Source organism: Salmo salar, chromosome ssa03 (genome assembly GCF_905237065.1).
Source record: "Salmo salar chromosome ssa03, Ssal_v3.1, whole genome shotgun sequence".
NCBI classification, from domain to species: Eukaryota; Metazoa; Chordata; class Actinopteri; order Salmoniformes; family Salmonidae; genus Salmo; species Salmo salar.
The window spans coordinates 56,298,470-56,442,648 of NC_059444.1; the positions used below are offsets into that span (position 1 = coordinate 56,298,470).

At 42.3% G+C, this 144,179-nt stretch overlaps 1 protein-coding gene and 2 pseudogenes across 1 annotated transcript in view; 1 reads left to right on the forward strand and 2 right to left on the reverse strand.

The window, feature by feature from the left end:
• The window catches only part of LOC123741842 (globoside alpha-1,3-N-acetylgalactosaminyltransferase 1-like), an 8,981-nt pseudogene extending 7,891 nt beyond the window's left edge, over positions 1–1,090 (reverse strand).
• A 14,016-nt stretch (positions 1,091–15,106) lies between these two features.
• Positions 15,107–85,677, reverse strand: LOC123723935 (globoside alpha-1,3-N-acetylgalactosaminyltransferase 1-like; annotated as a pseudogene).
• A 24,682-nt stretch (positions 85,678–110,359) lies between these two features.
• The window catches only part of LOC106600863 (integrin alpha-3), a 37,846-nt gene continuing 4,026 nt past the window's right edge, over positions 110,360–144,179 (forward strand). The window contains exons 1-22 of the mRNA XM_045714988.1: positions 110,360–110,912; positions 133,193–133,320; positions 133,617–133,708; positions 133,981–134,224; positions 136,443–136,538; positions 136,876–137,107; positions 137,312–137,505; positions 139,118–139,206; positions 139,402–139,538; positions 139,710–139,787; positions 139,942–140,009; positions 140,886–141,022; positions 141,204–141,350; positions 141,622–141,719; positions 141,938–142,106; positions 142,497–142,580; positions 142,713–142,792; positions 142,925–143,002; positions 143,114–143,216; positions 143,300–143,476; positions 143,726–143,845; positions 144,069–144,179. The exon at positions 144,069–144,179 is cut by the window's right edge and continues 3 nt beyond it. Of these exons, the coding sequence (XP_045570944.1) occupies positions 110,713–110,912; positions 133,193–133,320; positions 133,617–133,708; positions 133,981–134,224; positions 136,443–136,538; positions 136,876–137,107; positions 137,312–137,505; positions 139,118–139,206; positions 139,402–139,538; positions 139,710–139,787; positions 139,942–140,009; positions 140,886–141,022; positions 141,204–141,350; positions 141,622–141,719; positions 141,938–142,106; positions 142,497–142,580; positions 142,713–142,792; positions 142,925–143,002; positions 143,114–143,216; positions 143,300–143,476; positions 143,726–143,845; positions 144,069–144,179 (2,862 nt within the window). The 5' untranslated portion in view covers positions 110,360–110,712. The remainder of the gene's footprint in view (positions 110,913–133,192; positions 133,321–133,616; positions 133,709–133,980; positions 134,225–136,442; positions 136,539–136,875; positions 137,108–137,311; positions 137,506–139,117; positions 139,207–139,401; positions 139,539–139,709; positions 139,788–139,941; positions 140,010–140,885; positions 141,023–141,203; positions 141,351–141,621; positions 141,720–141,937; positions 142,107–142,496; positions 142,581–142,712; positions 142,793–142,924; positions 143,003–143,113; positions 143,217–143,299; positions 143,477–143,725; positions 143,846–144,068) is intronic.

Sequence of the window (144,179 nt, forward strand, 5' to 3'; positions counted from 1 at the left end):
ATGTTTAATTCGCTTTGTTAGTCTCAGTGTGTAAACGACAAAGTAGCTTATCATTTTGATCATTTGGGTGATATAAAAATGTATAATTTTAATGTCTCCAGTTATGGAAAATAATGTAGAATTCCAGGAAATTATTTTAGAAAAGGCCCTCTTGGACCCACACACCCTCATCTTATGAAACTCTGAATGCCCTGGCAGCCAAATCTGTCAGGGAAACTACTATGATAGAATATTCTGATATTTCTGCCTGACTGTGGCGCTCTTTACCCGAATTGTTAGGATTTTCTTGTGATCACAACAAAACAAATTATTTTGCTCAAATAGAGAGATAACACAATTTAATTTTCTTTGAAAAGATGGGCCTGGCTGAGAATATAACATTCAGTTTTCTGCCTGAGTGTGGTGCTGTTTACCACAATTTGATGGATTTTCTTGTGACAGAAATCCTAACATCCTAATTTTAAAATGACCATACTACCTTTAAATGTACCAAGTACCATGACTTGTTGGGGGAATTTCTCAGTTTATCTCAACTAACCTGCTGCCCTTCTGGTCCTCATCAATTGTAATTTGTCTGTTGGAAACAGCAAAACCTTAAAATAACGTTCCCCTTAATACAATCCAAGCCTCAAACCAAACCCTGTTAGTAAGAATCAGACAATACTGTGATTTTCATTTCACATTATAGCAACATTAGGCTGTAATAGATTAACAGAACTTGATCTTACCTGTTGAGTCTTTCAGAGAAGAAGCTGAAGTAGACATACCTTTGGGGAAGCAGGAGAGAATCAGTTCAAGTCTGTCATGAAAACATTTGTCTTTTTACACTAACAAAATGTGTCGCCGGCACTGCCGTACTTAGACATCAGATTTTCAACTTTTTATTTAAAACGTAATTTATACCCTTATGCAAGTACATCACGCAAGACGAAATTAGCTTCGCAAAATGGCAACACTGCATAGTTCCGTAGAGTTACACATTAACGGGCCGCATACATTTGCGTATCTTATTGTATTGCGTAGGGTGTAAATTAGACTTTATACTATCCTTACATTACCTTGGAGGTGGTGTGGCCAAAGCCACATTCATGCTGCGTATGTTTGTTCAGCTATTAACATACTGATAATCTCATAGTATGTAGTAGTACTGTATATACTAGTGGGCAAGATATTTAAAGTATACAGGAACTTTTCAATTAAACCATATTGCACACAATGTTGCACACGTGAAAAATGCAACGATTCACAATTGTGCAAACATGTTTAAAGGGTCATTTTGTTGTTGTTGCTAAAACAACAAAAATGCTGTACTGATATTGACTGCATGTAGCTTCAGAGAGAGCCATTGTCTTTATTCAATACCACTCAGAGAGGGGTATGTGGTGTAGAAGTTTCCCAAGATACCTAGTTATTATATTGAATAGTTTGATTAAATCTTGAAGTTCAATGACTGTTTAGTTAGTGCTTCCCTCAACCCTGCAACAGAACCGGTTGGTTAAATCATTGTGTAACCTTAGTTTTCCTTTTTGACCAGGCTGAAAAGAAAGCCTCAGTCATTCAGTTTGCATTGACTATTGTGGAGGAGGGAAAACATTGTGGCGTTCATACATGTGTGGGAATTCCCTATTTTTCCACTTAACCCAAACTAAGAACCTGATTGTACCTGTTCTTGTTTAAACATGAATGGCTGGAGTAGTACGGCATTATGCTTTTTGGCAGTAGTTAGCACTGTTTGGGACTCACAGTGGCAAAATATTGAACGGTGACTGACATTTAACTGTGTGTTGGCCATGTATATCCTCTGGGTAAGAGGGAGGTTTGCCATGTGGCTGTGGTTTAAGTTTGTAAATTACTAAGTTTGAGATGTATTTTTTTAATGGAATCTTGAGAATTTAAATGTCTGTTTAGTGTTTCCCTCGAACTAGGTCACATTTAGACACCTTTCTAATTATTAAATGTATTACTTAGACAGGGTCTAAGGGGATTCCATAGCGACAGCATGCGAGATAAGTCATGACCTAATGACTGTACCTGCTAAATACTGGATTTAATAGTTTCTTGTTCATTGTTCGGCGATGCAAACAAAAAACCCACATGATTTCACATGTGGAAAATGACACGATTTCACATGTAATATGTCCACATGATTTACACATGTGAAATTTTATGTGATATCATGTTAAACTATGTGGTTTTGGAACACCGCATATGGTATTTCACGTGATCACATAGCATTTCACATGTGGATTCAAATGTTCACAAAAAGTCGATAGAATGTCCCCTGAACATCACGAAATAGCCGCAGTGTTTTCCACTTACATATTTCACATACATGAATACCTTGTGTATGTTTATTTATACATTCATTATTATTCAACTTGTCCCCATCTGGAATTTGAACTCACAACCTCTTAGTTCACGGCATTCCGATCTTCCTGCTATGCCACCATGTCTGTGTCAATTACTGATTTAATCTAGATCTCAGATGTGGAATTGCATTTTCACATGTCAAAAACGTTCAAATATTGTCACGTGTAGTTTCATTGTATCACATGTTGCATCCCCATGTCACATTTATGTGTAGTTATATGTTATCACATGTTGCTTTTACATGTTGTCAAAAGTTATCACATTAACTTGAACACATGTCAAAATAATTTGGTTTTTCCCACAAAGATCCAATCGGAACCGTCTACAGATTTATGGATGTATCTTCGGACGTGGGACATCTACTGCTAGCAGGTACAGTCATTGGACTGTCTTACATTTGTCTTACATATCTATCTTACATTTACACTTATCTTGCATGCTGTCGCTATTGAATCCCCTTAGAACCCGTCTTATTTATTTTGGTAGGGGGGTAGATCATTTAAAATTGCAGATAGATTGTAGCTTCCATCAATATAATTGTCTGCATCATTTCCATTCCTCCATATATGTTTTTGTATATATATGTATATCTTCTCTAGGGTCGGCGGGACGAAATCGTCCCACCTACGTAACAGCCAGTGGAATCCTGTGGCGCGTTATTCAAATACCTTAGAAATGCTATTACTTCAATTTCTCAAACATATGACTATTTTACACCATTTTAAAGACAAGACTCTCGTTAATCTAACCACACTGTCCGATTTCAAAAGGCTTTACAACGAAAGCAAAACATTAGATTATGTCAGCAGAGTACCCAGCCAGAAATAATCAGACACCCATTTTTCAAGCTAGCATATAATGTCACAAAAACCCAGAAGACAGCTAAATGCAGCACTAACCTTTGATGATCTTCATCAGATGACACACCTAGGACATTATGTTATACAATACATGCATGTGTTGTTCAATCAAGTTCATATTTATATCAAAAACCAGCTTTTTTACATTAGCATGTGACGTTCAGAACTAGCATACCCCCCGCAAACTTCCGGTGAATTTACTAAAAATGTACTAAATTACTCACGATAAACGTTCACAAAAAGCATAACAATTATTTTAAGAATTATAGATACAGAACTCCTCTATGCACTTTCGATATGTCCGATTTTAAAATAGCTTTTCGGTGAAAGCACATTTTGCAATATTCTCAGTAGATAGCCCGGCATCACAGGGCTAGCTATTTAGACACCCAGCAAGTTTAGCACTCACCAAAGTCAGATTTACTATAAGAAAAATGTTATTACCTTTGGTGTTCTTCGTCAGAATGCACTCCCAGGACTTCTACTTCAATAACAAATGTTGGTTTGGTTCAAAATAATACATAGTTATGTTCAAATATCCTCTGTTTTGTTCGTTCGTTCAAGACACTATCCGAATGGTAAAGAAGGGTGACGAAGCACGGCGCATTTCGTGACCAAAAATTTCTAAATATTCCATTACCGTACTTCAAAGCATGTCAACCGCTGTTTAAAATCAATTTTTATGCCATTTTTCTCGTAAAAAAGCGATAATATTCCGACCGGGAATCTGCGTTTAGGTAAAAAGACGAAAGATAATAAAGCACGGGGTCGACTCGTGCACGCGCCTAAGCCCATTGTCCTCTGATCGGCCACTTGCCAAACGCGCAAATGTGTTTTCAGCCTGGGGCTGCCTCGATATCATTCTGCTTTTTCCCGGGCTCTGAGAGCCTATGGGAGCCGTAGGAAGTGTCACGTTACAGCAAAGATCCTCAGTCTTCAATAAACAGAGACAAGAAGAACAAGATCTTGTCAGAGAGGGCACTTCCTGTAAGGAATCTTCTTAGGTTTTTTGCCTGCCATATGGAGTTCTGTTATACTCACAGACACCATTCAAACAGTTTTAGAAACTTTAGGGTGTTTTTCTATCCAAAGCCAATAATTATATGCATATTCTAGTTACTGGGCAGGAGTAGTAACCAGATTAAATCGGATACGTTTTTTATCCGGCCGTGTCAATACTGCCCCCTACCCCAACAGGTTAAATATATATACTGCTCAAAAAATAAAGGGAACACTTAAACAACACATCCTAGATCCGAATGAAAGAAATAATCTTATTAAATACTTTTTCTTTACATAGTTGAATGTGCTGATAACAAAATCACACCAAAATAATCAATGGAAATCCAATTTATCAACCCATGGAGGTCTGGATTTGGAGTCACACTCAAAATTAAAGTGGAAAACCACACTACAGGCTGATCCAACTTTGATGTAATGTCCTTAAAACAAGTCAAAATGAGGCTCATTAGTGTGTGTGGCCTCCACGTGCCTGTATGACCTCCCTACAACGTCTGGGCATGCTCCTGATGAGGTGGTGGATGGTCTCCTGAGGGATCTCCTCCCAGACCTGGACTAAAGCATCCGCCAACTCCTGGACAGTCTGTGGTGCAACGTGGCGTTGGTGGATGGAGCGAGACATGATGTCCCAGATGTGCTCAATTGGATTCAGGTCTGGGGAACGGGCGGGCCAGTCCATAGCATCAATGCAGGAACTGCTGACACACTCCAGCCACATGAGGTCTAGCATTGTCTTGCATTAGGAGGAACCCAGGGCCAACCGCACCAGCATATGGTCTCACAAGGGGTCTGAGGATCTCATCTCGGTACCAAATGGCAGTCAGGCTACCTCTGGCGAGCACATGGAGGGCTGTGCGGCCCCCAAAGAAATGCCACCCCACACCATGACTGACCCACCGCCAAACCGGTCATGCTGGAGGATGTTGCAGGCAGCATAACGTTCTCCACGGGCGTCTCCAGACTCTGTCACATCTGTCACGTGCTCAGTGTGAACCTGCTTTCATCTGTGAAGAGCACAGGGGCGCCAGTGGCGAATTTGCCAAACTTGGTGTTCTCTGGCAAATGCAAAACATCCTGCACGGTGTTGGGCTGTAAGCACAACCCCCACCTGTGGACGTTGGGCCCTCATACCACCCTCATGGAGTCTGTTTCTGACCGTTTGAGCAGACACATGCACATTTGTGGCCTGCTGGAGGTCATTTTTGCAGGGCTCTGGCAGTGCTTCTCCTGCTCCTCCTTGCACAAAGGCGGAGGTAGCGGTCCTGCTGCTGGGTTGTTGCCCCTCCTACGGCCTCCTCCACGTCTCCTGATGTACTGGCCTGTCTCCTGGTAGCGCCTCCATGCTCTGGACACTACGCTGACAGACACAGCAAACCTTCTTGCCACAGCTCGCATTGATGTGCCATCCTGGATGAGCTGCACTACCTGAGCCACTTGTGTGGGTTGTAGACTCCGTCTCATGCTACCACCAGAGTGAAAGCACCGCCAGCATTCAAAAAGTGACCAAAACATCAGCCAGGAAGCATTGGAACTGAGAGTGGTCTGTGGTCCCCACCTGCAGAACCACTCCTTTATTGGGGGTGTCTTGCTAATTGCCTATAATTTCCACCTGTTGTCTATTCCATTTTGCACAACAGCATGTGAAATTGATTGTCAATCAGTGTTGCTTCCTAAGTGGACAGTTTGATTTCACAGAAGTGTGATTGACTTGGAGTTACATTGTGTTGTTTAAGTGTTCCCTTTATTTTTTTTGAGCAGTGTGTGTGTGTGTTATATATATATATATCTATCAGTACCAGTCAAAAGTTTGGACACACCTAGTCATTCAAGTGTTTTTCTTTATTTGTACTATTTCTACATTGTAGAATAATAGTGAAGACATCAAAACTCTGAAATAACACATTTGGAATGTAGTAACCAAAGAAGTGTTAAACAAATCAAAACATATTTTAGACTATTCAAGTATTCACCCTTTGTCTTGATGACAGCTTTGCACACTCTTTCCATTTTCTCAACCAGCTTCATGAGGTAGTCACCTGGAATGCTTTTCCAACAGTCTTGAAATAGTTCCCACATATACTCGGAGCACTTGTTGGCTGCTTTTCCTTCACTCTGCGGTCCAACTCGTCAAGCAAACCATCTCAATTGGGTTGAGGTCATGTAATTGTGGAGGCCAGGTCATCAAATGCAGCACTCCCTCACTCTGCTTTTTGGTCAAATAAGCCCTTACACAGCCTGGAGGTGTGTTTTGGGTTATTGTCCTTTTGAAAAACAAATCGTAGTCCCACTAAGTGCAAACCAGATGGATTGGCGAATCACTGCATAATGCTGTGGTAGCCATGCTGGTTAAGTGTGACTTGAATTCTAAATAAATGACAGATTGTGTCACCATCAAATCACCCACACACCATCACACCTCCTCCTCCATGCTTCACGGTGGGAACCACACAATGCGCGGAAATCATACGTTCACCTACTCTTCATCTCACAAAGACACGGGCGGTTGGAACCAAAAATCTCGAATTTGGACTCATCAGACCAAATGACAGAATTCCACCAAGTCTAGTGTGCATTCCTCATGTTTCTTGGCCCAAGCAGGTCTCTTCTTATTATTGGTATCCTTTAGTAGTGGTTTCTTTGCAGCAATTCAACCATGAAGGCCTGATTCACGCAGTCTCCTCTGAACTGTTGATGTTGAGATGTGTCTGTTACTTGAACTCTGTGAAACATTTATTTGGGCTGTAATCTGAGGTGCAGTTAACTCTAATGAACATATCCTCTGCAGCAGAGGTAACTCTGGGTCTTCCTTTCCTGTGTCTGTCCTCATGAGAGTCAGTTTCATCATAGCCAAGAGAGTGTGCCAAAGCCGTCATTAAGGCAAATGGTGGCTACTTGAAGAGAATATCAAATATATTTTGATTTGTGCAACACTTTTTGGTTACTACATGATTCCATGTGTATTTCATAGTTTTGATGTCTTCACTATTATTCTACAATGTAGAAAATACTAAAAATAAAGAAAACCCCTGGAATGAGTAGGTGAGTCCACACTTTTGACTGTACTCTATGTAAACAACTTAATCTCTGCTTATTTTAATAGGTGTAAGGTCATAATCGAAGTAAGCATATGCCTATTAAAACACCTGGTTTTTCTGAGCAATCTTTCAAATTATTAGGACATGTAAACAGCTTAATCAGCGTACCAGCGTTGTACTGTATTTATCTGCACATGTGCCACCACTGGTTGCACAAACCTCCCACCTCTTACTCGCGAGAGTGAAGTGAGTTTGGAAAAACTTAAAGTATGCATCTTTAGAATAGTCTTCCAATCAAATAGTCTTCCAAAACAAAATTACATGGTCACTGTGGTAGCATTGATTTTGATTAGCGATTTTCTGCATTTATCAAAAGGCCCATCAGTAGCATGATTTCAGATGTGTCCATCTGAGCAGGATTAATAGGAATATCGTTCTTCTTGCAAAAGCATGTAAACGTTTTAATCGATCTATTATATTAATCGGACTATCCACAATAATCGTATTATTGTGTACATATAACACGTGTTCAATGAGAAAGTGAAAAATGATTCCTTCGTTGTTCATTTTCTCAATCTAAAGGCGTACAGCCTGCAGTAGATTAGAGCCAATGCCTTAAATAAGTTATTCTCTAAACCAGTGAAAGTCCACAAACTGACACGTTTTCATTTTCGTCAAGAACAACTATTATGTTGAAGGAGTGCCTTTGATTTGATGGCCTGCACATGTGCGATTCGACAAGAGACGACTCGATGACGTGTTACTGAGCATGAACTTAGATAGCCAACATCGCTATGACATCGCCTACAAGCGATGATTGGGGGATTTCTGTTGGAGAAGCCGTTTCTGCCCACCTTACTGTCTTTAGTATTGTTGTTTTCTGACTCATTCTACGATATTTCGAAATGTGCCTTGTAAGAGGCTAAATTAAATGTGTATAGGGATAGAATGAGTTCCAGCAAGTCTCAAACCTTTAATGGTTGATTATTTTACCATGTCCTTTGGTCTGTTTTGCCCTGTAGTCACTGCCAGTTTGAAAGCCTTTGTTAAGACCAACATTTTGTATTTTGTATTTTCCCTTCTACGAGGCTTAACAAAAGCTTCAATCTGGAGATTCAATGATATTCAGAAATATATAAACACATTTCCAGTAACGTTCAACTATGCTTGCAAGAAAACACCAATCTTTGCATAATTACATTAAAATACAAACCCCACTCTCCTCTCTTTCACACCACAGTAATTCAATCATTACAATGATAACATCATGGGAAGCAACAGAAGATTACAGTAACCAACTGTACCAATGTTTTTTACAATAACTTACAGGCAGCCAGTTGTGTGTAACTGCAAAAACAATGTTGACAAAAAAGATTACGGTAACATTATTGGGAGAAACATGTAAAATGGATATGAAACATACTGTACCATTTTATCAGTAACTTGTTATCACCTGCCTGTAAGACTTATAAAAAACACGAAATGGTTTACAGTGTACAGTCTCTTATTATATGGATCCTTTTTCGGGCACTTTAGTCCCCAAACTTTTTCCTTGGGTCAAGGTGTTCTTTACCAATCCTCCTGAACAGTTCCTCATTGCTTGGGCCAGTAACTACAATACTGCTTATCTTCTTTGTTAGTAACAGGTTTGGCTAAGTCTAAGACGTCATTAGTGTTTCCCTGCCAGTCACAAATATACTGTTCCAAAGTTAACTGAGCTACAAATGATACCACTTCAGAGAGACCACTCTGTTTATAATAATTATGCTTTAAGAGACCAGAATAAAGGACCATACTACCTCCAATCTTCATCGGACACCCTAGACCCACTCCTCCAATTTGCTTATACCGGGCCCCCCAATAGGTCCATGAACAAAACAATCACAATCCACTGCATTGACTGCTCCCAACCTATCTGACAAGAGGGATGATTTGAAGCGTGAAAATGCTGTTCATCGACTAGACAGCCTGGTGATTGAGAACACCAGCTCCAAACTCGCCATCGGGCTCAGACTGGGTCTCAACCTGTCCCAAAACCATGGTCCCAGACGACGGCCGCCCAGGTGAGGACAACATCTCCACCCCGCTGATCCTCAATACCGGGTCCCCTTACTAAGCATGTGTGTTCGGCCTCTCCTGTATTTCAACATCACGACTGCTGCAGGCCATGCACACTGCACCATCATCAGTTTGGTAGACGATACCAGTGGTAGCTGATTACCAACAACGCATTTGTAGACGCCATTATGGATATGATACAGAGCACTGAGTGTGGTGTCAGGAATAACCTCACACTCAACGTCATCAAAACAAAGGAGATGATCGACTTCAGAAACAGAAGAGGGAGCATCCCCATCCATTAACGACGTGACAGAGAGGGTAGAGTTTAAAGTTCCTACGTATACATATCACGGATAAACTGAAAATGGTCTTGAATCCAAACATTTTATGATTAAAGGGCAGAAGGTAAAACAGAGCGCCTCTCACCATCAGGAGGTTGAATAGAAATTCGGTCGTCACCAAACAATTTAAAACTTTTACAGATGCACAATCGGAGCATCCTGCTCGGGCCGGGACATCGCCTCGGTACGGGCACCGCTCCGCCCATAACCGTAAAGGGCTCTCCAGAGGGTGGTGAGGCTGCACAACCGGGGGCAAACTACTCTGCCCTCCAGGACACCCACACTGCCCGGACAGCCACAGGAAGCAAAGATCATCAAGGATAACAACCACCCGAGCCACGGCCTGTCTACCGCTATCAGTCCAGAAGGCTAGGCCAGTACAGGCATCAAAGCTATGGACGAGATCGAACAGCTTCATCTCTGGCAATATCGACTGTTAAATGTTTCATCACTAATACTGAGTGGTTGCTGCCAAAATATAATTGACTCAACTCCGTTTTCACTTTGTAATAGAAAACAAAGAAGGTACAAAATGCATCACCAGCCACTAAAAACAAATTTCCACTTTATATGTCTACACACCCTACAATACTCATCTCACATGCATATTCTGCAATTAGTACCATCTACTGCATCTAACCACCGATAAAATGTATCACAGCCTCAATAATGCCACTTTTATATAAGCCTATATATCCACATTACCATCTCATACATACAGTCATTATACCACCACCATTTCGTCTATAACGTTTATACCATCAATCATTCATATTTTGAATATCATTAACTTTATGCGTATATGTAATTGTTAAAAAATTGTTAGTGATCATCGTCGATATTATACAATGTTGAACCCAAAAACACAAGCATTTCTGCCACACTTCATTAATATCTAAGTTAAATCCAGTGAGTTTCCGTGGGGACAAACAATTGACGATACTACCTCACTTTGCTGATGGCACTGAGTGCTCACTACCTCACCCACTGAACCTGCAGCTAACAACCGTGGGGTGGAGTAAAAGCGTTTCGCCGCACTAATTAAAAGAATCATCAACTGTATTATTTTCCAACGAAAATATAAAAGTATAATGATGCAACAATCAAATATTTACTGAGTTTCACAGTCCACATAATAATAATGTTTATTGCTCCACCCGCAATAACATCTGCCAAAAATATGCAGAATGTAAGATTTGATTTGATTAAATGAATGTCAAACAATTTTAAGTACTAATATGGACTTAAAGGATCGGGCTGGTGGTGTAGTTAAATAAACATGCCAGTATAAACTTCAACTAAAATAAACTGAATCAAAACGAAAATCGTTTGTGTTGTCGATATATGATTATATTTATCAGCTCACTAGCAAATTAAAGTAGACTTGCGATCCTCCAACCAGGTAACTTAGTCAAGAAATGGAAGAAGATGCCCCATCAATTGTTGATATTAAAATGGGACGCTCCAAAACTTATTGTCAGAAATAGCACCTTCTACAGCTACTGAAATGGATCCGCTTGTACTTTGTATTGCCAAACTGGCTCATCTCAACAAAACCGTCCACAGAATGCTGGAATATGTATCGTGCGAGGAACAACAGCCAAATGACAGATGCTGGTTGACAAACTGGTAGCCACATGCAAGACACAGTCCAACATAATTAATACAGGGAGACATCAAAGCCACCAAGTCATCGATCCAGTGGACCAATTGTGGACCCAACACATCATGTCGACGCACCAGGAAAGACACGACTGGAGGCACCAGATGAACAACACAGAATATACCTTGGATAAGACAATTTTCTAATAGCAAATAAATCAATAAACGATGACAATCATGCTAGTCATACAGCATGGTTATGAATAATTGCGGTGATCATGTAAGGATTGGTCTGATTAGTTCCAGATTTCACTGTATATATGCTACAGCCTGTATTCAGAGCCATATTTCTAATATGTCTCTGCCTATATTGTCCATTTTTTAAAGGTTAACCTGTTTAGGATAGGGGGCAGTATCTTCACGGCCGGATAAACAACGTACCCGATTTAATCTGGTTATTACTCCTGCCCAGAAGCTAGAATATGCATATAATTATTTGATTTGGATAGAAAACACCCTAAAGTTTCTAAAACTGTTTGAATGGTGTCTGTGAGTATAACAGAACTCATATGGCAGGCCAAAACCTGAGAAGATTCTATATGGGAAGTGCCCTGTCTGACCATTTCTTGGCCATCTGTAGCCTCTTTATCAAAAAATACAGGATCTCTGCTGTAACGTGACATTTTCTAAGGCTCCCATAGGCTCTCCAGAAGGCGCCAGAACGTGGAATGATAACTCTGCAGTCCCTGGGCGAAAAACAGTAGAGGTTTTGGAAAGTGGTCGTTCTGAGAACAATGACACTGGCGCACATGTGAAGACTCCATTTTCTATTTTCAGTGTTTGAACGGATACAACGTCTCCCGGTTGGAATATTATCGCTATTTTACGAGAAAAATCACATAAAAATAGATTTTAAACAGCGTTTGACATGCTTCGAAGTACGGTAATGGAATATTGAAAAAAATGTCACGATATGCGCCGGCGCTTCACCCTTCGGATAGTGTCTTGAACGCAAGAACAAAACGCAGCTATTTGGATATAACTATGGATTATTTGGAACCAAAACAACATTGGGTGTTGAAGTAGATGTCCTGGGAGTGCATTCTGACGAAGAACAGCGAAGGTAATCCAATGTTTCTTATAGTAAATCTGAGTTTGGTGAGTGTCAAAATAGCTAGCCATGATGGCGGGCTATCTACTCAGAATATTGCAAAATGTGCTTTCACCCGAAAAGCTATTTTAAAATCAGACACACTGCGATTGCATAAAGGAGTTCTGTATCTATAATTCTTATAATAATTGTTATGTTTTTTGTTAACATTTATCGTGAGTAATTTAGTAAATTCACCGGAAGCCCCATATACTACCTACCACAGCGACCTGTATGCTCTCGCTGGCTGGCCTTCGCTTCATATTCGTCTTTGCTAGGTAAAGCCCCACCTTATCTCAGCTCACTGGTCACCATAGCAGCACCCACCCGTAGCACATGCTCCAGCAGGTATATTTCACTGGTCACCCCCAAAGCCAATTCCTGCTTTGGCCGCCTTTCCTTCCAGTTCTCTACTGCCAATGACTGGAACGAACTGCAAAAAACACTGAAGCTGGAGACTCATATCTCCCTCGCTAACTTTAAACACCAGCTGTCAGAGCAGCTCACAGATCACAGCACCTGTACATAGCCCATCTGTAAATAGCCCATCCAACTACCTCATCCCCATACTGTTATTTATTTGATTTATTTTGCTCCTTTGCACCCCAGTATCTCTACTTGCAAACTAATCTTCTGCACATCTATCACTCCAGTGTTTAATTGCTATATTGTAATTGTTTCGTCACTATGGTCTATTTATTGCCTTACCTCCCTTATCCTACCTCATTTGTACAAAGTGTATATATACTTTTTCTATTGTATTATTGACTGTATGTTTGTTTATTCCATGTGTAACTCTGTGTTGTTGTTTGTGTCGCACTGCTTTGCTTTATCTTGGCCAGTTCGCAGTTGTAAATGAGAACTTGTTCTCCAACTAGCCTACCTGGTTAAATAAAGGTGAAATAAAAAGCAAGCTAGGATAATTAGGTTAAGTTTAGGAAAAGGTTTAGGGTTAGCTAAAATGCAAAACATTTTAGAATAGTTTGACAATTAGGAACCCTTCTAGCCATGAAAGTGAGACAGCCTCTGTCGCGGGGGGTGATGACATCGTGAATAAAAATCATAAATCCATTTCACTTTCGAAATTAACTGTTTTTATGTATGACTGAATTTCGTCATCTATAGGTAGAACAAAACGTCACCTTTTAACATGGTTAGCTCAATTGTCGTGATTTCTCATATGGTTTTGAACAATTTATTTATTTTTATGAATATATCACGATTTCACACTATGGATTTGTTTATGTAATTATTTGTTTATTTATTTAAATGAACTGAACAATGTAATTCAGCGCTCAGCTGCCAATGTTGTACACCATGACAATAAACTAAACCTTACTTTATTGGCTTTAGGCCCAAAAATAAAAACTGTCTAACGCTGCATTATAATCTACAATACTCGCTATTCTCTAAGAATTTCGCCTGTCACGTTTCAGTAAGAGTGTAATCTGATTGAGACAACCCCATGAACAAAGAAATGTTCTGTTCTACTTGAAGTGATGTCGACAGGCCACGTAGGGGGCAATCTTCCCCCTCAGGTGCTGTTGTGAGTACAACAGTTAGAGAGGATGGAAGCCTAAAATTCATGTATGTGGACATACGCTATAGCAGTTAGAGCTAGACAAGAGAAGATATGGATGCTTAGAATTCCTACATTTCTGTGTTAATCACTTGAATGCCATTCTCAACTACGTGCTTTAAAATACAAGTTGAATACATTGGGAGATTATATCAAAACAAATTGTATTTGTCACACACAGTTCGAACAGCATGTATAAATGTTGCAGTGAAATTCTTGCTTGCTAGGCTAGCTCACTCAACATTATTATTACATGCCTATTGCCTGTATAAGCAATATGTAATGATGAATTCATCTGTTGGCTACGTCATCTCCTCGTTCACCTGGTTAAAAGTACAATACTGTATGCTTTTGGTCAAATGTGGCAGATACACACCTGGTTTCAGTTCTATTTGCTTTCAGGGCAGTACACGTAACCCAATACAATGTGATTGTGCAGGCTATTCTGGGACCTCTTCTCCCATCCACTTGTCTGTGGACCCATTGTAATGAAGGATTTAGCCTTTTTGCCCTGACATTGGCAGGATGTTTACATAATGAAGTGCATCCTCCATATTGACTTTTAAAATGGAACCTGTTCTGATAAGTGTGACTCATGTCACAATGTCCTACATCTGTCTATTATGAAGCATTCCAATAACTTTTTATTCATGAGTGTGATTAATAAAGCTTATCCTATCTCCTTCAATTATTAAAAAAAATATATACACAGTCCTCACCATATGGATTTGGACGTCTTGGGTCGATAAATGAGACCCCCAGAGGTGCCTGTCCTCCATTGCAGATGCAATCTCCTCCTCCTCCTCCAGTCTGGTGTTGCTCCTTAGCTAGTCCAAGTATGTGTTCTCTGACCTTCCCCTTCTGCTGACACCGTGCTGTGGTTGCCAGATGATTAGTTCACTAAAGCTGTTGTTTTTAGTTAGTCTATGGAATACATTTCATTTCCCAGTATTTCATGTACCCTAACCGTCCACCAGAAGGAAGCACTATTTAACGTTTTAGTGTGAATCCCACTAAAGTGTAAAGCTCTAAATCAAAACATCACTTTGGACCTTGGTTAAATAAGAAGTAGTGACACAACACAAACATAATGGAAAGTAGTAAAATATTTATTTCAAGAAAATAACATAATACTATTGTGTTACATTTTTTACATATTTATTTATTTATTTATTTATTTATTCGTTTCCTCCTTACAGTAATCAACATGCAAAATAGATAGGCTACAGAATACAGAATGAAATAAAGATAGAAAATGAAAAACATGTTCTTATAAGTTAAAACGAACAATGGTGACCCTGGCCCGTGACCCCACTCTCAGGAGTTGGGATATGCAAGAAACACATTTCCATTACACATTTGTAGAAGAAACACCCACAGGTGACAAATATAAGCACCCCCAAATTATTATTATTATTATGCCTTTCCCTAACCTTAACCCAAACATTAACCCCAGTCAAATTATACCTACATTTAAACTTAACCCTCGTTCCTAAACCTAAACTCAATTAATTTTACCGCTATGAATAAATTAAGTTTTTCTTCTGCCGGTCTAATAGCCACTACCTATTTTTATACATTGGGACGAACTTCAGCATAGTTTTTAATGACCCCTGAAAAGCGAATGACTTTGACCTCTTTGGTTTTGCCTTCAAGTCCTGCCACAGGTATTCTGGAGACAACACCTTGCTGGGCTTGTTGTCGAGCAGGTACCTGTTGAGGTGGCTCTCCTCCTGCCAGGCAGCCTCGATGGAATTCCCCGCATCCTCCTCAAACCGTTTCCGACATACCTTTGTTAGTGTGTACACATCCTCCACGAACCCTCCGAACATAGCCCCGCCATAGTAGTAGTCTCCCTCATCCATCCGGATGTAGGCAGTCGAGGCTGGACGCGTTCGTACGGGAAGCTGTCACGCGTCTCCTCATAATAGCCTGGGTGTATAACAGCAACCAGCCTTCCAAGAGACTCGGACCCCCAGCGAGCGTGGAACTTGCTGTCCACGTCCAGACAGAAGATGTAGTCGGCCTCCCGTCTGATCTGACGTTCGATGGTGGTCTGGATGATCTCCATCCTCCGGGCTGATATCTCCTGCCAGCGGTTTGAACCCGGGACCTGGATCACACTCAAATGTCTCCCCTGAGCCAGGTTCACTGAAGGAACATCGTGGGGACGATCAGTGAAAACGTAGTAGTGCACGTTGAAGCCGACCATGAAGTGCTTCTCTGCTGTCTCCAGAAAATCTTGGAGAAACCTGACGTATCTGTCAGTATTTAAAGGCATACATATCATAAGGATTAATAAGTGCCTTGCTTAAGGACACAACAGCAGTAGGTCGCAACTGAGATTTTGATGTCAGCACACCTCTAACTGATGGGGTGGCAGGTAGCCTAGAGGTTAAGATTGTTGGGCCAGTAACCGAAAGGTCACTGGTTCAAATCCCTGAACCAAGCCAAGGTGGAAACATCTGCTGTTCTGTCCTTGAGCAGAGGGGTTGGGTTAAATGTGTAAGACATTTCGGTTGAATGCATTCAGTTGTGCAATTGACTAGGTATCCCCTTAACTGCATCATCATTCTCATAGGATAATATACCACTTTCTGACCAGTATACAGTCTAGATAATACATAAATTAGAACAATTATTTACGTGTTCCAAGGCATGAATGATGACAGCGTCATTACATTTTATTACCTGCCATGTTACATCAGGTACTTATGTCCTTATAGTTGCATTGTTGAAAAAGTATATATAGTTCAAATTCCCTTTTGTATATTTGTCAAAAGTTGTACTCACTTTCCAACGGCAAACACAGTGGTTGCTATGGTGAGGTTCATGGGCTTGTAGATGTTGTCGATTAGCACAGGGTCAAAGGTGCCTTCCCAGACAATGGGTGCCAACCATGGGGTCACTGACACCACATCAGTACGTCTACAGAAACAGAACAAGGTCCTGCCTGACTGTGTAGTACTGACCAGAGCCATGTTATGATCTCAATACTTCACTATGGTACTGGCCATTAAAGAACCTTAAAACAAGGTGTGGTGTATTAGGCTACACCTCCCCACACTGATGTATCAGACACTTACACTACGTCAGCTAATATGACTTTAACATTAGAATAAAATGGCTACTTACCCATCCAAGATACTGGGCTGCTTGTACAATAGCCTGGGAGAACAAAATGTACTTGTTTAAATGTGTTTATTGTAATGAAGAGATGGGCTGAGGTTGGTGGTATTAGATAGACCCAGTTGCGAACTGTGATTCAGGGCAAAGCCCCACCTGTTCTGAGCCCCACATTTTTAGCAACAAAAAAACTTTGTGGGGTTTGCCTGTTTTGCATGTTATTTTGGCATTAATACGTGTAACACATATCAGTTTGCAAACAGTGTAAAAAAAGAAATAATTCATTGAGTTAATAAAGTCTCCATACAAACATGGTCTCTTTTTTGTTTTCTTGAATAAGGCAGTTCCAAAATGCAGGTGTTTCAGCCTAGCTCAGTGCTTTCTGTGGTGGTGGGACAGCGGAAAATACGGAGCGTAGAGGTTTGGAATGTTCACTAGTTGCGCCGTGATTGGCAGAGGAAATTAATTAATTACATGCTATGCTTTTTAAATTAGACATACTATGCTGTTTTTTACTTAGAGAATTGTCCATTGATTGATGCTAGTGTTTTTTTTTTACTAATTGAAACTTGTCTTGTGCGACCGCAGTATGTAACCTCCTGTGTTTATAATCCGCAGGAATTTAGCTATATGGGAAGTACAGGAGGAACAGAGGATGGTGGTGATATTCGCAATCTTGATCTACACAGACAAGTTAAATTACTTTTTTGCATCTCTGTTCCCAGGGCCTGTTTCTGCACATCTGCTAACTGTCACAAAGATGAAAGGATGCACTTTCTATAAAAGGAGAGAGACAGTTCTGTTTGTTGAGCATTTTCAACCATGAACCATTTGCTTGGTTGTTAATTGCTTCATTTTTTGCAAATCTTCTAATAAAAAGTTATTTTGAAGAACACAGTTTCTCTCCTTTTGCTTAGAATTACCATGACATCTGTCACTCATGGAGACACTACGTCACTGCAAAATCTAAGGGTAGAGCTCGAAAATTCAAGCCCCTTTGGTGCTGCCATAGAGTTACATTAGAAGTGCCCATCCAAGAAGGCTCGAGGTCTTTGGCCACAAATAAAATGACGTCAAATCACTTTATATCTATAGTAGCTTTGATAATTTAAAAACCTTAGCTAGCAGTCATCATCATTAATCAAGTCGACAATCTGTCCAATCCTTTTTAATCCTTGTCATATGAAGAGAATTAAGGAAGATAAATTATAGATAAAACGTATCGGTGCTCATTGGCCATGAACATTAGACAACAAGTTGTAATTCGCAAATTCAACAATTAGTGGTTTAGAAGTAATCAGTGGCTAACTGCAAGTATTGCAAAGCAATCACTAGCCTGCTATACAGTGGAGTGGGGGTGTGGTCCTAATTCTCGGTTTAAGAGTTTATTTTCCTAGTTTAAAATCATTAACATTCAACATTGGCCATACTATTAATCCAGCATGATGTCTGCTGCGCTCAAAACAATGGTTAACTCCAGAACTGGGAAATCTGACTTCAGTGAGTTCAAGACAACTAGGAACTCAGGAAAAAGTAGCTCATACGGGGAAAATACGTTTTCAACGGTCATTCAACTCGGATAGTAAATCGGATTAGTCGGGCCTCTTTCTGGAGCTAAGACCTGAAGATCACTGACGTCCTCATGATTCAACCTTGTTTTTTCCGAGTTCCCAGTTGTCTTGAAGGCAACATAAATCCAGAGAATGCCAGACTTTGATGACAAGGTTTGATGACAAAATTTGAAGCCTGTACACGTGGAGGAGTACACCAGATCAGTCACTGGCTTCCGTCTTCTCCTTCAACGGATTGGAGCATTAAGGTCAGGAATTGGACCGCAAGGGAGAACTCTTGGAAGGCAGCATGGTCTCCCATTTTGATTGGAGACGTGTTCAGGATGTTATTTTAGTTCATTCTGGACTAGCTGGCGTGGCTCACCATATCTCGCTTTCAGGGACTGGAAAGCGGCAGTGTATGGTGTTGCAGAGTGCATAAAGGATTTGGCCAGCTTGTATGCACTGGGAAACCGCAAGTGATCCATCAGTACTTGGTATTTGTAGCGTTCTGACAGATGGCTGTGAATACCCAGTAGGCTCTCCAATGCCATTTCCAAAAGGACAAAATCACTCTCCTTTCCACTCTCAAAGTATGGCAGTTTTGGTCTGGGAATTCCATAGGCCGAGGCTACTAGCAGTTTCATGATGTTGGCTTCCTCTTCTGGTTGCGTGAAGGATAAACCCGGGACTGCTGATGAGCTCACTGTGGCCTCACTGTGCCTGTCCCCTACTGTCCCAGACCCTCCATTTGTGGCAGCCTGAATTGAGTGAAAGCTCTCCCACCTGATGGTTGATGACTGGCCTGGCCCAGGCCCTGGATGAGAGGAACGATTTGCCGTTGTTGGTAATTGGCGGAAAGACGAAGGAGTGGTGCTTTGTCTAGATGAAGGAGGAATGCTAACTTGTGTCACTGGCATAGAGGGCGTTGGCGGGGTGGCCTGTTCCCCGTGCTACCATGGCCACTTCCAAAGGGGTATCCACCGGTCAAACTCTCACTCTGTCTAGAGGGCCTCGACAATTTCCCACTACTTACTGCCTCGGGAAGCTAGTTGACCTATGCTGTGGGAGTTACCTCTTCCATGGGTTCTTCCTGTAGACCACGTTCCCGTTCCAAATCCCTTTCCAATCCTTGGCTCGGACAGGATGGTTGATGGCTGAAACGGACAGTTGATCCATCGCCGCTTTGAGCCCAGGTGGGCTTGCCCTTTGGTGGAGGATACTCCACCACATAATCCTTAAGATAACCAGGTTCTTGTCTGCTCGTTTGTTGCTTGGTTCTCCTGGTGCTGCTGGTGGTTGAGGATGAAGCCTTCTTTGGTGCTTTAGGATTAGCTCCTGGATCTTTTATTTGTTCCAAAGACTTTTCCACTTATCTTTAACCTCAGCTGCTCTTTCCTCCTCTCTCCTTCCAGGAGACAATTATTCCTTCTCCTCCATTTCCTTTTCACCCGTCTTTGGTTCAGTCATCATCTGGCTCAAAGGACGATTGAAATATTATTGGAATCTGTGTAGGTAGCTGGACAGGTAGGGTGACTGACAATAGTGAAGGTGAACAGGTGGTCACGGGTCAGGTGACAGAGGAATGGATGAGACTGAGGCAGGAATTCCTTTAACTACAAAGTGGTATATTTACTGGGTAGTTTATCTGTGCTGCATAACAAAGGAAACAGAAGAACATGTATACAATCAAATTCAAAACAGAAAGTCAAATCATAACAATCATTCTCATTATTAACAGAATGAGGTAATTCAGCAATAAGGTTCCATAGGAATTCAATATGAAGCAGAATGGAGTCATTTAGGATCATAACCATGAGAATGCAAATAAATCGATCAGTTATCATTTATTCAATCTATAATCTCCATCAATTTGATATGAGAATTGATCAATTCAGCAAATAATAACTACGTTTCATCTTTCATCCTCCCAGGTTTGTCTTCATATGTACATGTAATTTCATTACATTTTAACCATATACAAATGGAATAATTGGCCTGTGATGATCTGTAGGGCCGTGATCATTGTCCATCGGCATAACACAATAGGTTTGAAGTGTTCGCTCCAAGCCGCGCTCCCCGGTAATAACTATAAACAATAACTGATGGCCCGCTCTCCCGATTGCAATAGATGGTTCAGATGAAAGGTAACAGATTCAGTGGATTTACGTTGATTCGTGGACGCACAGAATGTCTGGATTAGACGGAGTTGAGGAAGAGAAAGCAGCGCGGTTGCATGGTGGCGATTTCCTCCTATTAATGAGTTGAGATCTGTCAGACATTTCCACCTGACCTAATTAAAGCGCCCCTGCACAAATGGCCATGAATTAAAGGACGATTCCACCAACTCCATGGGCCTTTCTACAGAACATATATACTGAACAAAAATATACTATATATAAATAATTGTCACTTGGAAGATTTCATGGCAGAGGTGAGGAAGGTGTTCGATTCTCCGGTATCCAGAAGAGAGGTGGCACGAAAACTACTTGAATTATGTCAAGACTCCCGTAGTGTGGCAGACTACGCAGTAGATTTTCGCACGTTGGCCGCCAAGAGTGCCTGAATCCGGAGTCCCTATTCGATACCTTCCTTCACGGACTATCAGAGGTAATAAAGACGAGCTAGCAGCTCGGGAGTTACCGCTGGACCTCGATTCCCTCATCGCCCTTACTATTGGATTGATGGGCATCTACGGGAACGCAGGAGTGAGAAGTGGTCTGGTCTTGGTCACACTTGGTAATCCACCGAAGTCCCCGAAGGCTGTATTTCCGAGAAGACCCGAAGCCACCCGAGTTCCCTCGAGAGTCAACGGCGAAGGAACCTATGCAACTGGGCAGAGCTAGATTATCGCCTAGGGAACGTTCACGTAGGCTAAGCTCCAACAGTTGTCTGTATTGTGGTGCTGCAGGGCATTTCATAGCTACCTGCCCAGTAAAGAGACCTGAATCATTAGTAGGTACAAGTACACTGGTGAGCCAGACTGGGAACCCTCTAATTCCCATCACCCGTACTCCTTTTTTCTTATCCTGCTGTGGGGAGACCAGCCTAAGTCTCTTCAGGTGCTCATTGACTTTGGTGCAGATGAGAGTTTCATGGAAGCTACCCTGGTATCGGAACTAGGTATCACCACTCAACTCCTCTCCGTTCCCATGGATGCCAGGGCACTGGACGGCTGCTCCATTGGAAGAGTCACGCACAGCACAGTTCCCATTCATCTGCAGGTATCTGGTAATCACAGTGAGTCATTACAGCTTCTCCTCATTGTCTCCCCACATCCCTGTTGTTTTGGGATTGTCTTGGCTCCAGAAGCACAACCCCAATATTGACTGGACCACGGGTTCAATCCTGGGTTGGAGCCCGTTCTGCCATTCACACTGCCTGAAGGCGGCGCAGCCTTCCCCGGAACGTCTGCCTCCAGGGTTAAGAACGGCCTCGGATTTCTCTGCCGTTCCCGCAGAGTACAATAACCTCCAGGAGGTTTTCAGCAAGGCTCATGCTACCTCCCTTCCTCCACATCATCCTTACGATTAGCAATTGACCTCCAGTCGGGCACCACACCACCTCGAGGCCGGCTATATTCCCTGTCTGGCCCTGAGACCAAGACAATGGAGGAGTACATTGAGGACTCTTTGGCTGTTGGGACCATTCGTCCTTCTGCCTCTCCTGCTGGCACAGGGTTCTTCTTTGTGGGGAAGAAGGACAAGAGCCTGCATCCATGTATTGATTACTGGGGCCTCAATGACATCACGATCAAGAATCGGTACCCGCTACCACTCCTCTCCTCGGCTTTCGAACCTCTCCAGGGGGCTACCATCTTTTTCAAACCGGACCTTCGGAATGCCTACCACCTTGTTCAGAGACGCAAAGGAGACGAGTGGAAGACAGCTTTCAACACTGGCAGTGGTCATGCCGTTTGGACTCACCAACACTCCCGCTGTCTTCCAGGCCCTGGTCAACGATGGGCTCTGGGACATGTTGAATCATTTTGTATTTGTCTACCTTGATGACATCCTGGTTCTCTCTCGTTCTTCCCAAGAACACATTCTCCATGTTCGACAAGTCCTTCAGCACCTCCTGGAGAATCACTTGTTTGTAAAAGCTAAGAAGTGCAAGTTCCACCACTCCACTATCTCCTTTCTGGGATACGTCATTGCTGAAGGGAATGTCCAGATGGATCCAGAAAAGGTGAGAGCGGTGGTGAATTGGCAGCAAACCACGTCCAGGGTGCAGCTACAACGGTTTCTGGGGTTTGCTAATTTCTACCGCCGTTTCATTCGGGGCTACAGCACTCTGGCGGCTCCCCTCTCTGCACTCATCTCCCCCAAGGTACCGTTCACATGGTCCCCAGCAGCAGACAGGGCTTTTATGGATCTGAAGCTCTGATTCACTACTGCCCCCATCCTCATCCATCCGGACCCGACCCGTTAGTTTGTGGTTGAGGTTGACGCTTCCAACGTGGGAGTAGGGGCCGTCCTCTCCCAGCGATCCATCCAGGACCAAAAGCTTCATCCCTGTGCCTTCATGTCCCATCGTCTCAACTCTGCGGAAAGGAACTATGACTTTGGGAACTGTGAACTCCTGGTGGTTAAGATGGCTCTGGAGGAGTGGAGGCACTGGCTGGAAGAGGCGGAACATCCATTTTTGGTGTGGACTGACCACAATTATTTTAGAATACCTCCGCACTGCTAAATGCCTTAACTCATGGCAAGCCCATTGGGCCCTGTTATTCACCAGGTTCAATTTTATAGGCCTAAGATCTGTGTATCCACTATTTTCATTGGCCTATGCTATTGGTTGCATTTAAGTTAATGTTTAATTCGCTTTGTTAGTCTCAGTGTGTAAACGACAAAGTAGCTTATCATTTTGATCATTTGGGTGATATAAAAATGTATAATTTTAATGTCTCCAGTTATGGAAAATAATGTAGAATTCCAGGAAATTATTTTAGAAAAGGCCCTCTTGGACCCACACACCCCTCATCTTATGAAACTCTGAATGCCCTGGCAGCCAAATCTGTCAGGGAAACTACTATGATAGAATATTCTGATATTTCTGCCTGACTGTGGCGCTCTTTACCCGAATTGTTAGGATTTTCTTGTGATCACAACAAAACAAATTATTTTGCTCAAATAGAGAGATAACACAATTTAATTTTCTTTGAAAAGATGGGCCTGGCTGAGAATATAACATTCAGTTTTCTGCCTGAGTGTGGTGCTGTTTACCACAATTTGATGGATTTTCTTGTGACAGAAATCCTAACATCCTAATTTTAAAATGACCATACTACCTTTAAATGTACCAAGTACCATGACTTGTTGGGGGAATTTCTCAGTTTATCTCAACTAACCTGCTGCCCTTCTGGTCCTCATCAATTGTAATTTGTCTGTTGGAAACAGCAAAACCTTAAAATAACGTTCCCCTTAATACAATCCAAGCCTCAAACCAAACCCTGTTAGTAAGAATCAGACAATACTGTGATTTTCATTTCACATTATAGCAACATTAGGCTGTAATAGATTAACAGAACTTGATCTTACCTGTTGAGTCTTTCAGAGAAGAAGCTGAAGTAGACATACCTTTGGGGAAGCAGGAGAGAATCAGTTCAAGTCTGTCATGAAAACATTTGTCTTTTTACACTAACAAAATGTGTCGCCGGCACTGCCGTACTTAGACATCAGATTTTCAACTTTTATTTAAAACGTAATTTATACCCTTATGCAAGTACATCACGCAAGACGAAATTAGCTTCGCAAAATGGCAACACTGCATAGTTCCGTAGAGTTACACATTAACGGGCCGCATACATTTGCGTATCTTATTGTATTGCGTAGGGTGTAAATTAGACTTTATACTATCCTTACATTACCTTGGAGGTGGTGTGGCCAAAGCCACATTCATGCTGCGTATGTTTGTTCAGCTATTAACATACTGATAATCTCATAGTATGTAGTAGTACTGTATATACTAGTGGGCAAGATATTTAAAGTATACAGGAACTTTTCAATTAAACCATATTGCACACAATGTTGCACACGTGAAAAATGCAACGATTCACAATTGTGCAAACATGTTTAAAGGGTCATTTTGTTGTTGTTGCTAAAACAACAAAAATGCTGTACTGATATTGACTGCATGTAGCTTCAGAGAGCCATTGTCTTTATTCAATACCACTCAGAGAGGGGTATGTGGTGTAGAAGTTTCCCAAGATACCTAGTTATTATATTGAATAGTTTGATTAAATCTTGAAGTTCAATGACTGTTTAGTTAGTGCTTCCCTCAACCCTGCAACAGAACCGGTTGGTTAAATCATTGTGTAACCTTAGTTTTCCTTTTTGACCAGGCTGAAAAGAAAGCCTCAGTCATTCAGTTTGCATTGACTATTGTGGAGGAGGGAAAACATTGTGGCGTTCATACATGTGTGGGAATTCCCTATTTTTCCACTTAACCCAAACTAAGAACCTGATTGTACCTGTTCTTGTTTAAACATGAATGGCTGGAGTAGTACGGCATTATGCTTTTTGGCAGTAGTTAGCACTGTTTGGGACTCACAGTGGCAAAATATTGAACGGTGACTGACATTTAACTGTGTGTTGGCCATGTATATCCTCTGGGTAAGAGGGAGGTTTGCCATGTGGCTGTGGTTTAAGTTTGTAAATTACTAAGTTTGAGATGTATTTTTTTAATGGAATCTTGAGAATTTAAATGTCTGTTTAGTGTTTCCCTCGAACTAGGTCACATTTAGACACCTTTCTAATTATTAAATGTATTACTTAGACAGGGTCTAAGGGGGATTCCATAGCGACAGCATGCGAGATAAGTCATGACCTAATGACTGTACCTGCTAAATACTGGATTTAATAGTTTCTTGTTCATTGTTCGGCGATGCAAACAAAAAACCCACATGATTTCACATGTGGAAAATGACACGATTTCACATGTAATATGTCCACATGATTTACACATGTGAAATTTTATGTGATATCATGTTAAACTATGTGGTTTTGGAACACCGCATATGGTATTTCACGTGATCACATAGCATTTCACATGTGGATTCAAATGTTCACAAAAAGTCGATAGAATGTCCCCTGAACATCACGAAATAGCCGCAGTGTTTTCCACTTACATATTTCACATACATGAATACCTTGTGTATGTTTATTTATACATTCATTATTATTCAACTTGTCCCCATCTGGAATTTGAACTCACAACCTCTTAGTTCACGGCATTCCGATCTTCCTGCTATGCCACCATGTCTGTGTCAATTACTGATTTAATCTAGATCTCAGATGTGGAATTGCATTTTCACATGTCAAAAACGTTCAAATATTGTCACGTGTAGTTTCATTGTATCACATGTTGCATCCCCATGTCACATTTATGTGTAGTTATATGTTATCACATGTTGCTTTTACATGTTGTCAAAAGTTATCACATTAACTTGAACACATGTCAAAATAATTTGGTTTTTCCCACAAAGATCCAATCGGAACCGTCTACAGATTTATGGATGTATCTTCGGACGTGGGACATCTACTGCTAGCAGGTACAGTCATTGGACTGTCTTACATTTGTCTTACATATCTATCTTACATTTACACTTATCTTGCATGCTGTCGCTATTGAATCCCCTTAGAACCCGTCTTATTTATTTTGGTAGGGGGGTAGATCATTTAAAATTGCAGATAGATTGTAGCTTCCATCAATATAATTGTCTGCATCATTTCCATTCCTCCATATATGTTTTTGTATATATATGTATATCTTCTCTAGGGTCGGCGGGACGAAATCGTCCCACCTACGTAACAGCCAGTGGAATCCTGTGGCGCGTTATTCAAATACCTTAGAAATGCTATTACTTCAATTTCTCAAACATATGACTATTTTACACCATTTTAAAGACAAGACTCTCGTTAATCTAACCACACTGTCCGATTTCAAAAAGGCTTTACAACGAAAGCAAAACATTAGATTATGTCAGCAGAGTACCCAGCCAGAAATAATCAGACACCCATTTTTCAAGCTAGCATATAATGTCACAAAAACCCAGAAGACAGCTAAATGCAGCACTAACCTTTGATGATCTTCATCAGATGACACACCTAGGACATTATGTTATACAATACATGCATGTGTTGTTCAATCAAGTTCATATTTATATCAAAAACCAGCTTTTTACATTAGCATGTGACGTTCAGAACTAGCATACCCCCGCAAACTTCCGGTGAATTTACTAAAAATGTACTAAATTACTCACGATAAACGTTCACAAAAAGCATAACAATTATTTTAAGAATTATAGATACAGAACTCCTCTATGCACTCGATATGTCCGATTTTAAAATAGCTTTTCGGTGAAAGCACATTTTGCAATATTCTCAGTAGATAGCCCGGCATCACAGGGCTAGCTATTTAGACACCCAGCAAGTTTAGCACTCACCAAAGTCAGATTTACTATAAGAAAAATGTTATTACCTTTGGTGTTCTTCGTCAGAATGCACTCCCAGGACTTCTACTTCAATAACAAATGTTGGTTTGGTTCAAAATAATACATAGTTATGTTCAAATATCCTCTGTTTTGTTCGTTCGTTCAAGACACTATCCGAATGGTAAAGAAGGGTGACGAGCACGGCGCATTTCGTGACCAAAAATTTCTAAATATTCCATTACCGTACTTCAAAGCATGTCAACCGCTGTTTAAAATCAATTTTTATGCCATTTTTCTCGTAAAAAAGCGATAATATTCCGACCGGGAATCTGCGTTTAGGTAAAAAGACGAAAGATAATAAAGCACGGGGTCGACTCGTGCACGCGCCTAAGCCCATTGTCCTCTGATCGGCCACTTGCCAAACGCGCAAATGTGTTTTCAGCCTGGGGCTGCCTCGATATCATTCTGCTTTTTCCCGGGCTCTGAGAGCCTATGGGAGCCGTAGGAAGTGTCACGTTACAGCAAAGATCCTCAGTCTTCAATAAACAGAGACAAGAAGAACAAGATCTTGTCAGAGAGGGCACTTCCTGTAAGGAATCTTCTTAGGTTTTTGCCTGCCATATGAGTTCTGTTATACTCACAGACACCATTCAAACAGTTTTAGAAACTTTAGGGTGTTTTCTATCCAAAGCCAATAATTATATGCATATTCTAGTTACTGGGCAGGAGTAGTAACCAGATTAAATCGGATACGTTTTTTATCCGGCCGTGTCAATACTGCCCCCTACCCCCAACAGGTTAAATATATATACTGCTCAAAAAAATAAAGGGAACACTTAAACAACACATCCTAGATCCGAATGAAAGAAATAATCTTATTAAATACTTTTTTCTTTACATAGTTGAATGTGCTGATAACAAAATCACACCAAAATAATCAATGGAAATCCAATTTATCAACCCATGGAGGTCTGGATTTGGAGTCACACTCAAAATTAAAGTGGAAAACCACACTACAGGCTGATCCAACTTTGATGTAATGTCCTTAAAACAAGTCAAAATGAGGCTCATTAGTGTGTGTGGCCTCCACGTGCCTGTATGACCTCCCTACAACGTCTGGGCATGCTCCTGATGAGGTGGTGGATGGTCTCCTGAGGGATCTCCTCCCAGACCTGGACTAAAGCATCCGCCAACTCCTGGACAGTCTGTGGTGCAACGTGGCGTTGGTGGATGGAGCGAGACATGATGTCCCAGATGTGCTCAATTGGATTCAGGTCTGGGGAACGGGCGGGCCAGTCCATAGCATCAATGCAGGAACTGCTGACACACTCCAGCCACATGAGGTCTAGCATTGTCTTGCATTAGGAGGAACCCAGGGCCAACCGCACCAGCATATGGTCTCACAAGGGGTCTGAGGATCTCATCTCGGTACCAAATGGCAGTCAGGCTACCTCTGGCGAGCACATGGAGGGCTGTGCGGCCCCCCAAAGAAATGCCACCCCACACCATGACTGACCCACCGCCAAACCGGTCATGCTGGAGGATGTTGCAGGCAGCATAACGTTCTCCACGGCGTCTCCAGACTCTGTCACATCTGTCACGTGCTCAGTGTGAACCTGCTTTCATCTGTGAAGAGCACAGGGCGCCAGTGGCGAATTTGCCAAACTTGGTGTTCTCTGGCAAATGCAAAACATCCTGCACGGTGTTGGGCTGTAAGCACAACCCCCACCTGTGGACGTTGGGCCCTCATACCACCCTCATGGAGTCTGTTTCTGACCGTTTGAGCAGACACATGCACATTTGTGGCCTGCTGGAGGTCATTTTGCAGGGCTCTGGCAGTGCTTCTCCTGCTCCTCCTTGCACAAAGGCGGAGGTAGCGGTCCTGCTGCTGGGTTGTTGCCCTCCTACGGCCTCCTCCACGTCTCCTGATGTACTGGCCTGTCTCCTGGTAGCGCCTCCATGCTCTGGACACTACGCTGACAGACACAGCAAACCTTCTTGCCACAGCTCGCATTGATGTGCCATCCTGGATGAGCTGCACTACCTGAGCCACTTGTGTGGGTTGTAGACTCCGTCTCATGCTACCACCAGAGTGAAAGCACCGCCAGCATTCAAAAGTGACCAAAACATCAGCCAGGAAGCATTGGAACTGAGAAGTGGTCTGTGGTCCCCACCTGCAGAACCACTCCTTTATTGGGGGTGTCTTGCTAATTGCCTATAATTTCCACCTGTTGTCTATTCCATTTGCACAACAGCATGTGAAATTGATTGTCAATCAGTGTTGCTTCCTAAGTGGACAGTTTGATTTCACAGAAGTGTGATTGACTTGGAGTTACATTGTGTTGTTTAAGTGTTCCCTTTATTTTTTTGAGCAGTGTGTGTGTGTATATATATATATATATCTATCAGTACCAGTCAAAAGTTTGGACACACCTAGTCATTCAAGTGTTTTTCTTTATTTGTACTATTTCTACATTGTAGAATAATAGTGAAGACATCAAAACTCTGAAATAACACATTTGGAATGTAGTAACCAAAGAAGTGTTAAACAAATCAAAACATATTTTAGACTATTCAAGTATTCACCCTTTGTCTTGATGACAGCTTTGCACACTCTTTCCATTTTCTCAACCAGCTTCATGAGGTAGTCACCTGGAATGCTTTTCCAACAGTCTTGAAATAGTTCCCACATATACTGAGCACTTGTTGGCTGCTTTTCCTTCACTCTGCGGTCCAACTCGTCACAAACCATCTCAATTGGGTTGAGGTCATGTAATTGTGGAGGCCAGGTCATCAAATGCAGCACTCCCTCACTCTGCTTTTTGGTCAAATAGCCCTTACACAGCCTGGAGGTGTGTTTTGGGTTATTGTCCTTTTGAAAAACAAATCTTAGTCCCACTAAGTGCAAACCAGATGGATTGGCGAATCACTGCATAATGCTGTGGTAGCCATGCTGGTTAAGTGTGACTTGAATTCTAAATAAATGACAGATTGTGTCACCATCAAATCACCCACACACCATCACACCTCCTCCTCCATGCTTCACGGTGGGAACCACACAATGCGGAAATCATACGTTCACCTACTCTTCATCTCACAAAGACACGGCGGTTGGAACCAAAAATCTCAAATTTGGACTCATCAGACCAAATGACAGAATTCCACCAAGTCTAGTGTGCATTCCTCATGTTTCTTGGCCCAAGCAGGTCTCTTCTTATTATTGGTATCCTTTAGTAGTGGTTTCTTTGCAGCAATTCAACCATGAAGGCCTGATTCACGCAGTCTCCTCTGAACTGTTGATGTTGAGATGTGTCTGTTACTTGAACTCTGTGAAACATTTATTTGGGCTGTAATCTGAGGTGCAGTTAACTCTAATGAACATATCCTCTGCAGCAGAGGTAACTCTGGGTCTTCCTTTCCTGTGTCTGTCCTCATGAGAGTCAGTTTCATCATAGCCAAGAGAGTGTGCAAAGCCGTCATTAAGGCAAATGGTGGCTACTTTGAAGAATATCAAATATATTTTGATTTGTGCAACACTTTTTTGGTTACTACATGATTCCATGTGTTATTTCATAGTTTTGATGTCTTCACTATTATTCTACAATGTAGAAAATACTAAAAATAAAGAAAACCCCTGGAATGAGTAGGTGAGTCCACACTTTTGACTGTACTCTATGTAAACAACTTAATCTCTGCTTATTTTAATAGGTGTAAGGTCATAATCGAAGTAAGCATATGCCTATTAAAACACCTGGTTTTCTGAGCAATCTTTCAAATTATTAGGACATGTAAACAGCTTAATCAGCGTACCAGCGTTGTACTGTATTTATCTGCACATGTGCCACCACTGGTTGCACAAACCTCCCTCTTATGCGAGAGTGAAGTGAGTTTGGAAAAACTTAAAGTATGCATCTTTAGAATAGTCTTCCAATCAAATAGTCTTCCAAAACAAAATTACATGGTCACTGTGGTAGCATTGATTTTGATTGGCGATTTTCTGCATTTATCAAAAGGCCCATCAGTAGCATGATTTCAGATGTGTCCATCTGAGCAGGATTATTAGGAATATCGTTCTTCTTGCAAAGCATGTAAACGTTTTAATCGATCTATTATATTAATCGGACTATCCACAATAATCGTATTATTGTGTACATGTAACCGTGTTCAATGAGAAGTGAAAAATGATTCCTTCGTTGTTCATTTTCTCAATCTAAAGGCACAGCCTGCAGTAGATTAGAGCCAATGCCTTAAATAGTTATTACTCAAACCATGTGAAAGTCACAAACTGACACGTTTTCATTTTCGTCAAGAACAACTTTATGTTGAAGGAGTGCCTTTGATTTGATGGCCTGCACATGTGCAGTTCGGCAGAAGACGACTGATGACGTGTTACTGAGCATGAACTTAGATAGCCAACATCGCTATGACATCGCCTACAAGCGTGATTGGGGATTTCTGTTGGAGAAGCCGTTTCTGCCCACCTTACTGTCTTTAGTATTGTTGTTTCTGACTCATTAACATATTTTGAGGTGTGCCTTGTAAGAGGCTAAATTAAATGTGTATAGGGGATAGAATGGAGTTCCAGCAAGTCTCAAACCTTTAATGGTTGAGTATTTACCATGTCCTTTGGTCTGTTTTGCCCTGTAGTCACTGCCAGTTTAGAAGCCTTTGTTAAGACCAACATTTTGTATTTTGTATGACTTTCCCTTCTAGAGGCTTAACAAAAGCTTCCAATCTGGAATTCAATGATATTCAGAAATATATAAACACATTTCCTAGCGGTCAACTTGCTTGCACCAATCTTATGCAATTACATTAAAATACAAACCCCATCTCCCCTCAAAGTAATTCATTCATTACAATTACCATAAGAAGATTACAGTAACCAACTGTACTGTTGTTTTACAATAACTTACAGGCAGCCAGTTGTGTGTAACTGTAAAAACAATGACAAAAAAGATTACAGTAACATTATTGGAAACTGTAAAATACAGTATGGAAACATACTGTACCATTTTATACAGTAACTTACAGGCAACTGGCTGCCTGTAAGTTACCATAAAAAAACAACAGGAAATGGTTTACAGTGTACAGTCTCTTATTATTATGGATCCTTTTTCACACTTTAGTCCAAATTTTCCTTGGGTCAAGGTGTTTTCGTTTACAATCCTCCCTGAACAGTTCCTCATTGTGGGCCAGCAAGGTACAATACTGTATCTGTCTTTGTTAGGGGGTGAAGGTATTGGCTAGTCTAAGCGGTGTTAGTGTTCCTGCCAGTCATACAGCTATAAATATACTGTTCCCAAGAAAGCTAAGGTAACTGAGCTAAATGATACCGCCCCGTAGCACTCACTTCCGTCATCATTAAGTGCTTTAAGAGACTAGTCAAGGACCATATCACCTCCACCCTACCTGACACCCTAGACCCACTCCAATTTGCTTACCGCCCCAATAGGTCCACAGACAATGCAATCGCAATCCCACTGCACACTGCCCTAACCCATCTGGACAAGAGGAATACCTATGTGAAAATGCTGTTCATCGACTACAGCTCAGCATTTAACACCATAGTGCCCTCCAAACTCGTCATCAAGCTCGAGACTCTGGGTCTCAACCCTGCCCTGTGCAACTGCGTCCTGGACTTCCTGACGGGCCGCCTCCAGGTGGTGAGGGTAGGTAACAACATCTCCACCCCGCTGATCCTCAATACTGGGGTCCCACAAGGGTGCGTTCTCAGCCCTCTCCTGTACTCCCTGTTCACCCACGACTGCATGGCCATGCACACCTCCAACTCAATCATCAAGTTTGCAGACGACACTACAGTGGTAGGCTTGATTACCAACAACGACGAGACGGCCTACAGGGAGGAGGTGAGGGCCCTCGGAGTGTGGTGTCAGGAAAATAACCTCACACTCAACGTCATCAAAACAAAGGAGATGATCGTGGACTTCAGGAAACAGCAGAGGGAGCATCCCCCATCCACATCGACGGACAGCAGTGGAGAGGGTAGAAAGTTTTAAGTTCCTCAGCGTACACATCACGGACAAACTGAAATGGTCCAACCACACAGACAGCGTGGTGAAGGCGCAGCAGCGCCTCTTCAACATCAGGAGGCTGAAGAAATTCGGCTTGTCACCAAAATAATTCAAACTTTTACAGATGCACAATCGAGAGCATCCTGTCGGGCTGTATCACCGCCTGGTACGGCAACTGCTCCGCCCATAACCGTAAGGCTCTCCAGAGGGTAGTGAGGTCTGCACAACGCATCACCGGGGGCAAACTACCTGCCCTCCAGGACACCTACATCACCCGATGTCACAGGAAGGCCAAAAAGATCATCAAGGACAACAACCACCCGAGCCACTGCCTGTTCACCCCGCTATCATTCAGAAGGCGAGGTCAGTACAGGTGCATCAAAGCAGGGACTGAGAGACTGAAAAACAGCTTCTATCTCAAGGCCATCAGACTGTTAAACAGCCATCACTAACATTGAGTGGCTGCTGCCAACATACTGACTCAACTCCAGCCACTTTAGTAATGGAAAAATGTATGTAATAAATGTATCACTAGCCACTTTAAACAATGCCACTTTTATATGTTTACATACCCTACATTACTCATCTCATATGTATATTCTGTACTCTATACCATCTACTGCATCTAGCCATCTTGATGTAATGTATCACTAGCCGCTTTAAACAATGCCACTTTTATATGTTTACATATCCTACATTACTCATCTCATATGTATATAGTTTACTATACCATCCACTGCATCTTGCCTATAACGTTCTATACCATCACTCATTCATATATTTTTTTATGTACATATTCTTATTAATTCCTTTACACTTGTGTGTGTGTATAAGGTAATTGTTGTGAAATTGTTAGGTTAGATTACTCGTTGGATATTACTGCATTGTCGGAACTAGAAGCACAAGCATTTCGCTACACTCGCATTAACATCTGCTAACCATGTGAATGTGACAAATACAATTTGATTTGATACTTACCTCACTTTGTTGATGTGCAGTGTATCACTGAGTGCCTTACTACCTCACCCACTGAACTTGCAGCTTAACAACTGTAAGAGCAGAAGCGTTTCCAATGCATTAACTAATTAGCATAATTCATTTGAATTGTATTGGTTTCTTCAATGTACTGAACTAAAATATAAAAGCAACATGCAACAATTTCAAAGATTTTACTGAGTTACAGTTCATATAACAGTTACAAGCATTTTGCTCCACCCGCAATAACATCTGCTAAATATGTGAACAATAACATTTGATTTGATTATAATGAAATCAGTCATTTGAAATAAATTCTTTAAGTACTAATCTTTGGATTTCACATGACTGGACAGGGGTGTAGTATGGGGCCAATTTCACGCCATATGTATTGAATTTAAAATAAAATCAACTGTAACCATGAAAAATCAAGTTTAAAATGTTGACATATGAGATTATATTTATCAGCTCACTAGCAAATTAAGTAGACTTGCAGGATCTCTCCAAACTGTGTAACCTAGTCAATGCTGAAATGGAAGAAAGATGTGCCCCATCAATTGTTGATGGCGAAATGGGACGTCCAAAACCGATTGTCAGAACAGCACCTTCGACAGCTGATTGAAATGGATCCGCCTGTACCTTGCATTGCCAAACTGCTCGGCATCTCAACACAAACTGTCCAACGCAGAATGCTGGAATACAGTATCGCGGTGAGGGGAACATACAGCCAAATGACAGACAAGGAGCTGGACAATCTGGTAGCCACATGCAAGACAAGTTCACCACAATTAGTATGGTGAGAGGATATCTGAAAGCACTGGGTCACCGAGTCCAGTGGATACAATTGTGGGACTCAATACATCATGTCGATGCTGCACAAATGCAGGAAAGAATGACAAGACTTGGAGGTGTTGTCAGATGAACATACTCAGAACATACCTGATAAGATAATTTTCTAATAAAGGTAAATGAATCAATAAACGATGATGAATTATTAGTCATACAGCATGGTTAATGAATAATCAGTGTAATGATCAATGTAGTGATCGATTGGTCTGATTAGTTCCAGAAAGTCCAGGAACCACTGGAGAGGGAAAGAAATGTGTGTGTATGCAATTAGTATAGAGAGCTACAGAAACAGATGGTAAAGGGAGTAAAACTTCAAAGAGTTCCTAACCTTGAGGGAAAGGAACAGGCTGAGCTAGAATGTGATAAACAGCGTGAGAAGTCAATGGGGGTTGCAGGTCAACAACAGTTTGTGTGTAAATGCATGTGCGTAAGTAAGCAAGAACTATAAAATGACTGTTTGTTATCCTGACCTCAGAACGTTCTCATGAATAAAGCTACAGAAACCTTTTGCAGAAAGCTGAGTCCTTGCCTAATTATTTTAACCTGTTACGGCTAGGGGGCAGTATTGACACGGCTGGATAAAAAACGTACCCGATTTAATCTGGTTACTACTCCTGCCCAGTAACTAGAATATGCATATAATTATTGGCTTTGGATAGAAAACACCCTAAAGTTTCTAAAACTGTTTGAATGGTGTCTGTGAGTATAACAGAACTCATATGGCAGGCCAAAACGTGAGAAGATGCCATGCAGGAAGTGGCCTGTCTGACAATTTCTTGCCCTTCTTGATTATCTCTATCCATTACAGAGGATCTCTGCTGTTACGTGACACTTCCTACGGCTCCCATGGGCTCTCAGAAGGCGGCAAAAAGCTGAATCGTGGCTTTGCAGGCTCTGGCTGAAAAAAAGTAGCGCGTTTGGGTAGTGGCTGGTTACAGTACTGTGAGACTCAGGCTCGTGCCCGCGTCGACAGAATGCTTTGTTTTCTTTTGTCTGTTTACCTAAACGCAGATTCCCGGTCGGAATATTATCGCTTTTTTACGAGAAAAATGGCATAAAAATTGATTTTAAACAGCGGTTGACATGCTTCGAAGTACGGTAATGGAATATTTAGAATTTTTTTGTCACGAATTGCGCCATGCTCGTGACCCTTATTTACACTTCGGATAGTGTCTTGAACGCACGAACAAAACGCCGCTGAAGTAGCAGTCCTGGGAGTGCATTCTGACGAAGAACATCAAAGGTAATCAAACTTTTGTAATAGTAAATCGGAGTTTGGTCAGGGCTAAACTTGGTGGGTGTCTAAATAGCTAGCCGTGATGGCTGGGCTATGTACTCAGAATATTGCAAAATGTGCTTTCACCGAAAGCTATTTTAAAATCGGACACCTCGATTGCACAAAGGAGTTCTGTATCTATAATTCTTAAAATAATTGTTTTTTTGTGAACGTTTATCGTGATTAATTTAGTAAATTCACCGGAGGTTTGCGGGGGGTATGCTAGTTCTGAACGACACATGCTAATGTAAAAAGCTGGTTTTTGATATAAATATGAACTTGATTGAACAAAACATGCATGTATTGTATAACATAATGTCCTAGGTGTGTCATCTGATGACGATCATCAAAGGTTAGTGCTGCATTTAGCTGTCTTCTGGGTTTTTGTGACATTATATGCTAGCTTGAAAAATGGGTGTCTGATTATTTCTGGCTGGGTACTCTGCTGACATAATCTAATGTTTTGCTTTCGTTGTAAAGCCTTTTTGAAATCGGACAGTGTGGTTAGATTAATGAGAGTCTTGTCTTTAAAATAGTGTAAAATAGTCATAAGTAATAGCATTTCTAAGGTATTTGAAAATCGCGCCACGGGATTACACTGAGTAGGTGGGACGATTTCATCCCGCCTAGCCCAGAGAGGTTAACCTCTTACATCTAGACGTTCCACTAGCGGAACACCTGCTCCAGTATCCAATGATGGGCGTGGCGCGAAATACAAACTCCTCTAAAATCCGAAAACTTCCATTTTTCAGACACAATATCCAGACACTATTCTGCACAGTAGGCCGAAATAGTAGCATTGACTAGAACCGGTGAAATAAGAAAGGAGAGAAAGTTACTATTTACACAGATAAGCACATAGACATTTAAAACCATACAAAACAGCACAGATACATCTTAAGATAGTAAAACACTTGACAGAGGATTGTTAAATGATAGCCAAGGATGAAGGGCCCAGGGAGAATTGGACATGTGGAAAATGAAATGGGGCATTCTACAAGAGAAGGTCTGACATAAGGATAATTTACTTATCCTACCAAAGACATTGTATGGATACGCAGCAATATTGATACATAGGCTAAGCAATGTATCAAGGGGAGGGAAGTATAGTAGAGTAGTTAGGAAAGAGTGATGGCCTAGAGGATAATTACTTAAACAATTATTTTTTTTGTAAGAAGATCCATTCCAACATTTGGAATTGGACTTATTGAACTATTCCAAATTAAGGGGAAGAAGGGGTGTTTAACAATAATAGATAAGTATAGCAAATGGGTAGAAGCGTTCCCAACTTACTTGGTGGACATGATTATGGTAGCTAAAATATTAAGTCAAGATATTATCCCTAGAGTTGGTTTACTAGGAGCCATCTTTTTAAATGATGGATGACATTTTAGCTAATCAGGTAAAGCCTATAGAATGCCAGAGTTAGGGAGAATAGAGATACCAGAACAGGTAGACATAGAAGTTGAAGAAATACTAGCAGAAAACATGAGAAGACTGTTTGTTAACCAAACCCGTATGTCCAAGATTGTGTGTCCAACAGGTGAATTACAGGAGAAGGGGATTCACTCAGTACAACCAGGAGACTGGGTGTGGATCCAGTCCCTGAGGAGAAAAGACGGGAAGCAGCCCCGTGGGGAAGGCCCATACCAGGTTCTGTTAAACCACTGCCTTTGCCATTAGAAAAGCTGAGAGAGTCACTTGGGTCCACGTTATCCACTGCAAGAAGGTATGTACACATATGAGCACTGCTGATCACACACAGAGTTAAGAGAAGAACCGAGTACCAACAGGGTCCGGGGGTTACCTCCTTAACGAAGATTTCCTATCCCGACCGTTCTTCACTGTGTGTGCTCCTAGAGGTGTGAGTATGGGGTGGTACGTTGGAAGACCAGTCGTGATGGATCAGCAGGGCTCCATGTAATAAAAGGGTCCAGGCCAATTGGCAAAATAGGTGTAGTAGCCCAAGAAATTGGCTGATGGACATCTTCAGCTAACAGTCCAATATGCTCTAGACAGCTAGCGGGTCACGGCTAGCAGGCTAGCAGATGGGCATTCGGGGACGTTGCGACGGAGGAGCTTGTTTTAAAACCCCCTCGGGCGGATTACGTCGGTAGTCCAGTTGTGAATCGGCGGGGCTCCGTATCAGCAGTAGAAGGGGTCCAGGCCAATTGGCAAAATAGGTATTGTAGCCCAAGGAGTGGGTGATGGGGCTAGCATAGGCTGGCTCCAGGCTAATTGGTGCTTGCTTCGGGACAGAGATGCTAGCCAGGACTAGCCACTCGGATAGCAGCTAGCTAGCTGCGATAATCCAGTTGAAAAGGTTCAGAGCTTGCGGTAGGAATCCGGAGATATGGAGAAGAAGACGTCCGATATGCTCTGGGTTGAATCATGCTGTGCAGACTGACAGGAGTTGTCCAGGCTAAAGGTTAGCTGATGACCGCTAGCAGTGGCTAGCTGACTACTAGCTAGCAGTTAGCTGGCTAGCTTCTGTTGGGGGTTCCGGTTCTAAAATAAAAAAATAGCAGATCCATACCACATTGGGTGAGGCGGGTTCCAGGAGAGTATGTTGAAGTTGAGGTTAAGAAAAATAATTTTTTTAAATATATGCGAAGATAAAAGATATATAAACGGGACACAACTAGACAAACACAAAGACTGCTATGCCATCTTTGATTTAAAAAAAAAATGTATGTGTTGGTATCGGGCCTAAATTTGCCTGCTCATATTTGCTTAAAATCACATGATGAACATTATTACAACATCAGATTCCAGTTTCATTAAAACCATGTATTTTTTTCTTATAACACATGACGTTTTCACATATGTTGATTTTGGGGAGCTGCTAGAGGACAAATGAGGTTGAAAGTGATCATTTCCCTTTTGTTGACTTTATTATTTTGCCAGTTGTTTTCTCTTGCAGAAACACATTTCAATTAAAATAAAAAGTCAGCAATAAAAGTGAAGTTTCAAAGGTCCTCTGATGTGTTATACTTATTCCCATGTAGGTGTTGTTGCATCAAACAACTCATTTTGAGTAAATTATCCAAAATAAATTAAGATCCAACATACAATAACAGTTCTGTAAATTATCAAATTAAGTTAAATCTAACCAATTTGAGAAGCTGTAAGTTGTTTGCACTTAATATATTGTTAATGAAACCCTAAAAGCAAAGTATATTATATATAAAAATACCTAATGTTGGAAATACTCTAAAAGCTGATGCAAACAGTTGCTTCAATCGTTTTAAGTTTATGTTTATGCTGTATTCAGTGCATATAAACATTGATTTGTTTTGATGTGGCGTATAAGCCTAAGTGTCACAAGCTACTTAGTTGATATATTGAATCTCCCACCGCCCAGTCCCTAGCCACGTTTTTCCTTACTATGAGTGTGATATCAGATAGGATCTGTATGGCTTGCATAGCCTGTTTGGCTTGCATTGCCTGTTTACAATGACATATTTCAGATGGTTTTAAACTCCAGCAACAGAAGCTGCAGTGAATTTGACATGACCTAACTGACAACCATCTGTCAGTAAGTTATTGTAAAATGCACAGTAACCTAATGGCCAGTAACTGCTTGTAACTTACTTAGTTTTTTTACATTCGCTTACACACTAATAGTGATACTTGAGGCACACTCAGTGAAACCATTAACTCGTACCTAATCTTCAGACCAAGTCTGCAAAACTGCAAGCACATTATCTGCTTTACACTCAGTTTACAATTGTGAAACACACTTTTTGCAAAACACTAAACACAATTCTCAACATTAGACACATCATTCAAAACTAACATGTCTTGTGTTTCGTTTGGAAAACACTGCCATTCCAAATGCCACAATCATTTACCGATTACCTACATACACCCAGTGCTCACGTGTGAAAACACATAGCTATTTCTACACTTAGAAATCAAAGCTTGAGTGCTATAAATAGGCTTCAGGTTGGCTTTCTTGGTTTGGACAACAATGGATGCCAATTTTGGAGAGAGAGGAAGAGGAGTGAGAGTAAGAGGAGGAATCGGACGAGGACAAGGAGGAAGAGGACAAGGAGGACGACGAGGAGGAGGACAAGGACAAGCCTATTTGTTTATCTACTATATTTGTTTTGTCTGTTACTGTTCATCCTGAAATCTGGATGATAATAAAATGTTTTGAGAAAGAAATGCATAATTTTCCCCCCTTGCATTTCTGTTTATAGTGTAAATATATACGGAATATGCATACATACTGTATATATTTGTGCACATACATGTTCATGTGAGTAATATGACAAACTCTACTACCTCTGTTAGCCAAAATACGAAGTATACAAGCATTGGACACGATTTTGGTTCTTTTAGCGCCCATAATGAAATTCTTCAGAAAATGGGCGTGACTTTACAATGTTTTCAGATTTGCAGTCGAAGTCAGACAAGAACAGATACAAATTCACTTTTCAAATAAGTTAAGTTACGTTGGCTGACAATTTGTTAGCTGATCTATCCTTACGAACTGCATAACATGTCATTACAGCAGTATGTACCGATATGTTAGCTACCTAATGTTAGTTGGCTACTAATAAAGTGAATTTGCCAGTATATTAACTATATTCTATCTAACTAACTAGCCAACGTTTATTGACTTGATTATTCACGTCATTCTTAGCTTAGCTAAGTGGCATAGTTGTTGTGCGTTCTCAATGAACATTGTTAATTCGTGTACGTTCGTAAATACACTCTGACTATCTACTATTTACTTTTTCAGAACACTCTCATCTGAGTGTGCCAGAGCGCAGAATAACTTGATTCATTTACGAACGCTCAACCCCCGTTGAATATGTCCGGTGTCAGTGAACATTGGCAAAAAAGCATAATTAAATTGTTGCCAGCAGCACAGTTATAGTCACCAACGCACTGGATAACATGAAAACAGCCTAACCAGCTCTACGAGGGCACATAAAATGGTCAGAGTGAGCTGTTCTCTCATTTGTGTCTGGAAGAAGCTAGCAAGCTATCCAATGTTAGCCAGTTAGCTTGGGTGCTTGACGGCTGTTGTGAGGTCAGAACGCTCGGATCAACCATACTCCTCAGACAGTGTCCAGTGTGAGCTTTGAACACTCCGAGTTTACAAACGGACAATCTGACAATGCTCTGAATTTACGAACACACTGCGAGCGCACTCTGGTACTCTAGATTGAATTTACGAACACACCCAAAGTCATAAGATGTCTAGCTAGTTAGCAAGAAGTTGCATAGCAACAGAATCAACTTCCGGTAGACAGGTGTAGCATTAGTACGCTCAACTGAAAGGATACCGTTCGTTTACAGTATACTAAAATTAACTTAAAGTATTTGGTATATACTCATTAATCAAGTATGTTGTATACTTAAGTGATAATGCCTAAGAAGCAGGGTTTGGAGGATATATTGGCACGGTGTTGTTACCGTGGGTTACCAATATACAGTATTCAAATAATGATGGACATATTTTTATTAAAAATGTTTTTTGATTCATTTATTCATACTATTTCATCCTTCCACAAGATATAGTCCCGACAAAAATCTAGGGTTGCTACCCAAGCCAGCTGGTCATTCATTCTATCGGTTCGGTTGCGAGAGACGCTACCCATCCGTTCAGTCTTTTTGTTCTGTATCTATGGTCGTTCGTTCTAAATGTTTCATTACTATAGTGGCTGGCAATGTTCTTTTCCCTTGCTTGCTAGCTAGCCAACTACCGCTAACTTTCATTAACATCAAAAAGTGCAGCCAGAATAACAACAAAGTAGCTGCATTTGCATTTGTTTAAGCTGATTTCAAGTGACATTTATTTGGATACATCCATATTGAATTACTTCATAAAATAAATGGATTCACATACAAGGCATAACTAACATTAACAAAGCATTATTCTAAGCATGATCAGAAAGCGAGAGAAATCATAGCCTGAAAGGCCATGCCCCAAAAGTCCACAGCAGGAACAAAAAAGAGAAATAACAATTTTTTTTATAAGCATCTGAGTTGTTTGGATTCACAATCTGAGTTGTTGACCAATAGAGTGACTATAAAGTTAACCTCCAATCAGATATCACTTACAGTACATGACGTAACCTCTGCCTCTCAGAGGTGAGACAATGGAGGTTGGCAAGATTAACACAGAGAATGCTGAATTCCTAAGACAACACAGAGGAAATTCTTACATTCTTACAGATGACAAGAAGACTCACAGATGTAATCACAGCCAAAGGTGTTTCTAACATGTATTGACTCAATGTGTTCTTTAAGTTGGACATTACAGAGTATTTTTTATAGATTGTTGACAAAACAAATTAATGAAATTGATTTTAATCCCACTTTGTAACACAATAAAACTTGAAGAAATCCAAGGGGTAGGAATGCTTTTTCAAGGCACTGTATTTTAGACCAGGACTCTCCAACCCTGTTCCCGGAGAGCTACCCTCCTGTAGGTTTTCATTCCAACCCCAGTTGTAACATGATTCAGCTTATCAACCAGCTAATTATTAGAATCCGGTGTGCAACAGTATACTAGCTTTGGAGTGAAAATCTACAAAACATTAGCTTTCCAGGAACCGTGTTGAAAAGCCTTGTTTTAGACCATGCCCCCAAATTATGCTATTGAGTCCCCGCCAGCACATTGCTCCACCTACGTTTTAAACATTGACTATATTGGGAAGAAAAATGAACCATTATACTAGATTTTGCGCACATGTACCCTTAAAGGTACTGACCTGTACCATGTGAGGACCTAATAGTGTGTGCCACAAGTTCATATTACTACACTACACTTGTAATTTACATCAATTCAGTGAAAACCCACAGTTCTCATTCTCTCTCGCTCGCTCAAACGCTAAAGCAGCAGACAGAATAATGTCCCATTACTGCAGATCCTACAACTGTGACATTCAAATATACAAACATTTATTTGAAATGCAGCCATACACATCAGCAATCGTCATTTTATATAGCTTATTAATAACACAAGATAGGCTATAGTTTATCAAAACTAATTTCCTGTTAGAAAATATCACTTTCTTATGTTTATAATCAAATCCTCCTGCCGCTGGATTGTTTTTCAAATTAAGATATCACATCTCTAACAACATCACTGGGTTTTCTCAGGAGCACTATGGTGAATATGTCTTATGAATAAGTTACTCATAACAACAGACATAACATTGTCCCCTCCCTCTTCAAGTATTGTAGTTCTGTAATGATAATGGGCTTTTATTTTGAAAAATACTTATGCATGATAATGAATAAATGTGTTATGAAGGTATACTACAGTATTTACAAAGGTGTTATAACTGGTTTCATTAAGTTGAACTACATTGTCTTGAGCGAGTGAGAGAGAATGAGAATTGCTTGTTTTCATTGAATTTATGTAAACGCCAAGTGTCATTTGAATTTCCTGCAGCACAGGAAAATGATCTGTGGCCACAGAGGGATCCAATTAGCATATGACATGAAATGTTTTATGTAAAACCCCTTCAAGATTAGATAATATGTGCATACAACACAAAATCAATAAAATTATATTATTGTTGTATAGGGTAAAGAAATGGCCTAATACATTGGCTACAGTTACTGCTACTATTATAATACATTTACAAATAAAAAATAAAGAAAAGAGAAATACATTTTAGGCAATGCTGATATATTTCAACACCAGATATTGATTAATAATTGATGTCATTTCAGTTAAGAGTTATGTTATATCTTTAATCTTGATTAAATCTCATTTCTTAAATCCATCCAACCCTTAACAGATTAGAACATAGTCACATTCAACAATTATTTTTTTTAAATGACATCTCAGAGCTCTTAGAAACTAATATGAAAATCTATCAAAGGCCCCTCATTTAATACCAGAAAAAGGAATAAACTGGAAGTAATGTCAAAATAGTTTACATACCCCAGAAGCGAGAATGTTCCAACAATGACAAGCAGAACATATGGCTTAATATAGCGCATTGTTCCTCCAATATTGTCACCAAAGGATTTAGTTTATCCCATTAATACTGGTCACAAGTACGACAGTAGATAAATCTATCACCAGTAATGTAAATCAATCCTTGTCTGGATTTAGGACCCAGTAAAATATCTTTGATATCAGTTTAAACTGGTGGGACAGGCAAAATGTGCGTGTGTATGTATTTTGTGTAGCCTATAATGAGGGCGCGGTTGATGTTGTGTCTGTGCTAACCCCTTTGGCTCTTTCCTTTGGCTGATAACCAAACCACTCCCTTTCCCTCACCCTTCCACTTGCATGTTCATACATGCCTCTTTATATTTTACATTTTAGTCATTTGGCAGACGCTCTTATCCAGAGTGACTTACAGTAGTGAATGCATACATGTATTTTTTTTCTTCTATTTTTCGCACTGGTCCCCCATGGGAATTGAACCCACAACCCTGGCGTTGCAAACACCATGCTCTACCAACTGAGCCACACGGGACCTCTTTGACATGTGTAGAAGCAATGTGGGGTAAGCAGGTGGCTGGATTTAGGAACACACGGACATCACAGTGTGCGCAGATGTCACGGTTGTCATAAGGAGAAGCGGACCAAAGTGCAGCATGTGTGTCGTTCCACATTTTATTTACACTGTGAAACTATGCAATACATAAATAAACTGAATGACAAAAACAACAAACCGTGATGCAGAGGTGAAACATACACTGACTCAAAGATAATCTCCCACAAACACAGGTGGAAAAAAAACCCTACTTAAGTATGATCTCCAATTAGAGACAACGAGAACCAGCTGCCTCTAATTGGAGATCATCCCAAACAAAATCCCCAACATAGAAATACAAAACTAGAACCTGAACATAGAAATATAATACATAGAAGAAGAAAAAACCTGTCACGCCCTGACCTACTCTACCATAGAAAATAACATCATTCTATGGTCAGGACGTGACAGCAGACAGGCGTGTGAAGGCCAGCACGGGAGAGATGAACAGAGGCAGCTGCTGTCTGTGTTGCATCTGTTCATATAATCTCTGTCATAAATTACTGCAGTTTAAGACCATCCATAGAACGTACTATAAGCTAGTTAAACTGAATATCTTGCACTTCATTATTCTTTTGGAGGTGTAAAACACACAAAAGGGGACATAATTGTATGTGTTATGATCTTGTGAAGGCTGGCTGAAGTCTGGCAAAGTGTATGTCTATAGATTCTCCCTGTTTTTGTTTTCTTGGAAATGTTGATACTGGAGACCGTTATCAGACGAAACTGTGTAACCTAGCATTTATAGTGGCTAAGACATGCATTTCTATTAATTTGAAGGTTGGTTATCTTCCCACAATGTCACAATGGATGGCAGAAATGTCAAGTTATGTATCACTAAATTTGATTTATTACAAGATTAAGGGTACACTATGCAACTTTCTTAAGGTCTGGATTCCTTTAATGGAATACTGTATGACAAAAGGAGTCTGTATTGAAAACATGACCACGTCAGGGGAGATACCTATTTAGGCAATCCTTAGCTGCTGGGCTGCTCAGTCCTGGCTCTGGGGGTCTACCATACTGTTGGTTGTCACTCTGTCCTTGGCCTAACACACCTGAAACCAATAATGAATGTTTCACTAAGATCCTAAAGCTGAGTGGGGTGTGTTGTGTTGGGGCGCTGCAGGGCCGTACACCTCTAGGGGCAGGACGGGGTGACCCAGCCACAGGGTATGCAAGTAAAAAGAGCTCTGCAGTATATGGAGGATGTACTCTTTCTGTGTGTTAATGTGTAGGGGGTTTATCTGTGTTTTTATTAAACTTTTGATGGGATGGAAGTTGTGTTGGGGAGAGAGTTGAGTTATTGACTAGACTGGTGGTGGTGCAGGCGGCTCGGGCTGGCTGGGCGGTCTGGCTGAAATTTGATATAGAGGATGTCTTAATAATGAGAATCAAATGTAAAGTCTTTGTACTTTATTTGTAAGAGTGGTTGATTTGTTACGCTGTTGGTTAAAGGTGTAACACAATATTGATTATTATTTTCACTGTAGAGCCTCTAGCCCTGCTCATTATACCTTATCCAACCTCTCAGTTCCTCCACCCACACATGCTATGACATCTTCTGGTTTCAATGATGTTTCTAGAGACAATATCTCTCTCATAATCACTAAATGCCTAGGTTTACCTCCTCTGTACTCACATCCCACCATACCTTTGTCTGTACATTATACCTTGAAGCTATTTTATCGCCCCCAGAAACCTGCTCCTTTTTCTCTCTATTCTGGACGTCACAGACGACCAATTCTTATAGCTTTTAGCCGTACCCTCATACTTATTCTTCTCTGCTCCTCTGGGGATGTAGAGGTGAATCCAGGCCCTGCAGTGCCTGGCTCCACTCCTACTCCCCAGGCGCTCTCTTTTGATGACTTCTGTAACCGTAATAACCTTGGTTTCATGCATGTTAACATTAGAAGCCTCCTCCCTAAGTTTGTTTTATTCACTGCTCTAGCACACTCTGCCAACCCGGATGTCCTAGCTGTGTCTGAATCTCGGCTTAGGAAGTCCACCAAAAACTCTGAAATCTTCATCCCTAACTACAACGTTTTCAGACAAGATAGAACGACCAAAGGGGGCGGTGTTGCAATCTACTGCAGAGATAGCCTGCAGAGTTCTGTCCTGCTATCCAGGTCTGTACCCAAACAATTTGAACTTCTACTTTTAAAAATCCACCTCTCCAAAAACAAGTCTCTCACCGTTGCCGCCTGCTATAGACCCCCCTCGGCCCCTAGTTGTGCTCTGGACACCATATGTGAACTGATTGCCCCCATCTATCTTCAGAGCTCGTGCTACTAGGTGACCTAAACTGGGACATGCTTAACACCCCAGCCATCCTACAATCCAAGCTTGATGCCCTCAATCTCACACAAATTATTAATGAACCCACCAGGTACAAACCCAAAGCCGCAAACACTGGCACCCTCATAGATATCATCCTAACCAACGTGCCCTCTAAATACACCTCTGCTGTTTTCAACCAAGATCTCAGCGATCACTGCCTCATTGCCTGCACCCGTAATGGGTCAGCGGTCAAACGACCTCCACTCATCACTGTCAAACGCTCCCTGAAACATTTCAACGAGCAAGCCTTTCTAATCGACCTGGCCCTGGTATCCTGGAAGGATATTGACCTCATCCCGTCAGTAGAGGATGCCTGGTTATTTTTTTTTAAATGCCTTCCTCTCCATCTTAAATAAGCATGCCCCTTTCAAGAAATTTAGAACCAGGAACAGATATAGCCCTTGGTTCTCCCCAGACCTGACTGCCCTTAACCAACACAAAAATATCCTGTGGCGTTCTGCATTAGCATCGAACTGCCCCCGCGATATGCAACTTTTTAGGGAAGTTAGAAACCAATACACACAGGCAGTTAGAAACGCCAAGGCTAGCTTTTTCAAACACAAATTCGCTTTGTGCAACTCCAACTCTAAAAAGTTCTGGGACATTGTAAAGTCCATGGAGAATAAGAACACCTCCTCCCAACTGCCCACTGCACTGAGGATAGGAAACTCTGTCACCACCGATAAGCCCACTATAATTGAGAATTTCAACAAGCATTTTTCTACGGCTGGCCATGCTTTCCACCTAACTACCCCTACTGCATTCAACAGCACTGCACCCCCCACAGCTACTCGCCCAAGCCTCCCCCATTTCTCCTTCTCCCAAATCCATTCAGCTGATGTTCTGAAAGAGCTGCAAAATCTGGACCCCTACAAATCAGCTGGGCTTGACAATCTGGACCCTTTCTTTCTAAAATTATCTGCCGAAATTATTGCAACCCCTATTACTAGCCTGTTCAACCTCTCTTTCGTGTCGTCTGAGATTCCCATAGATTGGAAAGCAGCTGCTGTCATCCCCCCTCTTCAAAGGAGGTGACACTCTTGACCCAAATTGCTACAGACCTATATCCATCCTACCCTGCCTTTCTAAGGTCTTCGAAAGCCAAGTTAACAAACAGATTACCGACCATTTCGAATCCCACCGCACCCTCTCCGCTATGCAATCTGGTTTCAGAGCTGGTCATGGGTGCACCTCAGCCACGCTCAAGGTCCTAAACGACATCGTAACCGCCATCGATAAGAAACAATACTGTGCTGCCGTATTCATTGACCTGGCCAAAGCTTTTGACTCTGTTAATCACCACATCCTCATCGGCAGACTCAGTAGCCTTGGTTTCTCAAACGATTGCGTCGCCTGGTTCACCAACTACTTCTCTGACAGAGTTCAGTGTGTCAAATCGGAGGGCCTACTGTCTGGACCTCTGGCAGTCTCTATGGGGGTACCACAGGGTTCAATTCTTGGGCCAACTCTTTTCTCTGTATACATAAATGATGTCGCTCTTGCTGCTGGTGAATCTCTGATCCACCTCTACGCAGACGACACCATTCTGTACACTTCTGGCCCTTCTTTGGACACTGTGTTAACAACCCTCCAGACGAGCTTCAATGCCATTCAACTCTCCTTCCGTGGTCTCCAACTGCTCCTAAATACAAGTAAAACTAAATGCATGCTCTTCAACCGATCGCTGCCTGCACCTGCCCGCCTGTCCAGCATCACTTCTCTGGACGGTTCTAACTTAGAATTTGTGGACAACTACAAATACCTAGGTGTCTGGTTAGACTGTAAACTCTCCTTCCAGACTCACATCAATCATCTCCAATCCAAAGTGAAATCTCGAATTGGCTTCCTATTTCGCAACAAAGCATCCTTCACTCATGCGCCAAACATACCCTCGTCAAACTGACCATCCTACCAATCCTCGACTTCGGCGATGTCATTTACAAAATAGCTTCCAATACCCTACTCAACAAGCTGGATGCAGTCTATCACAGTGCCATCCGTTTTGTCACCAAAGCCCCATATACTACCCACCACTGCGACCTGTACGCTCTCGTTGGCTGGCCTTCGCTTCATAATCGTCGCCAAACACATTGGCTCCAGGTCATCTACAAGACCCTGCTAGGTAAAGTCCCCCCTTATCTCCGCTCACTGGTCACCATAGCAGCACCCACCTGTAGCACGCGCTCCAGCAGGTATATCTCTCTGGTCACCCCTAAAGCCAACTCCTCCTTTGGTCGTCTCTCCTTCCAGTTCTCTGCTGCCAATGACTGGAACGAACTACAAAAATCTCTGAAACTGGAAACACTTATCTCCCTCACTAGCTTTAAGCACCAGCTGTCAGAGCAGCTCACAGATCACTGCATCTGTACATAGCCCATCTATAATTTAGCCCAAACTACTACCTCTTCCCCTACTGTATTTATTTATTTTATTTATTTTGCTCCTTTGCACCATATTATTTATATTTTATCTCTGAACTTTCTTCAAACTACAAATCTACCATTCCAGTGTTTTTCTTGCTATACTTTATTTACTTTGCCACCATGGCATTTTTTTGCCTTTACCTCCCTTATCTCACATCATTTGCTCACATTGTATATAATCTTATTTTTTTTTTATTTTTTTTCTTCTACTGCATCATTGATTGTATGTTGTTTTACTCCATGTGTAACTCTGTGTTTTTGTATGTTGTCGAACTGCTTTGCTTTATCTTGGCCAGGTCGCAATTGTAAATGAGAACTTGTTCTCAACTTGCCTACCTGGTTAAATAAAGGTGAAATAAATAAATAAAATAATTGAATTATCATTGATCTAGTTCAGTCTTATCAATCAATTAAACATATTCAATAACGGTCTCTTACCTAGCTTGATGACTGCCGCATTTTTGCTTACTTTTTGTATTTCCAAATACACACGAAGACCCCATTAAGGCCATGGGTCATATTAGACTATTCGCTCCGGGTTTGGAGCGAGTAGTCGTGCTGCACTTCGCTCCGCAGGTAATATTACATTTCATTACATTACAACGGTTTGATTTGTTTGATCTAAGCAATTTTTTAGCTAGCTACATAGCTGTCTTTGTTTCAAAGATAATTGTGTAGGTTAGAGTAGTTTAGAGTAATTATCGAGGTTAGCTAGCCAGCTATTTTCGTCCTGCTAGCTAGCCAACTTCTACCGACTAGCAGCACTGTAGAAAATAATACATTACAATGGAACGATTTGATTAGTGTAGTGTTAGCTAGCTACATAGTTGTCTTTGCTGTCTTTGTATCTAAGATAATTGTGTAGTTTAGAGTAATTATCGAGGTTAGCTAGCCAGCTATTTTCGTCCCCCGTCACGCCATTTCCCAAACCTAGCCAACTATTACCGACGAGCAGCATTGTAGAAACTAAATACATTACAAAGGAACGTCTTGATTAGTGTTATGTTAGCTAGCTACATAGTTGCCTTTGTATCATGATAATGGTGTAGTACTGAAACTATCGAGGTTACCTAGCCAGCTACACTTTCAAACAAAGTCAACAACGCAGCCACTGCTAGCTAGCCTACTTCACCAGCCAGCAGTACTGTATCATTTTAGTCATTTTAGTCAATAAGATTTTTGCAACGTAAGCTTAACTTTCTGAACATTCGAGACGTGTAGTCCACTTGTCATTCCAATCTCCTTTGCATTAGCGTAGCCTCTTCTGTAGCCTGTCAACTATGTGTCTGTCTATGCCTGTTCTCTTCTCTCTGCACAGGCCACACAAACGCTTCACACCGCGTGGCCGCTGCCACTCTAACCTGGTGGTCCCAGCGCGCACGACCCACGTGGAGCTCCAGGTCTCCGGCAGCCTCTGGAACTGCCGGTCTGCGGCCAACAAGGCAGAGTTCATCTCAGCCTATGCTACCCTCCAGTCCCTCGACTTCCTGGCGCTGACGGAAACATGGATTACCACAGATAACACTGCTACTCCTACTGCTCTCTCCTCGTCTGCCCACGTGTTCGCGCATACCCCGAGAGCATCAGGCCAGCGGGGTGGTGGCACTGGAATCCTCATCTCTCCCAAGTGGACATTCTCTCTTTCTCCCCTGACCCATCTGTCTATCGCCTCCTTTGAATTCCATGCTGTCACAGTTACCAGCCCTTTTAAGCTTAACATCCTTATCATTTATCGCCCTCCAGGTTCCCTTGGAGAGTTCATCAATGAGCTTGACGCCTTGATAAGTTCCTTTCCTGAGGATGGCTCACCTCTCACAGTTCTGGGTGACTTTATCCTCCCCACGTCTACCTTTGACTCATTCCTCTCTGCCTCGTTCTTTCCACTCCTCTCCTCTTTTGACCTCACCCTCTCACCTTCCCCCCTACTCACAAGGCAGGCAATACGCTTGACCTCATCTTTACTAGATGCTGCTCTTCCACTAATCTCATTGCAACTCCCCTCCAAGTCTCCGACCACTACCTTGTATCCTTTTCCCTCTCGCTCTCCTCCAACACTTCTCACTCTGCCCCTACTCGGATGGTATTGCGCCGTCGCAACCTTCGCTCTCTCTCTCCCGCTACTCTCTCCTCTTCCATCCTATCATCTCTTCCCTCTGCTCAAACCTTCTCCAACCTATCTCCTGATTCTGCCTCCTCAACCCTCCTCTCCTCCCTTTCTGCATCCTTTGACTCTCTATGTCCCCTATCCTCCAGGCCGGCTCGGTCCTCCCCTCCTGCTCCGTGGCTCAACGACTCATTGCGAGCTCACAGAACAGGGCTCCGGGCAGCCGAGCGGCAATGGAGGAAAACTCGCCTCCCTGCGGACCTGGCATCCTTTCACTCCCTCCTCTCTACATTTTCCTCTTCTGTTTCTGCTGCTAAAGCCACTTTCTACCACTCTAAATTCCAAGCATCTGCCTCTAACCCTAGGAAGCTCTTTGCCACCTTCTCCTCCCTCCTGAATCCTCCTCCCCCTCCTCCCTCTCTGCGGATGACTTCGTCAACCATTTTGAAAAGAAGGTCGACGACATCCGATCCTCGTTTGTTAAGTCAAACGACACCGCTGGTCCTGCTCACACTGCCCTACCCTGTGCTTTGACCTCTTTCTCCCCTCTCTCTCCAGATGAAATCTCACGTCTTGTGACTGCCGGCCGCCCAACAACCTGCCCGCTTGACCCTATCCCCTCCTCTCTTCTCCAGACCATTTCCGGAGACCTTCTCCCTTACCTCACCTCGCTCATCAACTCATCCTTGACCGCTGGCTACGTCCCTTCCGTCTTCAAGAGAGCGAGAGTTGCACCCCTTCTGAAAAAACCTACACTCGATCCCTCCGATGTCAACAACTACAGACCAGTATCCCTTCTTTCTTTTCTCTCCAAAACTCTTGAACGTGCCGTCCTTGGCCAGCTCTCTTGCGATCTCTCTCAGAATGACCTTCTTGATCCAAATCAGTCAGGTTTCAAGACTGGTCATTCAACTGAGACTGCTCTTCTCTGTGTCACGGAGGCTCTCCGCACTGCTAAAGCTAACGCTCTCTCCTCTGCTCTCATCCTTCTAGACCTATCTGCTGCCTTTGATACTGTGAACCACCAGATCCTCCTCTCCACCCTCTCTGAGTTGGGCATCTCCGGCGCGGCCCACGCTTGGATTGCGTCCTACCTGACAGGTCGCTCCTACCAGGTGGCGTGGCGAGAATCTGTCTCCGCACCACGTGCTCTCACCACTGGTGTCCCCCAGGGCTCTGTTCTAGGCCCTCTCCTATTCTCGCTATACACCAAGTCCCTTGGCTCTGTCATATCCTCACATGGTCTCTCCTATCATTGCTATGCAGACGACACACAATTAATCTTTTCCTTTCTCCCTTCTGATAACCAGGTGGCGAATCGCATCTCTGCATGTCTGGCAGACATATCAGCGTGGATGACGGATCACCACCGCAAGCTGAAACTTGGCAAGACGGAGCTGCTTTTCCTCCCGGGGAAGGACTGCCCGTTCCATGATCTCGCCATCACGGTTGACAACTCCATTGTGTCCTCCTCCCAGAGTGCTAAGAACCTTGGCGTGACCCTGGACAACACCCTGTCATTCTCCACTGACATCAAGGCGGTGACCCGATCCTGTAGGTTCATGCTTTACAACATTCGCAGAGTACGACCCTGCCTCACACAGGAAGCGGCGCAGGTCCTAATCCAGGCACTTGTCATCTCCCGTCTGGATTACTGCAACTCGCTGTTGGCTGGGCTCCCTGCCTGTGCCATTAAACCCCTACAACTCATCCAGAACGCCGCAGCCCGTCTGGTGTTCAACCTTCCCAAGTTCTCTCACGTCACCCCGCTCCTCCGCTCTCTCCACTGGCTTCCAGTTGAAGCTCGCATCCGCTACAAGACCATGGTGCTTGCCTACGGAGCCGTGAGGAAACGGCACCTCCGTACCTTCAGGCTCTGATCAGTCCCTACACCCAAACGAGGGCACTGCGCTCATCCACCTCTGGCCTGCTGGCCCCCCTACCTCTGAGGAAGCACAGTTCCCGCTCAGCCCAGTCAAAACTGTTCGCTGCTCTGGCACCCCTATGGTGGAACAAGCTCCCTCACGACGCCAGGACAGCGGAGTCAATCACCACCTTCCGGAGACACCTGAAACCCCACCTCTTTAAGGAATACCTAGGATAGGATAAAGTAATCCTTCTAACCCCCCCCCTAAAAGATTTAGATGCACTTTTGTAAAGTGGTTGTTCCACTGGATATCATAAGGTGGATGCACCAATTTGTAAGTCGCTCTGGATAAGAGCGTCTGCTAAATGACTTAAATGTAAATGTAAATGTAGAAATTCAGGCAATGAGCTAAAGATGCCCAAAAAAATGCGAAGACCCCAGACCCCCTACCAAGTTATGTCCCCCCACTTCTAAACCAGAGTTGCGCTCCTGTGCACAAGTGTCCCAAAGCTGAGGGAGTGAAATTATGGAGGGTGTAGGGGCTGATTAGACCCTACGAGTCAACTACATCGCCGGCTAGTGGTATAGATGCGGAAATGCACTCAACTGTTACTGCGGTTTATATCTTGTAAAATGACAGGGAGTATTTGTTCATTTGAATTCCGTGCTCATTGTATTATTTAAATGTGTAACATTTACCTCATTCAAGTCAGGGTCCTGAAATCATTGGTCCACCCCAAGCCAGATGGACATGGTTCTACAGCACCTCCACCAGCTGAAGCTAAGTAGTAACATTAACATTATGCCATTATGCCGGTGGTTTTGTTTATTAAACTGCTCCGGTTATTACCCAGTTCTGCTCTCCTGCGTCTGACTTCTCTGCCACCAGTTACGCACCACTTACAGAATTCCGCACCGAATCTATGGAGTCAGCAGGAGCTGGTATCCCTAGTATGGGGGTCGAGGAGAGCGTCCAGGAACACACAGTGATGCTCCGGGGAGCACAACAGGGGCCTCCACTACTCGCTCCCCCTGAACCCGGTTCCAGTGGGATTCACCTCGCCCTCCCCGGGGAGTACGATGGGATGGCTGCTCGCTGCCAGGGTTTCCTGCTTCAGTTGGAATTATACCTGGCCACCATCCACCCGGCTCCTTCGGGCCGTGAAAGGGTGTCCGCCCTCGTCTCATGCCTCTCGGGGAAAGCCCTGGAGTGGGCCAACGCCGTGTGGGTGGAAGGAGATGCGGTGCGTGACCACTTTGAGGAGTACACCCGTCGTTTCTGGGCAGTCTTCAACCACCCGCCCGAGGGTAGAGCGGCGGGTGAACATCTTTTCCACCTGCGGCAGGGGACGAGGAGCGCACAGGAGTTCGCTTTGGACTTTCGGACCCTGGCCGCCGGAGCGGGATGGAACGACAGGGCCCTGATCGACCACTATTGTTGCAGTTTGCGCGAGGACGTCCGTCGAGAGTTGGCCTGCAGGGACACCACCCTCACCTTCGACCAGCTGGTGGACCTGTCCATTCGTCTGGATAACCTGCTGGCTACTCGCGGACGTCCAGAGCGGGGTCTGTTGGTTCCATCCCCCAGCACCACCGCTCCGATGCCCATGGAGTTGGGAGGTGCTGCGCTCAGGGAGACCAGAGGAGGTTCCGTCTTGTGCACCATCTGTGGCCGCAGAGGTCACACTGCCGGTCGGTGCCGGGTTGGTTCCTCTGGGGGTCAAGGCAGCAGGCAGGGCACTCTGGCGTCACCCCAGGTGAGCCAGCACCATTCTCACCCAGAGCCCTCTGTTGAACCCATGTTTTTGTTTGTTACTTTCCTGAGTTTTCCCTGCATTCCCAGCATAAGGCGCTCGTCGATTCAGGCTCGGCTGGGAATTTTATAGACAGATCATTTGCACATAGTTTAGGGATCCCCATCATTCCTGTGGCTATGCCCTTCCCAGTTCACGCTTTAGACAGTCAACCATTAGGGTCAGGGTTCATTAGGTAGGCCACCGCTACTCTGGGCATGGTGACGCAGGGGGGTCACACGGAGAGAATCAGTCTCTTTCTCAGTGACTCTCCTGCGTTTCCCGTGGTGCTAGGCCTACCCTGGATAGCTTGTCATGACCCCACTGTTTCATGGCAACGGAGGGCTCTCATGGGGTGGTCGCGAGAGTGCTCGGGGAGGTGTTTAGGGGTTTCCGTAGGTGCTACTACGGTGGAAAGTCCAGACCAGGTCTCCACCGTGCGCATTCCCACCGAATATGCCGATTTGGCTCTCGCCTTCTCCAAAAATAGGCGACTCAATTACCATCCCATCGACGGGAGGATTGTGCAATAAATCTCCTGGTAGACGCCGCACTTCCCAGGAGTCACGTGTATCCCCTGTCACAGGCGAAGATGGCAGCTATGGAAACATATGTCTCCGAATCCCTGCGTCGGGAGTACATTCAGTCCTCCACTTCACCCGCCTCCTCGAGTTTATTTTTTGTGAAGAAGAAGGAGGGAGGTCTGCGCCCATGTATTGACTACGGAGGCCTAAAAAAGATCACTGTGAGGTACAGTTACCCGCTACCTCTTATCGCCACGGTGATTGAGTCAATGCACGGGGCGCGCTTCTTCACCAAACTAGATCTCAGGAGTGCTTACAAACTGGTGCGTATCCGGGAGGGAGACGAGTGGAAGACGGCGTTCAGTACGACCTCAGGGCATTATGAGTACCTCGTTATGCCGTACGGGTTGATGAATGCTCCATCAGTCTTCCAAGCCTTTGTATACAAGATTTTCAGGGACCTGCACGGGCAGGGTGTAGTGGTGTATATTGATGACATTCTGATATACTCCGCTACACGCGCCGAGCATGTGTCCCTGGTGCGCAAGGTGCTTGGTCGACTGTTGGAGCATGACCTGTACGCCAAGGCTGAAAAATGCCTGTTCTTCCAACAGTCCGTCTCCTTCCTAGGGTACCACATTTCCACCTCAGGGGTGGAGCTGGAGAGTGACTGCATCTCAGCCGTGCGTAATTGGCCGACTCCCACCACGGTAAAGGAGGTGCAGTGGTTTCTAGGGTTTGCCAATTACTACCGGAGGTTTATCCGGGGTTTTGGTCAGGTAGCGGCTCCCATTAACTCACTGCTGAAGGGGGAACCGGTACGTTTGCAGTGGTCGGCTGAGGAGGACAGGGCTTTCGGTCACCTGAAGACTCTGTTTACCTCGGCTCCCGTGCTGGACCCATCCGGATCCCTATTTGGTATTCATAGTGGAGGTGGACGCATCCGAGGCTGGGATCGGAGCCGTGCTCTCTCAGCGCTCGGGTACGCCATCGAAGCTCCGCCCCTGTGCCTTCTTCTCGAGCAAGTTCAGCTCGGCGGAGCGAAAGTATGACGTGGGGGACCGGGAGTTGTTGGCTGTCGTCAAGGCTTTGAAGGCGTGGAGACATTGGCTTGAGGGGGCTAAACACCCTTTTCTCATCTGGACTGACCACCGCAATCTGGAGTACATCCGGGCGGCGAGGAGACTGAACCCTCGCCAGGCAAGGTGGGCCGTGTTTTTCACTCGTTTTGTTTTCACCCTTTCTTTCAGACCAGGTTCCCAGAACGTGAAGGCAGATGCACTGTCCCGGCTGTATGACACAGAGGAGCGGCTCATGGATCCCACCCCCATACTCCCGGCCTCCTGCCTGGTGGCGCCGGTAGTGTGGGAGCTGGACGCGGACATTGAGCAGGCGCTATGTGCAGAGCCCGCTCCCCTCCAGTGTCCCGCTGGATGTCTGTACGTTCCGTCTGTTGTCCGTGACTGGCTGATCTATTGGGCCCACACGTCACCCTCCTCTGGTCATCCAGGTATCGGTCGGACGGTGCGCTGTCTGAGTGGGAAGTACTGGTGGCCCACTTTGGCTAAGGACGTCAGGGTTTATGTTTCCTCCTGCTCGGTGTGCTCTCAGTGTAAGGCTCCTAGGCACCTGCCCAGATGTAAGTTACACCCCTTACCCGTTTCACAACGGCCTTGGTCGCACCTGTCGGTAGCCTTCCTTACCGATCTACCTCCCTCACAGGGTAACACCACGATCCTGGTCGTTGTGGACCATTTTTCTAAGTCCTGCCATCTGCTCCCGCTGCCCGGTCTCCCTATGTCCCTACAGACTGCGGATACCTTGTTTACACACGTCTTCCAGCACTACGAGGTGCCTGAGGACATAGTGTCTGATTGGTGTCCCCAGTTCACTTCGAGGGTCTGGAGGGTGTTCATGGAATGTCTGGGGGTCTCGATCAGCCTTACCTCGGGTTTTCACCCCGAGAGTAACGGGCAGGTGGAGAGAGTTAACCAGGATGTGGGTATGTTTCTGAGGTCTTATTGCCAGGACCTGCCGGGGGAGTGGGCAGCGTTCGTGCCCTGGGCATAGATGGCCCAGAAGTCGCTCCACCACTCCTCCACTAACCTCTCCCCCTTCCAGTGCGTACTGGGGTATCAGCCGGTTCTGGCTCCTTGGCATCAGAGTCAGACCGAGGCTCCTGCGGTGGATGACTGGTTCCGGCGCGAGGAGGAAACATGGGATGCCGCCCATGTTCACCTTCAGTGCGCCGTGCTGCGCCAGAAAGCCGGCGCAGACTGTCACCGCAGTGAGGCCCCGGTGTTCACACTGGGGGACCGGGTCTGGCTCTCGACCCGAAACCTGCCCCTCCACCTGCCCTGCCAGAAGCTGGGTCCGCGGTTTGTGGGGCCATTTAAAGTCCTGAGGAGACTGAACGAGGTGAGTTACAGGTTACAGCTTCCCCCCGATTACCATATTAACCCCTCGTTCCATGTGTCTCTCCTCAGGCCGGTGGTGGCTGGCCCGCTCCAGGAGTCTGAGGTGCGGGAGGTTCCTCTGCCCACCCTGGACATCGAGGGGGCCCCGGCGTACTCCGTTTGCTCAATACTGAATTTGAGGCATCGGGCGAGGGGCCTTCAGTACCTCGTGGACTGGGAGGGGTATGGTCCGGAGGAGAGATGCTGGGTTCCGGTGGAGGACGTGTTGGACCCTTCAATGCTGCGGGAGTTCCACCATCTCCATCCGGATCGCCCTGCACCTCGCCCTCCGGGTCGTCCCCGAGGCTGGTGTCGGCGCGCTGCTGGAGCCGCACGTCAAGGGGGGGGGGGTACTGTCACGACTTCTGCCGAAGTCAGTTCCTCTCCTTGTTCGGGCGGTGTTCAGCGGTCGACGTCACCGGTCTTCTAGCCATCGCCGATCCATTTTTCATTTTACATTTTTGTTGTCTTGTTTTCCCACACACCTGGTTTTCATTCCCTCATTACGTGTTGTGTATTTAACCCTCTGTTCCCCCCATGTCTTTGTGCGGAATTGTTTGTTGTAAGTGCTTGTGCACATTGTTGAATGGTGCGCGACGGGTTTTGTACCCATACGTTGTTATTCTGGATGCCGGTGGTTTTGTTTATTAAACTGCTCCGGTTATTACCCAGTTCTGCTCTCCTGCGTCTGACTTCTCTGCCACCAGTTACGCACCCCTTACACTTATCCGCTTCTCATCCCCTTTTGCCATATGTGTACATCTCAATTGTCAGTTGAAACCACATTTGTTCAAGCAAGTCAATCATATCAGCTATGTTCTTTTAACCTGTTGGGGATAGGGGGAAGTATTTGCACGGCCGGATAAAAAACGTACCCGATTTAATCTGGTTACTACTCCTGCCCAGTAATTAGAATATGCATATAATTGTTTGATTTGGATAGAAAACACCCTAAAGTTTCTAAAACTGTTTGAATGGTGTCTGTGAGTATAACAGAACTCATTTGGCAGACAAAAACCTGAGAAGATTCCAAACAGGAAGCGCTCTCTCTGACTATTTCTTGGCCTTCTTGATCATCTCTATCCAAAACAGGGGATCTCTGGCATAACGTGACATTTTCTAACGCTCCCATAGGCTCTCAGAAGGCGCCAGAACGTTGAATGGTGACTTTGCAGGCCATGGCTGAAAAACAGTAGCGCATTTGGATAGTGGTAGATCTGAGTACAATGAGACTAGGGCGTGTGCACGAGCCGACACCATGTTTTATTTTTTGGTCTTTGAACAAAAACAGGGTTTCCCGGTCAGAATATTATCGCCTTTTTACGAGAAAAATCGCATAAAAATTTATTTTAAACAACGTTTGACATGCTTCGAAGTACGGTAATGGAATATTTTGAATTTCTTTGTCACGAAACGCGTCGGGCGCGTCACCCTTCGTTACCCTTCAGATAGTGTCTTGAATGCACGAACAAAACGTCGCTATTTGGATATAACTATGGATTATTTGGAACCAAACCAACATTTGTTATTGAAGTAGAAGTCCTGGGAGTGCATTCTGACGAAGAACAGCAAAGGTAATCCAATTTTTCTAATAGTAAATCTGAGTTTGGTGAGTACCACACTTGGTGGGTGTCAAAATAGCTAGCCCGTGATGGCCGGGCTATCTACTCAGAATATTGCAAAATGTGCTTTCACCGAAAAGCTATTTTAAAATCGGACACCGCGATTGCATAAAGGAGTTCTGTATCTATAGTTCTTAAAATAATTGTTATGTTATTTGTGAACGTTTATCGTGAGTAATTTAGTAAATTCACCGGAAGTGTTCGGTGGGAATGCTAGTCACATGCTAGTCACATGCTAATGTAAAAAGCTGGTTTTTGATATAAATATGAACTTGATTGAACAAAACATGCATGTATTGTATAACATAATGTCCTAGGAGTGTCATCTGATGAAGATCATCAAAGGTTAGTGCTGCATTTAGCTGTGGTTTGGGTTTATGTGACATTATATGCTAGCTTGAAAAATGGGTGTCTGATTATTTCTGGCTGCGTACTCTGCTGACATAATCTAATGTTTTGCGTTCGTTGTAAAGCCTTTTTGAAATCGGACAGTGTGGTTAGATTAACGAGAGTCTTGTCTTTAAAATGGTGTAAAATAGTCATATGTTTGAGAAATTGAAGTAATAGCATTTCTAAGGTATTTGAATATCGCGCCACAGGATTCCACTGGCTGTTGAGTAGGTGGGACGTAAGCGTCCCACTGGCCCAGAGAGGTTAAAAGGCAGTAAAATAAGCTGAATTAACTGATTCGCTCCCAGACAACACTCCTTTGATAGCCAGGTGTAGCGGCGGTAAGGATTCACTCCACTTTTTATACATCCTGTAAACTGTGTATGTGACAAATTCAATTTTATTTTATTTTATTTAATCTCCCAATGTATTCAATTTATATTTTAAAGCACACAGTTAAGAATGGCATTCAAGTGAATAATTCAGTACATTAAGAATTCTAAGCACCTATATCTTGTCTTGTCTAGCACTAACTGCTACAGTATATGTCCTAATACATGAATTTTAAGCAACCATCCTCTCTAAAAATGTTGTCCTCACAATAGCACCTGAGGGGGAAGAATGTCCCCTGCTGGCCAGTTGACATCACTTCAAGCAGATCAGAAAATGTCAACTGTGATTTATATGGGGTGGTCTTAATCAGATTACACTCTTACTTAAATATGACAGGCATATTTCTTAGGAGATAGTGAGTATTGTAGATTATAATGCAGTTTTAGACAGTTTTTCATTTTGGAGCCTATAGCCAAGAAAATATCCAGTTGGTATGAATCGTATTTATAGTAAGGTTTAGTTTATTGTCATGATGTACATGCTTGGCAGCTAAGCGCTGAATTGCATTGTACAGTTAATTTAAATAAATAACAAAATAATTACATAAACAAATCAATCATGTGAAATCATGTGATATATTCATAAAAATATATAAAGGTTATGTTCAAAACCATATGGGAAAATGGCTACAAATAGAATTCAGGACAATTGAGCTAACCATCTTAAAAGTTGACATGTAACGTTCTACCTACTGGGATAGATGACGAAATACATGGGGTATGTAAAAACTGCTGTTTTAGAAAGTGAAAGCGATTTATGGTTTGTATTCACCGATGTCATCATCCCCCGCGACAAAGGTTGTTATTATCGTTTGAACTACCTTTTTATATTCCAATGTCACTTTGTTTTACAACAAATAATGAAATGCCATGGATGCTACATGTAGTACATTAAGATAACTGCAGTGGAGCAGCTGTGTGGAGTCCAACTATTATCATCGTGTTCTTCTTTCTGTAACAGAGTAGCTATGCAATTAGTTACACGTTCCATCCCTTGGGAGAGGGGATATAAAAAGTATGCCTTTAAACTCTTGTACTGTAGGCTATCATGCCTAGTTAATAAAGGTCAAATTGAACTACAAAAATACATAGGCTACTGTATTTAAAATGTATTGTGTGAAGAGCACTGTGTACGTGCCATTATATCTGTTTTGATGATGTATTGGTTCAATAAGTATTTGCATAGCCCATGCTTTGAGCAACATTCTTGCGCACACCTGCATGCAGAAGCCAAGAACGAAACATTTCGTCAACAGCTTTGCAAGGTGAAGAGATGGAATTTTCAATGCTCTTTCAGTTTCCCTGCTTGAAATTTCCTTTTTTTTATAGCCTTAGGGAACTACATATTTCCTCATCCATGATATATTTACATTTACATTTAAGTCATTTAGCAGACGCTCTTATCCAGAGCGACTTACAAAATGGTGCATTCACCTTATGATATCCAGTGGAACAACCACTTTACAATAGTGCATCTAAATCTTTTAAGGGGGGGGGGGGGGGTAGAAGGATTACTTTATCCTATCCTAGGTATTCCTTAAAGAGGTGGGGTTTCAGGTGTCTCCGGAAGGTGGTGATTGACTCCGCTGTCCTGGCGTCGTGAGGGAGCTTGTTCCACCATTGGGGTGCCAGAGCAGCGAACAGTTTTGACTGGGCTGAGCGGAAACTGTGCTTCCTCAGAGGTAGGGGGGCCAGCAGGCCAGTGGTGGATGAACGCAGTGCCCTTGTTTGGGTGTAGGGCCTGATCAGAGCCTGAAGGTATGGAGGTGCCGTTCCCTTCACAGCTCCGTAGGCAATCACCATGGTCTTGTAGCGGATGCGAGCTTCAACTGGAAGCCAGTGGAGAGAGCGGAGGAGCGGGGTGACGTGAGAGAACTTGGGAAGGTTGAACACCAGACGGGCTGCGGCGTTCTGGATGAGTTGTAGGGGTTTAATGGCACAGGCAGGGAGCCCAGCCAACAGCGAGTTGCAGTAATCCAGACGGGAGATGACAAGTGCCTGGATTAGGACCTGCGCCGCTTCCTGTGTGAGGCAGGGTCGTACTCTGCAAATGTTGTAGAGCATGAACCTACAGGATCGGGTCACCGCCTTGATGTTAGTGGAGAACGACAGGGTGTTGTCCAGGATCACGCCAAGGTTCTTAGCACTCTGGGAGGAGGACACAAGGGAGTTGTCAACCGTGATGGCGAGATCATGGAAGGGGCAGTCCTTCCCCGGGAGGAAGAGCAGCTCCGTCTTGCCGAGGTTCAGCTTGAGCTGGTGATCCGTCATCCACACTGATATGTCTGACAGACATGCAGAGATGCGATTCGCCGCCTGGTTATCAGAAGGGGGAAAGGAGAAGATTAATTGTGTGTCGTCTGCATAGCAATGATAGGAGAGACCATGTGAGGATATGACAGAGCCAAGTGACTTGGTGTATAGCGAGAATAGGAGAGGGCCTAGAACAGAGCCCTGGGGGACACCAGTGGTGAGAGCGCATGGTGCGGAGACAGATTCTCGCCACGCCACCTGGTAGGAGCGACCTGTCAGGTAGGATGCAATCCAAGCGTGGGCCGCGCCGGAGATGCCCAACTCGGAGAGGGTGGAGAGGAGGATCTGATGGTTCACAGTATCAAAGGCAGCAGATAGGTCTAGAAGGATGAGAGCAGAGGAGAGAGAGTTAGCTTTAGCAGTGCGGAGAGCCTCCGTGACACAGAGAAGAGCAGTCTCAGTTGAATGCCCAGTCTTGAAACCTGACTGATTAGGATCAAGAAGGTCATTCTGAGAGAGATAGCAGGAGAGCTGGCCAAGGACGGCACGTTCAAGAGTTTTGGAGAGAAAAGAAAGAAGGGATACTGGTCTGTAGTTGTTGACATCGGAGGGATCGAGTGTAGGTTTTTTTCAGAAGGGGTGCAACTCTCGCTCTCTTGAAGACGGAAGGGACGTAGCCAGCGGTCAAGGATGAGTTGATGAGCGAGGTGAGGAAGGGGAGAAGGTCTCCGGAAATGGTCTGGAGAAGAGAGGAGGGGATAGGGTCAAGTGGGCAGGTTGTTGGGCGGCCGGCCGTCACAAGACGCGAGATTTCATCTGGAGAGAGAGGGGAGAAAGAGGTCAAAGCACAGGGTAGGGCAGTGTGAGCAGGACCAGCGGTGTCGTTTGACTTAGCAAACGAGGATCGGATATCGTCAACCTTCTTTTCAAAATGGTTGACGAAGTCATCCGCAGAGAGGGAGGAGGGGGGGAGGGGGAGGAGGATTCAGGAGGGAGGAGAAGGTAGCAAAGAGCTTCCTAGGGTTAGAGGCAGATGCTTGGAATTTAGAGTGGTAGAAAGTGGCTTTAGCAGCAGAGACAGAAGAGGAGAATGTAGAGAGGAGTGAGTGAAAGGATGCCAGGTCCGCAGGGGAGGCGGAGTTTTCCTCCATTTCCGCTCGGCTGCCCGGAGCCTTGTTCTGTGAGCTCGTAGTGAGTCGTCGAGCCACGGAGCAGGAGGGGAGGACCGAGCCGGCCTGGAGGATAGGGGACAGAGAAAATCAAAGGATGCAGAAAGGGAGGAGAGGAGGGTTGAGGAGGCAGAATCAGGAGATAGGTTGGAGAAGGTTTGAGCAGAGGGAAGAGATGATAGGATGGAAGAGGAGAGAGTAGCGGGAGAGAGAGAGCGAAGGTTGGGACGGCGCAATACCATCCGAGTAGGGGCAGAGTGAGAAGTGTTGGATGAGAGCAAGAGGGAAAAGGATACAAGGTAGTGGTCGGAGATTTGGAGGGGAGTTGCAATGAGGTTAGTGGAAGAACAGCATCTAGTAAAGATGAGGTCAAGCGTATTGCCTGCCTTGTGAGTAGGGGGGAAGGTGAGAGGGTGAGGTCAAAAGAGGAGAGGAGTGGAAAGAAGGAGGCAGAGAGGAATGAGTCAAAGGTAGACGTGGGGAGGTTAAAGTCACCCAGAACTGTGAGAGGTGAGCCATCCTCAGGAAAGGAACTTATCAAGGCGTCAAGCTCATTGATGAACTCTCCAAGGGAACCTGGAGGGCGATAAATGATAAGGATGTTAAGCTTGAAAGGGCTGGTAACTGTGACAGCATGGAATTCAAATGAGGAGATAGACAGATGGGTCAGGGGAGAAAGCGAGAATGTCCACTTGGGAGAGATGAGGATTCCAGTGCCACCACCCCGCTGGCTCGATGCTCTAGGGGTATGCGAGAACACGTGGGCAGACGAAGAGAGAGCAGTAGGAGTAGCAGTGTTATCTGTGGTAATCCATGTTTCCGTCAGCGCCAGGAAGTCTAGGGACTGGAGGGTAGCATAGGCTGAGATGAACTCAGCCTTGTTGGCTGCAGACCGGCAGTTCCAGAGGCTGCCGGAGACCTGGAACTCCACGTGGGTCGTGCGCGCTGGGACCACCAGGTTAGAGTGGCAACGGCCACGCGGTGTGAAGCGTTTTTATGGCCTGTGCAGAGAGGAGAGAACAGGGATAGACAGACACATAGTTGACAAGCTACAGAAGTGTTGTTTCTTGTATTATTGTCTCCTGTGTCTTTAGAGAACTGTTTCACTTTGATATCCTTTTTCTTCTGTCCTGATTTTCTCTTTCTTTTCTTCTGTTAACTAGATATTCTTTGTTGTTCTTCGTTAGCTAGCTAGCTTCTTCCAAAAGAGTCCCTAGCAACTGCTTAGCAACTGGTAAACAATTCAGCTTGCTAAGATAACTACAATTTTATGAAAAATAGTTATTTTCAAAAGCCTATCTTCTTTGTTTGTTGCTTATTTTTTCTCCTATTCAGTCTTGCAGTTTTCTTTTGCTTTTTTCCGATGTACTTCACTCGAAAAACCAATATATCAATGAGGGAGAATATAAAGGTAGGGCACGTAGCCCAACGTTTAGTAGTGTTCAGGGATTTATCAACAGACTGGACACATGGGAACTCTTAACGTGTCCTTTGTGGTACATCTTCTGTGTGTAATTGTTCTTTACCGGGTTGTGTATGCTAAATGCAGTGACCAAAAGGAGCAAATATATTATCTTTCTCAAACTCGCCAGCCCTCAATGATCTTTCCATGGTAGGTTAATTTCTTTAACCTGTTACAAATTGACCATATAGGCATAGACATATTTAGAAATATGGCTCTGAATCTAGGCTGTAGCATATATACTGTGCTATCACAAGTTATTTATTCTAGTTTAAAAATAGATTATTGAAGTTTGATTCATTCATATATTCAGTAGTTTTATTGAGATATAGTGTATTTTGTGTGTGGTGTAGGAGAGGAGACCAAGAGGCTGTATCCCAGAGGCGGAAAGGTTAAGGGTCCAACGTCCAACGCTTTCATTAGAGGTGATGCTCAGGAGATCATGAGTGGATATAGTTTTTGTGTTAGTCTTGTTCAATTGCATGGTTACACGGGGTGTTATTCTGATTACAGGAGGGGGAAAAGCTTTGGACACTGAGACTTGCGTTTCAACTAGCCAGCGAGCTCTTCCAACAAAACCTAACACTTGTGAAATGGAATTCCATCAAACTCAGGGATCTCCAAGACCTTCTTGCTCGACAAAATATGACCTATTCGGAATGTGTACGTTCTTGGTTATGTTTAATTTTTGTTTACTGTAGCTTTTTACACAATTATTATCATTATTATTGTTATTATTATTCATGTAATCGCATGGATATTTATACTAATGTTGTTTGTTGTTTACTATTTCAGGTGAGAGACATGAGTGTGCATCTAAACCTTCCAATTAAGAACTACTTCAAAAGGCTGGACGACTTTCTTTTACATGAGGTAAAACATCTCATAGGTTGCATTTTTTTGTCAGCTGTGTTTCAGATCTAAACTATTGTGCGGGGTGGAGTGGGCCTAGCCTATACCTATGGTGTATTATGTATTATTTTCACCTAAAATATATATTTTTCACTTTTTTTCTTTCAGCCTTTCAGCGCGTGCTCATGGGAGGTCGTGAGAGCTGAAATGGGGAGCATCATTTCACAAGTAATCAAAAATGCCAAGAAACACGTGTGAGTAGCACTACTTTTAGGTCAATTCTGTATTAAAATGTAATTTTGTTTAATATATTAGGTATGCCACTGTAACCTTTATATATTTATGTTATTTATCCTTGTTGCAAATAATTGCCATGTATGCTATAATATTTAAATAAAAAGACAAACACGCTTTATATTGGGTTAAATTGTCACGTCCTGACCAGCAGAGGGAGTAGTGGTGTAGTATTTTGGTCAGGACGTGGCAGAAGAAGTCTGTATGTGTTGTCTAGTATGTCTGTTTCTGTGTTAGTCTTGTGACGCCTGATCAGGAACAGCTGGGGATCGTTGTTCCTGATTGGGAGTCATATATTTAGGAGTATGTTTGTCACTTGGGTTTGTGGGTGGTTGTGCTAACACTGCTAGTCTTTTTTGTTTGTAGTAAGCATGTTAGCCTGTCGTGAGTTCCGTGTTTATTGTTTTCCTGTGTATACTTTGCTTTATTTATTATTCTTTACAATAAAAGATGAGTATCCACATTCCGCCTGCAGTTTGGTCCATTCAACACGGCTTCAACACTTATGACATAAATTGTTGGCAATTTTGTAAAAATGTGTGGTGTGATGCAACTAACGACTTTTTCCTTGAAATGTTATCCTAAATAATATAAAAAATGTTATTCCTCCTGACAATTACATATCTTCAATAAAAAAAAAAACTCCTTTACAATACTCAGAATTCCTGAATTCCAGCCATACTTTCCTGCCCTTTAAGACATCATCATACCACTGTAAAACATTGATTCGTATAGTTATTCATAATATTATGAATACTTTGACAGATGATCTATGTGATAGACCTATTTTACGCACGCATACCTACAGTCTAGGCCCAGATTCAAAACCACCCGCAATATAGACTCCCATTTAAGCTGTGTTGTCAAGGTCTATACTGCCTGTGCACTGCATAGGCTACCAGTGTCTTATTCTGAAAACCGGGAGCATATAGAAGGGGGTCTACCAAAATATTTCAGACCACCCAAACATGTTTCTAAAACGTTATAAAGTCATGTTGAGTGTGTAATTGTTAGAACCCATACAAGGTTGATCTGTATCTTTAAATAGGCAGTTGTGGTCCACAAACCACAATTATCATCCATATCCGTTAAATCGTTTAGAAATTACGGCACTTTCATACATAGCCTCCCCATTTTAGGGAAACAAAAGTATTATGTTAAATTCACTTGGTTATTAAAGTAGTACAAATTATTTGGTCCTGTCACGTCCTGACCAGCAGAGGGAGGTATGGTATCAGTTTTGGGTCAGGATGTGGCAGGTTTTTTGTATGTTAAGGGGTTTGTGTTGGTGATTAGACTCCCAATTGAAGGCAGGTGTGTTGAGTTGCCTTTGATTGGGAGTCTTATATAGTGGTGTGTTTTTCTTTGGGGTGGTGGGTAGTTGTTTTTGCACTGCGTTTTGTATAGCCTGCAAAACTGGTGCTGTCGTGGGTATCAGTTATTGGTTTTTCACTGTGGATGCTTTGCGTGTGTCTCATTAAAAGAAAATGAGTATCCACAACTCTGCTGCATTTTGGTCCTCTCTTCAACACCACGACATAACCTGTGACAGGTCCCATATTCATAGCACATAATGACTACATCAAGCTTGTGGCTACAACTTTGTTGGATGAATTTGCTGTTTGTTTTGGTTGTGTTTCAGATTATTTTGTGCCCAATAGATATGAATAGTAAATAATGTATTTAATGTGTGTCATTTTGGAGTCACATTTTTTACATTTAAGGCAGCAGAATGTGAAAACTTTGCATAGCTGTGTACTGTAAGAGCGAGCACCGGGGTCATCGGACCCTCCTTTACGCGTTTCCCCCTTATGGTCGTGATTCAGCCCACACTGAAGATAGTGCTTCTGGAGGACTGGTCATTGATCATTGTGGCTCCCCATTGGCCCAAACTACCATTCTTATTTACAATAAAAGTGGTTCGCATAGATCATTTTCCGCAGCCAGAAATGTGGAATCTGGCGGCTTGGCCCCTGAAAGGTATAAACTGACAACACAATCATGTGAGGCTACAACCCAATCACACATTCAATTCGTGCATATATGTACATAATGCATTTCAGCAAATTTCATGCGTTTGCTGAAACTGATGGCAAGGGTTTATTGTTACAGTACAGTCCTCAATGGCACGCTCCACGAGAGGATAGATTTACATGGCGGGCTTTGAGCTTTGGTTCCAAAATAATGGGAATTGTTCCTCTGGTGGACATTTTAACGTTCATACCGGGTTTTTTTTCGAGCAAGGCCGTTCATTCTCCACCCCGAAGATGTATATGGCAGCTATTTCAGCGTCTCATATGGGAATTGATGGTGCCACTCCAGGAGCTCATCCCCTGGCGCTATGGTTTTTAAAATGTGTACCCCGTCTCAGACCGGTCATCGAAATTGTTAGAAGTTTGTAAAAACTAAAAGTTACAGCTGTACAATGGATGAAGATACTCTAAATGATTAGATTTTTTATTTACCATCAGATATTTACTGAATTATAGCACACAGACAAAACAATTATATTTTTTCTATTGTACTTGATAGCACTCATATATACATTTTCTTAGTATATCAGGTATTTTTTTAATGCTTTGTGATAAAATAAAGACAATTGTTTGTGCTTAATTTGCAAATATGCACTAGGTGTATTTGCATAAATTAATACATTCATATATAGATGTGGAACAGGGCTGCAAACACCAAAAACTGAAACCACCAAAAAGTCCCCATGTCTGAGGAAGATTTACATGGTTATCAAATCCTCATGCCAGGGTAAGCCTACACGAAACACAGCCCTTTTTTTAAGTTTCTAAAATCCCCTATGGGAAAAATGAATGGTAGAAAAACGATTGGAACCATTTCCCTGTTTGACCGCTAGGTTTTATGGGTATTATGACACCTCCACTCTGCGGCTCTATCTCCCAGAACAAATTAGCTAGCAACAGCACTCCAGCTAAATGTCCATGGATGTTTCATGTGTGTTTCCACCTGTCCCCAAATGAATATATACTGAATGAAAATATAAACATTATGTAAAGTGTTGGTCCCATGTTTCATAAGCTGAAATAAAACATCCCATAAATGTTCCATACGCACCATAAATTCATTTTCTTCTCAATGTTTGTGCACAATTTGTTTACATCCCTGTTAGTGAGCGTTTCTCCTTTGCCAAGATAATCCATCCACCTGACAGGTGTGGAAAATCAAGAAGCGGATTAAACGGCATGATCATTACACAGGTGCACCTTGTGCTGGGGACAATAAAAGGCCACTCCAAAATGTACAGTTTTGTCAAACAACACAATGCTACAGACGTCTCAAGTTTTGAGGGAGTGTGCAATTGGCATGCTGACTGCAGGAATGTACACCAGAGCTGTTGCCAGAGAATTTAATGTCCATTTCTCCACAAATGTCGTTTTAGAGAATTTGACTGTCTCACAACCACAGACCACGTGTAACCATGCCAGCCGAGGACCTCCACAGTGGCCTCCATCATTCTTAAATGGAAGAATTTTGGAACCACCAAGACTCTTCCTAGAGCTGGTCGCCCGGCCAAACTGAGCAATCGGGGGAGAAGGGTCTTGGTCAGGGAGGTGACCAAGAACTCGGTGGTCACTCTGACAGAGCTCTAGAGTTCCTCTGTGGAAATGGGAGAACCTTCCAGAGGAGAACCATCTCTGCAGCACTCCACCAATCAGCCCATTATTGTAGAGTGGCCAGACGGAAGCCACTCCTCAGCAAAAGGCTCATGACAGCCCGCTTGGAGTTTGCCAAAAGGCACCTAAAGATTCTCGGACCATGAGAAACAAGACTCTCAGGTCTGATGAAACCAAGATTGAACTCTTTGGCCTGAATGCCAAGTGTCACGTCTGGAGGAAACCTGGCACCATCCTTACGGTGAAGCATGGTGTTGGCAGCATCATGCTATGGGGATGTTTTTCTGCGGCAGGGACTGGGAGACTAGTCAGGATCGAGGGATAGCTGAGCAGCGCAGAGAGATCCTTGATGAAAACCTGCTCCAGAGCGCTTAGAGCCTCAAACTATGGTGAAATTTCACCTTCCCACAGGACAACAACCCTAAGCACACAGCCAAGACAATACAGGAGTGGCTTCGGGACAAGTCTCTGAATGTCCTTGAGTGGCCCAGCCAGAGCCTGGACTTGAATCCGATCGAACATCTCTAGAGAGACCTGAAAATATCTGTGCAGCGACGATCCCCATCCAAACTGACAGAGCTTGAGAGGTTCTGCAGAGAAGAATGGGAGAAACAAGCTTGTCGTGTCATACCCAAGAAGACTCGAGGCTGTAACTGCTTCCAAAGGTCCTTCAACAAAGTACTGAGTAAAGGGTCTGAATACTTATGTAAATGTCATATCATTTTTTTTTAATACATTTCAAAACATTTCTAAAAACCTGTTTTTGCTTTGTCATTATGGGGTATTGTGTGTAGATTGATGAGGGGGGGGAAACCAAACAATTGAATCCATTTAAAATAAGGCTGTAATGTAACAAAATGTGGAAAAAGTCGAGGGGTCTGAATTCCTCCCGAATGCAATGTAACTTGTGATCTCACAGTATAAAACGCTACAGCCTATATTCAGAGCCATATTTCTAATATGTCTCTGCCTATATTGTCAATTTGTAACAGGTTAAAGAAATTGACCTACCTCGGCAAGCTCTGGTGAGTTCGAGAATGATAATATATTGGCTATTTTCGGTCACTGCATTTAGCATACACAACCGGGTAAAGACCAATTTAACACATAAGATGTGCCACAAAGTACAAGTTAAGAGTTGCCAGTCAGTTGATAAATCCCTGAACACTACTTCTAAACGTTGGGCTACGTGCCCTACCTTTATAGTCTCCCTCATTGAAATGCCACGGCTGAGGTAATATGTAATGACATTTCAAGCAGGGAAACTGAAGCATTGCAAATTCCATTCCTTCACCTTGCATAGCTGTTGACGAAATGTTGCGTTTTTGTCTACTGTGTGCAGGTGAGCGCAAGAATGTTGCTCAAATGATAGGCTATGTAAATACTTATTTGAACCAATACATAATGAAAACAGAGAATAATATAATGACAGGTACACAGTGATCTTCACCCAATGTATTTTAAATACAGTAGCCTATCTATGTTTTGTGTTCAGTTTTACCTTTATTAAGTAGGAATGATCGCCTGCTTTGATTTCTTATTAACAGCTAGATACAATGGTATTATTAACGTAGCAAGTTAGGATAATTTGGTTAAGTTTAGGAAAAGGTTTAGGGTTAGCTAAAATGCTCAACATTTTATAATAGTTTGACAATTAGAAACCCTTCTAGCCATGAAAGTTGGACAGTCTCTGATAACGTCGGTGAATAAAAATCATAAATCCCTTTCACTTTCGAAAACAACCGTTTTTACGTACGACTGCATTTCGTCATCTATATAAGCAACATGTAATGATGAACTCATCTGTTGGCTACGTCATCTCCTCGTTCACCTGGTTAAAAGTACAATACTGTATGCTTTTGGTCAAATGTGGCAGATAACACACCTGGTTTCAGTTCTATTTGCTTTCAGGGCAGTACACGTAACCCAATACAATGTGATTGTGCAGGCTATTCTGGGACCTCTTCTCCCATCCACTTGTCTGTGGACTCGTTGTAATGCATCCTCCATATTGCCTTTTTTAAAGGGAAACTGTTCTGATATGTCCTACATCTGTCTATTATGAGTCATTCAAATAACTTATTATTCACGAGTGTGATTTTAATAAAGCTCATCCTTTCTTCACCAATTAAAAAGTCTTCACCATATGGATTTGGACGTCTTGGGTCAATAAATGGGTCCTCCAGAGGTGCCTGACCTACATTGCAGATACAATCTCCTCCTCCTCCTCCAGTCTGGTGTTGCTCCTTAGCTAGTCCAAGTATGTGTTCTCTGGCCTTAGGCTATGGAATACCTTTCATTTCTATTCCCAGTATTTCATGTCCACCAGAAGGAAGCCCTATTTAACGTTTTAGTGTGAACCCCACTAAAGTGTAAAGCTCTAAATCAAAACATCACTTTGGACCTTGGTTAAATAAGAAGTAGTGACACAACACAAACATAATGGAAAGTGGTAAAACATTTATTTCAAGAAAATAACATAATACTATTGTGTTACATTTTTTACATATTTATTTATTTATTTATTCGTTCCCTCACAGTAATCAACATGCAAAATAGATAGGCTACAGAATGAAATAAAGATAGAAAATGAAAAAACATGTTCTTATAAGTTAAAACGAACAATGGTGACCCTGGCCCGTGACCCCACTCTCAGGAGTTGGGATATGCAAGAAACACATTTCCATTACACATTTGTAGAAGAAACACCCACAGGTGACAAATATAAGCACCCCCCAAATTATTATTATTATTATGCCTTTCCCTAACCTTAACCCAAACATTAACCCCAGTCAAATTATACCTACATTTAAACTTAACCCTTGTTCCTAAACCTAATCTCAATTAAATGTTACCGCTACAACTAAATTAAGTTTTTCTGCCGGTCGAATAGCCTCTTCCTCATTTTATACATTGGGACGAACTTCAGCATAGTTTTTAATGACCCCTGAGAAGCGAATAACTTTGACCTCTTTTGTTTGGGCCTTGAAGTCCTGCCACAGGTATTCTGGAGACAACACCTTGCTGGGCTTGTTGTTGAGCAGGTACCTGTTGAGGTGGCTCTCCTCCTGCCAGGCAGCCTCGATGGAATTCCCCGCATCCTCCTCAAACCGTTTCCGACATACCTTTGTTAGTGTGTACACATCCTCCACGAACCCTCCGAACATAGCCCCGCCATAGTAGTAGTCTCCCTCATCCATGGGGATGTAGGCAGTAGAGGCTGGACGCCGTTCCTACGGGAAGCTGTCACACGTCTGCTCGTAGTAGCCTGGGTGTATAACAGAGGGAGGTGTTTAGTCCTAGGGTCTTTAGCTTAGTGATGAGCTTTGTGGGCTCTATGGGGTTAAACGCTGAGCTGTAGTCAATGACCAGCATTCTCACATAGGTGTGACTTTTGTCAAGGTGGGAAAGGGCAGTGTGGATTGAGATTGTGTCATCTGTGGATCTGTTGGGGCGGTATGCGAAATGGAGTGGGTCTAGGGTTCCGGCATGATGGTGTTGATGTGAGCTTTGACCAGCCTTTCAAACCACTTCATGGCTACTGACATGAGTGCTATGGGGTGGTAATCATTTAGGCAGGTTACCTTCGCTTTCTTGGGCACAGGGACTATGTTGGTCTGTTTGAAAAATGTAGGTATTACAAACTCGGTCAGGGAAAGGTTAAAAATGTCAGTGAAGACACTTGCCAGTTTGTCTGCGCATGCTTTGAGTACACGTCCTGGTAAGCTGTCTGGTCCTGCGGCCTTGTGAATGTTGACCTGTTTGAAGATTTTGCTCACATCGGCTATGGAGAGCGTGATCACACAGTCGTCTGGAACAGCTGGTGCTCTGATGCATGCTTCAGTGTTGCTTTCCTTGAAGCAAGCATAAAAGGCATTTATCTCATCTGGGAGGCTTGCGTCACTGGGAAGCTCGTGGCTGGGTTTCCCTTTGTAGCCCATAATAGTCTGCAAGCCCTGCCACATCCGACGAGCATCAGAGCCGGTGTAGTAGCATTCAATCTTAGTCCTGTATTGACGCTTTGCCTGTTTGATGGTTTGTCTGAGGGCATAGCGTCATTTCTTATAAGCTTCCAGATTAGTGTCCTGCTCCTTGAAAACGGCAGCTCTAGCCCCAGCTCGGTACGGATATTGCCTGTAATCCATGGCTTCTGGTTGGGATATGTTCGTACGGTCACTGTGGGGACGGCGTCGTCGATGCACTTATTGATGAAGCGGTGACTGAGGTGGTATACTCCTCAATGCTATTGGATGAAATCAGGAGGATTTGTATGCGTCTTTGCTGCAGAAATGTTTTGATACCCTTCCCCAGATCTGTGCCTCGACACAATCCTGTCTCGGAGCTCTACGGACAATTCCTTAGACCTCATGGCTTTGTTTTTGCTCTGACATGCACTGTGAACTATGGGACCTAATATAGAGATGTGTGTGCCTTTCCAAATCATATTCAATCAATTCAATTTACCACAGGTGGACTCCAATCAAGTTGTAGAAACATATCAAGAATGATCAACGGAAACAGGATGCACCTGAGCTCAATTTCGAGTCTCATAGCAAAGGGTCTGAATACTTAGTAAATAAGGTATTTATTTATTTTACTTTTAATACATTTGAAAAAAAATCTAAAAACTTGTTTTGGCTTTGGTATTATGGGGTATTGTGTGTAGATTGATGAGGATTTTAATTTAATACATTTTAGAATAAGACTGTAACGTAACAAAATGTGGAAAAAGTCAATGGGTCTGAACTTTCCGAAGTCGCTGTATGTATAGGGGTAAGGTGACTAGTTAACAGGGTATTAGATATACAGAGTCGCATTAGCTTGTATGTGAGTGAGTGTGCGTATGTGTAGACTCAGTATACATTTATGTGCATATTATGTATGAATGAGCAGATGATGGGTTGAGTGTTTGTGTGAGTGTGTAGGGCCCTTTGAGTTTGCATAGAGACAGTGCAAAATAAAAGTGTCAATAAAGATGCAAGGTTAACTCAGTCCGTGTAGCTTATTAATAAATGTTACATAGGGATGCAACATGTGATACCATGAAACTAAACATATGACATTTCACATCCGCCTCCCGGGCATGAGCTAGGTGACCTTACATTTTATGGCTCTACAGGAAGCTAATAAAAAGGGTAACAGGATTCCAAAAATGTATTACTCTTGTAACCTCGTCGCTATAGGGGGCAGTATTTTCACGGCCGGATGAAAAACGTACCCAAATTAAACGGCCTTCTTCTCGGGCCCAGAGTCAAATATTTGCATATTATTAGTCGATTTGGATAGAAAACACTCTGAAGTTTCTAAAACTGTTTGAATGGTGTCTGTGAGTATAACAGAACTCATATGGCAGGCAAAAACCTGAGAAAATTCCAAGCAGGAAGTGGCCTGTCTGAGAATTTGTAGTTCTTCTTTTGATTCTCTATCAAAACTACAGTATCTGTGGGGTTACATAAATCAAATCAAATCAAATGTATTTTTATATAGCCCTTCGTACATCAGCTGATATTCTCAAAGTGCTGTACAGAAACCCAGCCTAAAACCCCAAACAGCAAGCAAAGCATGTGAAAGAAGCACGGTGGCTAGGAAAAACTCCCTAGGAAAAACTCCCTAGAAAGGCCAAAAACCTAGGAAGAAACCTAGAGAGGAACCAGGCTATGAGGGGTGGCCAGTCCTCTTCTGGCTGTGCAGGGTGGATATTATAACAGAACATGGTCAAGAACATAGCACTTTCTAAGGCACCCATTGGCTCGCTAAAGCCTTCAGAAAGCGGATTGAGGTGTCTCCTGTCTCTGGGCAGAGTATAGTAGCTCAGTTTCTCAGTGGTCTGCCTGGTGACAAAGAGATTGGATATGCGCATTCACGCGACCACACTGTTTTTTTCTTTTCCTCTTTGAATGAATACACTATTGTCCGGTTGGAATATTATTGCTATTTTACGAGAAAAATACCATAAAAATGTATTTTAAACAGCGTTTGACATGCTTCTAAGTACGGTAATGGAACATTTGGAATTTTTTTGTCTCGAAATACGCTCAAGCATTACCCTTTGGATAGTGACCTGAACGCACGAACAAAACGGAGGTATTTGGACATAACTATGGATTATTTGGAACAAAAACCACATTTCTTGTGGAAGTAGCAGTCCTGGGAGTGCATTCTGACAAAGATCAGCTAAGGTAATACAATTTTTCTAATACTAATACTGAGTTTACGAGCTGTTTTTTGATATAAATATGAACTTGATTGAACAAAACATGCATGTATTGTATAACATAATGTCCTAGGAGTGTCATCTGATGAAGATCATCAAAGGTTAGTGCTTCATTTAGCTGTGTTTTGGGTTTTTGGGACATATATGCTTGCTTGGAAAATGGCTGTGTGATTATTTTTGGCTATGTACTCTCCTAACATAATCTAATGTTTTGCTTTCGCTGTAAAGCCTTTTTGAAATCGGACAATGTGTAAAATAGTCGTATGTTTGAAAAATTGAAATTATTGCATTTGAGGTTTTTGTATTTCGCGCCACGCTCTTCCATTGGATATTGGCGAGGCGTTCCGCTAGCGGAACCCCTAGATGTAAGAAGTTTTAATACACAGATGTCCATCTGTCTTCCCTGTATCAACACATCGCTCTCCTCTCCTTCATCAAACACATTGCAAAGCCTTCTGTCTTTCTTCAGAGAACCATTAACTTCGTCCCACCTACTCAACAGCCAGTGTAATCCCGTGGCGTGATATTCAAATACCTAAAAAATGCAAAAGCTTCAATTTTTCAAACATATGACTATTTGACACCCTTTTAAAGACAAGACTCTCATTAATCTAACCACACTGTCCGATTTCAAAAAGGCTTTACAACGAAAGCAAAACATTAGATTATGTCAGCAGAGTACCCAGCCAGAAATAATCAGACACCCATTTTTCAAGCTAGCATATAATGTCACATAAATCCAAACCACAGCTAAATGCAGCACTAACCTTTGATGATCTTCATCAGATGACAACCCTAGGACATTATGTTATACAATACATGCATGTTTTGTTCAATCAAGTTCATATTTATATCAAAAACCAGCTTTTTACATTAGCATGTGACTAGCATGTGACTAGCATTCCCACCGAAACACTTCCGGTGAATTTACTAAATTACTCACGATAAACGTTCACAAAAAACATAACAATTATTTTAAGAATTATAGATACAGAACTCCTCTATGCACTCGATATGTCCGATTTTAAAATAGCTTTTCGGTGAAAGCACATTTTGCAATATTCTCAGTAGATAGCCCGGCATCACAGGGCTAGCTATTTAGACACCCAGCAAGTTTAGCACTCACCAAAGTCAGATTTACTATAAGAAAAATGTTATTACCTTTGGTGTTCTTCGTCAGAATGCACTCCCAGGACTTCTACTTCAATAACAAATGTTGGTTTGGTCCCAAATAATCCATTGTTATATCCAAATAGCGGTGTTTTGTTCGTGCGTTCAAGACACTATCCGAAAGGGTAAATAAGGGTGACGAGCATGGCACATTTCGTGACAAAAAAATTCTAAATATTCCATTACCGTACTTCGAAGCATGTCAACCGCTGTTTAAAATCTATTTTTATGCCATTTTTCGATTAAAAAAGCGATAATATTCCGACCGGGAATCTGCGTTTAGGTAAAAAGAGGAAAGAAAATAAAGCACAGGGTCGACTCGTGCATGCGCCTAAGCCCAGTGTCCTCTGATCGGCCACTTGCCAAACGCGATAATGTGTTTCAGCCAGAGGCTGCCTCGATATCATTCAGCTTTTTCCCGGGCTCTGAGAGCCTATGGGAGCCGTAGGAAGTGTCACGTTAGAGCAAAGATCCTCAGTCTTCAATAAAAAGAGCCAAGATGAACAACAACTTGTCAGACAGGCCACTTCCTGTAAGGAATCTTCTCAGGTTTTTGCCTGCCATATGAGTTCTGTTATACTCACAGACACCATTCAAAGTTTTAGAAACTTTAGGGTGTTTTCTATCCAAAGCCAATAATTATATGCATATTCTAGTTACTGGGCAGGAGTAGTAACCAGATTAAATCGGGTACGTTTTTTATCCGGCCGTGTCAATACTGCCCCCTAGCCCTAACAGGTTAACACCCAGTCTCTTTCATTTCTTATCATTCATTTACTACCTCAGTGATCAAAGTTTAGCACATTCCAACATTACCTTCTTGCCCTTTGTGCTGTTGTCTGTGCCTAATAATGTCCAAACACAACAGGGCGAAACAATAACCCCGAAGTCCAAAATACATGTACCACAAACCATACAAAGTGACGACACGTAACATAATAAAACTAATTACTAATGGAAAACAGGTGTAACTCATAAAGACATAACTAACAGAAAAACGAAAAACGGATCGATGGCAGCTAGTAGACCGGTGACGACGACCGCCGAGCGCCACCTGAACAGGAACCGCCCTCGGCAGTAGTCGTGACACACTGAGCTAATTTCAGGTCTGCTGAGTGCAAACTTTAAACGTTGTTTAAATTATGTGCAACTTCCAGTTCTCGTTTACTGTAAACACTGAGGCTGTACACGCTTTAAGTTACAGTTTTAACATTGGCCAAGTAGTGAGTGTACTGTGGCTATTTGATCATAGTGTAGAACTACCAGAGTGGCCTACCATCAAAAACAATGTAGAGAATGCATTTTAACATGGAAATAGCTCCTCTATCATTCAGCCTACAGTAGCAGCCAATGTGTTGTGTTCAATGGCCATGCCTACATTCCATAAGACTTTTGAAAAAAAAAATGCAGGGCTTGACATTAAACTGTTTATTCACTTGACCTTCAAACAAGGAGGTGACTGAACATGTTTTTGTGTTGTTTGATTCAAGAAACTACTTTACAAAATAAGCATAATTGCCATACCATTATTACAGAGAATCAGACAAATTATGCTACCCTCTGCCTATTGTCTACTTAGCTTATCCAAGCCTGTCTCAAAATACAACACTGCCCCTTGAAGCCAAAAAAAATGCTCTTTACCTGACTCGCTTTTAAAATATGTCTAGATATGTACATGTTTTGTGGTCTTCTAGGAGGCAATCACTCCCTTATTGCTGATTACATCTGTATTGCTTGCTGTTTGGGGTTTTAGACTGAGTTTCTGAATAAGCACTTTGTGACATCTGCTAATGTAAAAAGTTGATTTATTGATTGATCTGTAACTGGGCTAATAACTCACCAACTAGCAAATGATATGAACAAAATGTGCATAAGTGGCTACATGCTTTGAACTCAAAACAAGCCATCTACTCACAACCACAGCTGTAAACACAGTCCAGTTCAATGTAAATGGCACAGATCCATATATTGCAATTGTCATGGGAAATAAAATCCTACTCTGATGCGTTCTGCCAACAACAAAATATCTTGCATGGGACGTTTTGTTTCGGTATGTTGCATTAAAAGTGGCTAATATTGCATTGATTCGATCACAATTGCCACAGGAAAGGGCCGGCAGGTACTCTAGCGGTTAGAGCGTTAGGCCAGTAACCGAAAGGTTGCTAGATCGAATCCCTGAGCTGACAATGTAAAAATCTGTCGTTCTACCCCTGAACAAGGTAGTTAACCCACTGTTCCTAGGCTGTCATTGTAAATAAGAATTTGTTCTTAACTGACTTGTCTAGTTAAAAAGAAAGGGAAATGTTGATAGTGTTAACTAACAGAGAAAAGTTCAATCTCATGCTTTTCTCTGTGGGCGGATAGTTCTTCTGCGCAGCAGTCCTGGGGAGCTGTGTGGCAGTCTCAGGGCTACTGCTCAACCCGCATGCAGCTTAGAGGGAACATTAGTTCTAAGCCATGCTAAAAAAAAACTGTTTAGCACGGGTAAACTTGTGACACAAAAATGGGAATCTTGTTTTGTGTTCCATCTGAGAGCTCCCTGCTCATCCACTGTCCCATTAGCCCAGCCAGCCAATTAATTAACTCGATCACCAGTGTAAAAGGCATCTAGACGTTTTTCCCCCTTGCTTCTAGCCTAACATTTGGTTTGCAACAACAGGGGTTTGTACACTCTAAAGAGAAGGGGAGGGGCATTAATAAAATGTGTTGTATAACCAACTGTGAAGTATAAAAAGCTATGTGCATTGTATGATTTTCAGAGCTCTCTGAATAAACGCTTACAAACAGTTTGCTGGGTTTAGTGTCTATGATGGGGTTAAACTATTCTTCTTAGATAGAAACTCAGAGCCTTACAACCTCTGATTATAGTTTAGACCTGAAATCGTTGATTATCCCTTACATGTAATTTATAGATGGGCAGGTAAGGGTGCTCTCGAGCGGTTAGACGTTCTTTACCATTCGGCCATCAGATTTGCCACCAATGCTCCTTATAGGACACATCACTGCACTCTATACTCTTCTGTAAACTGGTCATCTCTGTATACCTGTTGCAAGACCCACTGGTTGATGCTTATTTATAAAACCCTCTTAGGCCTCACTCCCCCTTATCTGAGATATCTACTGCAGCCCTCATCCTCCACATACAACACCTGTTCTGCCAGTCACATTCTGTAAAAGGTACCCAAAGCACACATATCCCTGGGTCGCTCGTCTATTCAGTTCGAGGCAGCTAGCGACTGGAACGACCTGCAACAACCACTCAAACTGGGTAGTTTTATCTCAATCTCTTCATTCAAAGACTCAATCATGGACACTTACTGACAGTTGTGGCTGCTTTGCGTGATGTATTGTTGTCTCTACCTTCTTGCCCTTTGTGCTGTTGTCTGTGCCTAATAATGTTTGTACCCTGTTTTGTGCTGCTACCATGTTGTGTTGCTACCATGTTGTTGTCATGATGTGTTGCTACCATGCTGTGTTGTATGGTAGCAAAATTGCAAGATTATGTTCTAATACTTTTATTGCATCATGGTTGTTTTATTTAACAGAATAGAGTATTCAATTGTGTGTGTGTGTTCAACTGAGGATGGGCCTCTGAGAGATAACACTGACAGAGGAGATTTACGATGTCTTTTGGGTGATAAAACCTAAAGAGCATTCCAGAGCATGGGTTAGTATTTCTGTTCTATACCGTACCAGGGAGAGATGGTTCCAGTTTGGAGTCGGAGGGCCAGACACTAGTCTATACCATGAAAACTGTTGACACAGCAGATCATGTCTGCTATGTATTATAGGTATCTTTCATACAAATATTAACCTTGTGACCCATTCTATATATCTGTTGTTCGTCATGTAGGTTGAAAGTGGTATATCTTGGCAATAAAAGACCTTTGTATTTTTGTCTCGGTGCTCTCAACGAATCATTAAAAAGACAGTGATTCGTCGACCAGCCATCGCTATCGCAAAGCTCTCACTAATAAAGATTTAGTTAAAGTATAACTGACTTGTGTGATAAGTTTGTCTCTCCTCATTTGATAGTAAAGAAATGAACCACCCCAGTTTTCATGTGTTGCTGCCATGCTATGTTGTTGTCTTAGGTCTCTCTTAATGTGGTGTTGGCATGTTTCTCTTGTCGTGATGTGTGTTTTGTCCTATATTTTAATTTAATTTATTTTTATTTTTAATCCAAGCCCCCTTCTCCACAGGAGACCTTTTGCCTTTTGGTAGTCCGTCATTGTAAATAAGAATTTGTTCTTAACTGGCTTGCCTAGTTACATAAAAGTAAACGCATTCTGATTGGTTGAGATGCGTTCTAAGCAATGTTCCCTCTAATGTATTTTGTCACTGAGCTAATTTCAGGTCTGCTCAGCGCAAACTTTAAACGTTGTTTAAATTATGTGCAACTTCCAGTTCTCATTTACTGTGAACACTGAGGCTGTACACGCTTTAAGTTACAGTTTTAACATTGGCCAAGTAGTGAGTGTACTGTGGCTATTTGATCATAGTGTAGAACTACCAGTGGCCTACCATCAAAAACAATGGAGAGAATGCATTTTAACATGGAAATAGCTCCTCTATCATTCAGCCTACAGTAGCAGCCAATGTGTTGTGTTCAATGGCCATGCCTACATTCCATAAGACTTTTGGCGGAAAAATGCAGGACTTGACATTAACCTGTTTATTCACTTGACCTTCAGACAAGGAGGTGACAGAACATATTTTTGTGTTGTTTGATGCAAGAAAACACTTTACAAAATAAAATGCATTATTTCCATACCATTATTACAGAGAATCAGACAAATTATGCTACCCTCTGCCTATTGTCTACTTAGCTTATCCAAGCCTGTCCCAAACTACAACATTGGCCCTTTAAGAAAAAAAAAAGAAGCTCTTTACCTGACTCGCTTTTAAAATATGTCTAGAAATGTACATGTTTTGTGGTCTTCTAGGAGGCAATCACTCCCTTATTGCTGATTACATCTGTATTGCTTGCTGTTTGGGGTTTTAGACTGGGTTTCTGAATAAGCACTTCGTGACATCTGCTGATATAAAAAGTTGATTTATTGATTGATCTGTAACTGGGGTAATAACTCACCAACTAGCAAATGATATGAACAAAATGTGCATAAGTGGCTACATGCTTTGAACTCAAAACAAGCCATCTACTCACAACCACATCTGTAAACACAGTCCAGTTCAATGTAAATGACACAGATACATTTATGACAATGGTCTATTTGCATATAGGCCTGGAGCATGTGCTGAGTCATGGGAAATAGGATCCTACTCTGATCCGTTCTGCCAACAACAAAATATCTTGCATAGGACGTTTTGTTTCGGTATGTTGCATTAAAAGTGGCTAATATCGCATTGATTCGATCATAATTGCCACAGGAAAGGGCCGGCAGGTAGCCTAGTGGTTAGAGCATTAGGCCAGTAACCGAAAGGTTGCTAGATCGAATCCCTGAGCTGACAATGTAAAAATCTGTCGTTCTACCCCTGAACAAGGTAGTTAACCCACTGTTCCTAGGCTGTCATTGTAAATTAGAATTTGTTCTTAACTGACTTGTCTAGTTAAAAAGAAAGGGAAATGTTGATAGTGTTAACTAACAGAGAAAAGTTCAATCTCATACTTTTCTCTGTGGGCGGATATTTCTTCTGCGCAGCAGTCCTGGGGAGCTGTGTGGCAGTCTCAGGGCTACTGCTCAACCCACATGCAGCGTAGAGGGAACATTAGTTCTAAGCCATGCAAAAAAAATGGGAATCTTGTTTTGTGTTCCATCTGAGAGCTCCCTGCTCATCCACTGTCCCATTAGCCCAGCCAGCCAATTAATTAACTCGTTCACCAGTGTAAAAGACGTTATTTCCCCTTGCTTCTAGCCTAACATTTGGTTTGCAACAACAGGGGTTTGTACACTCTAAAAAGAAAAGGTTTCTGGAGGATCCTTTAGGGGTTCTTCAAATTGGAACTGTGGAGGAACCCCTATAAGTTCTTCAAACAACCCCCATTAATGTTTCCCCAAAGAACCCTATGGGGTTCATTTTTGAGATCCCCCCTATTATTATTAATATCTCAAATTCATATTGAAAAATTTCAGTTGGGCAGTTAGATTCCTGCAAGTACCCCCAATAACTAAAGAGGTTCCTCGATGAACCCCACCTCCTATGGGGTTCTTGGAATAACCTTCTGGGGTCATTCTTCAGTGCCAAAAACCCTAAAGTACTTTTTTTTTGAGGATCTTAGAAGAACCCTTGTTGAACCCCTAATTTCTGTGCAAATGTTTCTGTTTCTCAACATTTGCAACATAGTTTCAATATTGATAGTTGATCTCCACTGTCCTATTGTGAATTAACGTGTCAGGACGAGACGGACATCTTTACTTAGCCAGTCGAAATTATGAATCAGCATCACTTATGAATATATTATACAAAGAAATGTCAATAGAAAAACAGGTCAATTGAAATGAAACGCAGCTACTTTGCCGTTATTGTAGTTGCACGGTTTGACGTGACTGTGTTAGCTGTAGTTTGCTAGCTAGCAAACATGGGATTACAGCGCTGCCAGCCAGGATGGCAATGTAACATTTTAGAGCGAAAAACTGGGTCGCATCCATAGATATAGAACAAAAAGACTTCACGATTGGGTCACATTTATGGCAACCTAACCGATAGAATGAACTGACAACCAGCTTGGGACAAGACCTATATTTGAAGTAGTAGCTTATGAGTACATTTTTCAAAATAAAGTGTTTTATTTAATTGGTAACCAGTTTTAGAAAAACTGTACACTCGAGGTTTTGCTAAATTACTTTTTTGCACGGCTGTGCTGATCTACCGCAGTAGTTTAGCACGCCCTCTCGTGTACAATTGCTTTATTATACCGTGGCATTGTTGAATACTTGTTTCTGATTGGCTTGAAGGGCATTCTAGAGCGTGCATTGTTTCCTTATAACGCAGAGTATATCAGCACGATAGAATTGAATGGCTATATGTCATTCTTACATGTTCTATGTTTGAGCTGCTTTTGAAAGCAAATTTTGAATTGAAAACATTATTGGCTTTGTCGAATTCGATGTTCATAATAGCAAGCTAGGACTGATGGTTTGGGTAGCTAAACTAGCAAGTCTATTTGGTTACCAAGGCAAATACTGTAGCTATCTAGTAAACTTTCTAGCTACTACAGTGGATGTTCAACACTTTTCTACCTGCAAATTAACACATTTCTAGCGACAAATGTGATAAATTGTAGCCATGGTATAAATGGGATAATCAGTTTGGGGCTCTATGCGTTCTCTGGAAAATGATGCATCTCCTTGGAAGGTTAGTTCCACTCCACTAACTCCTTCATAGAACACACCTTCCATGTCGTTAATTTATATTCCATAGAACGCATAGCCCCTCGTTGATTATCCCTTACATAACCTATCATTTCAGTTTTCAAGAGCTATGTTATACATTTACACCTGATTAAATGTTATTTCTTAAATCCATCCAACCCTTAACAGAATCGAACATAGTCATATTCAAGAAATGTATCTAAAAAAAATGACATCTCAGAGCTCATAGAAACTAACATGAAAATCTATCTAAAAAGCCCCTCATTTAATACCAGAAAAAGGAATAAACTGGAAAAATGGTTTACATACCCCAGAAGCGAGAATATTCCAGCAATGAGAAGCAGAACATATGGCTTGACATTTGAACTAAAGCGCATTGTTCCTCCAATAGTGTCACCAAAAGATTTAGTTGATCCTATTAATACTGGTCAAAAGTAAGATAGTAGATAAATCTATCACCAGTACTGTAAATCAATGCTGGATTTAGGATCGAGTAAAATAGGTTTGATATCAGTTTAAACTGGTGTGACAGGCAAACTAGTGTGACAAGAAAAATGTGTGTGTATGTATTTTGTGTAACCTATAATAATGGAGGAGCTTTTTTCCTGGGCTCCTTCCTCTTTTTTTCTCTTTGGCTGATTACCAAACCACCTCCTTCTACTTGCCCCTCCATTTGTGCATTCATGCAAGCCTCAACCATATGCACAAGTGTCCCAAAGCTGAGGGAGTGAAAATGATGGAGGGTATAGGGGCTAATTAGCACTAGTGGTTCTTTTTTTGGGGGGGGGGGGGGGGGCAGTGCCAATTTTGGACCACCTTGTGGCCCCCCTAAATATGGAGTATGAAATAATTTTTACATAACTAATTTTTGCATTTAGGCTATTGCCTACGTGTGTATTTCACAATATGTTGAGGTAAAAATTGAAGTATAATGATGGTATGGATGTCAACCCCAATACATGTTCATGTCATCGTCACCAATCAACTGCATTACAGTTAAAAACAACTTTGACCAACACCACCGATTTCTCTATGCTAGCTATGCTACCAGTTTATACGAACAGGAGTTAGCATTTAGCAGCCACTTCTTCTGAACCTGAAAATGGACTACTTCTAAATGTTATGCAGTAAAAACAGCCAAATATATCTAAATTGGACCAATCATGACGGATTTTACGAGTATCCAATTTGTTAGATCAGATTTGTCGAATGTGCACCAATCCGGAATCATTCTATCTCCCACAGTTTACCTTCCATTGGCCTCTTTACCGCATCTATTCCATAAGGCACCACGTCTGCATCAGGCCCCAATGTATCCCAAATAGCACCCTATTCCCCATATAGTGCACTACTTTTGACCAGGGCCCATAGGGAAGAGGGTGCCATGATCCAAGTTGGCGTAGCAGTGCAGATGTGGTTTGTTGTCATCTCGTTTACTTTTTGTATTTTTTGTCTTATTTGTATATATTCCAATTTATTTTTTAATCTTTTTCCATTTTTTTATTAAATATACCTTCCGGTAACCTGTCTCACTCAATGTGACACGGATCCGCTATTTTTTTTAGACCCTATAGCCAAAACTTTCATCAGAAGGTAACCAGCTAATTAGCTAAGTTACTAGCTATTACTAGTCATTGTTAGCCACTGCTAAGCGGCCTTTACCCTCTGCTCAGGCACCAGACGTTTTTTTTTAGCCTGGATAATACCTGCCAGCCTTGGACTGTTTTTCTCCACTACAACGCCAGATTCCTGCCGTAAACCCTGGACCATTGATCATCACAGCTAGCTAACGTTAGCTGCCACTGAGTGACCCAGCCCCGAAGCTAGCCCTGAGCCAGGCGCCTCTCCCGGCTAGCAATCGAAATTACCACAACTACAATACCTCTTTCGCCATCTGGCCCAGTCCTTTCATCGACACGGTGCCCCACCGTACCACCACGACTGGTCCGCAGACGTAATTCCATCAGCTGTGCCTTCAACCGTCCTTTGCCGGACGACGGAGCAGATGCTTCTACTTACCCCGGACTGCTAACTTTTAACGCTGTGTCTCCCACGTGCTAGCGTAGTAATCGACTACCTAGCGGCTTCCCTGTTTCATCTATTGCTGTACACTGGACCCTATGATCACTTGGCTACATAGCTGGTGTCTGCTGGACTGTTCATTTATCACGGTACTCCACTTTGTTTACCTTTGTTTATCTGTCAGCCCTAGCCCCGAACTCAGGCCCTGTGTGTAGTTAACTGACCCTCTCTGCCCATTCATCACCATTTTACCTGTTGTTGACTTAGCTGATTAGCTGTTGTTGTCTTACCCGTTGTTGACTTAGCTAGCTCTCGCAATCAACACCTGTGATTGCTTTATGCCTCGCTTTATGTCTCTCTGAAATGTCATTATGCCTTGTATACTGTTGTTTAGGATAATTATCATTGTTTTAGTTTACTGCGGAGCCCCTAGTCCCACTGCACATGCCTTAGATACCTCCTTTGTCCCACCTCCCACACATGCGGTGACCTCACCCAGTATAACCAGCATGTCCAGAGATGCAACCTCTATCATCACTCAGTTCCTGGGCTTAAATCCACTGTACCCGCACCCCACCATACCCCTGTCTGCATATTATGCCCTGAATCTATTCTTCCACACCCAGAAATCTGCTCCTTTTATTCTGTCCCCAACGCACTAGACGACCAGTTTTGCTAGCCTTTAGCCGTACCCTCATCCTACTCCTCCTCTGTTCCTCGGGTGATGTGGAGGCTAACCCAGGCCCTGCGTGTCCCCAGGCACTCTCATTTGTTGACTTCTGTAATCGAAAAAGCCTTGGTTTCATGCATGTTAACCTCCCTCTGCCCCCAGCTGTGCCCTCGATACCATATGTGAATTGATTGCCCCCCATCTATCTTCTGAGCACGTGCAACTAGGTGACCTAAACTGGGACATGCTTAACACCCCGGCCATCCTACAATCTAAGCTTGATGCCCTTAATCTCACACAAATTATCAATGAACCTACCAGGTACAACCCCAAATCCGTAAACACGGGAAACCCTCATAGATGTCATCCTAATTAACTCGCCCTCCAAATACACCTCTGCTGTTTTCAATCAAGATCTCAGCGATCACTGCCTCATTGCCTGCATCTGTAATGGGTTTGCGACCAAACGACCACCCATCATCACTGTCAAACGCTCCCTAAAACACTTCTGCAAGCAGGCCTTTCTAATCGACCTGGCCGGGGTTTTCCTGGAATGACATTGACCTCACCCCGTCAGTAGATGATGCCTGGCTATTCTTTAAAAGTGCCTTCCTCACCATCTTAAATAAGCATTCCCCACTCAAAAAATGTAGAACTAGGAATATATATAGTCCTTGGTTCACTCCAGACCTGTCTGCCCTTGACCAGCACAAAAACATCCTGTGGTGTTCTGCATTAGCATCGAATAGCCCCCGTAATATGTAACTTTTCAGGGAAGTTAGGAACAAATATACACAGGCAGTTAGGAAAGATAAGGCTAGCTTTTTCAAACAGAAATTTACATCCTGTAGTACTAACTCAAAAAAGTTCTGGGACACTGTAAAGTCCATGGAGAATAAGAGCACCTCCTCCCAGCTGCCCACTGCTTTGAGGCTAGGAAACACTGTTACCACTGATAAATCCACTATAATTGAGAATTTCAATAAGCATTTCTCTACGGCTGGCCATGCTTTCCACCTGGCTACCCCTACCCCGGTCATCTGCCCGGCACCCTCCACAGCAACCCACCATTTCTCCTTCACCCAAATCCAGATAACTGATGTTCTGAAAGAGCTGCAAAATTGAGCAAGAGGACAAGTACATTAGAGTGTCTAGTTTGAGAAACAGATGCCTCACAAGTCCTCAATTGGCAGCTTCATTAAATAGTACCCGCAAAACACCAGTCTCAAAATCAACAGTGAAGAGGCAACTCCGGGATGCTGGCCTTCTAGGCAGAGTTCCTCTGTCCAGTGTCTGTGTTCTTTTGCCCATCTTAATCTTTTATTTTTATTGGCCAGACTGAAATATGGCTTTTTCTTTGCAACTCTGCTGCGTCCCACAAAAATGAAGGCCATGAAAAACCTCATGCTTTCACCTAGTCTTCCCTCGTTAGTGGCAGGTTACAAAAGGTGTTCCCACGCCATATAATCACTTTGGCTCCCATCTCCTTCATGGCCACCCGATATACCCGTGCGGTAACCTTAATCAACTTTACCTCATCAGGGTCAGGGCAGGCAGAATGGTCAAAACCGGGATAACTAGAAAACAGGGACTAGAGAGAGAACAGGAGTACAGGAAACACGCTGGTAGGCATGACGAGACAAGACGAACCGGCAACAGACAAACAGAGAACACAGGTATAAATGCACCCAGGATAATGGGGAAGATGGGCGACACCTGGAGAGGGGTGGAGACAAACACAGGTGAAACATCATGGTGTGACAGAACACCTTTGTCGCCATTACTTCAGCCGGTTAGAGGGGGTGAAGCTCACACTGTTCTTGGTCGAATTATTCCTTCCATGCATCTAGATACCATCTGTAATCACTATCGCCATAACTTGGAGAGAGGACAAACCAAAACAACAGTTAAGGCATTTCTGATTCAGAAAATCCAAACAACTCTTCACCATATGACAAATGATTACATTCCCAATATTCTTAATACAAAATTCCTAAAACAAATGTCGAAGAGCATACCAACACACTGTTGAAACCATTTTCCAAATTGGCTTATACTCCCTTATCATACTGGCGACCTCACCGCAGAGTTATAGGGTCAGGGAGTTAGAGAACTAACCCTTAGGGAGAAATCCTAACCATACAGCAGACCCAATCTGGTGATTTGTGTTGAAACAAAGGTAAAAACAAAACAACAGCAATTCACTTCTTCATATTATACTTACATTTCCCCCAATGTCTCTGTCATTTCTAGTGAGGTTGATCAGGCCTCACCAGAAAGTCAGGACTAAGGTCATTCAACATCATTAAGTATTTTCTTTCCCTGTACATCAGACTACGTATTTAAAAACATTTCAAATATTTCCATCATTCTGCGTTCCCGGTTTACATTGTTATTTTTTTAGAGCCTTTCTTATAAGAAGAATTTACATGGGTGCAACCACTATTCGGACAAAAGATGTAGAAAATGGCAATTGTGTGCCCTTTAAGGTGCATCCTTTCTCACCCATGAAGAACCTACTGAAACCAAATTAAAAGACCCCTAACAATTAAATCAGACACGGTATTCATTCCACTAACAACTATTCATAAATGGTAGATTGTTTGTGCGAGTGCTGGTGTGTGTGGTAAAACGTAAGGCAAAAACAAATGGCCAGGCCGTAATTATTTTAGAGCTGCCTTTACGGCCGGATCTGGGTACCTTTATACTTTTTAAAACTGCAGAATTTCACTAACTGCTTTCCCAAGACAACAGCCTCAGGAAACATTTCAAAGAGAGAGATGGACACCCCATCCTCTCCTGGAAGAGAATGTACATTGTTAGTATTCACTATGCTAAATCTTAATCAGCAGCACAAAGGTTTTAATTACAAATAAAACATGATAATGATAAGTCCAATCATTAATCATTTGTTTTTATTCCATCTCAATGTTTATGTACCCTTTATGGAGCCTGTACTACCCTTTTCTCTCGCCCCCGAGTCTAACGATTTGCTCCGGTATATGACTGGTCTATCTTTCCTCCATGATTTTCCGTAACCACAGCACTACAATGCCCTTCATATTCATGAACAAAAATTTTAAAAGGTAATTTTACGTTTGGCAACCCCTATGCTGGCGCCTGCGTTGATTATCAGTTGCTTGACAAACGCTTCCTCACACTCTTGACTCCAATATTTTCTCGTGATGCCTCCTCCCTTTCGTCAATTCTATAAAGCTATTTCAGAATAAGACAGAATAAAGTGTCTCACGAGATTGAAAAACACCTAGGATTTTCCTGAGTGTGTGAGGAGTGTTTGGTCGTGCCAAAGAACACATTGTTCCTCCTCGATCTCGTGTAATGTACTTCTTGCCTTTTAAAATTGAAACCCCCAAATATGTTGCCTCTTGTTTCGCTAGTTGTGCTTTCTCATATGATGCTTTGTGAAAGAAAAGCTCAAACCAAGTATATTCACCCAGTGGGTCAAACTGCTGAAAAGACAAAGACATGTTTCCACCAGCACAAGTATTTATATACTCCTTTAGGCGGAGTCTCCTCCTTGCACCTTTAAACACTGCATCTTTGTTGATAGGTTGGAAGTTACGTGATGTGTGTAATAAAAGTGTTCCTTCTCCCTTCATCTAACCTGACCTGACCTGGGCCCACATTCCTCACTAATCCACAGCTATCCAACCTTATCAGTGACCAAGTCATTGCCTTTTCCCTTACTTAGTAACAAACTGGCTCCACCTAACCAGACAGCAGATTGCTGGACGGTCAACCCGCAACAGCTACAAACTCGCATGACATGCACAGGCCTCTATCAGAACTCTCCCATTCCATACTTCACTAAACTGATCAATACACACGCCATATAGCCAAAGAGTCTTAGAAATAACTTCCTAAGTACTCTAAAGATGTATTTTCTAAAGCTGCCACCCAAACTTTGGTGTTGTAGTATTGTTGTTTTGTATATATTGCATATTTTAACATTGTATGATATTAAGTGTTTTGCTAGTTTAGGATTTTACAATTTGATAATTATATATGCAGTGCATTCGGAAAGTATTCAGACCCCTTCACTTTGTGTCGGGACTATATTTTGTGGAAGGATTAAATAGTATGAATAAATTCATCAAAATTAAAATATATCAATCATTATTTGAATATGTTGGTGACCCATTGTATAAAAGTGATAATGCCCTCGAAGCCGGTGTTTGGAGGATATATTGGCACGGTTTGCCGGCCCTTGACTTCATCTTGGGCCTAACACACTTGCCAATATATCCTCCAAACACCGGCTTCGAGGGAATGATCAATTAAGTGTGTACTTCCAGGTATGAAAAAAACAAAAAATGTGATAAATGTTATTTGGTTTCTGTTACTTTATGCCCTTTTTGGACACCATAAATAAGAAAACAATTTGATATCCAATTCTCATTTTGGTTTTCAACTAGAAAAATTTGAAAACAATACATCCTCTTATTTGACCTTACCGAGATAAAAGGAAATAGGAATTATCCATAAGCACTCAGACCCTAAATCAAGGTGTAGATTACATCTCACATTCCAGTGTTTGAACTTGCTCTGCATGGGATTTCGGTATAGCGAACTTTAGGTATAATGCCACGAGCCAACTGTGGATTTGACAGCTCTAACGCAGATCCACCTTCAACACTGCCATAACAACCACTATGCGGATGTCAGCTAAAGTGGATCTGATTAAATTGAGTCCTTATTCAAGCAAAACCGATATCCGGAAAATGTTAAACAGCCTTTCTGGCGTTGAGAGAGTGTTTAGTATTTATAGACTAATATACAACGTAGCTGATAGCTATTTGTTTCGCAAACAAAAAAGCTGTTTCACTGTAAGAAATATACAATTTTGAGGTAGAGAGAAATGTTGTTTTGTTCATAGTGCTCTGTCTCCCCCCTCCTCCCTCCCTCCCCTCCTTTCTCTTTCATACTTTCAAAATCACGTCGACAATCTACTGGCAAATAATTTTCAAGCCTTGTCATATGAAGGGAAATTACAGATAAAACGTATCGGTGCTTATCGGCCATTAGACAAACATTACACAAGTTGGAAATCGCAAATTCAACAATGAGTTATTTGGAAGGAATTGGTGGCTAACTGCAAGCGTTGCAAAGCAATCACTAGTCTGATATTCAGTGGAGTGTGTGTGTGTGTGTGTGGTCCAAGTCTGGGTTTAAGTGTCTCTTTTCCAAGGTTAAAAGGATAAACATTCAACACCATGGGCCAGAAATGGTTCAGTACATTGGCCATGCTGTCAATCCAGCATGACTTCTTGAAACTTGGAACTGAGAAATCTCAGATTTCTGTGAGTTCAAGACTAATCAGAACTCGGGGGAAAAAACAAGCTCCGTCTGGGAAAGTACTTTTTGAACGGTCATCCAACTCGGAATTCCAAGTCGGGAACTCAGGTCTCTTCCTAGAGCTCTGACCTGAAGATCACTGACTTCATGATTCGACCTTGTTTTTTTCAAAGTGTTGGAAAATGACATGCTGTTGGTTTCCTCTCCTTTCACCTTCAATGTGGATAACGCGCCCACTGACCTGCAACTTGACCTTATCGATCTTAAGCCTGATGCAGGGATTGGAGAACTATTCAAAACAATGTCACTGACGAGGTACTATGCATCTCTTGATGAACAGAACTTTCCAAAGATTAGGAGTCATGTTCAGAAGATGTTTGTACTGTTTGGATCAACCTATGTATGTGAACAGACATTTTCAGTGATTAAATATAACAAGTCAAGGCACAGATCATCTCTTACTGACTCTCACCTCTCAGCAATCCTGCGCATTGTGACGTCAGGAAAAAAAAGCCTGACCCCATGACTGTAGGTTTGCATATCTCTCTATCCGTTAGAGATATGCAAACCTACAGTCATGGGACCAGGATTTTTACTTCTCCTCAGGGTGTTGTAAAAGGGAGTAGTGTAGGACCTTGAGAGCTTCGAGATAGGGCTGAGTGACTGGAGTGGGTGAATGGTCCTGTGAATGAGAGAGAGGGAGAAAGAGTGTGTGGGGAATCAATGATCAAGTAATATTAGACTGGCTCCGTATCATTGATCATCAGCTTGAAAGATGGTAGGTATACATTCAGAAAAGTGGCCAATTGTCGTAGCAATTCATGTAGTATCCTCATATATACCCCTTTTCTACCTCGGCCTTTCAATAAGCAGGAAAGGAGGTTTGTGAATTACACGCACACCAATAAAAAAATACTGATTTTAACTTACTGTATTGGCTGATGTAACTGGATGAAGTTCATGATGATCTGTTCAGATGCCTTCTCCTGTGGGCACATTCTGAACACACACACACACACACACACACACACACACACACACACACACACACACACACACACACACACACACACACACACACACACACACACACACAATTTCAGCATTGACTGTAGCTTAACTGGATAGTGTTGTATTGAATGTGTAAGAAATGGCAATGCAAATAGCCAAACAGTTAACCATTATCAGTAACTGCAGTTCATTATTAGCCTACTCAGTCACTGAGCACCAACTCAGTGGCCTTCTGGTTAGAGTATCCGCCCTGAGATTGGAAGGTTGAGTTCAATCCCAAAGACTGTAAAAATGGGACCTGATGCATCTCTGCTTGGCACTCAGCATTCATGAGATAGATTGAGGGTAAGGCCCTGCAATAGACTAGTGTTCAGGGGTTGTACTTGTACATCAAGCTGCCTTGCGCTACAGAAACATGAGATAGGCTCCTGCCCTATGAGCCGTTCCGGCTCGCACAAGCCAAGTCTACATATTTACAGTCAATAAGTGACAGAAAGAAGATCTAGGTAAATTAGCTACAGAAAGTAATGTAGAGATCATCTTTCTGCAGCAGGTACCTCTGGCAGGCAGCTTCATCTTGTAGCAAGTTGAGGGAATAATTTACTTCCACTAGCTAGCATGACTATAGCCAGTAGCCAGGTAGGGTAGTCAGCAGTAAAGTTAGCTGGCCAGGTGGTGCAAGCCAACTTTGTTCAGTTGTTGTTGAGTTTGTTCTATTGGCATGCTAACTTCATGATACATTAATTATATTAGCTAGCATTACTATTTTTTTATCTTCTTGACTGTCACACACGTAGAATCCTTTCTCTGTGCTGCCGACACTGCAGCTCAACCCAGACTGTAAAATAACAACCGCTATGTGCCATGAATATTCTATTAGGTGACGTGTACTTCCAGGTAAAAAAAACAAACTGGATAGATGTTTTTTGTTACTCAATTCCCAATTTACCCAAATCAAATAAATGAGGAACAACCCTTTACTTTTTTAAATTTTTTTATCTTGTCATCTAATAGGAAATATTAATTGGCCGAAAAGCACACAGACTGATTATTGTTTAATGATTTTCAATTTGACCATCATTATTTCTATATAGACTACACTTTCTCGTTCTGAACTTCTAACGCGAGTGGGACAGATTGTGGCTTTATGATAATAATCAGGAGCAGCTGCTCACCGATTTGACAGCTCCAACACAGTTACACCTCTGACACAGCCAAAACATCAGCTATGCAGATGTCGGCCATCACTGGTTAAAGCTTGATCTGATTGAATCTAGGCCTAACGCTCTTTAATCTAGCTAGTTTACACTGACCTGAAACATTCTCTGTCAGTAAGCAGCACAGTTTACAGTATGTATTTTGTCCACCCCTTCGCCCAGAATTGCTGGAAACACTTTTCTTTCAGAAACACTCAACCAGAATTGAATTGTAAACCTCAAGCAGCTGTAAGTCTATCCAGACAGCTCACGCCCTGTATACTGACCTGTGCTATTGGCTCCAGTTTGAGCACAAGCCTATTCCTACTGTAAACTAAATAATGAAACACACTGTATATTTATTTTAGTTAAGACAGTCAAAGACAAGCGACTGAACAACTCCTAACCTTCAACTGAATCCACTGGGCTGTGGACAATAACATAACATTTTTTTTTTTTTTTACGTTCTGATCTATCCAACCAGGACCAAGACTACTACTACATGAGAGTATTATTACTGCGCGCACGCACGACTGATTACACAGTGCAAAATCCCTCCTGGGGCCCAACCGTGGCCCCCCCAAAAAATGCTGCCAGTCCCATAGAGGTATCAATTAACATAAAGCGTAAACCATGTCCTCTATTTCGTCTTTGCCTTCTTTCCTCATGACTGGCATTCCGATCCCCAGTCAGATGAAGCCATCTTTTGACGGTTTTATCTACTTCTTGGTCTTGCAATTGATGTACGCCGGTTTCTTCTCACCCCACCTTAAAATGAAAATGGGGAAAAAATCTGAGCTTTAGTTTTCTACCTCTACTGTACTCATGATAGACACCGACCTCTAAATAGTAGAAAATAAAGTTACTATATCACTAAGTTGCAGGTGGTGGAAGGCCGCCTTTCACTTGATGTCCATCCAGTTCATGGTCTTTGACAGATCATGGGAGATGATCTGCGCCATGATCCTCTCTAGCAGTCACCCTTCAGAACTAAATAGTCTATCTGTGAACACATAGACCACAGAAAAGGGAAATTCTGTTAGTTGCAATTGATCAAACCATCAAATATGCATGTTCTTTTTTTTTCAATTGCTAACAAGCATCGGTCAATACTGAAGCCACTTTTTCAAAACTCTTCAGAGTCTGCATTACCGACATGCATCTTGGCCAAACAGTTAATCTCACCTCCAAAACTCACTCAAAACACCAACACTTCATACAATTCTCATAATAAGCTTGCTCGACCATAACACTGGCAACAATTTTGACTCAGAAAGCATACATTGTCACTCATAACACACTAACCTAAAAAAAACACTAACAGGGAGCATTACATAAATCTTGAAATTTTCACTTTGAAGTTTGAATGATTTTTCACATCAGTATTTCATTATAGAATAAGAATAACACCTTTTCACTTTGACTGTACTAAAGTATATGTAACAAGAATGAATCAGAAATGCAGCAATTTGCTTCAATAGCCTTTATTTTTTCTATATCTTTGCATATAGTAATTTACTTGTGAAAAATTAAAAGTTGAAACAAAAAAAAAATCCTGAAATTCAGGGCTGCAATAATAATTACAAAAAAAACATCAACATGTATAGTATAATCACTCATACTGTACAGTACTGTGAGGGTTGTAGTTCTCAACAACATGTATAGTATAATCATTCATACTGTACAGTACTGTGAGGGTTCTAGTTCTCAACAACATGTATAGTATAATCATTCATACTGTACAGTACTGTGAGGGTTGTAGTTCTCATCAACATGTATAGTATAATCATTCATACTGTACAGTACTGTGAGGGTTGTAGTTCTCAACAACATGTATAGTATAATCATTCATACTGTACAGTACTGTGAGGGTTGTAGTTCTCATCAACATGTATAGTATAATCATTCATACTGTACAGTACTGTGAGGGTTCTAGTTCTCATCAACATGTCTAGTATAATCACTCATACTGTACAGTACTGTGAGGGTTGTAGTTCTCAACAACATGTCTAGTATAATCACTCATACTGTACACTACTGTGAGGGTTGTAGTTCTCAACAACATGTATAGTATAATCACTCATACTGTACAGTACTGTGAGGGTTGTAGTTCTCAACAACATGTATAGTATAATAATTCATACTGTACAGTACTGTGAGGGTTCTAGTTCTCATCAACATGTCTAGTATAATCACTCATACTGTACAGTACTGTGAGGGTTGTAGTTCTCAACAACATGTATAGTATAATCATTCATACTGTACAGTACTGTGAGGGTTGTAGTTCTCAACATGTATAGTATAATCACTCATACTGTACAGTATTGTGAGGGTTCTAGTGCTTCCTCTCTCCTGCATTTGGCCACAAGTTCTCATCACCATCACAGCTTATGTCTTCTCTGGCGATGCATCTTGGAAAGTATCTTCTGGAATGTCTAATCCAACCCTGTCACGTACAGTATACTCCCTCTCTGGCCTCTAGGTCACCAGGCTGCTCGTTATGGCACACACCTGTTACCATCGTTACGTGCACCAGCGTGTCATCAGATTCACCTGGACTCCATCACCTCCCTGATTACCTTCCCTATAAACGTCACTCCCTTTGGTTCCTTCCCCAGGCGTCATTGTTTCAGTTTCATGTCTGTGCGTTGTTTGTGTTTCTTGTTTTGTATTATGTTTCATTTATTAAATGATTCACTCCCTGAACTTGCTTCCCGACTCCCAACGCACACCTTACAAACCCTGGCAGTCTTCAGGAGAAGTGTCTCCACACCCCGCATTCATGGCATCCACTAAGGATATCTGGTGATGTGGATGGTGGTCATAAACCTTCCACCTCCACGCAGAGAAACTCCTCTATGGGGTTTAGGAAGGGGGAGTATAGAGGCAGGAATAGTATTGACATTATGGGAGGTGCAGCAAACCAGTCTGTGACTGCAGCAGAGTGGTGGAATGCCACATTATCCCACACAACAACAAAGGTAGGGGAGTTTCTTGCCCCTCTCTCCTCCGCTGGCACAAGTCGATTATGCAGGTCATCCAGAAAATAAATTAGCCTCTCTGTATTGTAGGGGCCAATGAGTGGTTTGTGTAACAGCAAACCATAAATTAGACAGTGCTGCACACGTGACGTTAGCTGCTCTCTGGCCTGGGACATCCACGGTTGCTCTCTGTCCAATCACATTTCTTCCTCTGCAGCGTGTTCTTCCCACAGTTTTACAGTACTTTCATTATGCATAGCTGTGTATGTACCTTGTTAGGTTATTGAACAGACATCTTACCTGAACATATTGATACCAGAGTTCTTTCACACGTTCACCGTTTCTCTCAAAGGGTACAGCGTACAGATGCTTCATCCTTCTTTTATGTTTCTCTAGGACCGTATTCACATTCCCAAAAGTGATATTGTCTGCCAGCACTCTGTCCCAAATTTCCCGCAGTTGTATTGCATTGTTGCCAATTACCATGTCAACAATGGCAATTTCCTGCGCATCTGATAATATTCTGCCTCTCCCTCCTGTGGGAGGCAACCTTTTGGATCCTTCTGAAAAACACAATCAATTTATTTCAAATGATCAGTACATGTAAAAATGTGAACATACTGTATTGTACTGTTTTACATAGTTCAATTATCATTGAAGGATGCACATCTCACCTGTTGTTTTGCCAGAAAATGCGTACAATTGATACAACTGTTGAATGCTGCAGATTTGGTTGCACCCTTAAACCGGCCTCTCAAAGAGAGACCATGGTTTACAACATGGTCAATAATTGTGGCCCTTTTCTCATCAGAGACCACCGCTCTTGGTCTTCCTCTCCTTTGTCCTCCACGCATTCTCCCTCTCCCTTCCACTCTTCTTTCCCCACCAACCTGTCTTCCTTCATCCATGTTTCCAAACTAAATCATTCACAAGCCGTGCTCTTTTGTCTGTTTGGTAACGAGACTAAAAACAGGAAACTTGGGTAGGCTTTCAGCTGAAATTGCAATCAGCTGTGTTTGGAATGATTAAATATTCTGCTGAGATTTTTTATGTTTCAATCTGGTTACTGCAGAAATGCACGACATTTGCCATCATTCTGTTTTGAATGTTTTTTTAACAGTTTTGGAAACACTGTGTTAGCATTTGAAAATGTGCTGCAAATATATGGTTTTGCAGGTGGTGGAGTATGAATGAGAAAAGAGTTCATGGATTTCGGAGAATGTGGTCATTTAATGCATTTTGTGTGAAAGCAATGAACACTGATTCACAGTTTGGTCCACATACACTTCTGTTTCGCTGACAGTGTGAAGAGTTTTCACAATGTGACTTCAGTTTTGACCAATGCATGTGAGAAAATTGAAAAAAACGGTAAGTAATTGACTTAGCCTTCATTTTCTATAATAGCGTAGTAGCTGCTGAAAAACGAATTAGAACATTGTTTGCAAGACTTCCATTATCAGAAACACAACCACTCGCTCAGTTTTGGATTGAAGCAAAAAATATGAGCCTCCATACAGAGCTGCATATTGGTTATGTCTCAGTTAATTATACCCAGCACATACTTTTGAAGCATGTTTTTAATGGCTGACTCTAGGTAAGGAGATGCAAATGTGTATTGAGCCATTAACCCAGGAACTCATCTCACCATATTTTGCATTCACTACTGTAAGTCGCTCTGGATAAGGGCGTATGCTAAATGACTAAAATGTAAATGTTGAACACTGCCCACTGGAAATACACCATCAGTTGTATCTTCTTGTATATTGAAAAACAAATGATAGTCCCACTAAGCCCAAACCAGATGGGATGGCGTATCGTTGCAGAATGCTGTGGTAGGCATGCTGGTTAAGTGTGCATTGAATTCTAAATAAATCACAGACCAGACAGTGTCACCAGCAAAGCCCCTTAACACCTCCTCCTCCATGCTTTATGGTGGGAAATACTGTACATGCAGAGATTGTCACACCAGCCTTTGCTTTGGCTCCCCCTCCTGTCCAGCTCAGGCGTTCGGCGTCGCCGGCCTTCTATCTGCCCTTCACTCATCAACCCCGGACTTGTCTCGTCATCGTCACACCTGGTTCCAATCCCCACTCAATCACTGTATATATACTCCCTCTGTCATTTGTCTTTGTCGGTCATTGTTAATGTTGCTTGGTTTCCTGAGAGGAAACTCTCCTACTATTTCCTGAGCACTTTATTCTTTTCCACTTTGGGTTTCGTCCCACTTTTATATATGGTACTTTAATAAATTCAGTAGTTCTAAACCTATGACTGCCTCCTGCCTACTCCTCTCTATACTTGTGACAGATCATTCGTTCACCCACACCGTGTCTCACAAAGACACGGCGGGTGAAACCAAAAATCTCCAATTTGGAGGAAATGGAAATGAAAAGCAAATACTCAGTTGTTCACTTCAGTGGTTTGTGGTCTCCTGCGTTAACTCAGCAGAGGTATTACTTCTCAACTCCGGTCGCTCAGTAGTGGCAAACCTGGCTCATTAGTATTAGTTAATACTTTAAGAGCATGTTGGGATTGTAGTGTCAATACACTAGTTTATACATGCATAATCTATAAGCGGAATTACTGTCTTACCTCAATTAGCCCCAAAAAATCTATATTTTGAAAACGACTTGGCATGCCCCCTACACTCTTAGAAAAAAAGGTGCTATCTAGAATCTAAAAATGTTCTTCGGTTCTTCAGTCCCCAGAGGAGAACCTTTTGAAGAACCCTATTCGGCTCTAGGTAGAACCCTTTTGGTTCCAGGTGAATCCCTTTTGATTTCCATGTATAACCCTTTCCATGGAGGGTTCAACATGGAACCCAAAAGAGTTCTACCTGGAACCAAAAAGCGGTCTCCTATGGACACAGTCGAAGAACATTTTTGGAGCCCTTTTTTCTAAGAGCATAGCAAGAGCCTCATCATGCACACACAGCAGAGAGAGAGAGAGAGAGCAATTACTTGGTGCACATACTGTATCTGCACATTTGTCACGTAGTATGCAATTTTCTAGGAACACTTTTGGCTTCTGAGCAGTAGTGTAAAGTACTTAAGTAAAAATACTTTAAAGTACTACTTAAGTAGTGTTTGGGGGTATCTGTACTTTACTATTTATATTTTTGACAACTTCTACTTTTACTTCACTACATTCCTGAAAAAAATTATGTACTTTTTACTCCATACATTTTCCCTGACACCCAAAAGTACTCATTACATTTTGAATGCTTGGGCAGGTTGACTCACTAAACACAAATGCATCTTTTGTAAATAAAAGATGCATAGTGTTGGAGTGTGAAAATGCTTTGCTTAATATGAGGAATTTGTGATTATTTATACTTTTACTTTCAATTCTTAAGTATATTTTAGCAATTACATTTACTTTTGATACTTAATTATATTTAAAACCAAATACTTTTTGACTTTTACTCAAGTGCTATTTTACTGGCCGACTTTCAATTTTACTTGAGTAACTTTCTATACTTTTACTCAAATATTATAATTGTGTAATTTTTCCACCACTGATTAGTCATGACATAGATGGCATTGAAAATGCTCTCTAATGGAGTAAATTTCTCCACCAGATGTCCCCATGGTCAAGTCAAAGATTTGCTGTGAACATTTTACGGTAGAGGTTAATTCAGTTGTCAATTCAGGAAGTAAATCAAAATTAAACTAATACATTGACAAATATTTATTGAAAATGATGACATATTTTAGGAATTAATTTCATTTGTAGCTTCCTCTTAATTTCCACCCCTGTATTTACTGCCTCCTGAAAATAACCTCTCTGAACTGGTGTGTGTGTGTAAGTGTGTGTGCAGGTGGTGATTTTTAAGAAGCAGACTGACAGGGGGAGTGTGAAGATGTGCCACCACAACAGCACCCAGGAGACCTTGAGTTCAGCCATGTCTCTACGACAGCCAAGGTTAAATAAAAACAGCACATCAATCAGCGCCTAATCACCCGTTGCCATGCAGAAGGACATTGGAGGAGAAGCGTGTCTGTGTGTGCGTGTGTGCGTGTGTGTGCGTGCGTGCGTGCGTGTGTGTGTGTGTGTGTGTGTGTGTGTGTGTGTGTGTGTGTGTGTGTGTGTGTGTGTGTGTGTGTGTGTGTGCACGCGCGCGCGTGTGTTGTTTTTAATTATGAGGAGCGTGGAGACGAGGCGCTGGGGTCACCTTGTCATTTGGAGAGTCCCGGGAGGACGCTGCTGTCATTTTAACCAGGGTCGTTCCTCCCGTCCCACTAACAACATAGACATATTTTGTCCTGTGATTAGAGAGAAGAGTAGAAACAATGTGAGGAGGGTAAAAAATAAGGAGGCTAGGAGTTATGGGAGGACACGGGATACATCAGAGCATCTAAGATGGCAAGAAATGACTTTTGCATTTAAGATGTCCTCTAATTTACAGTGACACATGCTGTGTGTGTTATGACTGTGTGTCCTGTAATGCTGTAGTGTCTGGATTCACAAGCCAATGAAATAGAATTATCCTCACTTGTTATATGACCAACCAATAAATATGACTGACATGCATGTTAAACTAATATTTTGAGCTTGTCCATTCATATAACAGCCAGCCCTTAGGGGTGTTCACTAGACTAGAGAAGTCATCTACTACTACCCAGTGGCGGAAGAGGGGGGGTAGACGCAGGACTCTGGGGATGCCAGAAACACATCCCCTCTACATTTACATTTTAGTGATTCAGCACACACTCTTATCCAGAGTGACTTACAGGAGCATTAGTGTGAAGTACCTTGCGCAAGGGCACATCAACAGATTATTCACCTATTTGGCTCTAGGATTCAAACCAGCAACCTTTCAGTTACTGGCCCAACCGTCTTAACCACTAGGCTACCTGCCGCCCTCGAACAGAGGCTTTGGCTTTACCCTCCCGTATATCTATCTCTGTCTGTTAACGATGGCAAACAGATTCATAAAAAGCCCTCCCTGCTCTAATGGCCTGATCACAGAATGGTGAAGTCTGGTGAAATTGTGTCTGCTCTATCTTAGTGGCGGTAAATCACCCATTGAGCCTTACTGAGACAGCTTAATGGACGGACATGAATGGATGGGCCTGTCGTTGGGCCAAGTACTGTTTACCTCTGGCATGGAAATCAACTGTATTCTGGGCCTCACATTGTGTGGAGACTGCACCTGTACATTGTGCTGTGACGGCAATGGATCTTTTACAATGTAATGTCTTATTACAGACCTGTCTGTAACACAGACCTATGATAAACCAAAGGCTACGGTAAATGAAGGGACGTACATTTTTACATTTTAATAATTTAACCGGCGCTTTTATCCGGAGTCACTTACCATCAGTGCATTCAACTAAGGTAGGTAACACACCCACATTTCACAGTCATCTGCTGGACAGAGATGAGCCTGCTATTAAATACATTTTAGCATGGCTAAGGCAGCACTGATGGGCAGCATCCATACTGTTCCTGCTGCATCTGAGAGAGATAAGAGAGATCACCACTGTATCGATCCATGTCAGCATCCCGGGGGAAATGATCTGTGACTTACAGGAGACTATCACTTTGTGTATCACAATGTTTACAGATGACCCGAAGCCTGAGGGGACTGACAAACGGAATAAACCGTGCAATAAATAAGAACCTAGTATGTCTAAATATTGAACCACTACACATCGATAAAACGTTTATTACCCATCTTCCATTGCGTTCTGTGTGCAGATTTTAACAAAGCACTCGGGCAGCTCCCTTGTCTGGGCCACAGATTAGATAAGTATAAGCTAATTCATCGTACTAATGGCATGGTTGGCAGTGCCATGTTAGAGGAGCACACTGTGGAGATGCATCATCTTTGTAGCTCTGGACAGACTCGATACTTGATACATTACATACTTGACCCCTGAATCCAATGTTAAAATAAACAGTCTGACTTGATACCTCCTGAAACACTGCTAACAAGAAGGGAATCGGTAAACGGACGCAGAGGCATTTTCAGAGGTATCCTTGGTCAGACAGGACGTGGGAGCATTAAGACTGACAAGATATATACATATGTCACATAGTATCAGAGCTGTTCAATGAATTCTTACTCAGTCTGATAGTCTTGAACAAGCTCCAAACTAATCCATTACAGCCTGTGTCAGAAAGCTCATTTGGCTTAAAGTTAAACCATCCTCAATGCCTCTTTGATGGGTTTGAATGTTTAATATACAGTTAACCCAATTCTAAAATAGTGTGGATATGATATTTTTCCTCACCACCTTAATAGTAACTGATGATATTTCTACTCCATAAGCCATTATCCAATATTCTGTACGATACACTAAGGAAAGAGACTTGTTGTGACAGTCTGAATAGGAGAGACTTGCACATTTTCTGTTGCTTGTCAGCAGACCTGGTTTCAAATAGTATTTGACATGTTTTGCTCTAGCCTGCCTGGAGTGCCAGATGGGATTATATGGGCTATTCCACTGCTCAATTAAGCCAGACAAGCTCAGATAAAGTATTTGCAATTATTTGAAATGGTATTTGAACCCAGATCTGTTTGCCAGGCAAGGGGATGTATTGTATCTGTATGCTGACCTGCGTCTGACCGGGAAGCCATTTATCTGAGGATTGGGAGAGAGGAGGAAGGGGGTGTAATGGTTGAGGCTCTCCTTGTTAGAATGGCCTGCAGATAAACTACTAGAGCTACAGCTGTTCCTGGTTCTTCATGGCTCCACACACACACACACGCACACACACGCACACACACACACACATTTTCACAGCCAATTAGGGCCTTCCTGTGTGACCCATCCCCTGTCACTGCCAAAAAACTTCCTGTCGTGTCTAATTTGTGCAGGAAATGCTTCTGATGACAACTTGTGTGACATATATCAAAACACAAAGACCAGTTCTTTGATGGTGTGTCTCTAAACGTGTTGTTGGCAATGTCTACAGTATACACACAGTATACACAAGCTGTGTTGAAAAAAACAACCACAAAGCTTCCCCTTGAAATAAGTGATTTCCTTGCTGACCATGTGTCCAGACATGAAATGTGCAATATTATTTAGTATGTATCATATTTCATACTGATTTGTGCGTTAAACAGCAAGCATTATGTGTGTCGGGGAGGGGGGGGGATTATGTGTAGTGTACTGTATGTACTTCATATCTGAATTCCTCTAGATAGTGTATCACTGGGTGGGAGGAAGAGGGGAACAGAGAGAAACAGCCTGTCTTTTCAATGATGTCCTCATGACATTATCAACGAGGAAGAATCCTGATTCCTGGGACTGTTAATCAAAGCTTTGGCTCTTGTGTAGTTGACTATGTCGGTGGCCCAAATGGCTCCCTATTCCCAATAAAGTCCCCATAGGGTTTTAGTCCAAAGTATTGCACTATGTAGGGAATAGGGTGTCATTTGTTTGGGATGTAGCCTAGTTCTCCTCTGTATACAGTATGGAGTGGTTGTCTGTGAGCGCTCAGACTCTGTCCACCTCTCCTCTGCCTGGCTGGGACCGTGGGAAACAGACAGTCTCTGGTGGAAAGATAGATCTGTTGGTTCTGCTATGTAACAGCCATGGTGTGAAACTTAACTACAACCTCTACTGTGGGTGAAACCGTGTGGCATTTATCGAGCGGAAAGTGCAACTTGGTGCTTTCTTAAGACTTACAGTAAATGCAAACTGTTTTGGCTTGTTGCTACAAGGAGGATTCAATATTGAGAGGTCTTATCATTTGATACACTTACTATGAACCACATACACTTCCTGCCATCATCGACACATCTCCTGATATTCATCCATGATCGTGTCAATATAATACCAATGACTTGACAACACTGTCAGGAGGAATTCAGTACCATCTTACCAAATTCTGCATCCAAATCCAAGCAATGCCTGGGTTTGAATACAGTATATTCCAACCATAGAATTAGGAATTAGTATGACTGGAATGTGTTCTATACTGTAAACTAAGACGCATGAGGTGCCAATATATCCTTCAAACACCAGCTTCAAGGGTATTAACAGGTTGCCAAGATATTCAAATAGTAATTGACATATTTTCAATAAAAACGTTATTTTGATGAATTTATTCATACTATTTCATCCTTCCAGAAGATATAGTCCCCACACGAATCTAGGGTTGCTACCCAAGCCGGCTGGTCGTTCGTTCTATCGGTTCGGTTGCCAGAGATGCGACCCAGTCATTCAGTCTTTTTATTCTGTATCTATGGACACGACCCAGTCGTTCGTTCTATATGTTCCATTGCCATACTGGCGGGCAACGTTCGTATCCCTTGCTTGCTAGTGTTTATAATAGCAATAAGGCACCTCAGGGTTTGTCATATATGGCCAATATACCACGGCTAAGGGCTGTATCGAGGCACTCCGCGTAAGAAAAGCCCTTAGCCATGGTATATTGGCCATATACCACACCCTCTCGAGCCTTATTGCTTAAACATATCTAAGGATCTCAGGGGGTTTCACATAAATGCACCTCCTCTATGCCAGTGTCAAGTTCCGTCTATTCAAACTCAATGGGACAAGATCTGACAATCTAGGATGCCCTGCCAGGTTTGTGTTTGGAGTGTATTGAGCACAAGTCGTCCATGTGTTACCTTGACAGTATGAAGTCTGACAGAGTAAGTGTGATATCTCCACCTGTCCAAACAAGCTGTTGCTTTGATCACGCAGGAAATCCTTCCTTTATAAATCGTACAAGTGCATCCTAGAAAAGATAAGGCGTGTAAGTAAGCAAACATTGTTGGAATATAACAAGCAGTGATTTGGTTGTGAGGTACATGTGATTGCCTGTTGTAAGCGTTGAAACATGAAAATAACATGAGGCCACAGTTTGTATAGTCCATTTTTGTGGACATTAGGTTGAGACATTGTCCTCTACTTAGAGACAGTCATAATGGTTATAACCTGATAATGTTGCATCGTTGGAATAACTATTTGTAATTGGATCAATCAATTACAGGATTTGAATTGAACTAACACCAAAGAGCAGTGAGCCTCACCCTCTTTCATTATGTACTTCAAAGTTCAAACCATTTCAAGTTCCAAAGAAGGATTGGCACTGACTCAGGACTGATGTATGGGGAATTCTCCGGCAACCACAACACTTCCCTCAGCCTGCAGTAGTGAAAGGCTAAGAGTTTACAACTGCCAAGTTGCAAATGCTGGTACTGTATAATGTACGGAATAAGATCTTTGTTGCCCTTTTGGGAAAATGCCCCATTGAATATCAACGTGACACCCTGGCTCTGTCCCAAATAGCACCCTATTTCCTATGCACTACTTTTGTGCATTATGTATGGAATAGGGTGCCATTTGGGACATAACCCAATGCGCACCGTGGCACTGTCTACACTTCCTGTTTCCTGTCCGTCCCCTATTAGGGTCCCTGGGTGGGATGGAGAGTGTGGGAGGAACTGATAAGAGCGCCCGGATGTCATAGGAACAATCACTGCAGTACAGGACAGAGGACAGAGTTTCATTACATAGGCCTACTACAGTACTTGCATAAGAAGGGTTTGGTTGGGATTTTATTTTAAGAAACTCCTCCCTCAAATCATGATTTTGTTTGAGTCTGGTGCCACTGATATGTAACATAGAAGGGAAGTGAGTTGGTAGAGTTACTCAGAGAGGAATAAATAGTTTTTTTTATGAACACAGGGATGGACATTGTTTGGAACTTTACTCTTGATTAGCTCTTACTTCTTCTTCTTCATTGGGGTTTTATGGCAGTGTGCATACCAGTATTTCGTACACTACCGCCACCTACTGGGCTGGGGTGTGATGATACTATGGAGGTGTTCTAGACTCTGCACTCAAGATTATATGAATGGAGGAAGGAATTTATTGCTAAATGAATTAGTTTTTTTCTGGACAGCTTTTGAGTAAGTTGGAGAGGGTGAAGCTTATTCCCCAGGGATGTGATCGTTCTTCTAAGAATTGGACTTTGATGTTCATAGGTTTGACAGTGAAGGAGGATTTGATCTGTAGTTTTTGCTGCAGGACTTTTGAGAGAGTGATTGGGGCCATTGTGTCCTATTTGTAGACGGGTGATTATGGTTTCTGATCGTCTTGAGTCCTTTGTAATTATTGCTGATTGAAACCAGTTAGTGGATGGTGTATATATATTCCTTCCTTCCTTCTGTCCATTCCTTTTGCCATTTGTCTGTTATTTTGATTCTGATGAGTGACTTAATTTCCTGATTTTGACTTTGGATCTATGATGTTGGTGTTGTCATGTAGGGCTCCTTCATCTGCCATCTCGTTCCCAGGCACCCCCACGTGAGCTGGGACCCAAGGAAAGTTGACTGTTATGGCTTGGTGTAGAATCCTGTAAGTCAATTTTTTCTGGGTGAACTGTATATCTGGGATATAGTTTCTGAGATGTGTCTTGTCACCGGGTCCTTGGAGCCGTTTGTGTAAATGTGTGTTGCGACATGGTATTGTGACCTTACATACCCTGCTGTCAGCAGTCCTACCACCCCTTTATTCTCTCCTTCCAGAATCATCTCCAGTTGGCTAAAGTGTACTTATCGGGGTGTAAAAAAAACAAGAAATTTGTGGTGTCTGGTTTGCGTAATATAAGGAATTTGATGTATAGCATTTACTTTTTAATTTTACTCAAGTGAGTATTTTTTTCCAGCACTGTACTTACAGTAAGTACATTTTAAACCAGATACTTTTAGAATTTTACTCAAGTAGTATTTTACTGGGTGACTTTCACTTTTACTTGACTCATTTTCTATGAAGGTATCTTTACTTTTACTCAAGTATGACATTTGAGTACTTTTTTCCACCACTGCAAACAATCGTGCATTTGACAATGGCACTGGTTTAACACCTGCCAAACATAGAGCCCAGAATCAGTTTGGTGAAAAGGTGACATACAATATCGGGCAGAAAGATGATTCATTCATCCTGATTTTTTTAGGTTGTTACTCACCCATAACCATTTCACAAATGCTACTCCGAAGTAAGAGGTGCGTTCAAGTCAAATCAACGTCTTTTTCAGCCAGCAATAACTGTCACAGCAGCTGCTGCCTGGTGTGCCTGCTCAGACGAAGGCTTGCTCAGAACAAGGCTGTGGGAAACTTCTACAATGGTTGAGAGATAGAAGGGATAGAGAGGAGAGGAAGTGAGGGATAATGTGAATTATTGAAGGAAAAAACAAGAGGAAGGATAACGATAACCTGGCTTTGTGATTCTGAAACTAATTCTTGAACCCGTAACTCAGTCAGACATCATCATCAAAAGCATTCCTACGGGAAACCTCACCGAGAGAGATGTGCCTTGGGGCCATACACTGTCTACTACAAGCATTATTGTGTGAAATTAAATGGCATTCTTCTAAGAAAGATCAACTTAATTAAGTCATATGGGAGTATTCCTTAATGACATCATAGAACTCTGCTCATAAACTTTGCAACTACTATAGACAGTGAGAACAGTGTGTGTTGTTATAACAGTTGTTCAGCATTATTCAAAAGTGATCATACACTCCATGTATCCAACTGCAAATGAACTGTATTGCAGAAGAGGAAGGTTAAGGTTCAAGCGCATGTTTACTTTATTATTTCGCAATTTGTCTTCCTTCCATGATTATTCCAATCACCACTTTCTCCTTGGGGCACTATAGACACACTTACATATCATATTCTAAACTCCAACACTACTTGGATAATACACTGTCTAGACTAGAGAATAGGCTACTCTATGCTGTCTGGCAACGATTCTGACAATGCATAATTGCAATTGCTTTATTGGTAGTCTGGAGCTGTCCAACCTGTACTCAGGCGTAGACGTAACATAGTAAATGTAAATCTGCGACACTCCAAATAGCATGATACATTATGTTTCATATGGTATGTATTCATTTGTGGATGTCCATCCCCCTTTTCCTATGATATGTTACGATGTTGCAATTCGTGCAATATGTTACGAATTTGCTAAATGTATGATGTGTCATGAATTCTGTCGTATGTCTTATGTAACCATACCAAACATAACATTTTATAATCATTTGAGTGTCCGGATTTAAGTTTACTATGTAATGTCTAGCGTATGAGACCAGGCTGAGCTGTCGTGCAGACAAGGTGCCCGCGCGCGCTCAATTTAATCTCGGTACAACCTCCCAATGATTTAATTTATGATGACCGCACTACACCCGGAAGAATGACTAATGTGTACACTGTACAGTGAGCACGTTTGAGGTTCAATCGGCCGTATGTGGTTGTATGTATTTGAAGACAGAAGGGAGAGAGAACGGAGCGGAGCGGAGAGAGAGACAGAGGGAGGTAGGGTAGAGTTCGTTGAGGGCTGCTCAGTGCGCACGGTTATTTGACTTGAGGGAAAGATTCGAAAGTCATTTGAAAAAGAATACAACAAATTCTGCATTTGAACAACGGATGTTAGAGAAGAACATATAATAAGGAATTCCACATGGCAATCTTTCAACAACTCCGGTTCTCTACGAATACCTACTACCTCCTGTTGCTTGTCCTGTTGTGCACAGCACATATTCTTCAGGGGTTCAACCTGGATGTGCGGTTCCCTGTTGTCAAGGAAGGAAAGACCCCGGGAAGTCTCTTTGGGTTCTCGGTGGCACTTCACAAACAGATGGTGGGAGAGAAAAGATACCTGTAAGTGTTGTCAAATGTTAGATTTGATCAATTTTGCTTTTCTAGAATGTGCACAGGCAAGATCAAGGGAAATAATATGGCATTGCATCTGTGGGTGTCAAACTACCTTTCAGTACTGTAACGGAAAACAACTGTAAATTATAGATGATTTTGGGTATTATTGTGAGAATGTTGCGAGTGGGAAATAATTGCTTTATTTTGAATGGTACTGTAATTCCAGCCCACAGAAAACAGTACCATACATTATGCTGTGTAAACACTTTACCTAGCAGCCATCCTGCTTGCACATATCCCTTGCTTGCACATATCCCAGTAAAATACTGTGATTACGGTAGAATTTACTTTTTTTACAGTATAATACAGTCAATTTTATGCCATTGTACTGTGTCGTTACACAGTACTTTCTTTGATACCATATTTATATTACAGTAGGTGTAGTGTAATATGAAATACAGAAATGTACTTGCCACTGAGCTGCCTGTAAGTTACTGTAAAATTCCTGGCTGTAGCTTCTGCGTGATTTAAGTTCACCAACAAACACTTCAATCTGTCTAGCTCTGGAAAACTGTTATATGCAGGCTAAATGTCACATTAGGATCTCAAATGTCTACTGGAGTTTTACCAGGGTATAAACATTTTGAGGTTTGAACATTCATGCAGTTTATAACATAAACCATGATACCATCATAAACATTGCAAATCAATTTTATTCAACACATTTGCACACACAGGCCTAAGCATGCAACAGGAACAAGAAAAATATGCTGCTGGGGATATAGTTTATCCCCATGCAAGATGTGGTTTAGGTTCATTCTGTTCAGTAAATGATTAATCTCCATGTCTCAACTACACAATAATCATGACTCACAGTCTGACAGAGGAGGCTCAACCAGCTCATGGAGGTGGGTGACCATTCATCATGGTAGTTGTCTTGAGAGCAAGGAACAACAAACGTTTGCCAGTATTGGTCAGTCTTGGTGATAGTGTAGCTGGGGGCCATGCAAACTGATAGAAGTACACAGAGAACAAACATTTGTGTAACTAAGATTTTTTTTTGGATGTTTTATTGAGGGTATTTGATATACATCTCCTTTGGGTACTACCTCTCTTAAATGCCCCAATGGACCACAAAACTTTACATTAAACCTTTTGCCTCTTTATGTCCCGGGGGAAAATGATTAGAGCTTCCCAATAAAAACACAGACTTTTCTTTGGTGGGCAAAAGCTGAACATCGGAATGCGTTCTCTGACCTAGAAGAACATCAAATTCAAATCAAATCTAACTTTATTTGTCACATGGGCCGAATACAACAAGTGTAGACCTTACCGTGAAATGCTTACTTACAAGCCCTTAACCAACAGTGCAGTTCAAGAAGAGTTAAGAAAATATTTACCAAATAAACTAAAGTAAAAAATGTCAAATAATAAAAAGTAACACAATAACATAACAATAACGATGGTATATACAGGGGGTACCGGTACCGAGTCAGTGTGCGGGGATACAGGTTAGTTGTGGTAATTTGTACGTGTAGGTAGGGGTAAAGTGACTATGTATAGATAATTGACAGTGAGTAGCAGCGGTGTACAAAACAAATGGGGGGGTCAATGTAAGTAGTCCGGTGGCTATTTGATTAATTGTTTGGCTTGGGTGTAGAAGCTGTTAAGGATCCTTTTGGTCCTAGACTTGGCGCTCCGGTACCGCTTGCCGTGCGGTAGCAGACAAAACAGTCTATGACTTGGGTGACTGGATTCTCTGACACTTTTATGGGCTTTCCTCTGACACTGCCTATTATATAGGTCCTGGATGGCAGGAAGCTTGACCCCAGTGATGTACTGGGCCACACGCACTACCCTCTGTAGACCCTTACGGTCAGGTTCCGAGCAGTTGCCATACCAGGCGGTGATGCAATCGGTTAGGATGCTCTCGATGGTGCAGCTGTAGAACTTTTTGAGGATCTGGGGACCCATGCCACATCTTTTCAGTCTGCTGAGGGGGAAAAAAGTTTTGTGTGTGCCCTCTTCACGACTGTCTTGGTGTGTTTGGACCATCATAATTCATTGGTGATCAAGGACATCAAGGAACTTGAAACTCTCAACCCACTTCACTACAGCCCCGTCGATGTTAATGGGGGGCCTGTTCTGCCCGCCTTTTCCTCTAGTCCACGATCAGCTCCTTTGTCTTGCTCACATTGAGGGACAGGTTGTTGTCCTGGCACCACGCTGCCAGTTCTTTGACCTCCTCCCTACAGGCTGTCTCATCGTTGTCGGTGGTCAGGCCTACCACTGTTGTGTCGTCAGCAAACTTAATGATGGTGTTGGAGTTGTGTTTGGCCACGCAGTCATGGGTGAATAGAGAGTACAGGAGGGGACTAAGTACATACCCCTGAGGGGCCCCAGTGTTGAGGATCAGCGTGGCAGATGTGTTGATACCTACCCTTACCACCTGGGGGTGGCCCGTCAGGAATTCCAGGATCCAGTTGCAGAGGGAGGTGTTTAGTCCCAGGGTCCTTAGCTTAGTGATGAGCTTCGTGGGCCATATGATGTTGAATGCTGAGCTGTAGTCAATGAACAGCATTCTCACATAGGTGTTCCTTTTGTCCAGGTGGGAAAGGGCAGTGTGGAGTGCGATTGAGATTGTGTCATCTGTGGATCTGTTGGGACGGTATGCGAATTGGAGTGGGTCTAGGGTATCCGGGAGGATGCTATGGATGTGAGCCATTACCAGCCTTTCAAAGCACTGCATGGCTACCGACATGAGTGCTACGGGGCGGTAATCATTTAGGCAGGTTATCTTCGCTTCCTTGAGCACAGGGACTATGGTGGTCTGCTTGAAACATGTAGGTATTACAGACTCGGTCAGGGAAAGGTTGAAAATGTCAGTGAAGACACTTTCCAGTTTGTCTGCACATGCTTTGAGTTCACATCCTGGTAATCCGTCTGGCCCTGCAGATCTGTGAATGTTGACCTGTTTAAAGGTCTTGCTCACATTGGCTACCGAGAGAGTTATCACATAGTCATCCAGAACAGCTGATGCTCTTGTGCATGCTTCAGTGTTTCTTGCCTCGAAGCAAGCATAAAAGGCATTTAGCTGGTAGGCTTGCGTCACTGGGCACCTCGCGTCTGGGTTTCCCTTTGCAGTCCATAATAGTTTTCAAGCCATGCCACATCCGTCAAGCGTCAGAGCCGGTAAAGTAGGATTCAATCTTAATCCTCTATTGACGCTTGGCTTGATGGTTCGTCTGAGGGTATAACAGGATTTCTTATAAGAGCCCAGATTAGTGTCCCGCTCCTTGAAGCGGCAGCTCTAGCCTTTAGCTCGATGCGGATGTTGCCAGTAGTCCATGACTTCTGGTTGGGATATGTACGTACATACGGTCACTGTGGGGACAACGTTGTCAATGCACTTATAGATGAAGCCGATGACTGAAGTGGTATACTCCTCAATGCCATTGGATGAATCCCGGAATATATTCCAGTCTGTGCTTGCAAAACAGTCCTGTAGTGTAGCATCCGTGTCATCTGACCACTTCTGTATTGAGCGAGTCACTGGTGCTTCCTGCTTTAATGTTTGCTTGTAATCAGGAATCAGGATGTTAGAATTATGGTCAGATTTGCCAAGTGGAGGTTGGCGGAGAGCTTTGTATGCATCTCTGCGTGTGGCGTAAAGATGGTCTGGAGTTTCTTTTTTCCTCTGGTTGCATATGTGACATGCTGGTAAAAATTTGGTAAAACTGATTTAAGGGTGCCTGCATTAAAGTCCCTGGCCACTAGGAGCGCCACTTCTGGATGAGCCTTTTCTTGTTTGCTTATGGCCTTATAGAGTTAGTTGAGTGTGGTCTTAGTGCCAGCATCGGTGGTGGTAAATAGAAAGCTACAAATAATATAGATGAGAACTTTCTTGGTAGATAGTGTGGTCTACAGCTTATCATAAGGTACTCTACCTCAGGCGAGCAGTACCTCGAGACTTCTTTAATATCAGGCATCGCGACACCAGCCGTTATTGACAAAAAGACACACACCCACCCCTCATCTTACCAGACGTAGCTTTTTCTCTGTTCTGCCGATGCATGGAAAATCCCGCCAGCTCTATATTATTTGTGTCGTCCTTCAGCCACGACTCAGTGAAACATAAGATATTACAGTTTTGAATGTCCCGTTGGTAGGATAATCGTAGGTCATCAATTTTATTTTCCAATGATTGAAAGTAGAGTGGGAGTTTACTCGCTCGCCTACGGATTCTCAGAAGGCAGCCCGATCTGCGCCCTCTAATCCTCCATATTTTCTTCACCCAAATTACGGGGATTTGGGCTTGTTCCCAAGATAGCAGTATATCCTTCTCGTCAGACTCGTTAAAGGAAAAAGCTTCTTCCAGTTCGTGGTGAGTAATCGCTGTTCTGATGTCCAGAAGTTATTTTCAGTCATAAGAGACGGTAGCAGCCACATTATGTAAAAATTTGTAATTTTTTTTTATTACAAACAAAAAAACTAACAAAATAGCACAGTTGGATAGGAGCATGTAAAACATCAGCCATCCTCTTTGGCGACATCTTATCAGAGAGGCTTTCAGCCAAATGTAACACAGTGGCACCACAAGACTCTGTTAGCCTGCTGAGCTAAAGCCTAGGTTGAAGATGACAAAGGTTAAGAGAACGGAATTGTAATATCCCATAACTGTTTGCGAAAATGAATTAGTTTGTTTTCTAACACTGCCACATGGAATTATTACATTGTCTTAACCTTGTCATCTTCAACCTAGTTAAGGACGAGTAATTATAGGCTTCCTGGGAGTTTGTCCCCCGTCATCCACAAGCCACCAATCACCTTTAATGGCCCACAAAGTTCCGCTGAGACCTGAGAGTGGACAAGGTGATGTGTCATGTATTTTTTTTTAAATCAATTTCATTGCTGTTTCTGTGGAATCAATGGGCTGGTACAAACCAGATGCCCTTGTAGTGACATCACTACATGTTAAACGTTCCTTGATTTATTTGACCTGTGTTTGAGTGGCCAGAGTGTGGTCAAGGAGAGAGTTGAAGTGAGTGTGCCACACCTGTGCACGCAGACACACACACACACACACACACACTCTTTTACTCACTTGCGTACTTACTTTATTTCACACATTTAGAAAACCCTACACAGACTTGCCCACAACATGAGCCTAGTAAGTCACACAAATAAGCACATTTACTTAAAATGCAGACACTGTTACTGTTCAAATGCATATAAAAATTGCTCCCAGCACTCAGACAATTGCCTCTTGCATAATTCCCCTGGGAAGATGCCTGGTCTTGGCTTTAGCAATCCTCCACTTTATCCTCTGGCTGGTTGCAGTAATAATGGCAGGAGGAGATGCTTAGCTAAGGCTGTTCTGCTGTAGCCCCAACAGGCCTGGTGGTTAGCTCATAATGCCAGCCCCTCTCTCCCTCAGGGCGGATGGCATGCCACAGATTACACAATAGGGGCATGTCATGCAACAGGCCTGCAGGTCTTACATACAGGCTGTTTTCTTTTTATTACAATGGGATCTGATGCTGGGCATAACACAATCCTGTTTTGATTGAAAGGCCCGACATCAGCATTGTAGGGAAAATGTGGTGAGTCCCAAGATTGAACATCTCTAGCTCTGTGTAGTACGTCCAATATGAGGTCAAACATAATGGGAAAAGGGCAAGTAGTTTACCTAACATCATCCTCAGGATTTTGTTGTGCGCTTGAATCTAGGTAGAAACACATGTAGGACACTGTATCTTTTGTGTGTCTATCTGTATGTGTGTTTTATGTGTATAATGTCTTGTTACGATGACTGAACTGTAAAGCGGTGCACAAGTACGTAACCACTCTGTATAGTGTACTGTAGGCCTATGAATGTGATCACTACCCACACAATCCTGACCATTTGACTTAGAATCTCCCATTTGACACGGACACAAAGCATGTTCCAAAATGTGGGCGAACAATTGAATTATAGGCCGCACGTATCTTCCTCAAAATTACTCATAAAAGGAGGGCTGTGGATAGTTTTCAGTCAAGTAGGAGCTTTGTTAAAGGGACATTTCAAAATGTTTCAACTTCATATTCATCATCTCCAGCACCACCCCAACATCTGTGGAAATGCCACGTTTCTATGTTTTGTAGTCAAAAAGATAGAGGAAGATTTGTGTTTCCAATGACTTCATCAACCAGTTAGTAGACAATTAGTTGGCAATGCTTACTCATAATTGGTTAAAATCACGATGCACACCGAGGATGTCATTGGAAACACTTATCTTTTTTTCCACAAAACATAGGAACCAGCCATTTTCACATATCTTGTAGCGGGAGATTATAAATATGAAGTTGAAAAATTGTGAACAAGGTCAACAAATATTTTTTGTATGTGTTTCTTCAGTTGTGGGTTGTCTTCAGCAAAGCCTCAGTGGGTGATGAGACTGTGCCAAGTTAAGTCATTTGGAAAAACATCTCAGCCATATTAACATGAATTATGGTGTCGGGCTGAACCAGTAAACACGATGCACGGGCCGTATGCAATTCATTATGATTTTATAGAATATGATGTTAGCTCATGTCCCTAACACCCACCCCCCTCAAAATGTTGCATTTATGCCGGTATTCTTCTTCGGTTGAGCTTGTCAGTGATTTATTTTATTGCTCTCATTCTGTCATTTTAGTTGTTACCTCTGACTCTCAGAGTCTTTCACGAGTTCATAGCAGCAACATCCGTATTGTTAACAGATGTGATGAGCTGTTTTGTCGTTTATGGCTTGTCTCCTCCACACATTCTTGTGTAGTTGCCCATGCCATCTATGGAAGACACTGGACAGTGGTTTCATACATGACTTACCAAAATGACCGTAGTCGAGTAGCCCTTTAAAGAGAAGTGTCCATGATATTGAGACGAGATATGGGGAGAGAAAATGCAAAGTGTTCTCTTTATATGATAGGCCATCTAAGGGCAAGAGTGTCAGGAAAATGACCCTAGCCCTAATGGTGTCTGTGGACTGGATGGATGGGTCTGTCTGAAGGCTTCCTGGTTGCTGGTCAGGGCAGGAGGAAGAGTTTGGACTGTGTTCCTGTTGTATGGTCCCCTAGGAAACGGCTGTTCAGTGTCTGCAGAGAAGACATGAGAACACATGGCCTGGGGGCCGGGCTGTTATTGTCTGGGCCTGGAGGTTTTTCCTGACCATATGACCTCACCAGGAAAAACTACTGTCCAGTTTCCTGGTCTGGAAAAAAACTCCATGCCCTAGTTATGGTGTTGGACAAAGTCGCCCCTAAAAGTGATGTTACTTGCCATTTGCAACTAAAATTGTGTGCAGGTTGTTTTGTGTAACCCTGGCCAAAACACAGATCTGAGTTTTACTTTTGGCAACCCAATGGTTCTGAGGCAGCACTTGCGGGTTATTTCTTCGTAGGGCTGCTGTTGCATAGCCCTATGGGTTTGGTGTGTGTTTGTGTGGGTGATTTGGTGGGGTTTAGAGGGTTTTGTTGGGGATGTGCAGGGTATGTCCTCAGAGACAAGCCACAACACAGCCTGGAGAAGCCTGTATAAAGCACAGTAATCTGGATCTTGCTGCAGTAGATGGGAATGAAATCATGAGTGCACTGAGAAGCAAAGCCGGGGTCTGCCAAGTAGTTCTTAATAGAGAGAACTGAGGCAATACATTGGTAACCCAATTATTTCTCTTAGAAAGGTCACTTACTGTACAGGGAAATTACAGTTATACCCCTACACGCCATCCTTTGTATATATTTGTGTTCAAATGTGTGTGTGTGTCCTGCCCGTGTTATCAATTGTCATATGATGTGTAGGCCCAAGGGACTGAAGAAGTGTTATACTTCATGCACAAACTATTTCCCAAATCTCTCTTCGAGTACCCTCGGCCGCTCCATGTATTTCATGTATTCCAGACCACCTAGCACACCTGATTCAACTGATGAAAGGCTTGGTGATTAGTTGTGGATTCGATCAGGTGTGCTAGTAATGGAATTCATCAAATAAGTGGAATGGCTGGGGGTACTCAGGGAGATTTCCTCATTAGGCGATCTGTCAGACAGCTCCAGAAGCTAGTTGGTTCTCTGAATCAATAGGCTGATCAATAGTGTCGTCCCCACACAGGTTCCGACTGGAATGCAGCTCTAATTAGAGAAGATCAGTTCTGACAAGCCAGTCTCAGATCCATGTTGGATTCAAGTCAAGTGACACACAGCAACTCTTGTCTTACAAGAGGGTTACAGTGTTAGCGGTTTCTCCAATATTATTTACTCAGTCACCAGGTGATGGACTTACTCTCTTATGCCAGTATACTGGTATGTCCCCTTCCCTCTTTCTTCCTATATCATAGTGATTCAATTAGATATCCGACAAAAATCAGAGAGACTTCCTCAAAGATGCACTATGCAGAAATCGCTCCACCATATCCTGGTTGCTAAAATTAGAATAGTTAGCCTATTTTCAGTTTATTTGACAAAACAAGCAAGTATAGTATAGAGAATAAAAAATAAACCGCTGTGAAATATATTTTCCATAACCCAAGATACGGTATTTTCAGCTGTTTGAAGCTGGTGTACAAAACCGAAAGTAAAAGATGCAAAAATAAACTTAAGAACGGGAAGCATAGAAATAACACACCTAGTCTAAGAAGCGGTAGATCTGTTCTTTCTTTCAATGAGAATGACAGACCTATAGCACACATTTCTATGTGAATTTGGTCCGTCGCCCAAAAAGTTACATATTGCAGCTTTAAAGACTGACTAAGAGAGAAGTAAGATACCCTAGAGCTGGTTCTTCCCTTCAAGGAAAGCTGCTGGTGTCTGGCGCCTTTTTATGGCTGGTTAAGCTGACCTGAAGTACTGTAGGAATTATAACAGTCAAATCAACCCTCAGATGAATGTGTCGAGGCATTAATAATGCGTTTAGAATACCTCATGATGCAACAGGGAATCATCAGGGCAAAGGGTAATACTGTGCTTGGCTCAGATCCAGCTGCTTCAACACCTCTATCCTTGTAAAGAGATGATGAGAACTTAACTGTTTCAAACCATTCAATATAAAGAGGTTACAGCAGCTATTGCGTCAGTTTTTGTATCCCAGCAAACCATTTGGTTGAAGAGGTACAGTATTAACAACAGTAAGGCAACATTGTTTTTGTTTCCTAAAACCCTCCATTTGCTACTGCAACTGTTTTAATGAAAGTTAAGGAATGGTTGCGAAATATGTGTTGCAGTCATTAGCACATGGTGTTAACCTGTTATTTATTCGTATATATATTATTTATGAATACATTTTTACCTGTTTTTATATAAAACAATATTTTTTTATTAATACACTTTTAATGAATTAAAATGATAAACAGCTATTATAGCTGTGGAATGAATGATGTGTATATTGTAGTTTGATATTTAAAGTGATAATGCACTGAAAGTCGGTGTTTGGAGGATATATTGGCACGGGTGTTCATAGGCCCGAGTCAAGGGCTGGCAAACCATGCCAATATCCTCTAAACACCGGCTTCGAGTGCATTATCACTTTTATACAACAGGTTACCAACATATTCAAATAATGACTGACATATTTTCATTAACTTTATTTTGATTAATTTATTCATACTATTTAATCCTTCCACAAGATATAGTCCCGACACAAATCTAGGGTTTGTATCCAAGACGGTTGGTCGTTCGTTCTATCGGTTCGGCTGCCAGAGACGCAACCCAGTTGTTCAGTCTTTTTGTTCTGTATCTATGGATGCGACCCAGTCTTTCGTTCTCAATGTTCCATTGCCATACTGGCTGGCAACGTTCTTATCCCTTGCTTGCTAGCTAGCCAACTACGGCTAACTTACAGTCACGTCAAAAAGCAGCCAGACTAACAACAAAGTATAAGCATTTGCATTTAAGTGTTTTCTATTGACATTTATTTGAATACATCCATAACAATGAGCTAATGAGGCGCGATTTCACCTGGCATAGAAAATGTGCTCTCTCCTTAGGACACTGTTGTTCAGAGGAGCTAGCCAACAACACCGCTAACACAATCACTTCAAACTGAAGCTGGAAAGACTGCGAAATAGCTGCACTTCGTTGCATTTGACCTTTTTTCAATTTACATTTCTTTGTATATATCCATAAAAATTATGCAAGCTGACTCATGATTTCTACTGGCTGAGAAACGATGCCTGCCTGCCTGCCTGTCTGTCTCGCCCCGACTCACGACACGTTCATTACTATGGGACAGCTCGAGAAAGAATTTGAATATTGAAACAATGTTGCAAATGTCGGAGAGACAGACAGAAGTCTAAAAGAAATGTTAAATAATGTCTAGATGCTTTTCATAGTGGAGATCAAGTTTATAAATTGCTTGGCTGGTCTGATGAGACAGTGGATTGCGCAGTCAGATGGAACAGAGTAAATAGACATTTTAACATCATAGATTTAGCCGGTGGTAACTTGTGGAATAGACACCGGCTGGAATGCGGTTTTAACCAATCAGCATTCAGGATTAGACCTACCCGTTGTATAACATAGCATATACCATAAGTGTACCATTTGTCTTAGTGCTTCATGTCTTGAAGTTCAACTCCCTTGTACTGATACTGAACTGTACTGAACTGAACTGCTTCATCTGTACTTCCATCGTGATAAAGCTTTCTAATTCAGTGACCATTGAGACCCTCATCTGAACTGGACAAGAGTTGACATGCATGTCAATGGAGGCTCTTTGAGAACCTTAAACACATTATGGCAGCTGAGCCTGCCTCTCTCTCTCTCTCTCCTCGCCTTTATTCCAACTAATTGAATTGAGCTTTTAATGGGAATCCATACGTAAACCCCCACGCCATATCAATTAACTGCACCGTCTGACACAGATGAAAAGTACATGTGGTGTGGTCGATCCCTCTAATAACCTGCTGTAAAATTGGCAGACTGAATTTGGCTGACTGAATACTGTCTGTTTTAATTCAGGACTGGGAAGTAGCTTGTACGTCCTGTACGTAGGCTGGTAGGCTGCTGCCTTTTTGGTTTAACAATGTCACTGCTCTCCCACAAGTCTATCGCCAATGGACTACTGAATGTAAAATGTTCTTGCCTGTATACATTTGTGTTAGGACCAGTTGGACTCAAATGACAGATTTCTCAAGTCAGTGTAACCCACAAAGCTCTAATATTTTTTTTAGGACATGTTTTATACATATAGGATTATAAAAATGATCATCACAAGATTCAAGACATCAAAAATTAACGCATAGACCAAACCAATTTTTTTAACTTTTGCATTAATCACCCATCTAAAATGTCCAGGTTAAAGATTTGGTGGTTTAAGTCAGGGACATACCATTATGCTTGCATGTCACCAGTGCTGTCATGTCAGGAAGTGCAGAGGAGGAAATCCCTTGGGTCCTTGACCCCAGGGGATGTGAATGGGAGTGATTTACTCACAGAATGAAAGGGTTCCCTGTAGCCTGATTACGATTGGGTGATTGAAATACTTGTCCCTCAATGACTTCCTTTTTAATGGGTGATATTACTAATGCTAGCGTCAGCAGTCCTATCTCCGTTTCACTTAATTGGTTGGTCTCAAAGTGGAGCGATTTGACAACTCTTTTGCTCATGCTTATCTATACATTTGAGACAAAACCAAATCCATACTTGCATGCTGTTGAATCCTACCCATATTTGTCTTATGTTTTAAGGTACCAGATAATTTCTCTAAAGTATAGCATAGTAATTACAGCCACGAACATTTAAAACGGCTGACAGTGTTGACATCAATTAACGGGCTAATGATCCTAAGTGGTGTAGTACTACACTTGAACCTGCTTTGGTCAGGTTGAGTCGGGTTGAGGTGGGCTGTTTGTAACATCGCTGTGTCAGGTGCTAATGAGAGGGAGATAATGAGAGGCAGATGAATGTTGAAGGGACAGTTCACCTGTTTTTAAATTCACATTCATTATTTCCAGCACCATACCAGTGTCTACCTTCCAATAGGGGGATAAAAAGTGAAGTGCCCATTGAATGCTCTGTGGATGAACTGGAGAGATTCGACAGGTGCTTCCAACAGGAAGCACCTGTCAAGTTAGGCTTCCGCCCCAAACTGCACCCTGGTCAAAAGTAGTGCACTATATAATAGTAACTCAAGAGGATGGACAGGGCTCCGGCTCTGAGTGTTATAGGAAGCAGACCTTTCGTGGTCGGTTTTGCTGTATCAACCAGAACAGACAGAAAGGGACATAACTCATTGAAATGTCTGACATTGTTTGACTGTCTGCTGTGGGAGTAAAGATTCTTCACATTCTCCCTGTTTCAAAGGCTCCTTTTTGGTGGCCTCTGTGGTCGCGTTCACTGTATCAACCGCAACAGAGATAATAAGTCATACAGTTGGCTGATGTTGTTTGACTAGTAGGCAATATGTCTACTGTGGGGTAAATATCCCAGGTTGCCTTTACAAAAAGGGATTTCGAACCTCAGGGGTCTTTTAAAAATAATGGTTAAATAAAAAGATTCTTGACATTCTCCCTTTACCGAGAGGCTCCCGAGTCCTCCAGTTTGTCGGTTCCTAAATGTAAGGGGAAATTGGATCTGGAGAGTCCTCCAGAGCTTCCTTTCCAACATGACATAACTGAACGTGAGAGACACACCGCCCCTTAGAACGAACTCCAGGTGGGGAGTTCAAAGGTTGTATTTGGCATGCCACGTTTTATTCCAGACTTCCACAGCAGTCAAAACGTTCACACACTCCGTTCCACTTCCACCACTGTCGGGTCTCACAGACATAAAAGGTTCCGGTGGAGGAGTAATGTGACCCCTGCAAACTTTTTAGTCAATGAAAGCTTTATACCCACACTGTCAGCCCTCTTGTCCTGCAGACAAATCACCCATTTCCTTCATAGTAACCCATTCTTTCCGGTCTTGGCTGTACTCTGTAACAGACCTGGGTACGATTTGAAATCATTTCAAATACTTTAGCTGTACTTGATTGAGCTTGCCCTTTGCCATGGAAACAATAGAAAGTCCCTAAAATGCAAACCACGCCCATATGGCTCTCCAGGAAGACTTAAGTAAGCACTCTTAAGTAATCGATAGATTTCAAATAGTATTTGAACCCAGGTCTGGACTGTAATAGGGTATCCTGTCCTGTCCCACAGCACCGTGACGATGACTTCTCCATATGGTGGTTGAAATAATGAAAACATTTTGGTGGACTGCTAATCAGATACCGGGATGTGGTTTTTGTAGTGGTCTGTCTCATTGTGCTCCTACATCACACCTGGTCTGTACTTCTGCGCTAGCTGTTATTGTCTACTCTTTATTAGGCCTATTCATTGTATTCGCGTATTGTGTGATGATTGTTTCATTGATTCATCCGTTCGAACGTAGCCTACAGTATGTTAAAATTGAAATCGTGATTTATTTCTGAGCATCTGACAATTGATCGTGTCCTGTCTTTGCGTGAAGTCTAGTCTTGACAGTCCACTCCAGTCTTATCTGTTTCTCTGGACAATAGCCAAGTCCAGGGTCGGGTTACCTGACACTTTGATGTGATAAATTCCAGACTGTCAGCGCAAGGGGTAGAATTAGCGGGGTTACTTCCATGAACACTGCTGTACCTGCTGTTGATTTGACAGCTCTGTGAGAGACCTGAGCTACTTCACACCATGTGATTTAGTCACCATGTGGCTCGTTGATTTTCTGCACTCAAGATACCTCGCTATGACATTTTGATCTACCGTCGTCTGAGGAGATCGACTGATTTCATAATTGTTTTAATACTATGAGTTACCGGATAATACAATGATAACACAACAAGTATGTTTTATAATTGAGTCCCCCTGAATTCTGTCTCCTTTTGTGCCTTGAGGTAAAACAGCCAACTAGTGAATCATCATGTTTACAGGTACATCAGACACGACCTATAGATCTGACAGACTAAACATGCTTATTTTAAAAGTCGCTTAAACATTACTTGCAAAGGGCAGTTAAAACAACAAGGTAAGGATTCAGCTCATTACTGGTCTTTATTGGTCGATAGTATTTAAAATGACCTTAGGGCTGTGTGTGTGTGTGTGTGTGTGTGTGTGTGTGTGTGTGTGTGCGTCATGACAGACAGACAGAGGCGTATAGTCAGGTTAACGGTTCTGACCGGGAGTACTATTTGTTTTCAAGAGAGTCGATTCCGACACCAGGTAATTCCACATAATGAATGAGACATACACGTCTGGCTTGTGTTTCATTCAGGACTCCAGCCGCGTCTGCTGTCCGACTTGATTTAGTCTGTCTAGTAGTTAACACACGAGTTAGAAAGAGGCCTTGGCTTGCTAGGCCTCTGCCTACAGTGGCTGCTCAGTACTGTAACCTAATCACGTCTTGTCTCTTTTTGTTCATGTTTGTTTTTGGACCCGTGCACGCTAAGTTGCAGAATAAACAGACAAAAGGAGGATTTCATCAAATGTGAATGATTACAGTTTTAATTGTTTTAATAAACAGACACTTAGAAAGTATATATTTTTTTTGCGTGTGACAAATGTACTGTTTCTTTGTATCAATCAAGTACATTTAAACATTTTGGCACAGATTGTCTCTCTGTATTGCCTCCAAATAGCAACATGTCAATCTTCAAAGCATACCCTGTTTATCCAACATCATTTGGATGAGGCTTGAGTAGCTTCATGGCAACAGGCAGAAAACATTGTCTTGTCCTGAAAGCTGTGTGAAACACCGTGTTGCTGGAAACACTGCTGTTTGCTGCCTGTGTACGTGAGGTCTGTGAAAGCTACAGAATAATCTCTCTGAAGTTCGGACTGATGTCATTTTCACTGCCACTTTTCTTTCCATTTCCCTCTGTGATGTGATGGGTGTGTGATATCTCTGATTAGAGCTGTTCTGTTTGCGGAGACAAAACAGGACATGACATGTCATTGTGTTTTCAGTTGGGGCGTACGCTACTTCAACGTTTACGATTGCAGCACTCTGTGTTCCTTTTGGTATATCTTAATAAAAATTCAAAGTGCATTTTTCCTGGACATTTTTGATTACTTTCTAATAAGTACATTTACATTCTTTTAGAATCTCTGTGAGGCTAAAGATATCATTCTTTATTCATGTGGGAAGCCATGTAAACCAGTTGCTGTTTTAGATTGATCTTGATCTCATGTCTTCAACCGTGTTGCTCTGTGCAGGACACTGAATACACTGGAATGCCTAAAGAAGCCAATCTTGTTGATTGTGGTGAATGTCTTTAGATGTGGCCCTACACGTTGACAGAAAGGTGCTATGTTTAGTCTCATGTGGATGCATTCGTGCCAGGGGACAATATGGTGATCAGCCGTCCGTGTTGTCTCTCTCTACGGGCAGTTTCACTTCCTTCTCGCTGTCAGGCCTAGCTGTCGCTGACGACCGTGCAGCAGGTTCCGGAGCTTATCGCCATGGTGATCTTATATTGCATTGTGTATTCAGGCCACGCCCATGTTGCCAGTTGTTTAGCTACACTTTCAAAGCCAGGCCTCAGTTTTCTCCCTCACAGGAAATACTGTATATATAACCCCATGCCTTTTTCCCAAAACCATGTTTGAAAATACCAGGTCACGTAAGTTAGCATATTGTTGATAACTATTAGCTACTTTTACATTTTTAGTCATTTAGCAGACGCTCTGGATAAGAGCAACTTACAGTAGTGAATGCATACATTTCATTGCATGCATTTTTTTTTTGTACTGGCCCCCCGTGGGAATCAAACCCACAACCCTGGTGTCACACACACCATGCTGGCGTTGCAAACACCATGCTCTACCAACTGAGCCACAGGAAAGTACTACTTTGTGAGAGAGGGAACACAACAACCAATGTTGATGATACAGTACATTACCATCCACGAACGTCAATCTTGGACATTCACTTTTCACAGCAAACTGACCAAGTGTTAAATCATCAAGTCCATTCTGAATACTTCATCCACCTGGCTATAGTCCTGGTATTCACCACAGACTAAAACAAGTTCCAGTATGTACTATGAGGTCATCGGCCACATCCTGTCTCAGGTGTAGTGGTCTGTTTTTCTATTTTACTGTGTGTGCCAGGGCACTGGGCCAGTATGGGAGAGGAAATGATTGTCTACCAGCCAGCTACATAAGTCCTGTTGCTATGCTTCCTCTGTTCTCTCTATTACTTATTAAACCACTAGTTCTTTTGATTGCCAAGAAGTGGGTTACTCATTTTTAGTAGCATCTTTGGAAAGGTGTGGTGGAATTTTCAGTGGACTACTCACCAAGATGGCCTGCCAAGCTACTAAGAGGTCGAACCCTTGTCTCAGTCCTTTGGATTTAGGGGTTTTGTGAGAGGATTATTCAAAATTGAGATTCCAGTGTAAAATCACTTATTGGGAAGATGGCAGAAGTGCTTTCTCACCCTGTGACATTTACAGATAGACTTTGCTTCCAGTCACACAACATTGAGAGTTCATTGAAGTGAGTCTTGCGCTGCAAAGTGAAGTGCATTCAAACCCAGCAGAGCTTATGCCTTAAGAAACACCACCCCTAAAAAAAAAGTGAACTTCTTATTACTGGGCATGCCTTTTCACGATATCTAGTGTTCATGTAGATATCTTAGTCATTTATTTACTCTACTTTGCCAACTCTCCCCCCTGAGCGTTGTCATTAGTGACCTTTGTACAGTATGGGATGGTTAGGACTAGGAGGTGTGTGTGTGTGTGTGTGTGTGTGCAGAGTAGGTCTATAGTACCTGTGCTTACACATAGCCTGACTATGAACTGTGCCATATCTTCCCCTTTATCCCTGATTTCCCACCTCATCGCTGAAGGATTTGGCTTGAGATTCAGAGATAAAGTGAATTAAGGGATTGTGACGTGTCTTACCTTGAGTTCCCATGCAGCCGAGCCAATGCAACTCAATCGGAGACCTTTATGCTTCTCTCATTTCAGTCGCCCACAACGTTGCCTGCAGTAGCACAAGTGAATGCACTCTCGCTGTTTCTATTACATGAATGAGTGTGTTTGCTTAAGGGGTTTGGTAATGTGTCTTTTGTTAACTGCTCATGACAAAGACATCGTTAAAAAGGTTAGGCTATGCGAATTAAAGGAATTTAGCACCTTTGGCTTTCAGTCTTTTCAAACAAGGCTCATGTTGTTTATACCCAACCCAACCCACAAAGGCTCAGTCATTCCCATGATAACAGCCACTGACTTGAGTAGGTTTAAATCCGGTGTACTCAAATAGTAGAATGTTGATAAGAGCTCTACTTAAACAATTGTAAATTAAACTATCAGAATCGAACCAGAGAATTCAGATTCCCCCCTATCACAAACACGGATGATATCCTAACAATCCAAGCAAGCGAAGCAGCCTGTCCAAGCATGTAATGTCATATAGCAGGGAAGAAGGCAGGCTGGCTATGCAATTGCGTACGAGGTATGTTCAGTGGGCAATTGGGCATAACCCTTATGGGGAAAAAACACATGATTTCGCATGTGAAACCATTTCGTTTTGGAACACTTCACATGTGATGATATTTCACATAACCTTTCACATGTGGATTTAAACTTTCACATGATGCCCTGCAAACAAAAAGGTGCTAGGATGTCCCGAAGTAGCCACAGTGTTTTCCACTTACATATGACTACATTGTGTATGTTTATTTATTTATATAGTAATTATTATACAATATGTCCTCACCTGGGATTTGAACTCTCAACCTCCTGCTTCACAGCATTCTGATCTTCCTGCTATGCCACTATTTATGTGTCAGTGACTGATTGCTCCTGTATTCATACACTTTGGACTTTGTATAATACGCCCAAGAAAAACTATTATATTTATCATAGTGATTCAGGAGTAATACGCCCCTAGACAACTATACAGAAAACCCTTGAATTGCTAAGATAAGTCAATGAAATCAACGATGAGAGAATAGTAAGATTAACTGATAACTAAAATAGCAGGGCAGATAACACTCTTTCTCCAAGTGCAGAGATATGTTATAAGGAATGAATGTGTACGAGCAGCTGAAAGATCACTGTAATCCAGAGGTTGTGAGTTCAAATCCCAGGTGAGGTCATATTGAAAAGTCAGTACTAAGTGATCATGTCAAATGCGATCATATTGTCATTGATTAAAGATTTGTACATCTTTTTTATAACACATTTAACTCAACAGCGTATCACCTACCTTAAAACCCCGATACCATTTCATTAGTTCCCTTACAAAAAAAACGTGAAATTTCACATGCGAAATAACTGTTTTCACAAATTGAGCTGAAATGTTCATGTGAAAACAAGAGACACGTGAGTTCAGCTGTTCACATGTGAAACTATATGTTCACATGTATTCAATATACATTGAGAGTACAACACATTCCAAATATTGAGTTTCACCTCCTTTTGCCCTCAGAACTGCCTCAATTCATTGGGGCGTGGACTCTACAAGGTGTTGAAAGCGTTCCACAGGGATGCTGGCCCAAGTTGACTCCAATGCTTCCTACAGTTGTCAAGTTGGCTGGATGTCCTTTGGGTGGTGGACCATTCTTCATACACACGGGAAACTGTTGAGCATGAGAAATCCAGCGGCGTTGCAGTTCTTGACACACTCAGTCCTGGCCACCTACAACCATACCCTGTTCAAAGGCACTTAAATATTTTGTCTTGCCAATTCACCTTCTGAATGGCACACATACACAATTGTCCCCTTGGCTTAAAAATCCTTCTTTAACCTGTCTCCTCCCCTTCATCTACACTGATACACGTGGATTTAACAAGTGACATCAATAAGGGATCATTGCTTTCAGCTGGATTCACCTGCTGTTCCTAATGTTTTATACACTCAGTGTAGAGTTCCCATGTTAAATGTTAACACCACCTTTTCACATGTGAGGAGAATAACATGTTTTCACCGTACATGTGAAATGTAGATTCACATGTGGAATTAGCATTCACACATGAAAAACTTTCACATGTGAAAATCGAACTTGCACTTTCACGTGACAAATGTTCACGTGGAAATCTAACTCTCGCATGTGGAAATGCATATTGACGTGAAAAACGTTAAAATGTTGTCACGCGTAGTTTCATGGTATCACATGTTGAAATGTTGCATCCCCATGTTGTCACATTTGTTTCAAATGAGATCATGTTTTCACATGTGCTCAAATGTTTTCACATGTTGCTTTTACATGTTGTCACGTTATCACATTAACTTGACATAAGATCACATGAGAAATTCATGTTTTTTTTTCCGTAGAGAAGACACATCAGGGCTTGATTATCTCTAATATCATGTGCTCTTTTCAGCCCTGGGTTCAAATAGTATTTGAAATCCTTTCAAATACTTTATCTGTGTTCGGTTGCGCTTGCCTGGCTCAATAAACCAATAGAATATTCCAAAAACCACAAACCCGGCCCATCAGGCACTCGATGCAGGCTCAAGCAAACGCTCAAAGTATTTGAAGGACTCTTTCTTCTGTTACGTCTTACAGTACAGTGGGAATGGAGAGCATGCAGAGCACGCCGGCATGGACATCATTAGCCTGTGTGCTGGTAGTGTTGCATTCCTTCCTAGTACCCCCTGCTACCTGTATGACATACCCCAGCTGCCAGTACTGGAGCTCCTTTTTCTAAAGTAGCGGGGAGAGCACTCCCAGGTCAGATGTCAGATGAGTGGAACAATTACACACATGCATGTACACACACACACACACACACACACACACACACACACACACACACACACACACACACACACACACACACACACACACACACACACACACACACACACACACACACTGATCAGTAGTGATCCTCCTCTACTCTCTGGTATGTGTATCTCTCCTACTTCTCTCCAGTGGGCCAGTGGCATTTGTGATAACATTATCTGTGTAGCTAGACAGCCTGATTGGTGGAAGTCAGTAAATGTCCTCCCTATTATCTCTGTCATCGCCTTGGTGACGACTGGCATTTATTCAACTTGACTGATGAGCTCTGACTATTTATGTCTGCCAGGGTCTAGATACTACAGTCAAAGCTGAAATATCTGTCTTTGTTGCTACAAATGTACAGATCTTCTTAACCCAGTGGAGCTCTCACTTGACACTTTTCCCATTTCTGGATTCCTTATAGAATCATCGTGTGCCACAGTAGTGTCTTTACTATAATGCCTTCTTGTTATGAATGAATATTGCGTGGAATTGCTTGATGTTTCTTTCTCCAATGTCCCATCCACATCCCAAGCGACTTATGAATGAGACGTATTGGAGAGAAAGCGGGAGAGAGAAAGGAATTATGAATTAAAGGAGAAGAGACTGATTGACTTGGGTTGTTTGGATGCTGTCTTGTCCTTGTATGCCACAGCTCACTCACCCTTTACGTGACATGCTCATTTCCTCGTTCCTGGTCAGGCAAACCTGATTTAGAGTCACATGACACAACCCAACCCGGGTCCTGGGTGAGGGGAGGGGGGCGACAAAATTAAATTAGACCCCCCCCAAACTGGATGAGACAGCTCGGAGGGACGGATGGGAGGAGAAAGGTGCCCTTCAGTTCAGAACTCCTCACTGGTCCTCCCTGTCTTCCGTCTGTCATTGTCTGGCTGCCGCCTCTCATTGCTCTCTCCCTCCTCCTCCCCAGTCTCTCCTCTGTTTACTCGTTCTACCTCTCTCCAGTCTGACTTCTCTGTGTCTGACCTCTCCCGACTCCTCCTCATCAGTACCCACCTCATTGCAGTGTGTACAGCATATCAACGAGAAAGAGAGCGAGAAAGAGAGCGAGATGGGGAAAAATCGACACATCCTGGCTTGGCTGCCTGCCGCTCTATTTCACAGGGGCAGTCATCTGTGTTACAACTATTATCTTTTATTGAAGCAAGGGAGGACAGCTCAAATTGTTTGGTTAAGACACCTTTTAATCCAAATACATACATTTGACTCTCTGTCTAAAGGAAGCAAGACATTTTGAATTACTACTCTCGCTGCCTCACAATGCCACATGTCTGTATGGGAAAAGACCTCTGATCAGATAGCCAATTAGGTGGCAGTTATCACTGGATCAGTGGATATGCATTGTTGACGTGGTGTAGAGGTGCCTGGTGTAGTGCATATACTCTAATTTTGCTAACATCTTCCCAAACGGCCCGCCCGGCGAAGTAATGTCGCCCTCTGAGAAACAGTGACATATACTCTGAATGACCTAAAATGATGAATCCCATATTGGTCTTTCACAGTCAGGACAAGCCAAGACGTACTGTGCAAGTAATCTAATAGTTGGCCTACTATTGACATAGATAAACGAGGTTGTCAACCGAGTCAGAAATTCACAGATTTCTTTCAGGTTTTAGCTCTCAAAGTCACATTTTCATAATTGAAAAATAAATAAAAAAGTTCTAAGTCAACATCAATGCTTAAACCACATCAGGAGACCACTTTTGAGTTGTAGTTACCCTTTAATTCAAATCTGCAGGCACTTAGCACTGTTATTTCGATAGCAGTGTTTCTGTAGCGGACATGAGATGGAGTTTGCTAAACAAATGGCCACTGGATTGATGCAAATAATCACGATATCATTCTGCCAGGTAGACATACCTGGCAGAATGTATAACATTTCATTGAGAAGGTTTTTTGGAAAGCCTTTCCATCTAACAGAAGACAGTTAGGCCTGTCATTAGCATCTCTATATGTTTCCTGTTCCTTAATTGTTTGAAACCTGGATGTTTTACTTCATATTATGAGGGCATGTCTTACCTTGCTTCAAAGTAGCCAAGCCAAAATAAGACCATAGAAATGTTGAGGGAAACATTTTAGAAACCTCCTGTTCTATAGGCCTATTTTTCAAATCAACTTTCCTTCGTTGTTTAGCAGCCAAAGGCACTATCCTGGTCATGTTAGCAACCCATAATAGGTGTTGCATCTTTAGATCTCTAACGCAGTGTGCACAGTGGTGCGCTTAAAATTGAGAAATATAGTTCATCAACATTTTAACTGAAACATTCTGATCTGTTAAATCAGCCTTATTTATTGATACTGCGTATACCTCGAGTAAACTACTTGTGAGGATTAAGAAGGGAGTATACGCAATGCCCACTGAAAACAGTGTGTATAATGCGTATGCTTGCGTATACCTGCCACTACACCACTGGGTATCATCTGATCTCCTGCAGACATGCGTGTGGTGCCCTGTTGTAAGTGAGTTTAACATACTGTACTATAGATGGCTAATCTACTATAGATGGCTAATCTTGGGGTTGAAATGTAAACGCAGATTTGTTTTGTCTTGTTTGGATCCACAGACTCCTTGTTGGAGCACCCAAGGAGAAGGCAGAGTCTGGCGTGAAGGCCAATGAAACAGGAGATGTGTATACCTGCCCTGTAAACGTTGCCCAATCAGATTGCACCAGGATGAACCTGATTGGCTCAGGTATGCATTGTGGTTTTGCAGTTGTTGCTCAGAGTTGCTAATTCTGCTTTAAAAATGTAAGGAAATATTATAGTACATTTGGACTAAGAATAGATACTGATTGTTCCACAAAGGTACTATCCATTTAGAACACCACAGAGGAAATGTTAATATCAAATCAACTGAAATAAGGGATTTGAAGAGGAACATAAGGAAGAAATTTGTTCTGATTCCTAAAAGAAATGCCTTATTGTTGTATTGTTATGAAACCCAAAGCACAGTGATGATGAGTGGTGTGATATACTGTGACCTTTCAGACCCTGACCTCATTGAGGGTGAGGACAGAGTGGAGGATATGTGGCTGGGGGTAACAGTGGCCAGCCAAAGACAGCCAGGGGGGCGAATTCTGGTGAGTAACTTCTCGTCTGCTTATTAAAGATTCATTGGTTCAAGAGGCCATCAGTCAATCCTCTGGTGACCCTCCAGACCAGCAACTCTACTTTCTGAGTTTACTGAACAGATTAGTGTAAATTACAGCAAAAAAATGCATTCAATACTGATTTGAATGATTATCTCTGGCAAATGACTGTATCATACTACTTGATTAAATGGCCAAGTATGGAATGACCAAGACAAAGAGGATCAATTCTGATTCTCTCTCTCCTTCTCTCTCTCTCTCAGACCTGTGGCCATCGCTTTGTGAAGTTACATGGCGTATTGAAGCTGCGTCAGATGATTGGGAAGTGTTATATCCGTGGTAACGACCTGAACTATAATGAAACAGACATGCACTGGCAGAACCCTGATCAGGTGTGCAGCCACACTAAAGACATCACAGGTGAAGTCATGTGCAACATGGGCATCTCTGCTGCCATCACTGACACAGAGGTCATCGTGGGCGCCCCTGGCAGCTTTGAGTGGCAAGGTAGGCATAGATTTGTTTGAGACTGCAAAAAAATACATCCCACAGGGACAATATGGTCAGTAAAAAGTTAAGTACAGTCATGACCAAAATTATTGTCACCCTTGATAAAGACGAGCAAAACAAATTATAAAATAAATAATACAAATTCTATATAAACATCTTTTATATTAATATAATTTTTCTGAGAAAAATATTTTGTTTAACAAGTAGTCTTTTTTTTCTCTCACAAAGATAGGGGTACCTTCCCCTTGCGAGGATAATGGCACTGAGCCTTTTTGTAAAATGCTTATTGAGATTGAAGAACACATTGGGATCTCAGGCCATTCCTCCATACAGAATCCATACAGAATATAGCTAAATGTACAGCCAGGATTTTGTCTATATCGATGCTGTTACAATTACCAAACGTTTGGATAACTTTTGTGTATCAGCAAAGTTGCTTGAGATGCCGCCACTTGCATCTGCAACCAAAATTGATTTAGCTGAACTCATCACATTTTTTATTTATGTTATTTCATCTTTATTTTGACAGGGAGTCTCCAGAGTTAGCCATCCCTGAGACCGCATCTAGTATCTCATTATTCTGTATGTTAACAATGAAGTCAGGTACGGCTGAAGTTTATGCAGGACGGCTTTATAAACCAAACCTGGTACATTTAGCCCTATGCTAATCTCACCAGGTGGCCGTGATTAGACCCGGGTTCGAATTCAGCTATTACAGCTATTTGTCAAGGCCATAATGCTCTTCAACTTTTTTTTGGACAATGTATGATACACTTAAATGTTGTATAGTCCTTTATATTTTCTCCGTAAAAGCACATGGATGTATGTGAAACGGATAAGCAAAAATGTGGGATTTAGTTACTGTATACACTGAGTGTACAAAACATTAAGGACACCTACTTTTTCCATGACATACACTGACCAGGTGAAAGCTGTGATCCCTTATTGATGTCACTTGTTAAATCCACTTCAATCAGTGTAGATGGAGGGGAGGATTTTTTGTCTTGAGACAATTGAGACATGGACTGTGTACTGTATGTGTGCCATTCAGAGGGTGAATGGGCAAGACTAAAGATTTAGGTGCCTTTGAATGGGGTATGGTAGTATGTGCCAGTTATACCGGTTTGTGTCAAGAACTACAAGGCTGCTGGGTTTCTCACACTCAACAGTTTCCCGTGTGTGTCAAGAATGGTCCACCACTCAAAGGACATCCAACCAACTAAACACAACTGTAGGAAGCATTGGAGTCAACTTGGGCCAGCATCCCTGTGGAATGCTTTCGACACCTTGTAGAGTCCATGACCCGACAAATTGAGGCTTATGAATTGGTAACATTAGTAAGTCGCCTAGTCATGAGTGCGATGCTCATGCATTATTGGTACTCTACACTTGAGACAGACAAAGTGAAGGGGAACAAAAGTAAACTTTGAATTTACAGCTTTAAATATATCCCTCTGGTGGCCAGGTTGACATATTTTAAGAAATTCCATTGGTGTGTGGAGAAACAATTTAAGATCTTTGATAGGCTGATGCAAAATTTGTTACAGGAAATAATCCTGGCCACCTGGTGAGGGTTAACATAGGGCTAAATGTACAAGGTTATGTGATGGAAACAGCTAACATGTAGCCTGTGATCAGGTGCAACTATGTCGATGATTTTAATTGGCTGATGCTTAAACTTTTTCTCATGTTCGCAAGTATGGCCCCCTGGAGTTTGCTAAACGGCATTGGCACTTGGATTGGAACCGGTACTATGGTCAGGTGACATGAAAATAGAGCTCTTTGGCCATGCACACCAGTGGTGGGTTTATCGTCGAAAGAAAGATGCATATGCAGAACAGAACAGAACCCCATACCTACTGTAAAATATGGTGGTGGATCTTTGATGTTATGGGGCTATTTTGCTTCTACTGGTCCTGGGGCCCTTGTTAAGGTCAACAGCATCATGAACTTTACCCAGTACCACAAAATTGTAATCCAAAAACCTGGTTGCCTCTGCCAGGAGGCTGAAACTTGGCCGCAAGTGGATCTTCCTGTATTATTTTTTATACTTTATCAAGGGTGCCAATAATTATGGTTATGACTGTATGTTAGCCTGGTCTGTGTGTGTGGTATGTCAACACATATGGTCATTGTCATGCTAATCGTGTCAGTTTTTGTGGTTGTTTCGTATTTTGTTTTAAAATGTCAGTGTGTTGTTCTGCTTCTATTTCAGGGAATGTTCACGTCTCCTGGATGAATCCAAATGTCATCTATGACACCAAGAGAAGCAGCTTCCCCAACTTTGGTAATCGACGGCACATTTACATAGGTACAATTTTTTTCTTGCTTTACCCAGGAAACTTCTATAGACAGATTTGAATTGAACGGGTTTTTAAAAGTAAACAGTGAACATGATGTGTGCGTTTTCTGTTGTCAGTTAACCTATGTTGTTAGTATGTCAGTATGTAGTAGTTAGAACAGAGTGGCTGCATGGCCAGATTTTCTAGATGCCTCTTCCCGATAGCTAAACAGCCGTACCTTCTGCGCATGTGCAATATTCTCTACTTTACGAACAATTTCTTAAGATTAAGATCAGATCACGTAAGTTAGACATAGTATTTTTTTAAGTTAGTACTAGTATGTTGTTTGTTGTTGTTCTGTTCCAGGCTACTCGGTGGCAGAGGGCCGAGGCCTCCTCAGCCAGAACCAGGACACAGTGGTGACAGGGGCTCCTAAGGATAACAAGGATGACGCCAAAGGCTCGGTCATTCTGACTGTGAAGAAGAAGTCGACGTCAGGGGACGGGGACCAGCTGAAACCCTACCTCACCCTGAGAGGCGAGCAGATGGGCTCATACTTTGGGAACTCCCTAGCCGTGGCAGATCTCAACAATGATGGGTACAGTGTGGATTATAACTTTGTCTTACTTACTCCTCTTAATCCCCACGGGACATAAGTAACTTGTTTTAAATCATTGATATTGCTTATTTTGGAATTAATTTAACTGCAATATAATTTTTTCCTGAATTGAGTTAATTGAAATATTATTGACTGAACCCTGTCAATGAAACAACAGTCTCTTTGTTTGCACATTTTTTGCAGTTGGAATGATCTGATCGTCGGAGCCCCGTTCTATTTTGATCGGAAGAAGGAGCTTGGTGGAGCGGTGTACGTCTATATGAACGAGAACGGCTCCTTCCGGCAGAAATCCAGCATCATACTACGAGGCCCTAGAGACTCTGCGTTTGGAATGGCTGTGGCTGCCATTGGAGATGTCAACCAAGATGGCTTTCAAGGTAAAACATTTAAATAAACCAACATTTTCTCACATTTATAAAGAACCTAGGATAGAAAGTAGTTAAAGGCCCAGTGCAGTGAAAAATTGGATTTATATATACTTCCACTCTGAGGTTGGAATAAAATTGTGAAAATTATGATAATGCACTTTTAGTATAAGAGCTGTTTGGAAAAAGTGACTGAAATTTCATCCTGTTTTGGTGGGATGGAGTTTTGAACTGCCTGGTGACATCAACCGGCTGTAAATGTCCTGATAGACCGTTATACCACAGTGTTGTTGAATACTCGTTTCTGATTGGTTAGAAGGGCATTCTAGAATGGACATTAAAACCAGATAGCGGGACAGTTGGCAAAGATTTCTGGAAAGTTGAAAATATATCAGACACCTTGCAATAATGATGCAATATACGCCTACACATGCAGACAGTACTTGCTACAAAGTTACAGAAAGCTAAACTAACAACCACACAAACCGAAATTGGATAGATTGTAAATGTAGGCCCAATGAGGAAGAACTCAGTTAGCTAGCTAGCATTGTTTTGCTTTTTCAGAGACATATTGATGAACATGAATTTCTCCGGTCCCTATGTTGCAGTCACAAAGAAAGTGGCGCTATGCTGTCAAATCCTTCCACGTTTCTAGTTTGACAAACTGTTTTCAGCAACGGTATTTTTCAATTCAGTTGTCATATTGGCAGATTTGCTAGCAACTAACTATTTCGCTAGCTTCTAGCCTAGTGTTTGATAAGCAATGCGATCTCCTCGTAATGAACTGGCAAAATTGTGCATCATCAGCTGAACGTTATGGATGTATCCAAATTAATGTCAATAGAAAACAGCTTAAACAAAAGCAAATGCAGCTATTTTGCTGTTATTCTGGCTACGGAGGTTGTGACTGTGTTAGCTATAGCTAGTTGGCTATAGTAACTAGCAAGCAAGGTACAATGGCGTTGCCAGCGAGCATAGCTACAACGGAACATATAGAGCAAACAACTGGGTCGCGGACCATAAATATCAAACTAACCAAAATATGAGAAATTATGAATTATGAACTTCACTGTGTCATCCACATTTCCAAGGTAAAGTACAGAACTTCGGCATTTATCCCTTACATAAGAAAGAGAGTTACAAACCTCACTGCCAATAACAGCTAGTTTTCAGTTTTCCCCTCCCAAATCAGGCCACAGCTAGACAGTCCTAGCAAAATGAAAAACAATCACAGTAAGGTACTTAACTGTTACCCAGAAATGATTTGATATTGAAATAAAAACGGCTGCATTGAACCTTTAATCTCTCAGAAAATACAGTATTTAAGAATAAGCTACATATATCATTTTACAGCATTGCCGTCCTGAACACTATACAGTAGATCACCATAATGTCTATGAGACTGGTATTATAAATCTATCATGTGCCTTTCTGACATGAATCAAAGCTGTTTGAATGGGATTTTGACAACATTTCACTCTCACTAAGTATTGGCTCAGTGCTGAGTGCTGACATTAAATTAAATGGATAGAACATTCCTGGCCCTCGGTGATGGAACAAGGCTTTTGAAGACATTGGTTGGAGACACAAGAACCTATAATTTCTCTCTCTTTCTCTCTCTCAGATTTTGCGGTGGGCGCTCCGTTCCATGGAACAGGCAGGGTGTATATCTGGACAGGCAGTGCTGAGGGCATCTCTCGGGAGCCCAGTCAGGTATGGAAACACACCCTTAGGCACAGGATCTAGGATCCTCCCTGACTGCTAACCTTAGCCCTAAGGGTACTCCATGTAAAACCTCAGATCAGCATCTACGGGTAACTTCATCCTATGGGGCTCATGGTGAGGAGAGCTGCAGAGCTGAACAGCTGTTGCAACATCTGGTTGTTGTATTGACCTCCCTCTCCTCAGGTGATTGATGGGGAGGATATAGCTGGAGGTGGGTTCAAGACGTTTGGCTACTCCATCAACGGAGGGCTGGATGTGGATGAGAACCGCTACCCCGACATGGTGGTCGGCTCACTGGACGACCGCGTAGCCTTGCTGAGGTAGCTAATCACAACAAGGATCTGTTGTTGCATTTAGATGTATATTGTGTTTTCGGCCATCTCAGTTCTCATCCTTCGACAAAAATATTGTTTCATGCACAGCAAAACTATTGTATCAACCATAAATCCCTAATGTATGGTATATGTTCATGTTGTTATTTATTTGATCAGGGCCCGCCCAGTCATTCACCTCATTAAAACTCTTGAAGTGACGCCAGAGATTGTGGACCCTAAAGACTGTGACAACTGGTAAGATTTTGTTTGGTATAATTGTATTTGGACATAATGATCTCTTTTCAATGCTTGAGGATACTCAATGTTTCAGCAATAGTGATTAAACCCATGTTATGACCCTGAATCAGGGAATCCCTGACCATTTGAGTATGTTTTTCTGTGTTTGCAGTGTGGAGGTGAAGGTCTGTTTCTCCTACACACTGAGCACTGGGGCCAACGACTTCAGGAAGAACGTCAGTGAGTGTGGTTCTGTTACAACATTGTTATTAGATGACCACTGCTCTAACACTAACACTGCTATTTTAGCGTTGATCAGTCATTCAAGTGATCTTATGACAAGATTGCCAACATGTTTGAATGTCATTTCCGGAGCAAATGGAATTCAATTTAGTCAATTTAATTAAATTTGGTTCAATTGATTTCAATTCAATACAGTTTATTTATCCCCAAGGTACAATTGTAAGCCGAGGATGCATCGAGTTAACATGAGTCCTAAAGGGCCATTGTGACTGTTGGTTTCATTTGTGCCTAGCTATTAACTAATTAGTGAAAGTGATTGATTGGCAAGATGGTCCAGCCAATTACCGCAGGTTGTTCATCAAAAGGGAGAGGGTATAAATTAGCAAGACATTGTTGGAGTTCGCCTTGCATTTTCCTGTACCCCATGTGGGCGGAGTTGGCTCATTTTAGACCATTCTGTACCCACCCGGGACACGGGGCTATGCAAAACAAACTCCACCATTGTTACCCTTGAACCTATGAGCTTGTCAAGAAACACACGCATATCATCTCTAAAAATATGTTTTTTTTTTTATGACATCACTGGCTTTGTCCCCTTTCCTTTGTAGCCAAAATCATAAATCAAATGACAGATACCTAATATTATTATCTAAATAAATCTTATGTCTGGCATACAGTATGTACGCAAACACAACTGTTGGTTTCATGTGATTTCAAATGTACACAAAGCCTACTTGCTCTTATTGTTTTTATTCATTGAAGCCACATTTTTATTCAAACAATGGGGATAAAAGCTGCTAAATGAATGAATAAATAATTGTTCTGAAATTCCCTGTAGTATGTATTCTAGCATTTTGTCCCGTGTCTTCTCAGCTGTGAAGTACACTGTGGAAGCCGACCTAACACGGCACAACCACCGGGTCCGTTTCCAAGACAATGGCCTGGACAGCTACACTGGTTTCTTGTCAATGCCATCTGCCAAATGCAAAACGCTGAGGCTCGGACTAGCGGTAAGGAACTGTCACCGACATAACCTATTGTGACCACTGGGTTTGGTTTTGAATTCATCTTCTCCTCCAGGGTCAAAGCCCTGTATCATTACTGATGATCTGCTTGTTGAGATTTGTTGGATAAATGCTTGAAAATAGCAAAGGGAGTTACCCTAACCATGTCTCGCTGTCTGTCCTGTAGAGTCCCATCCGAGACAAGGTGGAGCCCGTAGTCTTCTCCCTGAACGTATCCCTCCATGAGGGGCATTCCAAAGCCCGGCAGTCCCTGCAGAACCTGGATGCCTTCCCTGTGCTCAGTGAGGGAAAGGCCAGCCATGTCAAAAAGGAGGTTAGACCTAATGTTTACTCAGTTAATGTTTGATAACAAGGTGCGACTACTCATAATACTGTTTTGAATGTTCCCCTTTACACAGAATCTCCACTATACTATTTGTGTGTGTGCCTCTTCAGTTACTGCCCACGCTTTGTACACTGGGGTTTGTTGATAGTGTGTTGATGAAAATAATATTAGCTCCACAGAGAATAAGTATACTTGCTTTCAACTTCTCTCTCTCTCCCTCCCCTCTTTCTCTATCCCACTCCCTCCCTCACTCCCACAGATTCACTTCCAGAAAGCCTGTGGCCTGGACAATACGTGCCAGAGTAACCTGCAGATGAAGGCAGAGTTTGCCAATGAAGAGCAGACACCTTTTCCCAGGTACAGTCATCAGAGGTCAGGGATCAAAGGTCATGACTAGAGGTATAGGAGGGATAGTTCAAAGTGTCATCAGCTATATGATTGGTGGCTTGAGAGGAACGTAAACCATAGAGGTTGACTTTGAATAATGTAAGTCGTTTTTAGAGTGACCAAGACATCAAATCAAAGAGAAGATGTCATCTTTGTTAACTCTGTTTGTTGTGAATGTCCCTGTACAGCCATGATGGTCACCAGATCCTCCAGTACAGCGCCAATGTCAAGAAGGTTATGTTGGTCGTGGAGGTGACCAACTTCCCGTCGCCAGGGAAACCGGCGGAGGACGCTCACAATGCCATGCTCAACGTCACCATTCCCCCGTCGCTGATCTACTCTGCCTTTCGCTCAAAGGTAAGCCTGCTATGCTGTGCTACTCTGGTGTCGCTCTATGGTGTAATAGGGTGAAATTGCCCCTAGGCGCTGATCTTGGGTCATTTAAGCATATTCTCTACTATTGGTTAAGGTTAGGATTGAGGGTGGGGAAGCTGATCCTAGACCTAGGGGAAACTTCACCTCGGAGCCTCTATTATTGTGCGTAACAGAGTTAATTAGCTAGAAGGCTAACAGTTCTATCACTCCCATTGTTTTGCACGCAACGATGCTAATGCTAAGCTATGGGTAAGTAAACAACCACATATTTTTGGTTCTCTGATTGGTGATTTATAGATAAGATTAGTTGCTAGTTGTCCCAAAAATGACTACTTCCTCTCTCCTCATGAAATGGTTTCCTATGTTCCACAGAACAACAGCCCAGCCATCAAGTGTTCAGCAGAGGATATGGTTGTACTGTGTGAGCTGGGGAACCCATTCACCAGCAACCAGATGGTAGGTTCTAGTTTAAACTAGTACTCTCCACTACTTTGTCTGGACCACAGCGGATACAATACAAGTGGGATGGTAACATGGTACCATATATAGGGTTTTAAATGTGGATTTCTACCACATTCTGTTTTCCAGGATCAGGTCCAGATCATCTTTCAGACGTCTGAGATCAGTCTGGACACCAGAGAGATTCGCTCTACGCTGCAGCTTTCCACGTAAATGTCCCTCTACACCTCCTACTGTCATTACCTACATACATCATCCCTCATCACAGCATTGCTTCGGGACTGACCCAGCTCCAATCATCTGTAACATTTAATTGCTTCTCAACCTTTGTCCTCTCTCAGATTGAGTAAACAGAGCAATCTACAACCGCTGCCTCTTGTCATGATGGTGGAGTATACACTGGATACGTCTTTTGCACTGTAAGTTATTGGTTTTGAGTCATTTTAAGGGCATGTTTTGATTATAGGCATTAGGTAGCACCATACTGTATATCACAGGGATCTGATTCAGGGTTACTGCCTCTATTCTAGTGCCCAGTACACAGGTCACACTCACTTCAGTGGGGAGATCATGGGAGAATCGGGCATGAAGACTGCCAGCGACGTCGGAAGTCCTGTGGAGTTCACATTTAAGGTTGTTTTTTTTTTTACCTAGAAAACAATCCTTGCTAGCATCTCTGAAGATCCTAAATTCACCTGTGATGCCTCTCCTCATAGGTGAATGTTTTTGGGAAGCCACTGGGTAACCTTGGAAACCTGGAGGTGGAGTTTGATTGGCCCTGGGAGGTAGCCAATGGCAAGTGGCTGCTGTACCTGACGGAGATCCAGACCAAAGGGACGTCAGACTCTCACTGTGTGCCTCCTGGAGCCATCGTCAACCCACTCAAACTCATGGTAAACCTGTTGGAGTATTATCAGGGCTATTTCAGTGGTGTTTTGTTTATTCAGAATCCCAGTAGCTGGTATATTAATGTTAATGTGTTCCCAATTTTATGGTTTCAGATGGAAATCTTAACTTCAGGTCCACAGTTGATCATGTTGTTGTCAATATAACACCTAAAAAACAGCTACTTTTAAGTTCCAATATTATAAGACTGAGTTATGAGGTCTGTGCCTTTTTGTCTGTTTTCCTTTTCCTCATAGTTGCCAGAGAGCAAAGCCAGGAGAAGGAAGCGAGAGGAGGGCTCCACAGAGGAGGTGCACCCCAGAGAACCCCAGGCCTCCCTCAATCTGAAGGGAACTCGCAAAAAGTCCTTTAAACTGGTGAGGGCCGTCCCCACCATCTTACACATAAGCCTATGACCTGAAGCATTGAATTGTCTCCCTGAGCCAATGCCTAGGCTTTGGCTTAGTGGGCTAATGCTCTCCTCTGGTGAGCAGGAGACCTGGGTTTGAACCCCATCAGTCACATTATGCACTCAACTGAAATGTGTATGCCCAAATGGTGTACTGGTGCTAACTCCCTCTCAACTGCTGTTGTCTGTAGGACTGTGTCACGGGCGCTGCTCACTGTGTGAAATTCATCTGCCCTCTCCGCAACATGAACAACACTGCGACAATCATTGTCAGGGCCAGAGTGTGGAACAGCACCATGCTG